This window comes from Necator americanus, chromosome X, assembly GCF_031761385.1.
Source record: "Necator americanus strain Aroian chromosome X, whole genome shotgun sequence".
Classification (NCBI taxonomy): domain Eukaryota; kingdom Metazoa; phylum Nematoda; class Chromadorea; order Rhabditida; family Ancylostomatidae; genus Necator; species Necator americanus.
The window spans coordinates 21,762,775-21,884,670 of NC_087376.1; the positions used below are offsets into that span (position 1 = coordinate 21,762,775).

A 121,896-nucleotide genomic window follows, 5' to 3' on the forward strand; every position below is an offset into this window, starting at 1 on the left:
TGAGGTGTCCCTCTCGTTTGGTGGACTATGGCTAACCAACCATGGTGAAAGGGCGGACGTGCCCAGTGATCTGAGGAAGATGTTCCTCAGAAGTACGATAAAAGCGGCAATATTCGGCGGGTTCTCCAATGTTCGAGGACTACGCGCAGAACTGGATGAGAAGGGCTGTCTGTGCCCAACTTGACATGCTGTGATGCATCAAAACCTGTTCCTTTTTATTCCCTTTTTTTCGTTCTGTATTTGCTATGTGTGTGATGAATAAAATTTGTTGACAAATAGTGTGCTGTTTGCATCGTATATATTGGGAGGTACGGTGGTGTATCAAGTAGTGAGTTATCTCTTTAAGAGAAAGTACCTACATGTAGTTACATCATTTATCGCGCGCGTCTATTTGGGTCAGCAGCGTCTATTCTGATGCGGAGACGAAACTTGAGTGGCTGTTGCTGTCTCATGTTTGATTAATTACTGGTGCTTCTAAGGTCAAAACAAGAGCAGCTGCACGTTCGTACGAATTAATTTTGGTTGTACTTCTGTTGTACATTGAAGGCTGCTGCACTATTGCTACCTACCCTTTAGATTTATATCCTTGCCTACTGTAATAAGTGTGATTTTCGCGGAGCAACCTAGTGTGTAAGGTTGGCGCGGAGAGATTAGCCGATTCTAATGCGTCTTCAATCTCTTGTTTATTGCTCTCGCAGTGCTCAAGTGCGGAGATATTTACAGGTACCGTATTTTGATTGGCCGGCCTTTTGCGAACAAGTTAAACAACCAGTTATATATAAAATATCACTAGGCTTAAGAATTTTGAAGGAACATAAATATAATTATAGTGCAAATACTAACATATATGTCTGAGATTACAGTGCAAGACATGTAATCAGTTATATGTTGTAGCACTAGGCTTATAAGCTATGTAGGAATAGGAGTAAACAATTTATGTAGCAATTTAGCGCAGCAAGGAGCAAATAATCTTGTGCAAAACTATTGAACATTAACTTTTGTAAAAAGAGCATCTCAATCTAACGTTGTTAGCGTTCACGGCAGCAATAAAAAGTACTAGTAAAAAAACGCAGGGTTCACGAACTTGTTCGCATGGACTGTTTATTTATTCTTTTTTTTCCTAGGTAATTTTTTTTCTATACATTTATATACTTCGTTTTTTTTTTGATAACATCTGATGTTTTATTATAAAATAATTAAAGGAAATACGTGTCGTTCGTTGTAGTGTCGCAGAGTGTAAAATAGATGAAGGCATGAATAGGGTAAATTTTGTTTTTGAAAATTTGTTCCCATTTAGAAAAAAAAAATTTAACTTTTTTGAATCTACCCGGGACCTTCATATCAAGATAATAGGGAGCTCTTCCTATTCTCGATTAGTATTCGGGGAGTTCAAACGTATATTATAAATATTTATTGTTACTTGTTTGAGACATCAAAAGTGGGGAGGAGGAAAGAGGGACTCGCACCAGCCGGGTGGCGTGGCCGAGGAGACGAGACTGCCGTCTCGCTGGCGGACTGCTTCTGACAACACCTGATGTCAGTAGTCAGCAGCTGCATCCCGACAAGTACCAACATCTGACACGGGTAAAGTGTTATTGGGGGGGGGGGACACTCAGTGGCGCACTTATTTCTCGAAGTAAATAATCAAATCAATCAGCCATAAGCATTAGTCCTAGAGAATCTATGACACGTAAACATAAATTACTACGAGAAAAAAGTAAGTTAGAGCTTCGAGAAATAAGGGCGCCACTAATGCCCCCTCCCCCGACCAACGACATTTTCCCTGACACTGCCATCAAAAGTGGCTACAGAAAATCATCTTCGCTTTTTCAGTCATATTACAAGGAGATCAGCAGACCGCCTTGTTCAACGAGTTCTGAGGAGTTTGCAGGGTTCAAGCTGGAAGAGGCCACCTGGCCTAAAACGGAAGATCTGGACTGAGGTGGTGAAAGAGGACCTGAGGACACTCGGCGAGGATAGGAAGTTCAGGCGAGACGTAAGGTTTGGCAAGTTATAGAATAGCGACAAATGGATTGATTCTGTGCAAACTCTCGCAGAAGATCTAGAGGGTTGCTCAGAGCTATGTTCAAGGACGACACGCCTTTGCAAAGATGCAGGTATTCGCGTCAGGCTGATAATATCAGCCCACCGGTTAAGTAAAGTAATTCAGCCAACGATGTTGTGTGCAAGACATTAGATAAACGTTAGTAGATGTTGAGTACAAATTTATATTCACAGTGAAAGAAGTACTAGAAACAAAAGGTCAGTGAAACTGTGCTGAACAGAGGATAGTAAACAGCAGGAGTGGTCATGATCTCTTCTCATTATTCAAATTCCAAACACTTGCAACACGACACGAATTTGCACAGATGGCTTTAGTTGATCGAAGGCACCTACCTTCACCAAAAAGCCCCAAGCACGGTAGAGCTAGAAGCGATCTACCGTCAAGTTACGCGACAGGCCTCGCAGCCGTCTAAGTGGATTTAGTTAGGATCAAGTTTAGATACGCAGTGTGAAAGTGTCCGTAGGTTGCACCATAAAGATGTCCAAAAAACTACTCATACACTTTCAGTTCCATTTCCTCATGCCAACCCTCTGAACCGGCGATGTCTTAGAATTCGCCACCACACCGGTCACACGATGACCAATCATTTCGACGCGAAGTGCGGAGAGGCGGGGCGCCAAACGTAGACGCTGGCGAGCACTGGACGATGAAGTATTTAATCATTGAGTGGCTTTCGAATTATTCATTCCTCGTACATTTGTATTTCAGCAATTCAGCTTTTTTTTTTCTCGCATATTTCAGCAATTCTTCAGATTTTGCTTCGTAATTGTTCTGCTTGGCGTGCCTCATTTGTATATCCAGGAATTTTGTGTTGTTTTCAGAATCCTCTTTTGAGAAAGTACTCGTATCTAAACTTACACCCGGCTGCGGCAAGCTCCGCCCCTTGGACCAATGCTAGCGCGCCACGAAATTCAAAATGGTACCCAAAGTAACTACTTCCTCTGTTGCTTCAGAGGAATAAACTCGGAGAAAGGTAGAAAATGAGTGCCTTACAGTTTTTCACGTACTCCTACCTCAAAAAAAAAAACAAAAAACGAAGAGAATATCACAGTAAGCCTTAATCCAAGAATGAAAGGATCTCCGGATTTCAAACTGAGTATGGGATGAAGGTGGAACTTAGGCTTTTCTATCTTCATCTTGCAGCTGAGAAAAATTACTTCAAGTAACTGTATAGCTTACATCTTTTCTTCTTCCTCTGTCCAGTTTTCTTCTCGTTGTTCCATATGTTCTTGCATTGATCTCCTTATTTATTACTATCACTTATTTAATTTGAGTTTTCATTTTCTTCCTCGTTTATTACATCCCTGTTTTAATTGATTAGTTTTCTTTCCATTCCATTTGTTTTTTATAGGCGGACTTCTTTCAACATAATTAAATTCACCGCCGTTTTCATTTGATTCGCACAGTTTATCAAGCATTGACACAGTACCTGGACACCCGCTCTTAGCCTCGCCAATGTTTTAGCTTTAGTAACAGGAGAAGAAACGACGTTATGTTACATTATGTAATAGCATCACAAGAGCCGAAGTGCCTCAGTAGTTTTGATTTGGTTCTAAGTTTTTTTGAGCAGGGGTTTGAGGTTGGGAAGTGGTAAAATTCGGTAACACAAATGAGTACTCATGCCTTCGCACAGACAAAAAACGGAAATTAAATCAAACTTTAAGATCCAATGTTCAGGGAAGTATTCATTGTCGGCAAATTTCATTTACTTCTTGGAAAGCGCTAGACCTAACTTTGAATTGAAGGGAGTTTGATTTCCCTTTCTGTCTCCAAAATTGGTTGGATAGTAGCAGAAAACTGCTCTTTCAAAGAAAAAATCTTGGAAGCAAGACATAGACAAAAAGACCACAGACACCAAAAACAAAGGGGATTGAAAATATCTACAAGCTGAAACTTCATGTAAAGTCTGAAAACGCAGTTTTCAGACTTTACAAGAAGGTTTGTTATACAAAAAAGGTTTGTTTACATGAAGGTTTGTTTTACAAAAAAGGTTTACATGAAGGTTTGTTTTACAAAAGAAGTTTATTTCATTTGTTTCATGGAATGAAATCATTTAAAGTATTCTTTTCTTGCATTAGTGCTTCCGCCGTATGCAAATCTTTTTTAGTTCCTGTCCCATTCAAGTTTGAAAAAAGTAGTATTGTTACTGAAATGACCAATTTTTCGACCCGATGCTGAGGATTTCCCCTTCTGCTTATCATAGGTGTTGCAGGCGCTAACAACTGTTAGAAGAGGGGTTGCAACCAAACGGTACAAATGGGGCGGAAGCTGTACCTGCTAACACCACGTGATAGAAAAGTTCTGAAAAGAAATAAAGTAAAATGAAATCGCCGAAACGAAATCTGCGCCGCTATTGTGCTTCATTGGCTTGTCTACATTTGCGCTCGAAGACGTACGTGCGAGTTGACAATCAGTGGACCGCTGACACTGTCTTTTTCTCTTTCTCTCTCTCTTTCTCCCTCTTTCTCTTGCTGGTGGGTGCGGCGTTTGCTTCGACCTTAGAGGCAAACGTTCCTCATTTCTTGCTCTCTTCTTCCTTTCGTTGTTGTTTGGCTTGTATGAGGCATAACGTAGCCATAGCGGAACTTATTGGAACTTATGTGTGGTGAAGCGGAGGAGGACCATATGTGGTGTCAGGATTCCATCAGATTCGGCGAGATGGACGCCATATGAGTGTGCAGCGAAAGAAAAAACCCCATACATTCCATGATGGAGCCATTTCTCCGTGCGTCCGCGTGACGATAAAGTGTGTTTTTTTCATTGAATTGTCGCATATCGCTGGTGTTGCTCTTGTTCTCTTGCGGAACAGTCACCTGAAGATTGATGGTGGGTGTCTGGTAATACTACGATCGACTGGAAATATTGCAATATTTATCTCCTGCTATATGAAATGTCAAATTTGGCTCATCCAATGTGAATTCTCACGAACACTCAAAGATTAAAGGGATCTAAAAATTAAGTAGTTGAATGATTGTTTGTTGATCACGGCCTTTCACCGTACATTACACGGTGGAATTTCAGTTATAGCCAGCGATTAAAGTTGCGACAAAGATGTGAGATTTGAACAGATGGATGAGACAACGCTTTCAACAGTGCTGTAGTGACTGGTGATGAGGAACGAGTCAAAACGGGGAAGACGCGCAGGGTTGCTCTAAGGCGATGGTTTTCTTCCTCCATTTGTATTTCAAGATTACGACTGGAGCTTCACTCTTAGGAGTAGGCGACGATGCTGATTACCGATATGCGTAGCTTGTACACGATATCCTCCAGCAAAGATCGTTCTTGTCAAATTTTTGCGCTTCAGCTGCGAGTCTACCGCATAGAGTTTGCAGAATGCAACGATTGCTTCACATGTATTCTCCGCCAGCATTCTTGAGTATTTGTCCTTACAAAAAGTGAGAGGAAAACAGAGTTAATGTTTTTGAACTCTCCCTTGCTATTTATTCTGATAATTTTGACATCAGCACGAGTCCCCTGCCTCTTGCTCATGTTAGCATCTTTATTTTTCACACACATACTAATATAATAGAGAGGGTAGCGTATCACGATTTTGGTTTTTTTTTTTTTGCGGAACACATAGCGAAAGCGTAGAGCTTGGGTAGTAGATTGCGGAACACAACGTGGTTCCGCCCATCCTTCCCTAATCGTTGTCAAAAACGGCTTAGAAGGTGCCGCTTTCTACGACGATTTCAGTTGTAACGTGCACTCCTTGTGTACGCACCGCATCCAAGTGAGAGCGGTTGAAGATCAATTATGTCTTTTCAACAACCTATTTGAGTAAAAGCAATTAATAAGCTGTTGAGGGGACCGGAGCGTGTACAAGATTGCGTGTTCTAACGTAACTGGTAGGAACTAAAGCGGTTCCCACGTGGTTTTTCTAACCACGACTTGGGAAAGATGAGCCGAGTTACGCTGGGTTCCGGAATCTACTATCCAATCTGTACGCCCTCGCTGTGAGTTTTCCACTACGTGAAAGTCGTGAAACCCTAACTTGGAATATCAAGCAGAAAAGGGTGTTTCTGTAGATTACCTTAGAAAGTTTTCCACTACGTGGAATAGAAAGTACGTAAGTTTCTTGGCAAATGCAGAAATTGTGATCAGTGTTGTTAAGTGTGAAAAAGAAAAGTTTAGCAAAGATAGGCCAATATCAATAATGTGGCTGGCTATATGGCTAAGCCTTAACCTTTCACGACATTCCACGATATCCACAATCAAACATCTCCGTCCTCGCAGCATCACACGATCTCTAAGTTGTAGATTTGCAGCGAAAGCGCAGGAAATTCATGAAATTGATCACTGCTAGAAGATATCTGCTCTCGGACTGAGCATATCCATGATCGGCGTTGTCGATTACCCCTAGGACCCAAGTACCGTCGAATTCCGTAGGATACAAAAAGGAAAACCCTTTCATTGGCTAGAGCAATGTTCACCGTCTTTCTCTTTGTTTCTCTTTTCGTCACTACTCACTACAGCACTGTTGCTTCGTCTCTTCCTTAATACGCGGTCAAATCCTAAGCCGACCTAGAGAAGTTTTACAGAGAGCATAATACCTTCTACAAGGTCATTCTTAGTGATTTCAAAGCATAAATTGGCCTCAGAAAATACGTGAAGAACAAGATCAAGCATGGTGATGAGACACGACCCTCTCGAATACGACCCCCTCCTCCCCCGATACCTTGTGTCTTACGCCTGCGCACTAAGGGCACATTGTCATATTCGAGTACGGTATCATGGCCAATTTAAAACCGACCATTTTCCATGCACTCAAGAGATGCAAATTTGGAACGACTAGAAAATGAAGAATTTAATTCCACGAAGTGTACAACAGTTTAAAAGTAAATTTAAGGAAATTTAATAACCAAAAAAAGCTTAGATTCTGTTCGCACTGTTAGGCCTAGGAGATCGCCAATAACTTCGTCAAAAGAGGACCAAAAGAAAAAGTTAACTCTGTCCCATCAAAATTCCAAGAAAATTGGAAAAGGTTTTCGCTTCAGTTGAGTCGAAAGCGGTCATGGACGTATTGGACAACCAGGCCGTTCCTACTGGATACACAGAGATTCCTCATGGGTTACATAACAATTTCGCGACCACAATTTCCCCATTTTACAGTAATTTCACAATCGACGTGAGGAGAGGGGTTCGTCAGGGTGACACAGTCCACTTAAAATATTCGGCGCCACTCTCGAGAACGCATTACGAGGATTAGAACGGGACAACAAGGGAGCGAAATTTGATGACGGGCATTTACACCATTCTCTTGTAGCTGGCGGCATCCTTTTAATAACTTCAAGCATTAGTCAGGCGTAACGAATGTTGGTCGTCGACGGAATTCGATGAAACGTCTGGAATATTCGGTGTCCTGCTGAACCTCTGCAGGAAAGGTTTTCTGCCCTATGCAACGCTCAACGGAACGAATATATCCGAATGCTCCAGCTATGTACGCCTGAGTAGTGAAATTAACATATTATACGACCTGATTTTCGAGCAGGAAAAGAGCGACATCGGGAGCATAGAAGAACATCGAGGAAAGAACCAAGGACATCCGGCACCGTCCTTATCTATCCAACACCATTATTCTTACTACTCTGACCCATGCTCCGGAAGAGACGGGGTTTGGGAAGCAGGAGGAAAATGAGGAGAAAACCAGGAGGTCAACGTTGTTGGAGCTAAGAGCCAAGAGGGTGATGCTAGGAGTATACCGCTTCACGCAACTGAAAGAAATGATTCCAAGCTCAGTCCTACGTCAATAATCGGAAATCGACGACGCTGCCAAATATGCAAAGGAGGTCAAACTAGGTGGCGCGGACACATGATGCGTCTTAACGACAGTCGCTGGACTAGAAAGAGCTATGAACGACTGGATACCATGCGATATCAAACACACTGGAGGAAGACCATTGACCTGGTGGTCAGGCCTCTTCACGAAGTCCTTTCAAGGAAAGTACAGTGTTCTTCAAGACCCTCGCGAGGAGGGAAGCCACTGCACAACTCTTGGGCGTGGCCGGAACAAATGGATGTACTAGTGACGCCGCTTGAACAAATTGACGAACAACGGGGGCACAGGTGACAGATGATTTCATTTTGATCTTTGAGCGTCTGTGGGAATTCGCTTCGAAAGGGCAAGTGGACAATTTTGTTCTTTGTATAGTAGTGGAACCTTTTCTGATTCTGATAGGAGCCTTCCAAACCTTCGCATATATTGCTCATTTCATTGCCTTTCCAGGTCTATTCCGGTGACAAGAAGGGGGGTCTGTTTCGGTTTCGCGACGGGTGACGTCGTCAGCAGAATTGCAGTTGGCACTTTTTAGCGTTTTTGACCACCGATTATGCTTTCCGGTTCGACTGTCGCGCTTTATAATCACCAAATTGAATTGTCCGGAATTGACACTTTCTCCTATTTCAGCTTGAAAGCTGCGCCGCAAACTCTTTTCGCAGGTTCTGTTAGCATCGGTCTGAAAGGACAGAGCTTCTCACATCCGGTTTCGACTTTAGATACGAACTTGTGGACCTTTGTAGGCTTGTCCGTAGTTCGCTTCATTCTTTTATAAGTAATTTGAATAAAGTTATTGTTGTTCTTTTTTTTTTTGAAATTAAGGAAATAATGTTTTGGAAGTTCGCACTTTCAGGGTCCGGAATTGACATTTTCTTCTATCACAGCTCAACTCCGAGAGTGGTTCAAAGGGCTTGCTAATGTCGCCAATTTTTCAACCAGGTTTGAAATTTACAGCGTTTCACGCAAATAACACCACATTTTTGAGCTTCCTTAGTTATTCTTGTAGAGTGTGGACGGTTTCTGCCCACCCTAATCAAGATGGGATAATGGAACTTCTACTATGCACTTACTTCATTTGAGATTTCATTAGGGTGTCGCCGCGTTTGTGGCGTCGTTAGGAAACAAAATCCCACTGCTGTAGCTGCTATCAAATTCGCCCCTAAATTCAACCTTAGGTGAAGGCCACCTATATTAGTATCTTCACTTTTAAGCGAAATCCAGCAAACAGCTGCACAATCGGTCAAAAAGTATTGGTTTTTTTGCTGTGTTTCAAATTTGCAAGGAGCATTTCGCATCCAAAACGCCGCAGACGCTGTATTAGGAACGCAGCTTGAAGGTCATATGTATCTGATCCCGCTATCTGATTGTTACCATGTGCATTTTTAATTATTTTATATTATTCGGGTACATTATGTTACACATGCGTTGTGTGCTGGATTACATCTGAGCACATCTTATGGTGCGAGAAAACTTGTGCACCGTGTCTCTTGTGAAGAAGAGTGAAAGTTTGCCGCAACTGAGTTTCATGTCGTTATTTTTCACCCTTATCAAACTCCCTGTACTATTTAAATGGTTGATGTGAATACAGATTTTCGAATCTATTCTGTTAAGGAGTATTTCTTGTCTAAATTCGAATAGGCATTTGCCTCTTGACGCGCATACCATTTCTGCATGTTGTATGCTGAAGTGAACACAGAGACTACTATTAAAGGCATCACCCCGCGAATTTGGGGTGGTACGGGTTTAAGGCGGGTAGTGCCTATACGGGGTCATAGATTGTGGGGAGTAGGGTGACTCCGTTCATCTCTCCCTGTATCAGTGTAAACGAACGACCCCAGAACGCTGTTTCTTACGACGGCTTCTGTTGCAATGCGCAACCGTTGCGCCCCGCCCTTTCTGCGATTCGTCCAGTTGGGTTTTCGACGAATCGCAGGCGGGAAGGCAAGGGTGACGCGCTGCAATAGAGGACGTCACAAGAAACATCGTTCGGGGTCGTCCGTTTACGCTGATACAGGTAGAGATGAACAGAATTAACCTCTTCTTTTCACGTTTACTTTCACGTTGAACTCATCAGTTTCTATGTTATATTTAACACCTAAGAATTTGATATCATCAGAAGATGATCTGTCTTTCTCATGGATTCCTTCATTTACTATCTGAGAGTTTTACACATATTCTCGTAGGTTCACACCATTTTTTTTTTTCAAAAGATCTTTGGATTCGACATACGTCTTCAAAGCTTCCTTACACCTGTCAATAAAATGTTATGAACATAAATGCTTCTTACTATTTCATTTGAAAGTGGGGTGCTATATCATTTGATGCCAGATTCAAACAAAATTGTGTCATGGAGTAATTTTACATGACGTCTTTGTACACAAATGTTCATAACAAACAGGCGTTACTAGCGTTATCTGAAATGCTAGACAGACACGGCCGTAGTATAGAGACATTTGGCCTGATCAAACAACAAATAATGATCCTGATCAACGAATGCCTCCAGTGCAACATTTTTAAATGGTCAGGAATAGGAATAATATGGAAATAGAATTCTCGCAAATAAGAAGACTTGCTATAGGCCAAAGGCTTGCTCCAGTTCTTACCATTTGCTTTATGAGCAGAATAGAACAACCAGTGATAGAACGTCTTCTACAGATGCGTTATATCGATGATTGCTTTATTGCAACATCAACACAATCTGAAATAGGCGATTGCTTTAGAATTTTGAATGAACAATCGCAGTACATAAAACTCACTCGAGAACAACCAGAAGATGGTTGGCTGCTTTATTTAAATGCGCAAATAAAACTGCATCATGTCATTGCAAGTGTAAAAGCTGAAAGCAAGGAAAGCTCGAAAAACATGCTGATAAACGCAACGTCAGCTCATCCTATCGCCATGAAAAAGGCAATTATCCGAAATATGGTCAAACAGCAACAGCAGTGTGCACAGGGGATAGAGAACGGGAGGAATCATTAGAACTAGCCACAAGCATAGCTAGTTCAAACGGTTACACGAGATCAAAATCTAACACCCAATCTCGAACTGCAAACAAGATAGTGAGAATCCCTCCTGAAAGTAGACTTCCTTTGTGCATCCCCTTCGTCCCTGACTCCTTAACTGCTGCTATACACCGAACTCTTTTGCGAGTACAGTTGCAAGATGATGCTGTATCGGTGAACATCCCGAACGACAACACCAAGCGACAGTTAGTTCGCAACAGATTCTACGATAGACAATGTGTGTCAGAGTGTTGCGTTGTTTGTCCATTCCCTAAGACTGGATATTGCACGAAAATCGGAGTCATCCACCAAATAGAATGTCTAACGTGCAACGCTATTTAAATTGGAGAGACTGGAAAGATGCTGAAACTGCGTCTCAGGAACTTTTGGTTGGTAAAAGGTGTGGGAGTTCGATAATACCGTTAGGGAGGCACAAAAATGAGAAGCATGATGGAAATGAGTTTGAAGTAAAGTTTACGATATTAGCGCACGAGAAAGAAATGTCTGCTAGGAAGGCATTGGAAGCATTTTGGATTTCCGTTGGGAATCCAGCCATGAATAACAAAAATGAGTGCTTATCAATTACCAATGACTTCTTGCCGTTCGTAACACTCTGTGAACTATAAGATTGCCCCACATGCAGTTCCTTAACGTTATCCAGACATCAGTACTTAAGGATAGTGCACAGTGCGTAGATCTCATTCGCCTTGGCGACAATCTTTAAGAGCGCGATGGTTCACCAGCCCCGCTAGTCGGTGAGACTGATCAGTTTGTTTTCCTTTTGAAAGTCTTTCGCGGTGAACTTAGAACAATATCGATGCTTAGCAAGGAGGGAGGAGTGTGATGGGGTATGCATGGCATCGAAGACCTCGAACCATCTTCAGGTCTGTGATAAAGACGAAGTTGTCGAAATGTCAGACAAATAGTAAAGTTTTACCTAAACCTCGTTGGCATAACAAGAAAACATAATTACATTCGATGATAGTTTACCTCTTTGTTTCGAGAATGCATCAAATACGATTCTGAGAGGTTTGGTTTTTGAAGGTTTCCACACTTCAGAGTGTAACATATAATAGACGCCAGCGGCGTTTTTGTTTGGTTCATGTACCTCTCCTATTCTGGAATCTTTGAGGTAATCATTCAATATTTTGCTGTTTCACGACCTTCGCTCTTTGTTGGAGGCCAGCTTTTTTTGTAAGGTCTTGAGCCTACGGTATGCCATCGCGTAGTTGGCGGATTTATCGATTACATTGTCCTTAGGAAGAAAGGCTGCAGTCACAACACTGTCCTTAAATGACATAGTTTTCGAGTATTCTTCGAAATATTCAAATGTCTTTTCGTCATTTGAAAGTTCATTGGTAGAAATTATTATTCTTCCAATTCGAAAATCTTCTGAAGTACATTCGCTTCACCTGGCTCCTGAACGAGCGTAAGACTATGAGCAATCTCTTCGCCTACTTAGATTTACTGCGCTTTTACTGCGACCATGAAGAGTTGGACCTACTAATGTTCTGGCAACATATAGTCTCGATGGTAGCCTTGTTTTAGTGCTGCTCATGGCAGATTCGTAAGATTCGTAGTAGTAATCTAATCCAATTAGAATTTGTGGATTTTGGTGTTCATCCCTCACTGTTGGATTGGAGAAACAAATTTCGTTATCTTGAAAAAAGTGCTTATCTTGTTCTAAAAGATATGCTGAACGAAAACCGTTAGTTGTCACGGGTATTGTTTGAACGGTTAAATGAGACACTTTTTCAGAAACTAGAGATTTTCTATGGAACAAAGAACGTTTTGAATTTCTCATTGTGGTCAACAATGCCAGACATGGTGCATATTTCTGTTTTTTTTTTTTGTTTTAGGAGTCTAGATTCCTCTGCCGTACGTTCGTTTATTATAGTTCTCTGTGCACCAATATCAAAAATTATTAGATCTTGCTCATATTGGCCTGTTTTGTTAATCTACATACTTGCCTCGGCAGTCATGAGCACTACTTGGCCTTTCATGGTACTGTCGTTAGAGTTAGCTTTCACGGAAGAATCACTTTGAACCGGATCTTCGGTGGAGTCTTTTGTTGTTTGTTGCTGCATTGTTGCCAAGGAAGAAATCTGACCATCGGGTCGGTGGTCTTCCTGTAGTGCGCTTAATATCGCGGGGGAACCAGTCGCTCACGGTTCTGGTCCAACGGTTGTCGTTAGAGCGCATCACGTGTCCGGCCCATCTTATTTTACTTTCCTTTTCAAACGCCGGGGCGTCTCTAATCTTCAATCGCTGACGTAAGATAAAACTTACTTTTTTTTTAAACCGTCTTTCCCTTGTGTGAAGCGGGATATTTCTAGCATCACTCTTTCGATTGCGCATTCAATGACGCTCATCGCATTTTTTCCTGCATGGGAAGTGCCAAGGTTTGTAAAGCATATGTCAAAGTAGGAAGTGCGGTGGTGTTGAGGTGAGCGCGGAGCCGGGAGTTCTTGTTCTTCTTTGCTACATCGTCGATGCTCTTATGCGCTCCCCAAGCCGCTCGTCTCCTCTTGCCCAGCTTGGGGGTCAGGTCATTCATCATGTTCAATTCCCGACCTAGATAAACGTAGTTGGTGCATTCGGATAAGTTCGTTCCGTTGAGAGTGAATGGAGCATACGAGACCCTTCCGTTACGCGTGAACATCTTCTTTTGTAGATTCAGCTGAATGTCTCGTGGAATTCGGTCAGAACTCGTTCGGCTGATTGCGGAATCAAATTTGGCTGATGATAAATATTATCAGAACGATGTCATCAGCAAAGCGCAAATGGTGTAGCTGCCGAACGTCAACCTTTACTCCCATGTAGTCCCATTCCTATCCGCGTATGGCGTTCACAAGAGTGGCACTGATTATTCGAGTTGGGATTGTGTCACTGTGTCGAACCCCTCTCTTGACGTCGATTGTGACATCATCGTGAAATGAGAGAATATAGGTCGTGAAGTTGCTGTATAGCTCACGACGTGCTTTTATGCAATGGGAGACCTTGGTTGTCCAAGGTCTCCATGACCGCTTTATTCTCAAATGAGTCAAATTTTTTCTTTAATTCGACAAAGGTGAATCGAGGACCTTCTTCAAGCCGTTAAAAGTAAGACACAGCGGCATCTTGTACTTTCGCGGTACCTCGATGAGTTTCGAAACAGTATGAATGTGGTCACTTGTGCTGAATCCTTCTCGAAACCCTGTTTACTCGCATGGATGTCCTGCGGCTAACACTTTTTCAATCCTGCTAAGGATCTTTTTTGTGAAGAACTAGTAGATGACGGATAGTAAGCAGATTGGGCGATAGTTGCCAATGTCACGTGGATCTAACTTCTTATACAACGACGCGGTCTTGCTAATCTTCCACTGTCTAGGAACCTTGTATTCTGACAGGTAACGTGTAAGAGTGAGTCGCCAGAGTGTTGATGAGTACTGACGGAAGGTTCTTCAAGTGTTCTGGTCCTACTCCGTCGGGACAGGGTGCCGTACGATTTCTTACCGACATGATAGCATGTCGTACTTTGGATGGGAGAACCTCTGGAATGACATGTCCGTCTTCCCTCAGTTGGTGAGGAGGCAAGTGGACATGGCTGTCGAAAAGATCTGAGTAGAAGTCGTGAATGACAATAAACAATGGAAAACCAGTAAAACGGCGCTACTGTATAAGAAGGGAGACCCACAAGACGTCGGCAACTATCGCCCAATCTGCTTACTTTCTGTCATCTACAAACTCTTCACAAGAGTAATCCTAAACAGGATAGAAAGAACATTAGATGAGCCAAGGGACAGCCAAGAGAGCAAGCAGAGTTTCGAAAAGGGTTCAGTACGATTGTCTACATACGCGCGCTATCGCAACTCATAGAAATATCGCGAGACCAAAATTCACTCTACAATGATGTCATAATCGACGGGAAGAGAGGGGTTTGTCAGGGTGACGCAATTTCACCCAAAATATTCAGTGGCACTCTCGAGAACGCGATGCGAAGATTGGAATAGGATGACATGGCACTGAAAGTTGACGGCCGGCATTTACACCATCTTCGTTTCGCTGATGACATCGTTCTTATAACAGGAAGCATCGTCCAGGCAGAACGAGTGTTGACCGAATTTGTTGAAACGTGCAAAAAGACCGGTCTTCGGCTGGACCTAGACAAAACTATGCTTATGAAGAACGGATGGGTTTCTGATGGCCCATTCACGCTCAACGGAAAGAACATATCCGAGTGGTCCAGCTATGTATATCTAGGGCGGGAAATCAGCGTGATGAACGACTTGACCTCCGAGCTGGGCAGAAGGAAACGAGCGGTTTGGGGACCATTCAAGAGCATTGAGGATCTAGTGAAGAGGACCAAGATCATCCGGCTTCATGCTCTCCTATTTAACACCACCGTTTTTCCTGCTTTGACCTACGCTTCACAAATGTTGGCGTTTCGCAAGCAGGAGGAAAATACGATCAGCGTCATAGAACATGGAATTGAAAGAATGGTGTTAGGAGTAAGCGGCTTTACGCAAGTGAAAGAAGGGATTTGAAGTTCACTCCTACGTCACCGATCGAAGATTAGAGACGCTGCCGCACATGCTAACGAAAGCAAAATTGGAGGGCTGGAGACGTGATGCGTTTCAACGACAATCGTTGGGCCAGAGCAGTAAGTGATTGGATGCCATGCGACATCAAATACACCCGCCGACTCGATGGTCAAACCTCCTCACGAAGTCCTTCAAAGAAAAGTACGACGCTCTTCGAGTTCCTGGCGAGAAGAGATGCCACTGGGCAAAACTTGCGCGCGATGGGGATAAATGGGAGTCTTACTGGTGCCCGCTCGAGCGAATCGATGAACAACGTAAGCACAGGTGATACAGGTGTTTTATTATTATTATTATTATTATTATTATTATTATTATTATTATTATTATTATTATTATTATTCATCGGGCACAGTATTACTCTTTTCGACGAATGCTCAAGGTTCAACTTCGTTGTCACAAAGCAGTTAATTCGCAATAAAAAGTACGAGCACTACTGTCCAAAGCCAAACTATGCCCATTCGGTAAGGAATGCGATTGTATTTTGTATTTGTATTAAAGAACATTCAAATGGGATGAGACAATCGAATTCAACAATTCCTCTCGGAGCTCGTCGTAGACAGTATCTTGAAAATGCTACTTTCTGTATTGCAACCACGATACAGTCATTGGAACCCAAAATTGTGGCTCGTAGAACTTTGGTAGTTCTTTCATAAAAGCTGAATGTCCAAAAATCAATAATCAGAAAGAGTGAGACCAACAATCTGGCTCTGTATCAAGACCTTTGCGGGCTTCGGCCTATAAGGTCATATGTTGGTCGCATTTTGATTAGTATTGGATCCGAGAGCGATCCTATCACACTGTGGTCCGATAATATCAGGGCAACACGGCTGCTTTGGTAAACCCAACGATTTTGGCTCTTTTCGTTCTTGGTTTCTGAATGTGCTATCTTATTGGATGATTACTTCATCTCGATGAGGCATTTGAGAAGATATGCCACAAATGTTGTGACTTCCCACACCCTGGCGCAGGCGACAATGTCGAAATGTTTGCCGCAATAAAGAATTGAAAATCTTGGGTTTTGCTTCGCATTAATGATCGATAAGTTTTTAAAAGTTTTTTTTTTGCAGCTTAAAAGCACTACGTTTCTAACATTTCCTAAGTACAGGAGTTCCATCACTTTTTTGAAAATCATAAAAATACATTCACATTTATGACCCGGTAAGTTGCAGTCATTATTCCAAAATTTAAGGATAATCGAACTTTCACTTTCTAAATTTTCACATACTATACATACTACGACTATACAAGTACAACTTCACAAACTTGAGGAAAAGGTTCAGAGTGCAGGAAGAAACGACATTGACTGTTGTATCATGTTTTCTCGCGAAAATCCAATTGTAGAGAAGGCCGAATAAAACCAACCTTATTGTGTAGTGGCTGATACAAAAATCAGGTTGGGAAATAGGTGCTGGCTTCAACACTTCTAAACGTTGGTGCGCACTACGGGCAAGTGCTTCGCTTCTTGATCAGATAATCCAGATGTTGGAATAAGATCATCAAGTGTCGTAAAGATGCCCATTGCACTTCAGTCATACTGTATAAATGGGTTGCACACCTCAAAAATGATGATTCCAGTAAACACCGCGTTCATGCATGTTCTCTACAACATCAAATAATTCTGTTGCTGTAGCGTTCAGGATCTACCTTCCAAGGGCGCTTAAATTGTCTTGTCGGTCTTGTTTCCGCAGGCTCTCATTTCTGTGTTGAGCAAATTGATTCTTCAGGGAGCTACTGGCCGCTATTTTTCTGGATTTATGGCGGGATTCGGGCGTTTTCACTGCGATACTTTTGCCACCGCTCTTACGTGCTTATAGAGAGATTCTAGCTTCGCAAATTTCCTCGAACGCTGCCTTCAAGACTTACGTAATTTTCAACCTCCCGTGACTTGACGAACATTGAAGCATAAGCGCTTTCGAGTGTAGCATACCATGAAATCTCTTGCTACGATACATGTGTAACTCTAGTACTTTTTAAATTTTGAGGGAAGCGGTAATTCGAGAAGTGGTGAGAAGCAAAGCGAGCAAGAAAACACTGCCTGAAACAGTGGTCGGGTTTCTGCTGTCTAAAATTATAAAATCGGACGAGGATTGGGGTCTACCTTTGTATTTTTGGATCACAAATACGCGCAGCCTATGGACGATTTCCACGGGCAACCAACTACCTTTGTCGACTTTTCGCATTTTCGCCACCGCTGCAAATCCAGCACACGTTGGTTTTTGAATGAAAACGTGCTAGTAGGGGCATTCGAGGGTGTTAAAAACATCGTTTTATGCCGGTCGTGGATGATGTCACAGAAGCTTCTGGTTCTTATTGATTTTAACCAACTTCTGCTTCAGAGACAGTAGAAACACATTACTGGAGGTTTTTACGTGGACTGACCACGGGTCTGGCAGCCATATTGCGTTCAAGTGTGGATTTTAATTTTATAGACTCTTTTCGCAGGCTCGCTGAAGCTTCGCCAGCTGTTTCGGCGTGTTTCATTTATGCTAACTGCGAATGGCAATCATGTAGGTAATATCGATTTGATCGATGTGCTTCTTTGCCCCGCGCTGGCTTCCGAGGTCCTCTGAAACTTTTCCAGCTGAGGTTTCATTGATTTTGTTGACATTAATTTCATGTCTTTCTGGGCCTAGTGAAACATCCTGTGAAAATCTAATGAGTTGACAGCTTTAGCAACTAGCTAAGAAGTGATCATGCTCAGGCGAAGTCGATGCAGCCAGTTAACATGCGCACACCTGTAGGATCTGTTAAGATCCAGCTTCTAGGTGGTAAATTAAGAGCATGTACGACAAAGTTTTGCGCTAAAACGCCACGAGGCTTCCAAACTTCTCCGCCTTCCTTCAACAATTAAAATCACTTTTGCAATTTGTTTTGTATTTTTATGCTACATATTTTGCAAGCACCCTTCTTTCCCTCACATTTTTACTTTACTTATTCGCCCGGATAGTATTATCACCTGACAAAGTTGCTCGCGCTTTCGCCGATGTCGTCATTGAACATAAGAGTGTCCAACCTCTTTTGTCCTTATCGCTCAGAATCCATCCATTCATCACTGTTCCACAGGCTGCGAGATATGGCTTCTCGCGTGAACTGTCTATCAACACCAAATGACCCGAGTACCACAGATTGACAATGTCCGGGAGTTCAGCGCAAGCAAACGGCGTGTTCTTACCCAAAATTCCATGTTCTTTCTAGGCATTTGACATGTTTGAGTTGGGCTTTTGCAGTGTGTTGACAACATGTTCTTGCAATATTTGGATGATTTCCGCAATGTAACTGTCGAAGTGATGTGTCTCCTACTCACCTAGAGTGCATACTCAAAGGGCTGATTGCATTTAGCACAAGGAGGGCCATTGTGAGCGAATGCAGTCAGAGTCGTATACGCGGCTCCACTTTCCCACCTAATGTGGGACTTATGTTGTATTTACGAATCTGATTGTTACCTGTTCCTGGTAGCCTTGCTTTAGCTAAATGCAATCGGGCGTCTGGGTATACGGGGAGGCGGCAAAGAGGTTCCCGTAGACTTTTCCGTGAATGCCTCCGGCACGCTACGTATCGGATAGATATGTTTGTCTTAGACACTCTTCTGACCAGAGAGTCGCAGAGAATGCAGAGAACTACACAGCTACAAGGAAATATGGAAAGAATTTGTGGAATCAATTAAAAAACAATGTACTCAATAATACACTTTTTTGTGGTGGTCTACTGAGATAGAGGAGCGGGTTAGGCATAGATGTTACCTAAGGAGATCTAAAGTTCTCATCAAATAGACTTTTTTTCAAGAGGTTGGCGAAACGGAAAGTTCCTCTTTTAAGCTCCTATTTTCCATCCATGCGACCAGCTTTTTACTATTCTCTTCCTTTCCAATTTATTCGCCTGTTTCACAAGTAGCTACATTATTCGTAATTTTCACATGCAAACTACTTGGGCTTAAAAAAGCTTGGAAGTTATCGATTATCGTCGCTTACCCGTTACTTTCAAAAGTTGGAATGTTCCGTTTTCAACAAAAATTTTCCTATACGTGATTCCTATGAAACATCTTCTCCTCATATTTAACGTCAGGATTTTCTTGCTTCTACGAACTTTGAGATCGCCTTACATTGCAATATTTCTACTCTCTAAAATTTCCATCGGAAAATCCAGTGGATGCTTCTGATTTTCCAAAACAATTCAGTAGTTCGTGAATTATATCTTGTCCGGTGATGCAGCGCATGGTCAGGGTTAAATAGGCAGAGTCAACTAGTTAGGTAGCAACGGCTGTGAATCTTCACGGAATACACGCCATTGCTAATTGCTCAGGCAAAGCATGATCGGAGGCATGCTGAGAAATCCACGGGGAACACCCTTCGCCCGCACCCGCAGTATACGTGTGGGAACGTACGAGCTATATAATTCGCAATCTTCTATGTCGAATGTTCCCCAAGTATTGTAAAAGGTGCTCTTCTCCAGCACATTGCCAGAGCATATCCTGATCAGTCGAATGCTTGAGGAGGTTATGGGTTTTTTTTTGGCAAAAGCATCGGCCTCGTAACATTGGATTATCGATCGTTGTTGAATGAGCTCAAACAAGTCGCTCTGTCTGGATTAATGAACCACACCTCCATTCGCCGTTTGTTGCATTGGAGGAAACACATGTGAGAGATCGCTGCATTATCTTTATCGAAAACTACACCATCTACTGCGGCAATACAAGCGAAAAGAGGATAAGAGGCTGCGCGCTAGCAATGAGGAATAACTACAACAATCTACTGGAAAAATTTGGCTCAACTTCGTCAAGATGCGCCTTTATACGACTGCGAGATCGCAGAGGATATAAACTTTGAATCGTAAGTACCACGTACAGAAGGAAACTGCTGGTAACTATAACAACAACGCTATTTATGATGAACGCAGCACGTTGATGTTTGAAACACCTAGTCAGTAGACGGTGGTTGCCGGAATTGATGCGAATGCAAAGATGGGACTCGTGGAACAATTCGATGTGCTCAGAAAATGATACTCTCTCACGAAGCAAGCGTCGGATAATGGAAATTGTCTGTTTGACCTTTTTGAGTCGATGAACCTCATCATTATTTCCTCGTTTAAAAGGAATCATCGACCCGGCCATCAGCTAACGTGGCAAGGGACAACCCCATTAACGCCAGAAGAGCAGCGCCAACTGAAGATTTCGACTCTTAAGCTTCACATCGGTCAAATTCTGAAAAAAACATCTTTTTGTGGAACATCCGAAAATCTAGATCTGTCTGAAACGTCGCATTCGATTCCGACCACCTCAGAGTTTTTCTCAGCTCCATGGTGCTACTTCAGGAAAGTAATCGCGGAGTTCAACATAAACCAAAGCTTAACTTGGAAGATCTGAAACATGATGAATGTAAAAAGAAATTCCGCCATCGGGTGTCGATTAATATTGGATTACAAATATGGAAGAAATTGGGTGATGCCAAAACTTTGCATAAATCTGTTGACGACGCTGCAGAGAAAACGCTTTCAGTTCTAACGCCAAAAAGAAGTTCACAATGATGCTGATTCTTTCACTAAATGCATTCAGGACGCTGCAAAGAAAACGCTTCCGACGTTAACACCGGGGAATGAGTTAGCCTTTGCGTCTACGGGAACAAGAACTACGTACAATTCTGTATGTGTGACTCGCTTTACTAGTGACCTCAACTAGAAGCGTCTGAGGAATAGGCGTGAGCAGCGAAGGTGTGGGAGTACAACTTGATGCAAGCCTATACTCTATTAAGATAACAAGCTGAAGAGGGATTCTCCTTACTTCAACACTGCAAACGAAGTCGGAGAGGCAACGCTGCTTATCTGGAGGGACTGCTGCCGTATCAAGGTGATAAGACTGTTATACGTGACCCACGTTGACTTTATTTGAGAAACATCACACACATAAGGATTATAACAAAAACACGCTACAGAAAAAACACTAAAATGCATATATTTAACACATGTCATGATTACACACATTGCATGCTTTATTTGTCCTATATATTCTCGGAGCGCATAGGCATCTGTTCGTCCCGATGTTTTTCAACGAGTTCATGTTCAACTTTCAACTGACAGCTATACAGGCAACAGCTTTATGTCCAGAATTTTTAGTTACATCAGGTAATCTCCATCTCAGTGGAACGGTTTTCAAAACATCTGTATTTTCAGAAATGGATGGGTGTTTCCCATCTAACAATTCTGAACGGCAAAAAGTTCATTGTAAGAGCTGCAGACGCAGCGAAATGGCTGGAATTGCGATACGGGACTTGCGTCAGGAAGAAGTAGCACGAGAGGAGCGAAGGAGATTTTTCTTCACTCGGAAGAGAGAAAAGACAGCAAAGTTCAAAAACCGAAGTCCGAGAACACTCATTAACTCAGATCTCTTCGCTACCCTAGAAGGCTCTTGGGAAGATATTGCAATGACAACATCGACGGGGAATATGACCACGTCCTTGAAAACATTCACGACTGCACGAAGAGGTTGAGAGTTGTAAGACCACAAAGAGTCGTCTGCTTCCAGAAACTGTTGAGCTAATACGCCACCGTGGAGCTTCAGGGGCCGCAGGCAACCAGAAACTCTCGTCCGAACCACCAAGACTTTGAAGAGAACCGATAAAAGAAGACCTTCAAGAGAGAAAAGCAACAATGCTGGCTGAAGCTGCAGCGCATTCGTTATCCCCGCCAATCACAAGACGAAGGTGACTGCTCTTGGAATCCGAATGGAACAACCATTGCATCGATAAGAGGAATGGAGAAAATCATCTACGACTTCTACTCTGATCTCTTCGACACCCATGTCCACTTGCCTCCTCACCATCTGAGGGAAGACGGACGTGTCATTCCAGAGGTTCCCCATCCGAAGTACGACATGCTATCTTGTCGGTAAGAAATCGTTAGGCAGCCTTTCCTAACAGAATCAAGTCTGAGCATATAAGGATCCACCGCCACTCCTTATCAACACAGTGGCAAGGCTCTTCACTCGTTACCTTCCAGAATGCAAGGTTCCTAAACAATTTAAAACCAGCAAAACCGTGTTGTTACATAAAAAGATAGGTCCAGATGATATCGTCAATTATCGCTGAATCTGCTTGCTATCCGTCATCTACAAGCTTTTCACAAAAGTAATCTTAAACAGGATTGAAGGAACATTAGATTAAGGACAGCCATGCGAGAAAGCAGCTTTTCGAAAAAGGTTCGGCACGTTTGGCCACACATTCGCACTTCTCGAAGAGATATCCCAAGGGTGCAAGATGCTTCATCTTTCTCCTCCTCAAAGCCATCGATTCAACTTAGACAACCATTCACCGGAAGCGATCGTGGAAGCTGTCGAGAACCAAGGGTTCCCAACTAAATACATAGAGGTACTATCATCTTAGCGATGTTGCTGGCTTATCGTGATCACACTGCCATTCAATCAGTATATGGGAGTGGTCATTTGGAATTCTTTGCTTCTTTTATCCTTTTATTCGTTGAACTCCGGTGGCAATCTTACTGTCTGCAGTATGACGTGCGGCAACGCAGTCACCTGTACAATTTGCCCAACCTTGTGGAGATTCAGTGATGCGTTTTGATGGAAATATCCAGAAAAATTATTCATTTGGATCCTTTTCCAAGAAAATTTGTTAATTTGGGCCTTTTTCCAGGAATTCGTGATTTGCAAGTATACTTGGATTCATGCAGCGAGGACGTTCGTAGTCTCTTTGAGAGGGAATGTTCTATAATGCTCGAGTGCAGGTCAGTAATAATGTGTGTATGGAAAACATGCTTGATAAATAAGACATGCCTATTTTAGAACTTGCAAAAGCATTTTTCGTAGTTTCATCAACTTCTTCTCCCACAAACGAGGTTTCTGCAGATCAGAGACGTGCGAAAATAAAAATGGTATTTTTAGCAGCATGCATACAGATGTTTTATTATGTTATTTTTGTATCCATGCCGTGTTACTGACCATATTTTGCATTCAGTGGTGAAGGACGTGTTTAGCAATCAAGAAAGCTGCGCTGTATTAAGGCTTTAACTCATGAGGTGCGACTTCTCGCGCAGTGTTTTAAGAAACTTTGATATTGCATTTAGTCGTCGGCTTTGTTTTTACTGATCTTTATACTTAATTTCTTTGTTGGGTCACAGCAGATATAGTGGGCCTTGCTGGGCAACAACTACCACCTTATATATAGAACCAGAACTGCATTTCAACGCAGCTGGTTTTGTCTTCCTGTCCCGTTTTTCAACCCAAAAATAAAGTGAAAGCTTAGAATAAACACAAGCAAAGTAACTCGTGCTTGGAAAATCCAGTCAAACCACATGGGAAGTATATTATCATGAAAGTAAAAACTGAAAATTACTATCAGAGTGGAAAAAAAAATTCCATACACTTAATGATTGACAATTAAAAGAGAAAAAAGGATATAATAGTAAGTTGAAATATGAATTACATGAAATGATCACATGAAATGCAAAATATGGCTGAGGAGAAAAAACCGGAAAAACTTGTTGGAGCCGCAACGCGGAATACCATAGTATACCATGGTCCTCAACCTCTCATCTGGGACCTGGTTCTTAACTCCTTCAAGATTGCGATAGAGCAACGTAGAGGGATCCAAGGGAGAAAATATTTACTTACTCGGATACTTAGATTGCCCGAGTTCGCTGAACATGCAGGCTCCAACATCTTTTCCAATCGTTTCGTTTCCTTGCCATAGTCATCCAAGATGTTCTCAAGGTTCGTGAGTGACGTTGGCGAGATCCTTGAGCCGTATAAGGATCCATCCGGTCCATCCGTGCAGCGGAAACATCACCCCATTTCCTTGACGGCCTCCCACGAGGGCATTTAGAATCTCGTCCACTCTAGCATTCTTTTAGTCGTATTAGTTCTTTTAGGCCGGCCAATGTATGCTTTCCTTTCGATATTCATTCTTCTGGGTTGCTACGACGGGACATTCCTCTTAAAGGCATCACCCCACGAATCTGGAGTGGTACGGATTTCCAGTGGAGTATTCGTATACGGGGTCGTACATTATGGGGAGGAGGGTGATTCCGTCCATTTCTTCCTAATTGCCGTAGAAAACGGCCGCGAAAATACGGCTTCGAGTATTCTGGCGCGCTATTTTCTACAAGGAGCTCGATTGGAGCGCGCCAGCCCTGTGCATCGCCGCAACTTCCGGGCTGTTTTTTACGGCAATTAGGAAGGAATGGACGGAACCACACCCCTCTCCGTAATCTACTATCCCGTATACGAATACCCCACCTGAAATCCGCACCACCTCAGATTCGTGGTATGCTGCCTTCAAGTCGGAGCTGCGGTACCGACTTCATGCTATGTGTGCTGGTTCGTCACTTTAGAAGATATCTCTCAAGAACTGTGTGGGTAGTGGGTAGCTTCCTGGACGTGGTGTCTGCACATGTCTCTGCTGCGTAACAGAGCGTTGAAAATACTGTCCAGTCGAACAGATAGGCGCGGAGATTTTGGTTAGTCAGTTAGTCCGTGCCTTCCCTGACGAGTGCGATACTGCCAAGGCTGTTCACATCATTCTATTTAGTTCTTCCTTCAAGTATTTCTCCATATTCGTAGAACTTCAAGGGTACATGTATGGACTGTCCACTGTTTCACTGTTTGGGAACAATCAAATTGTGTTTCTTATTCCACGTCCACACCTTGATCGGCCAGCTGACAGTATTGCTTTCTTTTCTGCGCTGTCGTGTCGGCTTTCTCATAGTCGACGAAGGTTAAGACAAGGGGCACGTGGTCTACCCGGCAAACCTCTATGACCCTCGACACTGTCTGGATGTAGTCCAAACAGGTGAATCTCTGACGAAATCCAGCTCGTTTTTGAGGCTGGGTTTCATCCAGCGTCTTGGTTATGCGCCTGAGGATGATCTCAGTGAATACTTTGTACAACACGCTCAGCAAGAATATCGGGAGGTAGTTTTGAAAGTCATCTCGGTAACCTTTCTTATGAATAAGAACGGTTCGTGAGCGATTCCACTGGTCTGGGATCCTTTTTTTCTGAAGGTAGGAAATCATGTGTACCGCGCCAGGTTTCATGCTCTTGATAGCGAATCCTACTTCCGAAGGGAGAATCCGTGGACATGGTCGGGATGTGTCTGCTGCTGCGGTGGTACCACATAAGACTGAGATGTCAGGCACTCACCTAATAGAGGACCTGAAGTGTCGGATGTGAAACGAAAGTTCTATTCAAACGAATCTTCCGACACTTCATACCTGTCTTCTTCATCCCTGCAATAGTTCCTGTCGCTGCTGTTGTGGTGGTGCCACATGAGCCTATGAGGCTTGGGGGTTATAGCTTTACTGGTGCGGAAGCAGAACAGTAAAAATTAAAAGTAATGTCAGTCGCAGGACATTGTATTGCTTCCACAAGCTTTTGCATGCTGACTTTGTACTGTTTCCTACATTCCTTGGGGTAGTATCTAGCGTTCACCATTTGCCATTGGAAGGTCGTTGTTGTTCTTAAAGACGTCACCCCACGAATCTGAGGTGGTACGGATTTTAGGCGGAGTATTCGTATACGGGATCTTAGACTATGGAGAGGTGGGTGATTCCGTCCATTTCTTCCTAATTTCCGTTAAAAAAACGGCCCAGAAGATGCGGCGCCGCATAAGGCTGGCGCGCTCCAGTCGAACTCCTTGTAGAAAAAAGTGCGCCAGAACACCTGAAGCCGTATCTCCGGGCCGTTTTTTACGGAAATTAGGAAGAAATGGACGGAGTTACTCTCCTCCCCATAATCTACTATGCCGCAAACGAATACTCCACCTGAACTACGTACCACCTCAGATTCGTGGGGTGATGCCTTTAGCATGACCATTGCTCTCTCTCTCTGTCAATTTTATCATCAAGACTTTCACCGTTGTCGTTCTCTACAGACTAGCTTCTCATCTGCAATTTGAGCACGAAATGCTGTGAACAATTGTAAAGTTGTGTTATATTTTCTACATTCCTGAGGATGACATATAGATAACATTCATTCATTGAGTCATGCGAAGCATAATAAACATGTTGTTTAGAGTAAGTATGCAGTACACCTATATTCTTTTAGTATTTTCTATATATTTTTTTTCAAATGGTATATACAGGCTCATTTTTTTACTCAATTATTGTCCATAATTTTTAATTATTCATCCCATATTTGATTCTGTAGTTGCCATAATCCTTATCTGTTACGTTATATTCGATTTAGTAATTTCGATATCCCTCACTTTTTACTTTTCTTTTTCTTACTTCCTTGGAACTGCGTAGTTGCCTATCTCTCTATAGCCAAGAGATCGTCTATTAAGATAATTGTCTCGGTCACTATGAACGAAAAAGCACCGCTTCGTCGAGGCATGTTGGCCCCTTCTCGGGGATATCCACTGGACACGTAAGAAGCAGAAGCATAAGAAGCACCTTGTAAAATCCGACGGGACATTCCTTACTATTCCCCGTTCGGAGGTGGTCCATGCAACTGAACCCCTGACGGAATTCAGTTTGTTCTTGAGGCTGGGCTCTATCTAGGGTCCTAGATATGCACATGAGGATGATCTTGGTGAATATCTTGTACAAGACGGTCAGCAAGCATATCAGGCGGTAGTTTCGAAAGTCCTTTAGGTCACGTTTCATTGGTAAGAACAGTTCGCAGGGTCTTCCGCTAGTCAGGGATCCTTTCCTTCTGAAGATAGGACGTCATGCTAAAATCACATGAAGCGAATGGCCATCAGCCCGAGGGAAGTCTCTTGACATAAAAACAAGTTCGTGGGCTGCGCTATATTTCACGCTCTCGATCGCGACTAGCACTTCCGAAGGGAGAATTCGTGTATCTTGTGTCCGCGAAAGTTCTTTGCTGATGAGAACGAATGCTCTAGCATTTCCGTTTGGCGTGATGCGCATGAGCCTATCATTTTGAACTGAAAGAAAAACTACGCCGGACGGTAGTTCTGTCTCCAGAAGAAACAGATGGCGTGAGATGCTCGCCTGTGTGACTTTGTGAGCGTTACGATTACCCGTGTATGAACTAGCTTTTGAAATGAAAATAACACAAACTTTATGTGCAGTGATCTTAATATCTTAATTGTCGCAGATCTGTTTCCAAAGTCGTTAAGTCCAATATTTTGTGTGTAGAGTGTATGAACTCGACATAAACGAGGTGCGAGACAAGTGCAAGGTGCTGAGCTGCCTTCAAGACTGCTGTAATTACTCATTACTCTCCACCGTTGCCCCGTCCGCGTCGGAGTCTTCTTTCCTTGATGTCCGCGCTGGGGTAACGCGGTGCAAAAAAAGTCAGGAATAAGAGAAAAGTGGTGAGATTCCTCGTATGTTTTTTTTCATTCTAATTCACAGTCCCACAGTACCAAAAAGAAAAAAAAAACAAAGAGGCGTTCAAAAAACTCTACCGTATTTTTTATGTGCATTTAGGTTAAATAAGAACCGTCTACACTATGCGAAGAACTGAAGAAAGGTAAGAAATAAGCAAGGAGAAGCGAGAAATAGGCCTATGCAGACTAATAGAGAGGATTTCCTGCAATTTATTGATGGAAGTTCATTTCTCAAATCCTTTCAAAAAAGAAATGAACAGTAGACGAGATTTCTGTTCCTCCTCCCTTTTTTTTATCGATAATGTAGGAAAATGGCTCGCTTTTTGATGGAAAGATTATGTAGTTCCAAGTCAAATGTTTGTTCATATGATCATGTATTTTTGCAATTCTCTAACAAAAATTTGACATTTACTGTTACTTCTGTGGATTCTTATCGGTTTCCTTGCGCATTAGAAATAAACATGGCTCAGCACTACCTTTCAAACTCCATTTTCTCTCCTACTAGCGTACTAATCACAGATTTTGCGTTTACGCCGCTATGTTGAGCAAAAAGAGGTCGGTAAATCTTTGTGTGAGATGTAATTGAAGAGGCAAAAGTTTAGTTTTAAAAATGTACCATTAATAATGGAAGAGCGAAAAGTGGGACAAAATTCGTTACGAGCCATTACTAGTAATTTTTAAATATAAAACTTGGCGCGGATGTTTAGCTGCAAGATATATTTGATTTCACTACAATTTCTAATACTCTTAAACCCATCCAGAAACCTTGATGATGGCATCAATTTTCTGAACGAAACATTCCACTTTTGCATCTACAAACTTTTTCACATATTTTTTTTTTCATGCTTTGCCACGATCCCTATCCGGTCGCTACGCTTTTCGTCGCAATGCAACATGCTGCGACGTGCGTGGAGCAACGCAGAGTAACGAGTAGTTACAATAACCTTGATGACACCTCTTGTAGCACTCTTACCACTTCTCGTGCTTCGTTTGTGGCGGTTGTCAGGATGAGAAACACCCATCCTCCACCCTCACCCATGGTTTGTGTTTGTAGGCGGTTTGACTTATGATGTAGTGGAAGATTGGAAGCATCATCACGAAAAACAAAAACAGAAAAAAACCAATAAGTAGTGCAGGAATAGATGCATAAATATATATTAGGCGGTGAGCAAAGTCGTGCCTCATAGATTTACAGTGGAATTGTAAATATGAAGCCACAATGATTTGACCCTATAACAGTGACTTACTGATGATTAGGGAGCAGATTGTGTTTGAATGGGTTCACTAACGAACCGTTTTTAACACCCGAGTAGTGTTTGGTTATTCTTAACCGTTATTATTATAGGTCATTTTCCTCCTTCCTCTCCCAAAAGAATTGTTGGTCTTCGACGAACCAATTTGTCTAAACATGTGTTCAAAAAATTGGGAGTCGCTGAAATATCTGGGATCAACGAAGTAAGCTTCCTGTTTCCTTCACATACATTTTGAGTTTCGGACATATTGGGCAACCGGTGCTGAGCCCAATCATACTTTCAATATATGAACTTCTTTTGTTACAGTACATCTTCAACTGTTTTCCTCATCGGTAGCATCATTTCATCTGTTACATTTGCAATTTTCAACTTGAAATTAATTTCAGAGAGGCTAGTGATAAGCTTTATACAAACTGTCTAGAGAACAGATTCATCTGTATCTTGCATTTTGTGCAAGCAGTAGTGAGAAGTTGCAAAGTTTCCAAAAATACTGCCTTTTACTAGAGCTGAAATGTAGGTGCGGAAAGGTACTGGAGAAACACTTCACAACAACAATACTCCGGTTTCATTGGAATTTACCGAAGAAAACACGTGGATAACATCTTCCTTTGTATCAACACTGGAAGGTAGAAAGTATCCTGCTTCCAAGAAGATTTCCAGTGAAATTGACGTGGATTTGAGTGAATATATTTCAAGCTCATAAAAAAAAACTATTTCAGAAAGGCATAGAGCGCAGCAGGCAAGATAAGACGTCTTAGGTATGACACAGTTTCAGACAAATTTGTGATGAAAGGAGCAGTTTCACTAAAAGAGATACCAGCTAAGCGTGATACTGTAAGATAAATAACTTCGACTTATGATCTGGCGGGCTTCGCAAGACCACCGTTTATCAAGCTAAAGTGTATAACGAGAGAATTCTGTGGTACAGCAATAGAGTGGAAGCTGTGCGTTCTGCAAGAACTCTGCATGAGGTGAAATACTGTAATACTGAAGATAAACGCGTATAAAAGAGCCTATCAGCCCTTTCTTACCTTCTTTCACGCCTCACTTCTCAAGAATTTACTTATGTGTTCTCTGACGGTAGTAAATTGACAATATCGACATGCATATATATATATATATATATATATATATATATATATATATATATATATATATGTATATGTATACATATATATGTGTATATATATATATATATATCTGAAGTGTAACACCATTAATGAAGTCACATCATTAAGCAGTAGAAAGGGCAGACTAATATTAAGAAAGCCTCGGCAGATTATTCCTTTCTTGGCATTGTTTAATATTTTCATTGCGTTGAGATTGACAAGAAATCATCCTCTATTCAATAAGCCATGATTTCAGTAGCGTAGTATCCGTCAGCGATAGGAAACAACAAACTTTAATAGTTAGATCTTCACGTTGATTTCCGATGTTTCTGAAAAATCGTCTTTTGAGATTGATGGCTGAAATTGGAATCGAAACCATTCCCGCTGATTGTTGCAGATATTACATTTTTGCTCGCATTACCGTTTTCATGCCGAAAAGTACTGTTATTTCTTGCTCTTGACACGGTATTGAAAGCACTTTGGTAGCGCAGTCGATCACCGGCATCATCTTGCTTTACTGTCTTCAGACTGTCTACTTAACTAGAATTGTCGTACATTCTATCACAACTAAGACAATTAGTCCTCTGACAGTGATAATTGTTGTGTTCTGCTAAAAACCATATTCATTTCATGATATTTCGTCTTGATTTGATGTCAGTAGTTGTTCGACAGCCTGCTGGTGTATGATCTAAGCTGTTGCAAAAACCACAGATTCTTTCCTAATTTTGGGGATTCCGTAGCGTGTAGACCGTATTGTCTTTAGTTCGGAAAGTTTTCAAATTTAATACGACTTCTTAGGCGTATGTCTGCAATTTCTTAAACATTAATTTCCTTTTCAAGGTTGTCCATAAGATTTTCGTCTTTATCTTGGATTGTAAGAAGAACATTTCTGACGGTACTGTAAGAAGATTTCTCTAAAATTTTCTCTGCCCACGTTGCATCTTGCCTTTGTGATATATTTTGGCCTACAGAGGCAAACCATTTGATTCAAAAGCATTCCATTTCTGTCAGATATGTGTATGCAGTTGTCAGCATTGTTCTTCGTTTCTGACAAATCAATCAGTTCTTCCATTGCTTTTGATGTGGTCGGTTTGTCATCGCACTTTTTCTTCGAAGCGCTAGTCGCCCACATATATACCAACTAAACAAAAATAATAACATGTTTTGAGTTTTTCAGTTTTTTTGAACCTTTTAACCTCTGCGTGGACATCATTATGGAGTATTAAAATCATGCTATATAATAACATGCTTAGTCCGTGTGTGTATGTGTGTGTGTGTTTGTCTGTGTGTCACGAAAATACTCCATAATGATGCACAACTCTGCACCACTGAGGTGCTGAAGTGCACCTGATAGTAGAGCACTCTACATTTTCACCTTTGTCCAAAGTCATGTGGTCATGTATGTTGGCTTTGATAAGGCAAGTTAGTTTCTCTCATATGTTAGTGAGGGTAAATTAACTTTCATGTGAATGTATACTTCCAAATTTGCAAACTATCATGCTGTATAATAACGGGCTTATTCTGTCACGTGTGTGCATCTGCGTATGTATGTGTCTCAGTCAGAAAATTCCAGAGGTGCGGTGTCCAGGTGCGCTGGGGCCTCAACGCGGTAAAATTGGGTGAGACGGGTACTACGGCCCCGAAGTCAGATAGCTGTAAATGGGGTGGAAAGGTTGAAATGGTGCGGGGTTGAAATGGTGCGCCGGTGCCAGAAAGCTATAGAGTAGGAAGAGACGGGTCCCTGGATTGGATTTTTTGGATTGGTGCGCGGGAGCCCCAAGGTGGTTGAATGGGTTTCTATGACTCATTCACGTATCTATTTCCAAACATATTTTCCTGATGCTGCTAACATCCTTTCTTCAAAAAGAGGAAACACACGTGCGAACGGCCGATCAAATACAATACATTGTAGCCAATGGTTTACGGAATCTGACGTAGAACGTTATTTTTATCATTACAATAGTGATATTCAATGTCATTTCATGTTAGCATGTCATTCTCTGCTAACAGTTGAGAACAGAGTTCCCAAATTTTGGTGGTTTGAGAGAAACATAGATATAAAGTCAAGTTTGATTGTTGTCAAAATGTAGAACTGACGCGCTTAGGGAGAAACCATAAAATCTTACATCTGTGCTTAAATTTTCGGGTGAAAAAAATTGAAGAGAGCGTTGATAGGAAGAAGAAATTTTAGTTTTACAAAAAATGTCGCTACTGTTATTTCTTATTGATCGGTGAAGGCGAGCGAAGCGAACACCAAAAAAGCCTGAGGTCCGGCAATGTCACTTGTGTGTGTGTGTCAGTCAGTCAGTCAGTCAGTCACTCACGAAATTCGAAAAGGCGGGTCCACCGGCGTCGAATTGGTGCGCCGGCGCCAGATGTCCATAAAATGGGTACGACGGGCCGCACAACGTCGAATTCCTGTGTCATGGTGTAGAAGATTCGCGGAGTAAATTCGTGTGCGCAAAAGGTAAATGGGCCTTTGCGAACGTTTCATAGTCGTATCCACTTTCTGCGTTCGTTCTTACCTCTACGAGTCCTCCGTTCTTCAGAAAGTGGAAACACGAATGCTAACTGCTGCTTATATAGTAGCCAGCTGTTTACATGATCTGATGTAGAACGTTATCTTTATCAGTACGATGATGTCGTCCACGTCATTTCATGTTAAAACATTATTCTGCGATAACTGTTAGAGAGAAACAAAAGAAAAACCCATGCTTCGAGTAGTACTTTCGTGTCTACATTGTGTTGGGAACGAAGGCGTGACTAAAGCTGAAGTTTGAATATTCTCCAAGTATAGAACTGACGCGTTTAGGAAAAAAAAACTATGAAACCTTCAGCCTTTATTTATAATAAAAAAGAGGAAAAGAGGAAGTAAGCGTTGTTAGAACAACGCAAATCTAATTTCAGAGAATTACAGAGAGACAGAATAAGTAAACTACTATTAATTTTCGTTGATTAGTGAAGGGGAGCGAAGCGAAAACCGCAGAAAGTCTGAAGTCCGACTTTAGCCGGACGTTCAGACTGGTACTCTACATATTCTTCACTTTGAAACACAAGTATAGGTCGTATGAAAATCTTGGTGTGACTTAAATTGCGGGAGCATTTTAATGTTACTATGGATTAGATGGCGGACTTGTTCTTTGCAGCTGTTCTTCCTTAGGGTATTAGGTTGGTGCAAAAGTAATGCGCGTTTTTGAAAATTCACTTCGAAATGCTACAGCTCGCCTCAAAATCAACTTTATCAATCGAAATAGAAAGCAACAGTCCACGCATCCTTGTCAACGAGAAACAAGTTTGCTTATTTCCGTTGCATAAAAGTTTGAGCTTTTAGATTTCATGATCTTTCGGAAATCGTTTTCGGCATCAACTTGGTCTTGGAAGATCTTATCTCTTAGATAGCTGTCCAGATGCTTGAAAAGGTGATAGTTGGTTTGCGAAAGGTCGTGGGGTGAGGCGGTAGGTGGGTGAAGCAGAGTCTCGTAGCTTAATTTGTTCAACCTCGGTAGCGTCACCTTTGAAATGAGTGGCCAGGCACTGTCGTATAAGAGAATCGAGCCTTTTCTGTTCACCAACGCCGGGCGAAGAAGTTGGGATTTTCGGCTCATTTCGTCCATTTCTTTGCAGTACTCTGCCGTGATGGTTTCGCCAGGTTTCGTGAAGCTGTAGTGGATTACACCTTTAGCACACCACCACACAGTCAGCATGGTCTTCCTCGGGTTTCGGCTTTGGGAAGTCCTTGGGAGCTTCATCTTTATCAATCCATTGAGCAGGACGCTTTCTGTTGTTAGCAAAGTCGGTTCAATTCATGCGGCTCCCACTTGTACAACTTTTTCACCTTTCCAATTTTATCCAAATGGGCGTCGACTATTGAATAATCAACGCCTAGTTCTTGGGCAACCTTTCGTGTTGTTTTAAGTGTATCATCTTCGATGATTGCTTTCAGCAGGGGGCCATCTATTCAGAAGGGCGGCCGTCTTTATCTTCGAGGTTCATGTCGCCACAACGAAATCTCTGGAACCAACGTCGTACAGTGGATTCGGTGGTGCTTCCCTCACTCCAAATAGCGTCGATATCCCGAGCTGTCACCGCTGCAAACCTGCCCGGCTTGAACTCATAGAAGATTTGGTGAAAATCTTGCTCGGACATATTATCTTCTAAGTCTTGTTACTGACAAAATACTGATTCTCTTTCAAAACCACTTCAGCACTAATAACCACGACGAAATTCGCTACAAAACGCCGATTGTGACTTCTCGCATTAAAGATGAGTGTTACCGGAAAAAAATTTGTCAAGCTAAGGCAACGAAAAACGAGCATTATTTTTGCACCAACTTAACACAATTAAAAGAGACTGAGATTGTAAAGTAAACACAATTATTTCAGAGACTGGCGAAAAATTTTGGAATTTACGCTGAAAATTAAGTCATCGGGTGGACAATGAGCTGCTGATTTTGCTATCTACTTATTTCAATGGGCGCAGTTGAAGAAAGTTGAAACAAAGTGACAAAAAAAGGACTACGAATTTGCAAGCATTTTCAACGTTAAAATGTTGATGTTGAGATTCAACAGAATGGGTTCCTCAAACAGAAATCGTCGTAAGAAACAGAATTCCGGGGGCGTCCGTTCCCACTGATACAATGAGAAATTGACGGAATCACCTTCTTCCCCACAATCTACGAGCCTGTATAGGCATAACCCACTTGAAACCCAGACTCGTGGGGTGATGTCTTTGATCGACGGACTGATGTCATCGCCTGACGCGATTACCCACATCTTCGCTGAGGTGTGCCGTTCTTGAACATGGCTCTGTTCAACCTTCTCGATCTTGTGCAAGAGCTTGCACAAAATCAATCCATTCATCGCTATTCTATAATCTGCCAAACATTACGTCTCGACTGAACTGCCTATCCACGCCGAGTATCCTCAGGTCTTTCATCTCTTCAGTCGGGGACTTCAGCTTGTGGCCCGGTGGCCTCTTTCAGCTTGAACCTGACAAACTCCTCAAAACTTGTTGAACAAGGCGATTTGGTGGTCCCTTAATATATGACCAAAGAAAGGAAGGCGATTTTCTGTAGCCAATTTCGATGGTGGTGTCAGATGTTGATACTTTCACGTGTCATACGCCGGCACGCCACGTTCCGCGTGAAGATCTTCATTGTTGAAGTTTCGTAGTGCTTCCTGCGAATATAACAACATCGTCGCTGTACTCCAGATCAGTCAAGGGGCACCATGATGGTGCTAAAACGATGTCGGCACGACACTGATCCTCGCTTCGCATGATGTCGTCGATGGCGAAGTTGAAGAGGAAAGGTCCTTCCACTGTCTTACTCCAGTCTCCAAGCAAGCGAACGAGCTTTCCTCGAGTTACATCGGTGCAGAGCGCGTCTAGAGGACGTCCTCTATGAGGAGAGTCGAAAGCGGCTTCAAAGTCCAGAAAGGCTAATTGCATTAGCTTCGAATACCGCGGCCAGATCTCGATCACTATCGTAATGATGAACACCTGGTTATTCGTAGATCGGCCAGAACGAAAGCCAGCTTGCTTGTCGCGATGCTTAATATGTCGGTCCAGTATAATCCGCTCCAAAACCTTGTACATAACACGCAACAAAGAGATTTCAGATAATTCCCAGGGTTCGTGACCGGTAAGTCTTTGTGGAGCTGAATTATGATAGTGTATTTTCACGAGTCAGGTATCCTTTGGTCTATCCATATTGAGCGGATGATCTTTGTCAGCCCACGAATTCCAGAGGGAGGAAGAGATTTCAGCACTTCTGCGCTAATTGCATCGTCTCCGCCAGATTTTCTATTCTTCATCCTTTGAATGCAGACCAGAACCTCCGACTCGGTCTGTGGTTCCTGGCTAACCACACATTTCAGTCTATCAACGTGCTCGAGTTCAGGAGCTGATGACGTCTGCCGATTCAGCAAGACCTTGAAGTGATCCCTCCAAGTTGGAAAGGTTGCTCTACAGCCTTTCCACTGGCAGTGTTGAGGACTGTAGAACATCTTTTCATGGTGTCGCTATACTGCTTTAATAAAGCATACGCTTTCTGCGGGTTGTGGTCCTCCCGTCCTTTTCAAACTGCTTTGTACTTGACGTTCACTCGTTTTCGCGGTCCTGTTGCAGTTGACGACGCAATCTCCTTCCAAGACGCATTTCCTGGTTGAAATCGCCATTGCTGCGGGCGACACATACAGAATTGTAGGTGGATCTTGTCTCCGCAGATGCAAAAGCAAACTTCTTCCGCGGCATTTGAGCTGGGAGGGAGCGTCGTGGATGCTATTTGTAAAGGAATCCGCACTAAAATCGCATCAGGATGCGGGCGACGGATAAGGAATTTGTTGTAGGATGGGAATTTCACCGTGTTATTCGCGTAAACCCGCGTTGTATGCGTTGCATTCTTGCATGACCACCCTGTTGTTTTTTTATCATCAGGTTTTGTTCTGTTCTCTTTTCTGTGTTCGACTTCAATAAAGCTACTCGTCTTCGGCTGTAACGACATCCACAACAGAATTATACTTGGACTTTGTTTCCGCAGATGCAAAGCAAATTTTTTTTGCCCATTTGAAGCGGGAGGGTTTCCTCTGCAGCGTTCTGGATGCACTTTGCGAAGGAATCCGCATCAATAAGCTTCTTGCCGGTTCGTACTCTAGCATGAAGAGAGACACGTTGGCTTGAATTCGCGCTGCATTCTTCGTCTTTCAGACCTCCCATGTCGATTTTCGGTTGAGGAAGCACTCCTCGGTTCCTCTTTTCAAACCGTATTTTAATTCTGAGAAGAACTGGACGGTGCTCAGAGTCGAAAGCAACTTTCCAAACAGTTTTGGATTTTCGGATATCCGGCTGAGGAATGTTCGTCGTCCGTCTGAACGTAGTCCACCTGATGTTTAAGAGTTCCCATCTTCCGCTCGTCCTGCTCTTCAGGAGTCAGAAAGGTTGACGCTTGCCACGTAAGCTGATGACGACGATGACTCCTCTCAAACGTGGAAGCAATGATGTGGTCCTTCTGTTCACATACGTCGACCGTACGGTAACCGTTGTTCGACATACGCTCCGCTGGATAATACCATTTTCCTAGAACATCGAATTGTTGTTCGTGTCCCATCTTCGCACTTGCGTCGATTCCGACAATGACCACCTTCTGGCTTGCTATTTTAGAAATTAACGCATTGAGTTCATCATAGAAGGCGTCCCTACTGTTGTTTTCAGCGGTTTCCGTAGGTGTGTGAGCACTTACGATCCAGAGTTTACATCCTGTGCGATCCCGCAGTCGTAGAAGGGCGCATCTAGACGACGTTGAGCCTAATTCCTCTACCAGGTTGTTGTAATCGTTCCTCACAGCTGTCGCGCAGCCACCTACTTTCTTCTCATCAGCATCGCCGCAGTATATGGTGTAATTTTCGATGTTGAGGACGGGCTGATCTCTAATGCGTGTTTCCTGCAGTGCAGCAAAAGGCACGCAGAGATATCGCAGAAGCCTAGACAGGGTGGCTTGTTGGAGTTCAATCGGCAATGTGCGGCAGTTCGGCATGACGAAACGACTGATTGTTGCCAAAGATTCCATTCCTTCAGGCAGTCGACCTCTCAGGTTTTGAGCTTTGGCGATGTGCGACGACAGCACCTTTTTGCTATATATGGGAATCTTTCGCCACATAACAATGCATGTTATATTGCTCGTACATTCCCACTGCGTACACTCGAACACCTGATTACTTTTAGTTAAAGCAGGGCCACCAGGAGTCAGATTTGTATTCGCTGCCCTGTCCATGTTTGCAATTTTAGCTCAGGTCTTTCCGACATGAAAAGCGACTTTAATTTTCTTGAATTTAGTTTTAGCTTGATTTGCACGAAATACATTTGCACCAAATGAATAGCATGCTAGTTCTTCTTATCGTACTGCAGTTCTCTTCGTAGATCAGAACGTTTAGTGTATGCAGTGTGAACCTCTTAGAGAAAGTATCAAACAACTATCCGTCGCCGTCTTTTTTGATTACTCCAGAATGCGGCGTCTACTTAGCCAGAATCCCATTTTGTCCATGGACTACTTTTTCCTGGGTTAGGAGGAACTGATTGTGTCATCTTTTTCAGGACCGCAGTGTTTGTAGGCATTCTGTATTTTCGCAGATACTTTTTTTTTGCACGTGTATCAATGATTTTGTTCCTTTGTTGTGTTTTCAGACTCCTATTTCGCTCTTCGTTCATACACTTCCAAGTCTTCGACGAGAGGTTGTTTCAGTAGTGGAGTGCGATGGCACATATAAAGTATGTTTCTTCCTAATTGTCTTTGAACCGTAATCTCTGGCTTGTAGTTTGAGTTTTTGGTTGTTTACAGATATGCTTGCCCACCCTCACGTACGATGGATCGGATATTCCTTCTGACAGAGTCCTGCTCTTGCGTCCACAGGCTAATCCGACGAGGTTTGTATTTTTCACTGTAGCGTAATCTTGTCATTTCTTCTAAATATTTTTGTTTCGAGAGGTTTTGGTGAGACTGCACGAGCGATATTGGGAATTTGTCCTGGCGAAACCAGACTTATCATCTCCCTGGAGTTTGACAAATGGGTACCTTCTTTGAGAGGACAATTATACTGAATTGGTACATCAGCTGGCCTCCATAAATAATTGTGTAGGCCAAATACGCTCTCAAAAAACTTCAGCTTGGAAGCTCTTGTACTCATTGTTTGTCTTAAATTTGTAATACTGATTCAGTAAAATGTATGGCGTTAAAAAAAACTCAAGGTGGTGTGCGGTTGAAAATTTATACTAATTCCTGACCTTGCAAGTAGGACGAGTAATGCACTATTTTGGACTAGGGTCAGTCAGCGTAATTTGATCAATGGGAACAAACAATGTGGTAGTGATAAATACAAATACTTGAGAATACATCTTTGATATCGTATGCCCTTGTGATCAGTTAATATCGCAGAACCATATTTTTACGCATCATCCATATAATATCCTCTTCTGCGTTACATTCTTCAATATGGTAGAGCTTGCGTTAAAAGTGGCCAAGCAGCGGTAGCAACTAAACCCCCTTCTTTTTATACCGTCGACAGTCTCAAGCAAATTTCTAATCCGTAAATTATGGTACGTCGACTAGCGCATAAATAAATTAACGTAGAATACGACGACGCCAAAACGTTAGCCGTAATAAAGTTTTTTTTTTTTTTTAACAATCTTGGCTGTTGCTAAATTGACTATTGACAAGTTGACGTGGAATATTTAGCCTTGTGTCCGTACCTGGTCAATCAAGTGATGCCAGACTTGTCTAGAAGGATAGAAACACTGACTTGACACATCGGCTCTGAAGTATTGTGGAAGCTAGATACGCATTCGTAAATTTCAATGGATTCTGAAGTACAAGACAGGGTCAAGTTTATGAACGTGTAACTGGCCTATACAATGACTTGCGGTGGCTAGCCGATGTGTCAAGTCAGTGTCTCTATCCTCCTCGGCAAGTCAGGTACCAATTTTTCGACCCCGGAGGGATGAAGTGCTTGGTGCGCATTAGGGCTGATTCGAACCTACGATCGATCATGCAGACAGGGCAACCTCTAACCGACTGGGTTATACCAGCCCCCATTAGGTAATTACATACTTCATAAAACATTACAATAAATGATATTAAGTGATTACATAAATCACATTATTACATTACCAGTCTGAATGTCCGGCTAAAGCCGGACTTCGGACTTTCGGTGGTTTTAGCTTCGCACCCCTTCACTGATCAATGAAAGTTAATAGTAGTAGTGTTTTCTGTAAAATTAGATTTTTTAAACAACGCTTTAATTCTCTTATTTATATTATAAATTAAGGCGAAAGATTACGGAGCTTTCCTTCTAAACGCGTCAATTCTACATTTGGAGAATATTCTACCATAAGCTTCAAACACTCCTTCGATGTCTGATTAATATAGATACAATTTGAAAGCATTACTCGAAGTATGGGTATTCCTCTTGATTTCCCCCAATAGTTATCATAGAATGATGTTTTAAGATAAAATGACGTGAAACACATCATCCTACTGATAAAGATAACGTTCCACGTCAGATCACGTAAACATCTTGCTACTATTTAAGCAGCCGTTTGCAAGCGTGTTTCCACTTTCTGAAAACGGTATGCTACAAACTCGAGGCGAACGAAGAAGGAAATAAGCACACGGAGGAGTCATAAAGGTGAAGAGCAAAGCGCCCAGTGGTCACGGCTATGAAATGGCTGCAACCATTTATCTTTTACGTCATGCACATGGATCCGTCGCACCCCATATTATGGATATCTGGCGCCGGCGCACCAATCTGACGCCGTTGGACCCGTCGCACCCCTTCTATTGGTATCTGGCGCCGGTGGACCCGTAGCACACCCTTTTATAGGTATCTGGCGCCGGTGGACCCGTCGTACCCTCTTCTATATTTATCTGGTGCCTGTGGACCCGTCGCACCCCTTCTATTGGTATCTGGTGCCTGTGAACCCGTCGCACCCCCTTTTACAGGTATCCGGCGCCGGTGGACCCGTCGTACACTCTTCTATATTTATCTGGCGCCGGTGGACCCGTAGAACCCCCTTTTATAGGTATCTGGCGCCGGTGGACCCGTCGTACCCTCTTCTATATTTATCTGGTGCCTGTGAACCCGTCGCACCCCCTTTTACAGGTATCCGGCGCCGGTGGACCCGTCGTACACTCTTCTATATTTATCTGGCGCCGGTGGACCCGTAGAACCCCCTTTTATAGGTATCTGGCGCCGGTGGACCCGTCGTACACTCTTTTATATTTATCTGGCGCCGGTGGACCCGTCGCACCCTCTTCTATATTTATGTGGTGCCTGTGGACCCGTAGCACCCTCTTATATATTTATCTGGTGCCTGTGAACCCGTAGCACCCCCTTTTACAGGTATCTGGCGCCGGTGGACCCGTCGCACCCTCTTCTATATTTATGTGGTGCCTGTGGACCCGTAGCACCCTCTTATATATTTATCTGGTGCCTGTGGACCCGTCGCACCCTCTTCTATATTTATCTGGTGCCTGTGGACCCGTCGTACACTCTTTTATATTTATCTGGCGCCGGTGGACCCGTCGCACCCTCTTCTATATTTATGTGGTGCCTGTGGACCCGTAGCACCCTCTTATATATTTATCTGGTGCCTGTGAACCCGTAGCACCCCCTTTTACAGGTATCTGGCGCCGGTGGACCCGTCGCACTCTTCTATAGGTATCTGGTGCCTGTGGACCTGTAGCACCCTCTTATATATTTATCTGGCGCCGGTGGACCCGTAGAACCCCCTTTTATAGGTATCTGGTGCCTGTGAACCCGTCGCACCCCCTTTTACAGGTATCTGGCGCCGGTGGACCCGTCGCACCCTCTTCTATATTTATCTGGTGCCTGTGGACCCGTAACACACACACACACACACACACACACACACACACACACACACACACACACACACACACACATACACATACACATACACATACACATACACATACACATACACATACACATACACATACACATACACATACACATACACATACACATACACATACACATACACATACACATACACATACACATACACATACACATACACATACACATACACATACACATACACATACACATACACATACACATACACATACACATACACATACACATACACATACACATACACATACACATACACATACACATACACATACACATACACATACACATACACATACACATACACATACACATACACATACACATACACATACACATACACATACACATACACATACACATACACATACACATACACATACACATACACATACACATACACATACACATACACACACACATACACATACATACACATACATACACATACATACACATACATACACCCACATACACATACACACACACATACATACACATACATACACACACATACACATACACATTCACATACACATACACATACACATACACATACACACACACACACAGAGAATGAGCCCGTTATTATATTATATCAGTATTTCGTTGTACAATGCACAATGTGTCGACTACATGACAACGGTACCGTGCAGATTCGACACCACACTGAGTCAAATTTTTGCAGAAGAGTTAAGAAGTTGAAGCCACTCCTAAAAGATGAAGAATCCAATCATAAGCAGTTTTCATGAATTTGAAGAGGATTTAATGGAATTTAATGGCCAAAAAAGCTCAGATTCTGTGCACATGGTCAGGACTGAGAGATGGTGAATAGCTTTGTGATAAGAGGACCAAAAGAAATATTTTAGGTAGTTTTTCAGAGAAGAAGTTTGCCCTACAAAACAGTCATATCGCTGTTTTCCCACCTTTTAAGGGCATCATCCCAGGAATCTGAGGTGGTACGGATTTCATGTGGAGTATTCGTATACGGGATCGTGGATTATGGAGGGGTGGGTGATTCCGTTCATTTCTAGCTAATTGGCGTAAAAAACGGTCTGTAAGATGCGGCGCGTGCACAAAGCTGGCGCGCTCCAATCGAACTCCTTGTAGAAAATAGCGCGCCGGAACGCCCGAAACCGTATCTTCCCGGCAGTTTTTTACGGCTATTAGGAAGAAATGGAGGGAACTACCCCACTCTCCATAATCTACTATCCCGTATACGAATACTCCACCTGAAATCCGTACCACCTCAGATTCGTGGGATGATGCCTTTAATCTTTCCCACCTCTTAGTAAAACGAGAAAGCGCTGGAAATCGGTGGCATAGCATGTCATAGAGAAAATACTCGGCTACAAAACACGCTTATATGCACGCACTAAGTTACTCCGAGTTATCGAAATTTATTTGAGATCACACACTTTTTGGAGAGCGAGCAAAAATCGGGATTTTGGCAAGTTTTCAAATTATTTCTTCCATTCCTTTTCAGATTCCGGAAGACCAGGGCGGCATTTCAAAAAATCATCCATAAGCTCAGATAGAGGGACTAAGGAGACCCCTTTGTGTCTGGTTCTCTCAAAATTACATTGGAAAAATCTTTTTTTTTTAAAAAGTCGAGAAATTCTTTGTCCCATCTAAATCCCAAAAACACTAGGAGACGGGAAAAAATTGCGATATGACTGTTTTGTAGCGAAAGCCTTCTATAAAAAAAGCTACCTGGAATATTACTCTTGGTCTCCTTATCACAAGGTTATTCACGATCTTACATACCTAACACTGTGTACAGAATCTGAGCTTTTTTGGTCATTAAGTTTAGGTTTTAATCCACTTTCAAACTGCTGAACGTGCACGTATAATTAAATTCTTCATCTTTTAGAAGTGGTTTCAGGTTTCTTATCCTTTTACTAAGATTTGACTCAGTGGGGTATGGAACCTGCGTTGTCCCATTTTCATATTTCATATTGTAGGAAGAAAATGTTGATTTTTTGAATTTTTTCGCTGCTCTTCTATAGTTCGACCTATGCACCCGACACTTCTCTTTTTTTTTCTGACCATGTGGTTTAATCAGTATTTGAAGATGTTTAGTAGATTCATAGTTCTTAGGGTGCACTGCTAAGTGGAATTCTCGTTCCTTTGAAGGTCCCACACAGGATCATTCCCGATGCTCGCCTGGTAGATCAATGAAGTGCTCTGCTTCGCTATGTTTCTTGTTCTCTTTGCTGTTTCTTTGTTTCTTCCGATGCAGGTGCGAGTTTTTTCTTCTTCCTTGAAAAAACGTGCAGATGCATAACCGTGAGAATCTCGTCGTGTAGGGCTCACTTCTTCCAGGAAAAGCGAAAAGACGACTTCGTCCCCGTGCTCGATAGCCAACTACTTACTTCCCTTAATGCATAAGTTAGAGACTCAGGGCAATTTTATCTCATTTATCTTGGAGCTGTTAATGAATGACCTTTTTGACAGAGTAGTCTTTCATTGTCTACGAGTACTGAAGATAGCTACCGAGTGATGAGACTGTAGCTGGTGTCAAGTCAGTGCTTTTATCCTCCCAGGCAGGTCTGGTACCAACCCGGAGGGATGAAAGGCTTGGTGAGCATTTGGGCGGACTCGAACCTCCGATCGATCGTGCAGGAAGCGGAACCTCTAACCGCTACACCACACCCGTCCAAGAATTAAGGACCTCTAACCGACTGTGCCACACCCGCCCTTGGTGTGCAGAAGTACAAAACTGTAGTGTGCATGCAGAAATACAAACGCACGCTCGTGCAGTGTTCCCCAGGATGTTGTTCATGGGCACTTGAGAGTTTGAAGGAGAACTGCACTTCTTATGTGAATGCGGGGCGGGTGTGGTGGAGTCGGTTAGAAATCCGTTGTAGCCACGCCCGATAAATTAGTACCAGACTTGTCTGGGAGGATAAAAACACTGACTTGATCATCGGCTGGCCCCCGCAAGTCATTGTATAGGCAAACACGCGTTCCAAAAACCTCAATGATTACGGATTGCAGTGAAACGCGTTGGCGCATCCCAAGTGGATGTGCCAGTGACTTTATCCTTAAGAATTGAAATTTCGATTTCGAGATTTTTTCGAAAAAAACTTAAGAATTGAAATCGAAAGAATTTCGATACAATTATTTCGAAAATATCCCAGCAAATTTGCTTCTCCTTCTACCTGGTGTTTCTTCGCTTCGGTCAGTTACCGATTTTTTTCCTTTTTCCATTTGTTCCTCGACTAATTTTCGGTTTTTCTACTCCAAACCCACGAAATTTCCAATATATTGAGTTGGCAGCAACGTCTCATCACCACGCTTGACCCTGAAAATAAATAAGATTTGAATGTTACGTATCGCCTCTACTCTAAGAGGGAGAATTGGCTAAGTATAAGAATGGAAAAAGAAATAGAACTATGAAGCTTCTTCCAACAGTCTTCATTAAGAGATGCCTGTGTAGGGTGATAATGTGGCGATGTAGAAGAGCTTGCTTTAGTGTTTGAGTAGGCGGAAGGGGAGGGAGCTGCAAGTTCAAGGTAGATTTTTCAGGAACTAGCAGTGTAGTGAATCTTTTACAGCTTTAATAAGTTATGTAATCCTGAGTATTTGTGTGTATGTTTATCACTGACTAAATATCTGAAAATAGCATTGATAACAATGCTGTCATAATATTGTAATTTAAAAATAAATATAAGCGCCCTAGCTAGACTGTCGATAAGGTGGGAATAAAAATGACGATTTCTTGATATTCCAAGTATCTCAGTACGCATAATGACAATTTTGAGCGCATTAAAAATGGAGGATTTTCTACCGCTAAATTTAGAGACTCAAAAAAACAGGTCTGTTCTGTTATACTGTACGGTTCGTAAAGTGTTGTTGTGATTGAAATATGTAAATGTAGAAAGTGGCAGTATTAATAGGAATTTTCTTCCCTTGTCTAAACGTTATTGTTATCTAACATATATCTGTAGTTTCCCCTGTGGTACTGCGTTCAAAGTCATGAGTCATCCGCGTGTCTAAAATGTGTATAAATGTCTTATGTTTAAGTTTATTATAAAAGGGAGCAAAGTCTTTTGGGAATCCCCCACGATAGTCTGGCATCTACGCTCCGCCTCTTTCTTACCTCGACATAAGTGCGCGCGTAAGGTTCGATTCGTAGCAAAGTGAGGCTATGAATTGGAAAGGTCACAAAGAGAGAGGGGTGAAGAACGAATTGACGCGGTGACTTACTTGACTCACTTGACTTAATCGACGAACTGGTGTTACCGCCAAACGCGGCTATCCGCATCTTCGCCGGGGTGTGTCTTCCTTGAACATATCCGAGCCCATCCTGTTCGATCTTCAGCTAGAGTTCGCATAGAATCCACCCATCCATCGCTACTCGACTAGCTTCGGAATTTCATGTCTCGACTGAACTGCCTATCAACGCCAAGTGTCCTCAGATCTTCCTTCACCACCTCCGTCCAGAACTTTCTTGTACGACCAGGAGGGCTTTTGCAATTAGGATCTGGAAGCATTCGACTATTTCGACAAGACGATCAGACAGTCTCCTCATAACATGACCAAAGAAAAGAAGGCAGTTTTCCAGGACTACTTCAGAAGGCCGGGCGATATGCTGACGTTTCCCACGTGTCATCCGCCGGTACATCACGTCCACTTCCGAGTAATGTTCTTCGTTATGGCACATCATCGGCCAAAAGTAGCCTAGCAGTCGTCTAATCAGTTTTCTCTCCATGCAGTCAAGTTTTTCCGTCACCGCCGACAGCGCTGCAAAAGTATTCGTTCCGTACATCACGATAGGGTTAATTGCGGATAAGTAGACTCGCAGCTGGACTTCGTTCGGGGGCGATAGGGGCCGACCAGAGGCACTTGGTCAATGAATTGAATGCCGAGTTAGCTTTAGCGCCTCTTTGTTGAATACCTCTCTCGTAGCTGCCATCGTTTTCCAGCATACAGCCCAAATAACAGAACTCATCCATGAGTTCGATAGGTTGTCCATCCACCCTGATTCCCGTTGAGGGTCTCGAGGAGACCCACATCTGCTGGCATTTATCAGGGCGGAGTCGCAGTCCGTAGGCTGCAGCTAATTTCAATACAAGGTTAACAAGATGTTGTAACTTCGTGCTGCTCGAAGCAAATATTACTACGTCGACGTACTCGAGATCCACCAAGGGACGTGCAGAAGGTGCTAAAACGACATCGACGGGACAGTACCCATCTGTTCTTCGCATTATGGCATCTACGGCAAAGTTGATCAAAAAGCGTCCCGCCACGGCCCCTTGTCTCACTCCAGTTTCCACTTCGAACTATGTAATACATCCAGCTGGTGTTCGGACCGCAGCAGCTGTTCTTCCACTCATGGTTATTCTTCGTTCATTATGCGTACGAATTTTCCTTGAATTCGGCGGCGCGAAGCGCATTGTGAAGACGGTCTCGGTGAGGAGAGTCGAACGCGGCTTCAAAGCCCAGAAACGCTAATTGCATTGGCTTTGAATACCGTTGCCAGACTCAAGTCACTCTTCTTACAATAAACACCCGATCAATCTTCAATCGAGGGCGAAAGCCGGCTTGCTTGTCACGGATAGTTCGATGTCGCATTAGTCGTTCCAGGATGATCCTTGTACATTGTACGCAGCAATGGTATTCCTCGGTAATTACTGTAATATTGGTAATATCAATCAGGAGACTTAATCATTCTTCCACGGCCCACTCGTGAACGCGCCGCGTGCAAAAGGATGGTACGTTGCAACTGACATTGTCATGAAAGATGTCCTCTTCCATGCCGTTTTCACGACGATTAGGGAGAGCTGAACGGACCCACTTCGGATCCCGCAATCTGCAACCCAAGCTTCTAGCTTTTCCCGCGGATTCCCTCAGCACGTCAGATTCGTGGTACGCTGCCTTTAGGTAAGACATACCTGAGAGACATTCTTCGCGTCGCTTTGGACGTCTTCTGTAAACTCCATTGGAGGCAGCTTATCACGAAATTGGGAGTATTAAGATCTCTTCGATTGGATAAGCTTAAGGATGCTCTCCTCAGGAGCTATAAAATGAGCAAGATCTGCGAGCGCAAATATTTGCGAGAGCGAGCAGACAATCAATATGCGGCTGACGTTCTCCGGTTCCCTTGCAGTGGTGGTGGCAGGTTTGCTGGAACTTTGGAGGCGCCAAAATTTCTTGCTATTTTCTCCCTTTTGTTTTAGTACCAAGTATAAGCACCATGTCCACCAACGAATGAGAGGGACACTGTCACCATCCTACTGATTGTCCCGCTCACTCACATGCGCGTGTCCTCGCACACGTGACAGGTTAATGGGTGCTTCTTTTGGAAACTCGCGGCGACAAAGCAGTTTCCCATGTTGTTTTTTTCGGATAATTAGAGGGAATTGAATGCTCATATTCATAACTTGCAGCTCTCTGCTCGCAAAGATCAAAAATTCGCAATTCGCTATCAATTCCAACGCTTATCCTTTTGTTGTGTGTGCTGGCTTTAAGCTAGTTGTGCAAACAAAATTCCGAAAACGAGTATAATGAAGAAACTTAGCAAAGAATCAATCAAAGGAAGATTTTTCAAACCACTATTTGTAGTTCCATATATAAGTAGGTGGCCTCCTAATGTGTTAAATGGCGGAATTCGACATTTAACAATTGAGAGCAGGGGTTATCACCATCCATACTACTTCCAAGCACTGTCAAGAGCAGCGCGGTGCAATTATCAACACCCATCAACCTTTTGGAAGGATATCTGAGCATATCTTAATTCTGTGTAGTTGCAAAGTTAATATCAATTCCAGCGAGCTCTTAATAATATCCACTTTAAACGACGGAATAGTTTGTATATTGAACTACATACTTTAGCATTGTTCCACGAATTATTTAACGAATTACAATCAGAGTCAAGCGTGATGATGGGAAACAACCTCTTCAGAGAGACCACTATCCTCTTCCCTTGCTTTACCGTGAAATGTCGAAATTATGGGCGAGGACCGCACAGAGATCAAGCAGAGGTAGAAGTGAAAGTTCGCAGGTTCGATTCCCCGCTAATTCAAATTTCTATGAAGGAGAAGAAAACTTAGAAGTGCACCTAAGAGACGAATAGCTCAGTATTGTATTTTCGAACAGAACAACGAACAGCGAATTTAACACTTAAGGGTAAGTAGTGCTCAGATTTTGTAATTGTTACCACGTTTAGGAGATCAAGAAGATCAATGATAACTTTGTGAGATGAACACTTTGAGGAATACTTTGGGCTTGTTTCGTGGAAGAACGCTTGATCTCAAAGTTCTTATTTTACTATTTTAGGACCTTTTTTGAAATTCAGACGGGACCCATGAGAATGTTGACACTTTTTTCCTCCCTCCCTTTCTTATAAATATTGGAGAAACGAAAAAGGCTCGGAAGGTTTGAAATCTGTACCCTGATAAGGGAATTGTTTGCTTGGAGAAAACTAAGCCTTATTGCTTTACACGAAAACATTGACGACATTGTCCGACGATGCTGTCGAATTTTTTTTTTTGCCGCGTAGGACGATGTTCGATGATGATGGGGGACAGTGTCATAAAAATATTTTGTGACTAGTTATTATGTATTTAAGTATTAAATATTTAATAACTAGTCAGAAATACTTAAGTATTAAATATTTAGGTGTATAATATTAATAAGTATGCGTGCTAGTATCTACAACTGGCATGATCCACAGGGATCTTATTTGGGTACCGTTTTATTGATACCTAACAAACAATATAGAGCAAAAACAAAGCTGTTGAAGTAGAACACGATTTTTGACCCGTTTGGAAAGGATCCAAGCAGATGAAGCTTCGACAAACATTGCAATGAGTTCTGGAATTCATGGCATAAGGTTTAGCACACTCAAGTCGATGTTGATCAGTCAGCTTACGGTAGCAGCTTCAGCATTGTTTTCGTTGGTTGCTGTTAAGATCTTCTCATTCAATCAATTTACGTCTCTTTGCCTGAGTATTTGGCTTGTTTTCACCTAAATTCATCAATTTTCTAGCGATTTCAATCTGAAATCATTCAACTGCATTCTGCTAGCGTGACAGTAAAGAATCCAAGACTTGACCAGCCCAGTCTTCGTCAACAGATAGAAGAACAATCTCTTATGCCACTTGGCAGTCTTTCTGACAAACGGAGTATACGCCGCCATCTGATCACTGAGATCTGCGAATGTTCTCGTTTTGTTGTAGTCTTCTATAATCTGAGGCTCTATTGGGGCACCGGAACCGTCGTGCTTCGTAGAGATCATGGAGATATCCCTCCGCTTTCTGACCATAATTTTCTTAACCGCAGGAGTAACAAGAGTATTATCAACGGACCAGTAGTCGCGAAACATTGACAACCGGGCAATTTCCATATACACACAGATGCCTATAAAGTGTCTGAGTTCATCGACGGTGGTCTCTGCTCTGTCTTTGTTCTTCTTCATCATCCCCTAACGGTGATACTGTTCGCCTCTACTATGTTGGTGTTTAGCAACCTGTCATTCAGAAAGAGGCGAAAGCAGTCGGAAGTTGTTTCACAGCCTTGAACATCAGTATGAGGGCCGCGTTCCATGGCGAATGCAAATCTGTCCTGAATGATGGCATCTTCAGGCCACGCTTCTTTTTCATCGTCGTCACTCTCATTATAATCATCATCCATCATCTTGTCCTGAGTCTGATTCCAGAATCACAATCAAGTTTTGAACTGCAGCTTCATTATTGGCGGAAGGTGCTCGTTTATCACTTTCTCCAACATTCCATAGAAACCACTTTCAAAAAGTTGCTATATCTTTCTAAACTGCGAAAAACGTTTTAAAGTCTTCAATTAGGTCGCCATCACATTATTGTTGGTTTTTTATTCGAAACTTTACCATTTTATGAAATGTTATAAAATCCGTTTTTTTTTTTTTAGAGATTATCCGACGATGCAGTCGGACATTCGCTGCGCAAAAAGTATGCGTGGTTTCATGTGTAATAAGCGCAAGAAAAATTATTTGATCGTCAATGTGTTAAGCATGACCCGAGTTATTTGACATCTCTTACGATCATATACTTTTTCATGCCAAACCTTTGACGTACGATGGTGGTCAATCTCTTTACGATATATTCCACCGGAGGTTCCCACGTCCAGCGTAGAGCAGAGCGCTTCTGGAATTACGAATTCTAGTGGGTTAACTTAGTTGCCATCGTAGACGCGGAAAACCTCTCTCCCTGCTTGTCCCACTGTAGGCCGTTGATTCCGATGTGGAGTTTTTCAGACATTTGTTCGAGGTCAATTTTGGCGTTAAAATTACCTTGTAGAAGGTACGATCTTCTCCAGATCCACATAGAGAGGTTCGACAACGAAGGTAGTCAGAAGTGGTGTTGATCCAAATCTTCTCATCCGTAAACCTCCGGTTGTGATCGTCAGTTGTTTGAAAGAATCGATACTATCTATCCACTGTCGCACGTTCCTAGGAACTGTTTCGGTATCACATGCGGCATTAAAAATAGATGCACGGCACCACACTTACAACTGTTATATACAGGGTATGTTCGAAAGTAGGAAGAAGAACTAGTGCAAAGTTTTCACATCCAAAAGATAAGTTTTTGTGATCGTTTTCAGATATCGTGGAATGAATCTACGCCTGCGCTTAAAAAACGACATTACCAGGCCGATATCACATGAAGAGGTTTTCTTTTTCTTGAATGTATCCACATAACCACCAATCTTTATCGTGGTAGGAGTTCTGGTGTTCTGTACAGCTCACTGTATATTCTCATTAGTGGTCAAATTTGTTAGCAGTTAGTGTCCCTACAAGCTACTTAGCGTCCAGTGTATGAATTACGTATTTTTTGAGATTATCTCAACAAAGGGGTGGCGGAGAGAGGAAAGAGAAAAGGAGTGAGGAAGGACAAAAGATAACAACGGGAAGGGAGAGGTAAGAAGAAGAAGAAAGGCCGATAGTGGTATCTTTAAAAAGGAAAAACCTAAGAACAGAACAGATGTTCCACAAAGACGACAATAAGACCTCAAAGAAAAAGCTGGACCGAATTTTTCCAAAGGAGGAGAAAATCTAGAACTGCATCTTAAAGGGTAATGATTCAGTACTACACTTGTGAATGTAGTAGCATTTAGTAGTCGGAAATGCTCAGATTGTATGAGCATAGTTACTTTTATAGAACGGTTATTGCCTTCGAGAGAAGGACACTTTGAGGAACTGGAGATGCTGCTTTTGAACATGTTCTGCAGAAGGTTTGCTCCACAACGTGGTTAAATCACTGTTTTTGGGTCCTTCTGGTTTTTTAGATCCTTTATCCGGATATACTGATGATTTTGCAAAATTCTAACTTCTGTTTCGGCGAAAAGTCTGTCTTTGTAATGTCTCAGTTATAGCTCAGTTTTTACTTGATGTGAAGCATTTTCTTCTTGTTGTTGTAGGCAAGGATTCTCTCTCAGCTTCTTGTGTTTTGCAAAATTCAGATGAGACACAGATGAGAAAATACTAGTTTTCCCATTTTAATTCCAAAATGGAAACTAAGAGGTGCCAAAAAGTTGTGATTCAAACATTTTGTAAGACGAGTGTGGGGACTTAGTTGCCGTCTTGATGAGATGAAAATGAGGTATTACTAGCAGCAGTTGCCTCCATAGCTGCGATAGGTCAGAACCGTATCCTTCCTAGGTGCCAAAGTGAAAAGAGTCGTCGACAGAGGAGGAGGATGTATCAGTACTTTCATCAGAATCATTTAACATCATAGAAAAAGGTCATGTTTGGATGTCTCTCGAGGAAAAAAATAAATTGTCTGTATGGGTCAAGGTCAGGAATTTTATTTCCTAGTGCTTGTCAGCAAAAAAGAACACTTGAGAAGCATTGAACTAATTAAATTAATTGAATATTTGGTCTAAAACATCGTCATTCAGAGAAAGGTTCATAATCTACCGTAGGATTAAAGGCATCACCCCACGAATCTTTGGTGGTGCGGATTCCAGGAGGATTATGCCTATACGGGGTCATGGATTGTAGGGAGGAGGGTGATCCCGTCCATTTCACCCTAATTACCGTAAAAAATGGCCCGGAAGGCATGGTGCATGCACAATCGAACTCGTTGTAGAAAATAGCGCCCCGGAACGGTCGAAGCCGCATCTTTCAGGCCGTTTTTTTTACTGCAATTAGGAAGAAATGGACGGAATCACCTTCCTCCCAATAAGATACGACCCCGTATTGGCATAACCCACATAAAACCCGCACCATCCCAGATTCGTGGGGTGATGCCTTTAAGGAGTTAGCCTTGTTAATTAAAAGTTGCCAGAATACAAAATTCATTTTTTTTTTTTTTTGGCAGAAGTACAATCACTTATTCGAGAACAAAAGCAGTAGCAACATGACATGCATTTTTTTCCTGAGTCATATCAAATGGGAAGTATGAAGACGAATGAACAAGTATGGGAACGAAGGAGCAGCTAGGAGGACGAGCGACTATAAGAAAAAATGAACACTTACATACATCATGTATGTATGATACATTATATATACACATATACAGACATAAGTTATAAATTAAACTTATATGTTTTATAAGTTCCTAGTGAGAGTTGTATATATTTCCTGTGAAGTGCGGTGTGATAAGTCATCACAAGGAACACTTGCACATACATTACTATTTCTAACATTACAAAATACATTTCGAAGTACGGGGATTAATTACAATGTAGTGAGTGTAAAAGAGGATAGAATTTGCTAGTATCCCCCGAAAAGCCAGACTAAAAGGTATTCTAAGGTGCAGAAATTCACTGTTTCTATCGCCATATTCAAGAGCAAGTTTCGTGTTAAATAACTCAGTTCTTTGAAAACCTAACAATACACTGAAGATTGTATAACTGCCCTAACTCTATGCAGAAGATACTTGATTGAGTTGTGAAAATGCAATCCTATTTCAAAAAAAAATCGCTGTTTTGCACCAAAGAAAACTTTTTTTAAATAACTGGCTTAAATGAAAAGCTGCTAATACAGTGAACGGCACATATTTGCTCTAGAATTCTGCATTCTATACTAAAGTAATTCACTTGGCTTAAAAATATGTAGCTTTTTCAGGAACGAAGGAGCACTTTATCGTTGGCGTGCTCCATTCTGGTACTCACCCACCATTGTCTCTGTCTAGCACAGAATTTATTACTGAGAAGTCTCCCCCCTTCATCTCTGTTAAGAAAAGGATTTCCCCAACATGTTATAGATCTTATGATAGAGCATGAATGGAGGATTTTCCTGGTACAGAGCACTTACCTGTTCGTTTCAAATAGATAGGAAAGGAAGCACAAAATTTGTAAATCTCGATGTTTCGGCCTTCACATTCAGGTCCGTTTTTTTCACCTTAGTCGTCAGTGTATTTCATAGGATTTTGTAGCAGATTTCCTCCTCATTCTCTATATTTTGTCCATTATTTGTCAGTTTCTCTCACAACAAAGTCATCCGCTCAAAACTGATACGTCTTAATTTTTCATGCCCAAATTTGGGCTCCAATTTTCCAGCGGAAGCGAATCAATATTGGATGTGTTGTCTACTATTTAAGTCGTTACCTTCTGGTGTATTTGCAGATACACTTCACTGTCTGTGGATTTTCTTTTGAACGAAAATATTAGCTGTTTAATTCCTCGAATTTTCGCAAGCAATGTCAGGCACGCTCTATCATAAGATATATAACATGTTGGGGAAATCCGTTTCTTAATGAAGAGGAAGGGGTGGAGCATTCTCATTTATAAATTCTCCTGCTAGACAGAGACAATAGTGAGAGTACCTGTGTGGAGCACGCCAACGATAAAGTGCTCCCACGTTCCTGAAAAAGCTACGGATTTTTAAGCCAAGTGAATTACTTTAGTATAGAATGCAGAATTCGAGAGCAAATATGTGCCTTTCAGTGTATTGATAGCTTTTCATTTAAGCCAGTTATTTAGAAAAAAAAGTTTTCTTAGGTGCAAAACAGCGATTTTTTGAAATAGGAACGCATTTTTCAAGAAGATACTTTATTGGGTTGTGAAAATGCGTTCTTATTTCAAAAAGAAAAAAAAACTGCGACATCGGGCGTTCTGTTGATGACCCTTTCAAAATATTGCTTTCTTATTTCGCACTACTACGTTGTATCTTACAACACCACATTATTCTATCTCTTTTGTTCTTTCTTGTTCTTCTCGTGGCTTAGGTGAGGAGTGCCACTTCGCCAACCACACTAAAGTGGGAGGGAGGAGTACGGGATTGGACTAACGCATGCATGGTTATCCAAACGCTGCATGCACTAGCGCGAGAATGCATGTTTACGGGGATTATCTTTAAATAGTAGACTTCAGCTCAGAGTCTCAAAGATTAGGTCATTGAGCATCGTGTTGTCACCTGTGAATAATGCCCGCTGGTGTGGTTACTCTCGTTCCCCCGAAGTACGTTCCATGTGAAAATACTGTTTAAACAACATCATTGCTTCAGTAACTTCCTTGAAAAAGAAGTCAGTAGCCGCAGAACAGGAGCGATTTTTCATATTACTACTAGTTTTACTGGTTTGGATAGTATGTTTATTCACGAAAAGGTCATGATCACATTTCAAATATATCAATTTATTACATAAGTTCGTGAACAATTTCTCTGTTGACAGTTTCTGTACACAGTTCTAAAGAGCTTTAAGATTAACATGAGCTATCCTGTAGTGGAACTTCTTTCATTTTTGAATTTGCGTTCCAGAGTAATGTTTTCTGGATATCTTCTTCAGTTATCGAGATCGCATCTCTTTCTGTGGTAAGGAAATTTAGCAGCTGGATCCATTCAGCAAAGTGTCCTTCCCTGATAAGTTGTAACCCTATAGAATTTTAATTTGTAGCAGACAGTTTGAATATAGTTAAAACTGTGCCATTATCTTGACTAGTCCTTTCTTCAGATTGCTCATTGTTTTTCAGAGAAATGATGCTGCTGTTTTGCTCCGCTCCAAATGTATTTACTTCAGGTCGAATGCATAGAACGCCTTTTGAAGTATTTTCCTGAGGTTGTGGAACCTAGCATTTGTCGCTGCCTTTACTTGTCTTGTTCCGACATCTCACCGTTCGGTAGTACACAGGCTTTGGCGTACCACATGTCAGTAAAACACACCTTAAGAGAGGAAAAGTCTGTGGCGATACCGTGTCTTCTTTGTTCAAAGAAGTTCATAACGTAAGCGAAGATGAGGCAAACTTCCGTAGCCACTGTTGTGTACAGCCATTGCACGCTTAAAATTATAGTACATCTCTTCTTTACACACATATAAGACAGAAACACGCCAGAGTGAAAAATGAGCACATCGCCTACCGTATGAGAGAAACGGACGATTCTTTGTACAGAAGAAAGGGGAGAAGAGTGAAATCGGTGCGTTTGTTGCGAACTTATTTCAAGAGTCGCATGAGCACTTTTATTGTCGTTATCTGCAATAATCTAGAAAAATATGCAACGAGAGTGCCAGATTCGTGTTCGTTCCCGCAGCCTAAGCCCAGACTGCAAGGAAGAACTTTTTGACTCGAGCGAAGTAAGACCTACACACTTGGATATTGATATATTTGGTCTTTGAACTTTTGCTGCTTATCATCTGAATTTTATTCCAGATCATCACTGCTAACAAAGAGGGAAATTCAGTTTCAAAACAAAAGGAAAAGCGTATCAATGAACATGGTGAATCATGTCTGGATCAAACATGCTTCACCACTGGAGTTGGCTGCGAAGACAGGTCACCGGGCAAACTTCTCCCACCGAAACGAGATGGAGATAAAGGAGGCCGGAGCAATTCGAATTGTTCGAATATATACAGCGATGAGGAGAAAGTGGTAGACACCAACGTATTAAGAGTGGGCTCTTAGATATTTTTGTTTAATTTCTTCTTGTGATCAAATAAGTCGGATGTAGGTAGGTAGAGGCTCCGCTGTGACTGCAGGATTATTCTATACAACCCTAGCACCTTTTTTGCAAAGTGTGGAAATCTTTCGCCATATAACAGTGCTGGTTGTATAGCTCGAACGTTCCCAATGCGTACCCTTGAACACCTGATTGCGTTTAGTTAAAGCAGCGGTACCACGTGCAGATAGCAGTCAAGCTCCTATACACGGAACCAAAAAGGGTGTGGTGTCTAGCATATCGCCAGAGCCCATAACCTGAAAGATCAACTGCTTGAATGAGCGTGGAATGTTTGGCAAACATTCGTTTTGTCACAGCGAATGAACTGCAACGAACCGCCCTGACCAGGCTTTCGCGATATTTCTATGTGCCTTTTGCTGCGCTGCAGGAAACACGCATCAGAGATCGGTCCGTCATCAGCGTCCAATACTGCGGCGATGCTGATGAAAGGAAAATAGATGGCTGCGCGATAGCTGTAAGGGATGACTATAACTAACTGGTAGAGGAGCTTTGCTCAACGTTGTCTAGATGCGTTTTTGTGCGATTGCAGGATCGCAGAGGATTCAAACTCTGCATCGTAAGTGCTGAGACACCAACAGACCGCTGAGGACCACTACAAAGACGCGTTTTGTGATGTACTCAATACGTTGATATCCAAGATATCAAGCCAGCAGGCGGTCATCATCATTACTTCCATGTTTGAGAGACGTCGCGTTCGATTTCTCCAGTTCTTCTCATTTGTGTGGTGCGGTTCCGGAAAAGGTGTCGAGGAGCTCAATATCAACCGAAGCTCGACTTGGTAGGTCTGAAAAACTAGGAATGCAGAAAGATATTTTGCTAACGAGTGTTGGTCATTATCGATTATGCACCAAGAAGAGAGTGGATGATTTTCCTTAAATATATTCAGGATAGATACGGTTAGATAGAAGAACTGAGGAGTTCCTCTTCAACAGAAAATCGAATGGTAAGTTTGAAAGATGAAGAATGCAGAACGAAATTTCGGCAACGTGTGTCTATACATGTTTGAGTGCGGGCCGGGAAGAAGCTCACGAAGCGGATTTCTTTAGAAAGTGCATCCAGGACACTGCAAAAGAAATACTCCCGGTTTTACTGCCGTGCAATAAGTTTGCCTTTGCATCTGCGGAAACAAAATCCATGTATAATTCTCTATGCGCCTCCCTCAGCACTGGCGATTTCAGCCAGGAAAAGCGTCTGAAAAGGAAGTTGCGTCGTCAACTGCAGCAAGACCGCGATAACGAGTGGACGTCAAGAACGAAGGAGTTTGAAAAGACGTGGGAGGACAAGAACCCGTGGAAAGCCTATGCTTTACTAAGACAGTGTAGCGGCGAGATGAAGAGATGTTCTTCTATCCTCAACACTGCCAATGGAATGGCTCCCTGTGAAACAACCCTACCAATTTGGAGGGATCACTTGAAGACCCTGCTCAACGGGCAAGCGCCATCAGCTACTGAACTCGAGCACATTCATGAACCACCGACCGGGTCAAATGTTCTGGTCTTTGTCTCAAAAAATGAAGGATGGAAAATCTGGCGGAAACGATGGAATTAGTGCAGAAATAATGAAATCTCTTCTTTCTTCTGGGATTCTTGATATGACAGAGATCATCCGCTCATCATGAATAGACGAAAGGATACCTGACTCATGAAGATACGCTTTGATAATTCTCTCCACAAGGAGTTATCGGTCACGAACCCTGGGAACTATCGAGAAATCTCTTTGCTGTGTGTTATGTGCAAGGTTTTGGAGCGGATTGTCCTGGACCGACTTATTAAATATTGCGAAGAAAAGTGCGTGTCGAGCAAGCTGGCTTCCGTCTTGGCACATCTACGATTGACCAAGTGTTCATTGTTAGAAGAGTGATCGAAATCTGGCAGCGGTATTCGAAGCCAACGCAATTAGCCATTCTTTACTTTGAAGCCGTTTTCGAATCTACCATCGAGGCTCTCTTATCGGCCTTCCTTCTCATCGCGCTGACGCAGTACCAGGAAAGTTCGTTCTCCTGCTTGATGACATAGATCAACGAACAACTGTTGCAGTTCAAACACCAGCCGGACGTACAATCCTTTACTGATCTCGAGTTCTCCGACGATGTTGTTATATTCGCGGAAAGCACTACAAAGCGCTACAAAAGTTCAACATGTTGTCAAACTTGTATCGAAACTGACTGTAGCCTAAGGACTACGTCTACGTCCTGATAAATGCAAGCAGATGTGGATCTCTTCGAGACCTCGAGCGGGAATCAGGGTGGACGGACAGGCCATCAAGCTCGTCGATGAGTTCTGTTACCTGAGCTACACGCTGAAGAACAACGGCTACTACGAGAAAGATATTCAGCAAAGATGCGCCAAGGCCATTTCCGCATTCAATTCCTTAACGAAATGCCTGTTGTAGACCACCATCACCAACGAAGTCAAGCTGTGAGTCTACCTATCCGCAAATCCCATCGTAAGTGGCTACAAAAAATCGTCATCGCTTCTTTTGTCACATATTAAAGAGACCAGCGGATCGCCTCGTTCAACGAGTTAGGAGTTCATCGGGTTCAAGCTCGAGGAGACCACGTGGCTAAAAGTGGAAGTTCTGGACTGAGGTGGTGACAGAGGGCCAAGAGGACACTCGGCGAGGATGGGCAGTTGAAGTGAGACTTAAGGTTTCGCAGGATATGGAATAGCGACGAATGGATTGATTCAGTGCAGGTTGTTGCGCAAGATCGAGAAGGTTGAGCAGAGCTATGTTCAACAACGCCACACCTCGGCAAAGATGTGGGTAATCGCGTCAGGCAATGACATTAGCCCACCGATTAAGGCATCATCTCACGAATCTACGGTGGTAAGGGTTTAAGGCGGGTAGTGCCTGTAGGGGGTCGTAGATTGTGGGGAAGAGGATGATTCCCTTCATCTCTCCCTGTATCAGTGTAAACGGACGACCACGGAATTCTTACGATGACATCTATTGCAATGGGCAACCATTGCGCACTGTCCCGCATGGGATTCGCCCGATTGAGTTTTCGACGAATCGCAGGCGGGGTGATGCTTTTAATGGCAGCATACCACTAATCTGGGGTGGTACGGATTTCAGGTGGAGCATTCGTATACGGGGTCGTAGATTAATGAGACCGGAGTGGTTCCGCTCATCTCTCCCTGAATCTCTGCATGCATCTGGCACCTGAATGTTGCTTTGTACGATGCCTTCTATTGCAGCGCGCCACCCTTGCAAGCGTAGCGTCCCTTACTGCCTTTCGGGGCAGTCCGAATTGATTTTCGACGAATCGCAGGACTGAGGGTGCGCAAGAGATGGAACGTTGCAATAGATGGCGTCGTACAATACAGCATTCTGGAGGCAGCTGTTTGCAGTGATGCAGGGAGAGATTGGCGGAACTACCCCCGTCTCCATAATCTACGACCCCGTATACGGATACTCCACCTGAAATCCGCACCACCTCAGATTCGTGGTATGCTGCCTTTAAGTAAGTAAACCTAATGGCAACGAAGCATTTCATCCCTCCAGGGTCGATAAATTAGTCCAGACTTGTCTGGGATGATAAAAAAGACCGATTTGGCACATCGGCTCGTTCCCGCAATATATTGTAAGGCTGCAGACGCCTATAAACCTCAAACGATCTCAAATTCAAGACGATTTAGTAGGTGCGTTACCAGAGAGGTTGATCAGTTCAGTGCACTCTACGCCTTTTGTCAAATAAGATTCTATAACATTTCGTGTCCGCTACGGGGATTTTGAGGGCTTATTTTCACACTGCTAAAATATTTATTTGTCGAAGAAAACTGGAATTTCTTTGCATCATGGCATCGTTTTGCGTCATTCATTTCATCCGAGCTCATTCTACGTGGTTCCACTTAGCATTTTCCTTGAGCTTTTTGCTTAGGTCCAATAATGGACAGATGATAAGGATAATCTCTACCATTAATTGGATGCGTGTAGCATTCCGCCAATCAAGTTTTGAGGCATCACCTCGCAGCGATTATCGATTTCGGCTCCACAGCTGATTGCGACTGGCCATTCTCTTCAGAGCGTCAAATAAAAATGAGTCCATTCAAACTTCTCTCTTCACGCGACTTTTCATCACGGTTAAGGCTGTCAGCAGTGTTACAACGGCGGGGTCGGCGCGGCGACCGACGCACGCGAAAAATGAGCAGTGCCAACTTTGGATTGACGCCATCAAAGAAAGTGCAGATCAACGAGTCACCAGATGCCATTTTTGCTACTAGTGAGTCAGACGATGGAGACAGGAAGCAAGAAAGAGAAACAAAGGAGATATAATCAAGGAGAAAAGAGAACTCAGTCCATACTGAAGACATTGTACACGTACTAGAAATGGAATAATGCTCAGTTTATTGGAAGAAGCGTTATTATTGTAAATAACTTGGAGTTGAAGAGGCTAATCTGTTTCTTCCACTTTTCTCCTTCCTTCATATCGTAATTGTACTTCTTTCATCTCACTTAAGTGAAGGTGCGGTTGAATACCGGTGGCGAGATCGTGGAGGCTCTGAAGAGTGGTGTTGATGGTATTCCTCCAGTTGATGGTATTCCTCCAGTAAGATGGTAAAGATATTCATCCCGTTTGCACGCAGGTGTTCTGCACTGAGACATGGAAACGCCGGCCGCCACTGCACAACCGCTGACAACTTTGCGTGAAGAGCGGATTGGCCGCCCATGCAATTTTTATACCATTTCTTTTTGGATACATAACTGTTTCTTTTTTCGGCAACTAGGGGCTAGTACGTTTCAATTCAGTTCGGTTCTTGGTATATCCCTTCATTAAGCTTCCATTTCAGCAGGTCAAGGGATCTTGAAATCCGCTAGAGTTTTCAAATCTGAATCTCGTTCAAATCCTAAGAACCTGAATCGTACACGTAAAAGAGCAAAAAAATGGCAGATGTGATGACGTGAGTCCATAGCAATGCAACCATCTCCGTTGCATTTTCCAACTGATATCAGCTGATGAACGTAGATCCGCCAATCTGCACTCCTCCGCGGCGCAATCCTGTCACGACATTGCTTTCTTCATTCTATTGTAAGATATGATTTACACATCACTACAAGGTACTTGTGCCATATGAAACATCTAATACCTCTGCAATAATCTACCTGAGGCAACTCTTTTTCGAGAAATTAACGCCTATGAGTGAGTAAAAATCCTCTGTTCGAGTTCGCATTATACTTATTTCTCTCTTGTCTTTCCTCAAAAATCTGTGGCCTCCAACCATCTACTAATTACAATGCGCCCAAAAAATACGATCAAGTTTCTTTTTTTTTAAACGGCTTTCTTGCTTTGTCTCCCTTTTCTGAGTAAAGTAGGAAGATACAGAACGAAAATATCTGGAAGGATTGGTATTACTTTTTTCTTTTTCGAAGTCTTCTGACTTTTCTGCGTCCTCATCGCGTTTCCGCAATGCGAACGCCGTAGGCGACGTGGATGAGGTAACGCCGGGCGGCAGCGCTGCGCCCACATCTCATTTATTGCGGCAGCCGATGAAAAGCGCCAGGAGAATGATAAGGTGCAGATGCTCTAACTAATGATAAGGTTCAGATGCTCTAACTATTTTGAAACCGGAACTACTAAATCTTGTCTACGTTGACAATTTTGCCACCTAATTACCTCAAAGAGAAAGCGAGGAAGAGATGTACTGAAATGGATAGTGGGTGTTGCTCTCAGCATTGCCACAGATCCAGTTTCACTACAATTGGGGCCCTGCAAGTCTGAATGTAATATACCTTTCAGAAGCGACGTAAACGAAAAATCCCAGCACGCTACAGAGATGATGATTTCCAAATCCACGTTAAGGAAAGTGTATGTTGTTTTCACAGCATGTGAATTGCAAAGTGTTACTGTAGTAAAATTTTCCTTGTGTCGAATTCTCCTTGCAGGAACAATCAAAGGTTTACTCAAAGTTGCAGCGTTTCAACTCGTGGACGGCTTCGGACTTGTGTACAAAAAATACCATTTGCACCGCAAGGTATTCAGATTCAATGACAAGTGATGTAAGTGAGGTGCGTCAGATTGCGTACCATTTCGCAAAGAAAGTGCTAATTGATGCTCAACATGAAGCGTGTACATTGTAACTTGTAGGGGCTATAACTTGTAGTGGAGTTATCAGTGTTGGAATACATCAGTATCGGTGATATTAGTCATGTGTATTTCTTCTTTTTATTTTAACCTTTTAGAGATAGGCTTGCTGTGTCAATGCGTTGAAACATAATTTCAATTCAGGTTGTAAGTCGTCTTGTAAAAACCGTAAGCGGTCTCCTGTCTTTAGAGGTGAGGCAATAGTAGCAGTGGTAATTTTGCGGTTTTTTTTTAGCATTGTTGTTATTAGCGTTTTACTCTATATCATGCAGTAACACTATCAGTCTTCTCACTCTGTATTAATTTTCGTTAACACTTGGTTATGACACCGCTAAAAATAAGTTATTGTAAACAACAAAAAACCGACTAGAAGTACACTCGTTTAAGAGTTCAAGTGTGGCAAACTTAACATCGTTTCGTTCGAAATCATCGAGACAGCGTAGAAGGCCAGACTGGATGGATAATGAGGATTTCGTTATTGTAGAAGATAGAAAGGTTTGTTTTAAGGTCCACTCGTATGCATTTTACGAGACCTAAACTCCGCAGCTTCATGAATACATGGAGAGGTAATTGTGCTTCTTCTGTAGTAAAGCTAGGGAGAGGGAAGATCGATTAGTTGTAGGAAAAAGACTTGTTAACAAGTGTCGTGTCGTGTATGGGTTACAGCCTATTATTGATTCCTCACTAGAATAAAATAATTAAGACATCCACTCTGTGAGTGTGGACACCTAGTCATTGTAGTTAGTCAAAATCAAAGTAAATGTATGTACATCGTGTGTATTTCGGATCTGGAAGTCTATTATAATAAGAAATTCAATGTGAAGGTAGTAAAAAGATGGGCCATTACGTATCCATTAGAAATTCACTGCGAATTCGTTGTGCTAATATGATATTTATTCGGAGATTCGATGTCGGTGTATGTAGAATGCAGTAGTATGTGTGCAGAAGTACAAACCTGTAGTGTGCATGCAGAAGTACAAACGCACACTCGTACATTCTTCTTTAGGATGTTGTTCAAGGGCGCTTGAGAGTTGGAAGAAGAATTGCACTTCTTATGTGAATGCGAGGCGGGTGTGGTGCACTCGGTTAGAAATCCGTTGTAGGCGCACGGTCGACGGTGCGAATCCGCAGTAGTGCTCACCAAGCCTTTTATCCCTGCTGGGTTGATAACTTGGTATCAGGACATGTCTAGGAGGTTAAAACACTGACTTGACGCATCAGCTAGCCAGAACAAGTCATTGTATAGGCCAGTTACACGTTCTTTAACCTCAAACGGTTCTGAATTGAAGTGAACGTGGTGGTGCATCAAAAGCGGATTGATTAACGCCAGACACTTTATCCTTTATCCACTTTATGTGAATGCAGTAAAGATGGTTATTTGGAATTGTTTGCTGAGCGTACAAGATTCTGAGGGTAGAGCGGAAGCGAGACGCGGTTGAACAAGTCTCTATTGAGTAATTTGTATCATATAGCAGTCCACGACCGCCTATTGGCCCTTCGTAGGCAAACCTCGCGAAGAGGATCATCTACTGGATTCAAGAGGTACTATGGACACAACAATCTTTTTCGTTTACTCATACAAATCGAAGTTCTTTCAATGTGCTTCTCAGCTTGGCGACACATTGCTATATTGCTTGTCAACGTGTTTGTTGATGTGTATCGGTTGTTGGAGGTTACTGTTGGTGTAGAACGGCTTGCCATCAACTACTTGTTGATGTATGTAGACTGCTTGGTGATGTGCATAAACTGTATAAACTGCTTGCAGCTGGCAGCAAGTGTGAAGCGGCTTGGTGGTGTGCTGGTTGGTGATGGAGATTGCGGAAATTGCGAGTCGGCGGTGGCGGAGAAAGGTTTCAATGCATATGTGCCCTTCTGGTAGAAATTGAGATGTTCTAATGTGGTGGAGGAGGCAATTGTGGCCTTGACCACAATTCTCACATCTTACCACAGAGTCGTCCGCGCCTACGTGCAATAATGGAGTGCTAAACGTCAACCGTGGTCCTTTGCTACCATGTGTGTTCATACGGTCGCCTCTACCGCCGTATCATGTCAATAGGGAGATCTCCAAGGGCCAACTCGGCCGCTCCGAATGACGCAGCAAATAGACGCCAATCTTGAGTTTGACGGACCACGTCGTACACCTCTTCTCTGCGGTCAACAGAGCCAAGTCACTCCGAATTTCATACCCAGCAAGCGAGTTCACGACATAAGCTGTGTATCAAGGGAAAGCCGGCAGATGCAACAAATCGAACATGGGTCTTGCGTTTGCTATTGAAGACAAGACAGGATCATATTTTCATGCTGCTAAAAAAGTGTATCCATAAAGAAGAATGTTGTGAATGTGCCGGAACGCGTTTGGAAGAGAATAGTGGGTGAGTCAAAATCCATTTGTGATTGCATTCGCTCCAATGCTAAATCTAGACTGCAGCAAAAGTTCAAACGATTGGCAGATCATTGGAAACACTAGAAGGTTAGCGAACTTGTTAGCGCGACCTCTGTGTGTTCAGAACACTCCGGCTCCACTGCTTTCAACAGAAATATTGAAGGTTCATTTCCTGCTTCTGTGATTGGCAATGTGCTTAACTCAGCTGAAGCGCTTTCCGTTTTGGATTTCGGCCTCAGTTTCGCGTCTGGTCAATCAAGTCCGGGCTCATCCGCAAGATCGGGGCGGCCTACAATTGTTTCATGATAGGTTGCGACTGAGAGCAAAAGAAGAAGAGGGAATACAGCAATGCAGAATAGCTGCGCGACCTATGCTTACCCTCTATACCATTCCCACCTACGACGTATAAACCACTAGACCCTGACCCCACTGTAGACAAGAAGTTTCGAGTGTTTGCAACATCAGTGTGTTCCGTTTTTTTTCGCTTTTCGAAAAAAAAAACACGTAGATTTCAACCTATCTGTTGCGCAACGCCGAGGTCTACGCGAGATCCTCAATCAAAAAAAAAACACGTAGATTTCAACCTATCTGTCGCGCAACGCAGAGGTCTACGCGAGATCCTCAATCAAAAAAAAAACACGTAGATTTCAACCTATCTGTCGCGCAACGCAGAGGTCTACGCGAGATCCTCAATCAAAAAAAAACACGTAGATTTCAACCTATCTGTTGCGCAACGCCGAGGTCTACGCGAGATCCTCAATCTCACGTGGACCTCCACGTACAGCTACAGTCGTGGCGGTACAGGTGGAAAGATCATATCTCCGCTAGTGATATGCGAAGAGATTCATTATCTTGTCACGTGAACTAGACATAGTGACAGCAAGGCATCAACTTGAGGATGACACTTTATATGTCCCATCCTCCGCCAATGAATTTAAAAAGAAATATCGCCGTCTGAGTAAGGTATGGTTTGAAACGTATACGAGTCTGATTGCTACCTGCACGTGGTGGCCCTGCTTCAACCAAATGCAATCAGGCGTTCGAGTGTACGCATTGGGAACGTACGAGCTATATAACCCGCACTGTTATATGGCGAAATTCCCATATATTGCTAAATGGTCCTGTTGTCCAGCACACAACACAACTCAATCGCCAAAGCCCATAACCTGAAAGGTCAACTGCCTGAAGAGAGCATGGAATCTTCGGCAACAACCATTCGTTTCGTCACGATGAACTGCCGGACACTAGTGAGTGAACTCCAACAAGCCGCCTGTCTAGGCTTCTGCCTGTGTGACTATCTCTGTGTGACTTTCGCTGCACTGCAGGAAACACGCATCAGAGATCGGCCCATCATCAGCATCGAAAATTACACCTTGTACTGCGGCGATGCTGATGAGAACAAAGTAGGTGGCTGCGCGATAGCTGTTAGGAACGATTACAACAACCTGGTAGAGGAATTTGGCTCAACGTCGTCTAGATGCGCCTTTCCACCACTGCGGGATCGCAGAGGACGTAAACTCTGTATCGTAAGTGCTCACGCACCTGCGGAAACCGCTGAGGACAACAGTAAGGACGCCTTCTATGATGAACTCAATGCGTTGATGTTCAAAATGCAAAGCCAGCAGATGGTCACTGTCGGAATCGACGCAAATGCGAAGATGGGACTCGAACAGCAATCCGATGTGCTAGGAAAATGGTATTATCCGGCGGGGCGCAGGTCGGCGCAGGACGGTGACTGTCTCATCGACTTATGCGAACAGACGGACCTCATCATCGCTTTAAGAGGAATCACCGACGCCATCAGCTCACGTAGCAGGGGTCAACACTTTTAACGCCTGAAGAGCAGTGCAAGCGGAAGATTACGACTCTTAAGCTTCAACTCGACTACGTTTTGGCGAGGAACATTCCTCAGTCAAATATCCGTAAATCTAGATCGGTTTGGGACGTTGCCTTCGACTCTGACTCCAACGTCCAGTTCTTCTCAGTTTCAAGATACGGTTCCACAAGAGAAACCGAGGAGTTCCTCCTCAACCGAAAATTGACATCGCAGGTCTGAAAGGCGAAGAATGCAGAACGAAAAAAATGTTCTCCTGTCCTTAACACTGCCAATGGAGTGGCTGTCGGTGAAGCAACCCTTCCAATTTGGAACGATCACTTCAAAACCTTGCTGAACCAGCAAGCACCGTCAGCTCCCGAACTTGAGCACGTTCATAGGTCGACATATGCGGTTAACGAGGAACCACCGTCGGAGGTTCTGGTCTGTATCCAAGAGATGAAAAATGGAAAATCTGGTGGAAAGGACAGGATTAGCGCAGAAATGCTGAAATATGTTCCTCCGTCTGGGATTCGTGAGGTGACAAAGATAATCCGTTGACAAAGATTTCTGGACTTTGAAGCCGCGTTCGACTCTCCTCACCGAGGCCGTCTTCTTAACGCGCTCCGCGCCTATGGAGTACCAGGAAAGTTCGTTCGCTTGCTTGATGACATGAATCAACAAATAACTGCTGCAGTACCAACAGTAGGCGGATGTACAATCCGCAGACGTCGCCTTAGCACCATCAGGGTGCCCCTTTACTGATCTCGAGTACGCCGACGATGTTGTTATATTCGCGGAAAGCATTACAAAGCACTACAAAAGTTCAACATGTTGTCAACCTTGTATCGAAGCTGACTGTAGCCTATGGACTACATCCGCAAGCAGATGTGGATCTCTTCGAGACCTCGAGCAGGAATCAGGGTGGACGGACAACCGATCAAACTCGTCGATGAGTTCTGTTACCTGGGCTACAACCTGAAGAACAACGGCTACTACGAAAAAGATATTCAGCAAAGAAGCGCTAAGGCCGCTTCCGCATTCAACTCCTTAACGAAATGCCTGTGGTCGACCACCATCACCAATGAAGTCAAGTGCGAGTCTATCTATCAGCAATTCGCCCCATGATGATGTACGGATCGGAGACTGGCGTGACGGAGAGGCTTGTTCGCACGGAAAGGAGACTGTTTAGACTGCTCCTTTGCTACTTTTGGCCTTGTGTATGCCACAATGGAGACCTTTACACAGAGATTGATGTGGTATACCGGCGGATGACATGTGAAAGATATCAACATCTCGCGCCGCCATCGAAAGTGGCTAAACTAAATCGTCTTCGCTCCTTTGGTCATATATTAAGTAGACCGGCAGATCGCCTTGTTCAACGAGTTCTGACGAGTTTGTCGGGTTCGAGCTGGAAGAAGCCACCTGGCCGAAAACGGAAGTTTTGGACTGAGGTGATGAAAGAGGACCTGAGGACACCGGGTGTGGATAGACAGTCCAGGCGAGATGCAAGTTTTCGTCGAATATGGGTATGCGACGAATGAATTGATCCTGTGCAAACTCTCGCAGAAGATCAAAAAGGTTGGGCAGAGCTATGTTCAAGGACGGCACACCTTGGCGAAGATGCGTGTAATCGCGTCAGGCGATGACATGAGCCCGCCGGTTAAGTCAAGTCAAGTCATGGCTTGAAACAGCGGGAAAGCTAAGCTGGTACGTAACTCTGCGCATGACCTATTATGCACAACTCCCACTTGCGTAGTTTGCCCACTGGTTTGGTTTAGCAGAGAACTGGTGAAACTACTGAGCAAAAAAAAGGCGGGAAAGGCAAAAAAATCTACAGGCGCAATTAGGGATAAAACTAGCACAGACTCCCAGCTATGCGGTTTTACCGTATGGCAGGGAGGATTGCATGATACCAGAAGTGATGTGTTGTATGACATGCAGGTCGTGTGGTGACGATTACATAGGGGAACCGGGACACCCACTATGTGTTCGAAAAATCTAAACTTTTCGCCCCACTTTGAGTACGCCCAAGACTTACTTAGATACTTACTTAGATGGCCCGTCTTCACCGGACGTGCGGGCCCCAGCATCTCTTCCACTCGTTTCGTTCCCTCGCCATTGTCATCCAAGATGTTCTCAAGCTTCGTGAGTGATGTTGACGTTGACGAGCCGTATCCAGCTGAGCTCTCAGCTGGTCCATCCGTGTAGCGAACACATCACCCCATCTCGTTGACGGTCTCCCTCGGGGGCGTTTATGGTCCTTTGGGATCCACTCTAGCGTTCTTTTAGTCCATCTATCGTCGATTCTTCTCATGATATGACCTGCCCATCTATGTTTTGCTTTCGATACATATTCCGCTGGGTCGCGAAGACGGGACATTCCTCTTACGTCGGAACTACGAAGACCGGCTAGGTGTTGTGTGCGCCGGTTAAACTTCAAGGGACATCTCTCAAGGGCTCTGTGGGTAGTAAGTAGCTTCCTAGACGTGGCCGCGGTGTCTGCCCACGTCCCCGCTGCGTAACAGAGCGCTGGAAGGACTGTCGAGTCGAACAGATGGGCACGAAGATCTTGGTCCGGCAGTTGGTCAGTAGCTTCCCTGACGGCTGCGAATGCTGCCTATGCTGCTCTCATTCTTCTATTTAGTTTTTTTCAAGTCGTTTTATGTTCATTGACGTCCAAGGTATACGTATGACGGAGTTTCCACGATTTGGGAGTTTGTACTCCTCGGTCCTCGCAGTGGCGTTCTTCTGAACGTGTCTTCTTATGTCTGTTGTTGTCTGTTTTTCGTAGTCCAGTTCCTTCCTGCTTCGTTCAATTCGTTGAGCATCGTTTCCTTATTGGTACTGCTCGAAAAGAGAACGATGTCGTCCGCGAAACGAAGGTTCGAAAGAAATCTTCCATCAAAACGTATGCCCCTTTCTTCCCAGGAAAGTGATTCCATTATCCATTGCAATGCAGCCGTGAACAGCTTCGGTGACATAGTATCGCCTTGTCGTACCCCCTTTCCAATGGGTATGGTGAGAGGGCGGTGGAAAAGCTGTATCCTAGTCGTGCATCGATCGTAGCAATTGGCTAATGTCCTCACATACGACGCGTCCACACCTTGATCGACCAGCGCTGACATTATTGGATTCGTTTCTACGCTGTCGAAGGCTTTCTCATAGTCGACGAAGGTTAGAACAAAGAGCAGGCGGTATTCCCGGCAAACCTCTATGACCCTCGACACGGTCTGGATGTGGTCCAAGCAGCTGAACCCCTGGCTCAATCCAGCTTGTTCTTGAGGCTGGGCTTCATCCAGCGTCCTAGATATGCGAGTGAGGATGATTTTGGTGAATACTTTGTATAACACGCTCAGCAAGCATATCGGACGGTAGTTCCGAAGGTCCTCTCGGTCACCTTTCTTATTGATAAGAACGGTTCGCGAGGTCTTCCACTGGTCTGGGATCCTTTCTTTTTGAAGGTAGGATGTCATGTGCGCTGCTAAGATTACATGAAGCGGATGGCCACCAGCCCGAAGAAAGCCTGCTGGTATAAAATCAGGTCCGGGGGCTGTGCCAGGTTTCATGCTCTTGATAGCGACTAGTACTTCCGAAGGGAGAATCCGTGGTGGAGCTTTGCCAGTGGGGATGATCGGGCTTGACACAGGAGTTGATGAACGGAAAAGGTTCGAGTAGAACCTCTCCGTAATGATTTCCATCTCACGACGAGAAGACGTGCGAGTCCCGTCTTCGCTCAGCAAGGCTGCTAGCGGAATATTATATTCGCGGAGATCCCTGCGGCACTTCTTTAGACTCGTTCTTCTTTGTGCTGCTTCTAGATTCTTCTTCTGCCTGTACTTCAAAAGATCCTCCTGCAACGCTTTTCTGCAGCTAATGTTTGCTACTAACCGCTCAATGTGCGATGCATTCGGATCAAGCCTCAAAGCCCTTCTTCTTTCCAACAATTCCTTGGTGGTCCTCGAAATTCGATCCAAGTTTGTCGTGCGCGGCTAGAAGGCACGTTCAGCGCAGACTCGTAATCCTCTGAGCAGCATCTCGTAGTCCACGTTTGGGTCCTCCTCGATGTGCCAGTCACCTTGGAACAAGGAGTCCTCGAGTACGCAATCGTCGTAGACGACTTCTTTTCTCCTTCGTTGCCGATAGTAGATGTTCTTTTCCATCTTGTGGCTAAGACGTATTTTCGCACGAAGGAGACGGTGATCAGAACCACTACAAAAGGATGGTACTACTGAGACGTCAAGTAGACACCACCTCCGGTTGGTGAGTATGTGGTCGATCTCCGCACGAGTCGCGCCATTGGGCGATTCCCATGTCCACCGACGATGATCTTTTTTCATGAAAAGAGAGTTCCCATGAAAGAGGCGAGCGGCGGACAACAGCCCGGCGAGACGATTGCCATTTTCATTCCGGTCCCCTAGTCCAAATCTTCCAATCCTGTATTCCTCTTCTGTGGCCTTTCCTAGTTTTGCGTTGAAGTCTCCGACAACGAATTTGTAGAAGGACTTCTCGTTGCGGACTACTTCCTCCAGCTCCTTGTTGAAAGCGTCCAATTCGGATTCGTCAGCTGCTGATGTTGGTGAATAGCAGTTGATGATACTGATGGGTTTTTGGCGCAGAGGGCGGAGGCGAAGAATGGCCAGACGAGGTGACAGAGTCTCGTGAGAATCGACAAGATGGACGACAGATGGGTGCACAACAAAACCAACACCGCCTACATTTCGCGACGGAACCTTCTCTCCATGAATGACGAGTGTACCGTCATTCATCTGTCGTACGTCGCTCCTTCTGCACTTGGTCTCCTGCAGAGCAATCACGTGATATTTGATACGCTCTGCAGCTCCGAGAAGGGCATGCAGGTCAGCGTCTGTGGACACTGTTCTCGCGTTGTAAGTACACAGTCTGAGGCAGTCTCCATGGCGAGTCATGCGTGTGTCGCCTTGGTCCAGAATCAACGACGTTCTGAGCAACCTGAGATTTGACCGCCTCTCACCGGTCGCCATATTGTCCGATGTTTGAGATGGCAGGGCCCAGTGTGCAGGGTACTGAGGCAGTGTATATGCTGAAGTGGCAAAAAGACTTTTCCCCAAACTAAGCAGCAATGCCATGGTGAGCTTAGCTTTCACCATAGGTCGTCGCCCAACCTATATGGATCAGGGAGCCACCTTGCGACATTTTGCCAAGACGGTGGTGCATCTTAGCAGTGGTTTACTCTTAGCTAGGCTTCCGATTCCGAGAAGTCGGAATGTCGGATGTGTCGAACTCCTTCTCAGCTTGGGAGACCCTGCCGGAGGACGAACCTCCGCTGTGCATCGCAGTTCGACGCCCAGTGTTACCTCCACGCCACTATGAGGCGGTAAACCGTTGTGGAGGACGCCGAAGACTACTACGAAAATTACGAGGTAGAAGTTAAGATACTATCTTTCGAGTCCATGATCATCGCGCGCAGAACACTGGAGGAATTTGGGATGAGTGCCAATAGTCCAAAAGTGGATAGAAAGGATGAGTGAATTGCGTTCACAAACGAACGGGCCCCACGTCAGAATCTTTGCGAGTTTGGATCTACGGGGCGGACAGTCATTTCCCTATAAAAACCTTTGTGACTCGTAGTTGTAGTATGTGGTTGTCTGATATTCAGCGAATGAGGTAAGCACTAGCCGATGTGTTGTCCTTTGAGTTTGTCTATCGTTTTGATGCTTTCTGTAGGGTAATGAGGCGCTTGAGAGGAGAAGTCACCGATGGCTTTAATTTTTCCAGGTTCTGACAAAGGCGATAACTCCGAAATGTTAGCTGTAAGTTAATAAAGAAAGATCAGCGCCATTCTTGGCTAAAGCTCAAATTACCCGAAAACCTATGTACTTAACATGCCGAAATTCAAGGACAGTTAAACACGGGTATCTCGGAATATATTTAGGTTGGCGTGGGTTTGGATTCCCCTCAAAACTGAATTGTGCTGGAAGAGGGCGTCTTCAAGGTGGGACTGGGCAAGGTGATATTTGTGCGCTTACTAGCATCTAAGAAACAAATTCATGTATGGAAGGTGTGGTGAAAGTGTGAAGGGTGCATTCCTCCTGCTTTCTAAATTTTAACAAGTATGATCATATGCGGGAAATACGGAGTCATGAAGTATAAAAGTGCAGTGCGGAGTGCAAAAGAGAAATCGACTAAGAGGATAGGAGTATTTATTGTTGTACGAACGCGTTGAAATTTTTTCTTTGAAGTTAACAGATCACGAAACTGACGATGTCAAGATCTCTGTGGGTAAATATAGAGCTCGAAGTGTAGATAGTGAGTATGAGCGGGCACCGTTTAGCTCCCCTAATCGTCCGGAAAGAAATTGGGAAAAAAAAACATATGTGACAACTAATGAATGTGAAACCTTTTCTGGTCTGTCATAATAATCACTGCAGAAAGCTTTCGCCAGAAGTTCGTTTGTATACGTATCCTAAGGATATTGATGCATTGTATTTTGCCTCAATAAGGCGACCTCTTTTAATTTCAGTGCCGTCGTGAGAATGCTGGTGATCCTTCGTTTCTACGGAACTATAGTGGTCCAGAATCGTTATCTCCACATTCATTGTGAGTTGAAACCTTCTTCAGCTACCGGGCAAACTTTTTTTCTTGAGAGAAAGACTTACAGGAAGTGCTTCTATAGAATGCGTGTTTCACAAGATTCAGAATATTGATCATTATCGTATTGGACAAGAGTTCGATATAGTTTCATCTACTTGAGGATGAACACACATCGCATCTTAAACGTGGATGCAATGATGAAATTCGTCTGCTTGAAAAGGTATATCAGACGATTTCTGTTGTCCGATGTTTGCTCCACGGACTATTTTCCATGCACATCGGATTGTTGTTCAAGTCCCATCTTTGCATTCGTATCAATTCCGACAATTACCGCCTGTTGGCTTTATGTCTTAGATATCAACGTATTGAGTACATCATAAAACGTGTCCTTGTTGTGGTCCTCCGCGGTCTCCATAGATGCGTGAGCACTTACGATCTAGAGTTTGAGTCCTCTGTGATTCCTCAATCGTACAAAGACGCATCTTGACGAGGTTGATCCAAACTCCCCCACCAGGTTGTAATAATCGTTCCTATAATCGTTCGTCACCTGATACGTGTTTCCTGCAAAGAAGCAAAGGATGCAGATATCGCAGAAGTCTGGATAGAGAGGCTTGTTAGAGTTCACCTGACAGCGACCGGCAGTTCAGTGTAGCGAGAGAGATCTTTGTCGTCAAAGATTCCATGTTTTCCTTAGGCATCCGAACTTTCAGGGTATGGGCTCTGGCATGGTGCTGGACCACGGCACCATGCCAGAGCCCATACCCTAAAAGACCGCAGCACCTTTTTGCAACGTATGGGAAGTTTTTGCCATAGGTAACAATAAGACTTGTATACACCGCCCCGTTGTATCTTATTGCTGTCAATGCTCAAAAAATTCCTTGTTTAACTTTCGCCGTTTTTCTTTGGCCCAAGAGCTGCAAAAATCCTCGAGAAGCTTGAATGTAGTGGAAGGGTTCAATATTGTCAGATTGATACGCAGTACTTTGGAGCAGGGGCTCACCTCACTGCGAGAAGGAGCAGAAAGAAAACGCCTTTATCATATTCAGTCTTACATTCACTATTCGCTGCAGTAATCAACATGGTGAGCGGCCAACTGATGATGGTTGCGCGCGTTTATCTTCTTGACCAGGGTGGATGTAGAGAAGAGGGTCTTAGCGCATTTTCGAGCATGCACGGTCGTGCTTTGGCAGAGCAGTTAGCGATGGTGCGTATCCTGAAGAGATTTACTTTCGTTGCTACCTAACTTACTGACTCTGCTTACCCATCGCAAATCATACGCTGCATCACCCGCTTGAATATAATTCACGAGCTACTAAATTATTTTGGAGAATCTGACGCATCCACTGGAATTTTGTGATGGGAGGTGATCTCCAATTTGTAATCTACCAAAAGCAGGAGAAGTCCTTACGTGAAATATGAGGCAAAGCACCATCTAGCAGCTTTAAACTACGTATATGAAGGTTTCCGTTGAAAACAAGGAAAAACTCCAACTTTCAAGAGTAACGGAAATCAAGATTATTGATATCTTATGAGTTCTAAGCTTTTGTAGTTTATTTGATAGGACTTCCTGAAGGTAATATCTAGACAAAACTCGCTCTCGTTGTATTACTAGAACACCACACAAAATGACGTGCACTTTTAACTACATGATTCTTTAATTTATTCGGTAATTCGGACAGCCCACACCATTTTTTCTTGCATATTACCTTATAACTGTGTAGTTCTTTGCGTCTCTATGAACGACAACAGCGTGGTTTCGTCCAGGTATGTTCGCATTTCCCCCTACATATCTAGTGGATACGTAATGTTTTGGAGGCAGAGAATCCGCCGGAACATTCTTCACCGTTCCCCGCTTGACTATGTTTTCAGTCGTGGTCAGTTACCTCTCCACCTTAACAGTTAACACCCTACTTCTGTCTAGACCTAGACGATTACAAAAATTCAACACCATGACTTTAAGTTACTCCTATACCGGGTCGATGTTGATTTAGAGGACCTTATACTGGGCGTGGTTTGATTGGAGTTGTGCGAATACCCATGCTTTGATGCTTACTCCTTTTTCCTTTAAAGGTTGCGCACGGGAGAATTCTTGGTATTGAGTTCTCTCCAGCAGTGCAGAAGATGCGGGACGTAATTTGTAAATACCACAGCGAAGGTGCAAAGTATCCTGTACAAATCCAGGAATAGGCGGCACTTAAAGTGAGTTCTATTTTGGGCACAGGAGTAAGAGGGCTGCTTTGTAAGATAATTTCACCATTGCTCCATTTTACATGACTTCGTTCGTCAGTGATATAAAAGTAATGAGGTCTTTTGTTGGTAAAAAGACGTCTCTGCTGTCTTTGACTCTTCTGTTCCTTGAATTTGTGGACGATGATTTACCTTACCGGTGTAGTATTTGCAAACTATGTCTCGAATCCTATCTGCTGGTGGAAAGTACTGTGCAGCGAAAATTTTCTCCAAACCTGTCTTTGAAGATATTACGCTCTGTCCACTGAAAATCCCTGCTTATACGAGGAATGCAACTAATTCCGAAGAGAAGTTCCACCGATAATTACATGGTTGTAAAATCGTGTTTATTGAATGCTTAGTTATCACTGAAGTTCAAATAAGGATACCCAAAAGTCATTTATTTCTTTTAGATCTGGATTCATCATTTGATCACCAAGCGACTCACGTACTATCATTCATTTTCCTTGAGTTTTAACCAGGACTAGTATTCATCTTTATTAACAACTAAAGTTTCGGCGTTGTCATCTTCTTCAAAACCTTGGAAGTCAGATCATAAGTGATTTATCTCGGCAAGTGCCTCATCATCTTATAGGAAGTATTCAGACCATTTTTATATTCATTGACCAATCCATCATCTATTGCTTAGCTCATGTGATCAAATGGAAATGTACCAGGCATCACAACCTATACTCACAAGAGCATTACAATCAATACTTACATGGGCGTTCATAGGAGTCTTGTGAATCCACCCTTACATCAGAACCGGCACAGGTACTGATACGAGACCTGACGGCCAGCCCCGTAGATCCAAACCCGCAGAGATCTTGATATGGAGCACGTTTGTTTGTGATCCTTATTGCATTCATTTTCTCTGTTTATTTTTGGTGTTTTGGTATTTATCCAAGAAGCTTTTGGTGTTCTTCGTGCTTACTGCTACTTGAAACATTAAATTCAACCTCTATTTTGAAGTTTCGATTATGTATTTTGGGGTGAACACCGGCATAGGTGGAAAGCTATAGTTTTCCATCTATGCCGGTGTTCATCTCAAAGTGCCCATTTAGCTGGTCCTCTATCTGAACACACCGAGACCTCCCAGTTTCTCTTCGATAATCGTTATCACCCGATCTGCGCGCGATACAATAATCCACTCCCGATACCTTGCAATCACTCACTCTACCATATGAGCAAGTCGCACAGCTTGGAGCTGTTAGGAGGCGCTCACACGTAGAACTGTTGTAGCTAAAGGTTTGCTGGTGGTGTTTTCGCAAATCCGAAGCCATTCTATGGTCCTGCACGGCGTGGATAGTTCCGTATTCCGTGAGTCCGCTCTACTCATATGGTCGCAGATGTAAAGGAGACAGAACGGAAATCTTTTCTGGGCCGTCTGCGGAGTTTGATCTTAGGGAGAAGAGTGTGCTAGTTGAGGAGCAAAGTTTATGTTCGGATTCTCATTGGATATCGCTACTTTATGGTCGTGGGTTGTGGACCATATTTTTTCCTGGCCACTCGATGCAAGCCTTGCCACCATTGTATACATATTATCCACAATGGGGATTTTCATTGCTTCTAAGATGTTTTTGCTATTTGGTTTGCGGTACCACTTAGTTTCCCATATCCCATTCCACAAACAGATATGCACATTCAACAACCAGTTTTCTTCAGGAGGTATCAAGCTCTTCTTTTCTGCGACTCGACCTCACATCATTATGAAAGGATGAGGCTGCTCGTATGGCGGCTCGTTTATCTCTTTTAGTTAGAAACTATAGAAGCTCGGAAGGCTTCTTCATTCCGTGTACACTCATGATGTACACAAAATTGTTGGCTTCACATGGATTTTGACTATATTTTCTTCCGCAAACTCTCAGTTCTTCTATCCAAGTTCTTTGAAGACGTTGAAAAGGCCTCCTTTTTACTTGTTGTGGTCACAGTTTCATTTCATTTCTCTAAAATGGAACACAAACAACGAAGTAAAAAAGATCTTCCATCGACGGGAAGATGAAATTTGAGGTAAAAATATTTTCTTCGTACGCTTAGAAAATGGTCGCTTCCCAAAGAAACTATGCTGTTGGTCAGACAAAAGGTTGCAATTCTAGGTTTCTGAGACGCTGAATTGGCAGCTTCACGGTATAAGGGTTGATTACTTTTCAAACTTTTTTAATCCAGAAAATCCACATTACTGTCAATAGCTGTGATCATAGCTCTCGAGAGCTTGTGTTGGCGCACGAACTAACTCTTTCTAAATAACAAATTATTTTGCTTTTGAGTTTTAGGGAGTTTTTTTATACAGACGTATGCATATATATATATATATATATATATATATATATATATATATATATATATATATATATATATGTATATATATATATATATATATATATGTATATATATATGTCTGCACGTGTGCCCTTGCTTTCACTAAACCCAATCAGCGATCCGAGTGTACGCATTGCGAACTTACGAGCTACATAGGCTGCGCAGCTATATGGAGCAAGATTTCCATACAGGGTCAAGCGTGTGATAGGATTTTCCCATCGGGGTTGAAGGAAAACATCGTAACCAGTACAAAATATTACGTAGCATTAGATAATTAGATACACTATAAAATACTGCGGTAAATAATGTTAAGTGATTAAATAAATTACAAATGATTAAATTTGGTTTCAGTATAAAAGAAGAACTTAGAACAGTATAAAAGCCCCAATATTTTGTTTTGAAAATGTACGAGTTGACAGAGAGTGATAATGGGACCACGCAGGGTCCACACTACACTGAGGCGAATTTTTGCAAAAGAGCTAGAAACTTGAAGGATCGCAAAAGATGAAGAATTCAATTATACGCAGTTTTCAGCAATTTAAAATGTGATTTATTGGAATTTAATAACAAAAAAAGCTCGGTTTCTGTGCACATTGCTAGGTCTGCGAGATCATGAATAATTTCGTGACAAGAGCACCTAGTGAAATACTTCTAATAGCTATTCATACAGGAAGGTTTGTCCTGCAAAATAGTCACATCGATGTTTTTTCCCACATCCAAGTTTTTTTTTGGAATTTAGGTAGGGCAAAGATGGAAAAAACAGCATTTTCCCATCTTGGTTCAATCAATAATTTTTAAGAACGGCGGAGCTCTGGAAATCGTTTGATATAGCATCCTATGGAAAAAATTCTCGGCTTTAACACACCCGAAGATGATATGCTTCAGACTACGTTATCCTGAATTATTGATTTTTATTAAAGATCGCGTACTTTTCGGCGAGCGAGCAAAAGTCGCAATTTTTAAAATTCTAGAAAGAAGGGAAGGAGTTTTAAAAAATCGCGTATATATTTGGATAGAGGGACTAGGAAAACCCCTACGTGCGAAGTTTCTCCTTTCCACACAGTCTGGTTCTCTCAAAACTATATAGAAAGGATCGAAGAAAAGTCGGAAAATTTTGACTTGTGTTCTATCTAAATTCCAAATTCAAATTTCGGACTAGAACGTGGAAAAAACACCGGTGTGACTGTTTTGTAGGGAGAACCTTCTTATATAAAAAAAAAGCTACCCGAAATATTTCTCTTGGTCATTTTATCACTAGGTTATTCGCGATCTCTCAGACCTAACAGTGTGTACAGATTCTGAGCTTTCTTGTTCATTAAGTTCGGTTAAATTCACGGTTAAACTGCTGAGGACTACGTATAATTAAATTCTTCATCCTTTAGGATGTTTCAAGTTTCTATCTCTTTTGCAAAAATTTGCCTCAGCAGGGTGTCGAACCTGCGTTGTTCCTTGTTATTTGTTGTTGGTACAAAATGTTGATTTTTAATTTTTTTTTCGTCGTTCTTCTATACTTCGGCCTGCACCCGACACCTCTTTTTTGTCCGATTATGTGGGGCGGCGTATACGAGTATACTACCTGCACGTGGTGGCCCTGCTTCAACCAAATGCAATCAGGCGTTCGAGTGTACGCATTGGGAACGTACGAGCTATATAACCCGCACTGTTATATGGCGAAATTCCCATATATTGCTAAATGGTCCTGTTGTCCAGCACACAACACAACTCAATCGCCAAAGCCCATAACCTGAAAGGTCAACTGCCTGAAGAGAGCATGGAATCTTCGGCAACAACCATTCGTTTCGTCACGATGAACTGCCGGACACTAGCGAGTGAACTCCAACAAGCCGCCTGTCTAGGCTTCTGCCTGTGTGACTATCTCTGTGTGACTTTCGCTGCACTGCAGGAAACACGCATCAGAGATCGGCCCATCATCAGCATCGAAAATTACACCTTGTACTGCGGCGATGCTGATGAGAACAAAGTAGGTGGCTGCGCGATAGCTGTTAGGAACGATTACAACAACCTGGTAGAGGAATTTGGCTCAACGTCGTCTAGATGCGCCTTTCCACCACTGCGGGATCGCAGAGGACGTAAACTCTGTATCGTAAGTGCTCACGCACCTGCGGAAACCGCTGAGGACAACAGTAAGGACGCCTTCTATGATGAACTCAATGCGTTGATGTTCAAAATGCAAAGCCAGCAGATGGTCACTGTCGGAATCGACGCAAATGCGAAGATGGGACTCGAACAGCAATCCGATGTGCTAGGAAAATGGTATTATCCGGCGGGGCGCAGGTCGGCGCAGGACGGTGACTGTCTCATCGACTTATGCGAACAGACGGACCTCATCATCGCTTTAAGAGGAATCACCGACGCCATCAGCTCACGTAGCAGGGGTCAACACTTTTAACGCCTGAAGAGCAGTGCAAGCGGAAGATTACGACTCTTAAGCTTCAACTCGACTACGTTTTGGCGAGGAACATTCCTCAGTCAAATATCCGTAAATCTAGATCGGTTTGGGACGTTGCCTTCGACTCTGACTCCAACGTCCAGTTCTTCTCAGTTTCAAGATACGGTTCCACAAGAGAAACCGAGGAGTTCCTCCTCAACCGAAAATTGACATCGCAGGTCTGAAAGGCGAAGAATGCAGAACGAAAAAAATGTTCTCCTGTCCTTAACACTGCCAATGGAGTGGCTGTCGGTGAAGCAACCCTTCCAATTTGGAACGATCACTTCAAAACCTTGCTGAACCAGCAAGCACCGTCAGCTCCCGAACTTGAGCACGTTCATAGGTCGACATATGCGGTTAACGAGGAACCACCGTCGGAGGTTCTGGTCTGTATCCAAGAGATGAAAAATGGAAAATCTGGTGGAAAGGACAGGATTAGCGCAGAAATGCTGAAATATGTTCCTCCGTCTGGGATTCGTGAGGTGACAAAGATAATCCGTTGACAAAGATTTCTGGACTTTGAAGCCGCGTTCGACTCCCCTCACCGAGGCCGTCTTCTTAACGCGCTCCGCGCCTATGGAGTACCAGGAAAGTTCGTTCGCTTGCTTGATGACATGAATCAACAAATAACTGCTGCAGTACCAACAGTAGGCGGATGTACAATCCGCAGACGTCGCCTTAGCACCATCAGGGTGCCCCTTTACTGATCTCGAGTACGCCGACGATGTTGTTATATTCGCGGAAAGCATTACAAAGCACTACAAAAGTTCAACATGTTGTCAACCTTGTATCGAAGCTGACTGTAGCCTATGGACTACATCCGCAAACAGATGTGGATCTCTTCGAGACCTCGAGCAGGAATCAGGGTGGACGGACAACCGATCAAACTCGTCGATGAGTTCTGTTACCTGGGCTACAACCTGAAGAACAACGGCTACTACGAAAAAGATATTCAGCAAAGAAGCGCTAAGGCCGCTTCCGCATTCAACTCCTTAACGAAATGCCTGTGGTCGACCACCATCACCAATGAAGTCAAGTGCGAGTCTATCTATCAGCAATTCGCCCCATGATGATGTACGGATCGGAGACTGGCGTGACGGAGAGGCTTGTTCGCACGGAAAGGAGACTGTTTAGACTGCTCCTTTGCTACTTTTGGCCTTGTGTATGCCACAATGGAGACCTTTACACAGAGATTGATGTGGTATACCGGCGGATGACATGTGAAAGATATCAACATCTCGCGCCGCCATCGAAAGTGGCTAAACTAAATCGTCTTCGCTCCTTTGGTCATATATTAAGTAGACCGGCAGATCGCCTTGTTCAACGAGTTCTGACGAGTTTGTCGGGTTCGAGCTGGAAGAAGCCACCTGGCCGAAAACGGAAGTTTTGGACTGAGGTGATGAAAGAGGACCTGAGGACACCGGGTGTGGATAGACAGTCCAGGCGAGATGCAAGTTTTCGTCGAATATGGGTATGCGACGAATGAATTGATCCTGTGCAAACTCTCGCAGAAGATCAAAAAGGTTGGGCAGAGCTATGTTCAAGGACGGCACACCTTGGCGAAGATGCGTGTAATCGCGTCAGGCGATGACATGAGCCCGCCGGTTAAAGGCATCATCTCACGAATCTAGGATGGTAAGGGTTTAAGACTGGTAGTGCCTATATGCGGTTCTGCTGCAAATCCTATCGCACGCTTCAAAGTGGCGCAGTGGCCCTGGCCGTCGGGCAGCTATGGTGGCGAGACTTCGTCTCGGCAGGTTCAATCATGCCACAAAGGTGCCCGGCTAGTAGCCCGGTCCTTGGCCCAAGGCTACAGGCTAGCTAAGTGAGGAGGTAGTGCGACGATTCCGGTGCCAGGCTGCCAGCTTGCTAGTGCGACAAGCCGACCGAGGATAACTCCCCCGTCGCGTCATAATGCTAATGTCTACTATGTGTTCTTCAGAAGCTAGGGCGTCCCCCAGAAGCGACGCGCATTGTCCTCGCCTGGGCAATGTGGCAAATATGCGAGGGCTATCGGCTAGAGGACGGAGCCGGCCAAAGAAGTTAGTCGGCCAACGCCAGCAACATCCAGTGCGCTTGGCAACACTTAACGTTGGGACGCTTACTGGAAGAAGTCGTGAACTGGCAGACAGTCTCAGAAAACGCCGTGTTGACATATGTTGTGTACAGGAGACTCGCTGGAAAGGCTCCAAGGCAAGGGAATTAGGCGATAGCTACAAGCTGATCTACCACGGCACATCAAATCGCAATGGCGTTGGTATCATATTGAACGAGTCGTTTAGAAACTGTGTCACAGCGGTGGATCAACTATCGGATCACCTGGTGGCTGTAAATGTGGACACTGGAGAAGTGGAATTGCGAGTCGTCTCTGCTTATGCGTCACAGATGGGCTGTAGTGAAAAAGAGAAGGCGTGCTTTTGGGAAGATCTGGAGCAGTACGTCCAATCTCTGGAAAGCGAAGAAGTACTTTTAATTGGAGGAGACTTCAACGGACATGTCGGTTCCCGGAAAGACGGATTCGAGAGTTGTCATGGTGGATACGGCTATGGAGCTCGTAACGACGACGGGTTGCGAATCCTGGAGTATGCTGTTGCAAGTGACTTGATCATTGCTAACACGCAGTATCGGAAAAGAAAATCGCATTTGATCACGTACACCAGCGGCGGTCGTGAAACACAAATAGATTTCTGGATGTTACGCCAACGAGGTCGCCGACTTCTGCAGGATTGAAAAGTCATCCCTGCAGACCATGTCGCTGCCCAACACCGTTTGCTCGTCATGGACTTGCAAAACTCCCGTCCAAAGAAGAGACATCCAAGGACTGAAACACAGCGCATCAAATGGTGGAATCTGAAGGATTGAAAGGAGGTATTTTTTCGCGTCTGTGGCTCCATCTACACTTCCCCACCCTACTCGTAGTGTGGAGGAAATGTGGTCGTCTACTTCCAGCGTTATACGCTTGACAGCGGAGAACACTCTGGGAAAGACGACTCTAGGTAAGCCCAATATACAAAAGGCTACGTGGTTTTGGAACGAGGAAGTTCAGGCGGCAATTCGTGAGAAGAAGTCTAAGTATAAGCTCTGGTGCAGGACACGTCAGCCTGAAGATCGGGGTGCTTACCTAGCGGCGAAAAGGGAGGCTAAGAAGGCAGTTTCCAAGGCGAAGTCGGACCGCTACAAGGCTGTGTACGACATGCTTGATACCAGAGAAGGCGAGCGGGCAGTGTATCGTTTAGTCAGAGCACGTCATCGGTCAACGTTGGATATGGAGCACACCAAGATCGTTAAGGGAGCTGATGGAGCCGTTCTGCGCTGCTCTGGTCAGATCCTGGAGAGGTGGCGAGAGTACTACAATCACTTGTGTAACGAAGAGTTCTGTCATCCTCCCATCCCAACCGTTCCCAGCGTCGAGGGTCCTGTTCTACCAATTACTGCCGTCGAAGTCAGTGCTGCCCTCGCAAAAATGAAGACGAACAAGGCAACCGGTCCTGATGACATACCTGTTGATGTCTGAAAGCTGCTAGGAGATCGAGGGTCCGTGTGGCTCGCAACTCTATTCAACAAGATCGTTGCAGAAGGACGGACTCCGGACGCTTGGCAAACTTCCGTGAGCGTGCCTGTCTGGAAAGGGAAAGGAGACATTGCTGACTGCACTTCGTACAGCCCTATACGACTGCTGTGCCATACGATGAAGGTTTTTGAGCGTATCCTGGGAGCTCGTCTGAGGAAAATTGTTAGCGTTTCACTCAACCAGTGCGGTTTTGTGAAGGACTGCAGCACTATAGATGCTATCCATGCTGTCCGAATCCTCCTGGAGAAACATCGAGAGAAGAACCGCAGTGTGCATCTTGCTTTTCTCGATCTCGAGAAAGCTTTCGACCGTGTCCCACATGAGCTGTTATGGATGTCCATGAGGTCGCATAGAGTACCAGATGAATATGTGCGGTGGACGAAGCTGCTTTATGCGAAGCGTACCAGTGTTGTACAATGTGCAGCTGGAACAAACAGGCCATTCCCTGTACAAGTAGGGGTTCATCAGGGTTCATCCCTCTCACCCCTGCTGTTCATACTGTACATAGACACGATAACAAAGGAAATCCAGAAGCAGCATCCGTGGACTCTACCCTTTGCCGATGATGTCATGCTCGCGTCGGAGTTTCGAGATGATCTTCAGAAACAAGTGCAGTCTTGGAAGGATCAGCTGCAGCAATATGGATTGCGCCTCAATACATCAAAAACTGAGTACATGGAGTGCGGACCAAGGATAGAGGATGGTTTAATTCGTGTTGATGGCACCGAATTAAACAAGGTGAACTGCTTCAAGTACCTTGGATCCAAAGTGACTTCCACAGGCAACATTGATCAAGAAGGTCGAGCACGTGTTAATGCTGCATGGATGAAATGGAAAATGGCAACAGGGGTACTGTGCGACAAGAAAGTCCCTGTTCGACTGAAGTCGAAGATGTGCATGACGATTGTGCGTCCTGTCGCCCTTTACGGATGCGAGTGCTGGCCGCCGATCAAAGCTTTGGAAAGAGTGTTGCACGCTATGGAGATGCGGATATTGAGGTGGACGATAGGTGTAACGCTAAAAGACAAAGTATCCAACGACACTGCACGCTTCATCTTCGGCGTCGTCCCGATAACCTAGAAGGTGAAGGAGGCGCGACTGAGATGGTTTGGTCACGTCCTGCGGCGAGAGGAAGATTCTGTTGCCAAAACCGCTCTGAAGCTCGACGTTTCAGGAGTGAGGCCGCGTGGGAAGCCAAAGATTCGCTGGTTGAGCTGTGTGGAAGATCGCTTTCGACTCTGAACACCACCCAGTTCTTCTCAGCTTCACTACACGTTTCCACAGAGGAAACTGAAGATTTCCTCGTCGACCGAAGATTGACATGGCAAGCTTGCAGGGCAAACTGTGCAGGAAGAAATTCCGCCAACGAGTGTCTCTTCATATTGGAGTGCGGACCACGAAGAAGCTTTGCGATGCAGATTCCCTGAAAGGTTAATGTAGGCCCTCGAGTGTTTAATAACCTGCTGTGCTGAAATTCCTTACAGAATAAAAAATCTGAGAATTATTTCAGTTAAAAGGTTGATGACTCGGTATTGCATTGTTTGCAGCAAATCTTCTTCTTCTTCTTCCTAGCGTTTGTCCCGCGTTGTTGCAGGGTCCGCTTTTCTGCTTCTTGTCTTCCATTTGGTTCTATCCATTGCATCAGCCGTACACAAACGAGCATCTATCATATCCAGCTTCACACGGTCTAATCAGCGAATCTTTGGCCTCCCGCGCAGCCTCACTCCTGAAACGTCGAGCTTCAGAGCGGTTTTGGCAACAGAATCTTCCTCTCGCCGCAGGACGTGACCAAACCATCTCAGTCGCGCCTCCTTCACCTTCTAGGTTATCGGGACGACGCCGAAGATGAAGCGTGCAGTGTCGTTGGATACTTTGTCTTTTAGCGTTACACCTATCGTCCACCTCAATATCCGCATCTCCATAGCGTGCAACACTCTTTCCAAAGCTTTGATCGGCGGCCAGCACTCGCATCCGTAAAGGGCGACAGGACGCACAATCGTCATGCACATCTTCGACTTCAGTCGAACAGGGACTTTCTTGTCGCACAGTACCCCTGTTGCCATTTTCCATTTCATCCATGCAGCATTAACACGTGCTCGACCTTCTTGATCAATGTTGCCTGTGGAAGTCACTTTGGATCCAAGGTACTTGAAGCAGTTCACCTTGTTTAATTCGGTGCCATCAACACGAATTAAACCATCCTCTATCCTTGGTCCGCACTCCATGTACTCAGTTTTTGATGTATTGAGGCGCAATCCATATTGCTGCAGCTGATCCTTCCAAGACTGCACTTGTTTCTGAAGATCATCTCGAAACTCCGACGCGAGCATGACATCATCGGCAAAGGGTAGAGTCCACGGATGCTGCTTCTGGATTTCCTTTGTTATCGTGTCTATGTACAGTATGAACAGCAGGGGTGAGAGGGATGAACCCTGATGAACCCCTACTTGTACAGGGAATGGCCTGTTTGTTCCAGCTGCACATTGTACAACACTGGTACGCTTCGCATAAAGCAGCTTCGTCCACCGCACATATTCATCTGGTACTCTATGCGACCTCATGGACATCCATAACAGCTCATGTGGGACACGGTCGAAAGCTTTCTCGAGATCGAGAAAAGCAAGATGCACACTGCGGTTCTTCTCTCGATGTTTCTCCAGGAGGATTCGGACAGCATGGATAGCATCTATAGTGCTGCAGTCCTTCACAAAACCGCACTGGTTGAGTGAAACGCTAACAATTTTCCTCAGACGAGCTCCCAGGATACGCTCAAAAACCTTCATCGTATGGCACAGCAGTCGTATAGGGCTGTACGAAGTGCAGTCAGCAATGTCTCCTTTCCCTTTCCAGACAGGCACGCTCACGGAAGTTTGCCAAGCGTCCGGAGTCCGTCCTTCTGCAACGATCTTGTTGAATAGAGTTGCGAGCCACACGGACCCTCGATCTCCTAGCAGCTTTCAGACATCAACAGGTATGTCATCAGGACCGGTTGCCTTGTTCGTCTTCATTTTTGCGAGGGCAGCACTGACTTCGACGGCAGTAATTGGTAGAACAGGACCCTCGACGCTGGGAACGGTTGGGATGGGAGGATGACAGAACTCTTCGTTACACAAGTGATTGTAGTACTCTCGCCACCTCTCCAGGATCTGACCAGAGCAGCGCAGAACGGCTCCATCAGCTCCCTTAACGATCTTGGTGTGCTCCATATCCAACGTTGACCGATGACGTGCTCTGACTAAACGATACACTGCCCGCTCGCCTTCTCTGGTATCAAGCATGTCGTACACAGCCTTGTAGCGGTCCGACTTCGCCTTGGAAACTGCCTTCTTAGCCTCCCTTTTCGCCGCTAGGTAAGCACCCCGATCTTCAGGCTGACGTGTCCTGCACCAGAGCTTATACTTAGACTTCTTCTCACGAATTGCCGCCTGAACTTCCTCGTTCCAAAACCACGTAGCCTTTTGTATATTGGGCTTACCTAGAGTCGTCTTTCCCAGAGTGTTCTCCGCTGTCAAGCGTATAACGCTGGAAGTAGACGACCACATTTCCTCCACACTACGAGTAGGGTGGGGAAGTGTAGATGGAGCCACAGACGCGAAAAATACCTCCTTTCAATCCTTCAGATTCCACCATTTGATGCGCTGTGTTTCAGTCCTTGGATGTCTCTTCTTTGGACGGGAGTTTTGCAAGTCCATGACGAGCAAACGGTGTTGGGCAGCGACATGGTCTGCAGGGATGACTTTTCAATCCTGCAGAAGTCGGCGACCTCGTTGGCGTAACATCCAGAAATCTATTTGTGTTTCACGACCGCCGCTGGTGTACGTGATCAAATGCGATTTTCTTTTCCGATACTGCGTGTTAGCAATGATCAAGTCACTTGCAACAGCATACTCCAGGATTCGCAACCCGTCGTCGTTACGAGCTCCATAGCCGTATCCACCATGACAACTCTCGAATCCGTCTTTCCGGGAACCGACATGTCCGTTGAAGTCTCCTCCAATTAAAAGTACTTCTTCGCTTTCCAGAGATTGGACGTACTGCTCCAGATCTTCCCAAAAGCACGCCTTCTCTTTTTCACTACAGCCCATCTGTGACGCATAAGCAGAGACGACTCGCAATTCCACTTCTCCAGTGTCCACATTTACAGCCACCAGGTGATCCGATAGTTGATCCACCGCTGTGACACAGTTTCTAAACGACTCGTTCAATATGATACCAACGCCATTGCGATTTGATGTGCCGTGGTAGATCAGCTTGTAGCTATCGCCTAATTCCCTTGCCTTGGAGCCTTTCCAGCGAGTCTCCTGTACACAACATATGTCAACACGGCGTTTTCTGAGACTGTCTGCCAGTTCACGACTTCTTCCAGTAAGCGTCCCAACGTTAAGTGTTGCCAAGCGCAGTGGGTGTTGCTGGCGATGGCGGACTACCTTCTTTGGCCGGCTTCGTCCTCTAGCCGGTAGCCCTCGCATATTTGCCACATTGCCCGGGCGAGGACAATGGGGTACGCCCTAGCTTCTGAAAAACACATAGTAGACATTAGCAGTATGACGCGACGGGGGTGTTGTCCTCGGTCGGCTTGTCGCACTAGCAAGCTAGCAGCCTGGCACCGGAATCGTCCTACTACCTCCTCACTTAGCTAGCCTGTAGCCTTGGCCCAAGGACCGGGCTACTAGCCGGACACCTTTGTGGCATGGTTGAACCTGCCGAGACGAAGTCTCGCCACCATAGCTGCCCGACGGCCAGGGCCACCGCTGCGCCGCTTTGAGGCGAGAGGTAGGATTTGTAGCAGTGTTTTCAGCAAATAACACGTGAATTTAATAATTTTTAATGGCCAACAGTATTCAGAATGTGTGAGCATTATTACTGTTAAAAGATCGTTAATACACTGATTTCGTGACAACAGCATTTTGAGAAAGGCTTTCGTACGTGTTTTGTAGAATGTGTTCTCTACAGTGTTGTAAATGACTGTTTTTGGAACCTCCCTGTTTTTTTTTCTTGAATTTGAAATGGAAAGTTCTGCGTTTTATATTTTTTTCCCACCTAGATTTTAGGAAACTCTCAGAAAAGGAGAAATTTAGCGTGTGGGTTTCTTAGATCCTTTATCCAGATATACCGCTGGATTCTTTTAGACGCATTACCGTTTCTCTGGAGTTAAAAAAAAAACTTGCAAGAAATCGGGTTTCTCGGGGGAGGTGAAAAACTATCTTATTTTAAGCACCTCTGAATTCATTCTAAGCGATTTTCTTTATTGGAATCCAAATTTCCTACTTTCCACACTTGCTCCCTTTTTTTTTAAATTTGGTTAGATCATAAATTGCTAACTATTACATGAAGTTAATAGCTATCTTCTAATCGTAACAGTATTCAAAAAATGGGAACTTTCTTAGCATTTAAATGTTATTAAATGTACGTGAACTGCTGAAAGCCATTTTATTAGGTGCGATATCGAAGTCTCTTTGTTCAAGTGGGGGGGGGGGGGGGTTCTACGTTACAAATGAAATTTCCCTTCATGATGAGGAATTTGACGGCACTTGATGTAATTTGATGGATCTCATGTTCCCACTTTGTTTGGCTTTGTGGTTAATCAATTTTTATCAAGCTACTAAGGAGCTGTATAATGTGAATCTCTATTTCCTGATTTTCTACCATTATATTTTTGTTCCGAGGTAGAACATGGTACGAGGAAGAAGAAAAGCTGTAAAATATGTCCTACAATATTCTCTGTGTTCCAATTTTACATCCGTCTTTTTTCTCAGTACGAAGGCTGGAGGTGGAGAGAACGGAACCAGGACGTCCACTCCTATTTTACGCACGGACATTCAGATTTCTTCGTTAGTTGTGCATCATTTTTTGCAGATTGTAGCAGTAAAAGAATAATTGGTTACTCAGCATGGCGGTCACGCGTTCGTGTCGTTCACCAATCAGCCCTCGAGATTCTGCAGGAGGCTTGTCGAATCGACGCAAACAGAATCTTAATGCAATTACGGATATGGAAGACAACGTAACGGTTGGTTGTCAGTGGATTTACGTTATGTTAAAGGTTTTGTATTTGTTTTAAAATTGAACGATTGTTAAGTCGGCTTCTCCGCGTTAATGTTATGATATCTATTTTTGAAATGGCTGGAGATCTGAAGCTAAGCGTAGCATAACCAACAAGGTTTGGAAGTCGTTACAAATATGTGTTGTTTCGAAAGCTTTGATCTAGAGGTGATGCATTGGTGACGCTTAAGTTGACAATAAAGTGGAAACCAGTGATTGATTTTTTATTGAACGCTACTGTGGGTCGAAAGCAACTGGTCACTATGGCTGCTCTTCAGCCAACACAGTCCTAATGGTAAACGATTTGGATCAGGCGCTTTTTACGTACTTCCTTCCAGAAATGTAGGTACAGTGTACCACAAAATATAATATTAGGTCTGCCGGAAAAATATGTCCGCTTTTGTTACAACAAGTTTCGACACGTAAGCACATGTTTATTTGACTCATGTTCGGCTGTCTATCTTTATCGCCTAATGTATACATAACCCGTAAGTTCATGCCTTTTGGGCAAACTTTCGAGCACTAAGTCATTTTTAACGAAATGATGCAGCATTAATAGTACGCAGCCTTAAGATCTCAAGGAGTCATTAATGCAATGCTGACTTGGTCTATATTAGTCATGTGCTTTGATTCTCGTGCTTGATCTTTTTCCTTAAAATCCTCAAGGAATATATTTAGAACAATAACAATGAAGAAAAAAACTATCTAAACTTTTGAGTGACCTGCTGGAAACTTTTTCTATAGAAAAAGGATTAATGAAACTAAGATCTCTTCATGTGCTCATATTATAATTTCAATTACATCCAATGTTGCAGCAGGAAAGCAGTGAACATGTAGAGGGATTACATGAACCGGCTATGATCGTAACCGTAACGCTCAATACCGCGTCGCAATCCAAAAAAAGGCGTGAGAAACGTACATACTGACGTAGCAAATTAAATAAAACAGCTGATTCACGTTAGTCTGAAGCGTGAAGCGATAGTGTGCCCATGGGTACTGATAAAGTTCATTCACATCACTGTATTTTATACAATATCCAGCAAGGAAGAAATGCTACAGAAACATGAAGAAACTTATTGAAAGTGTTTGGTGAAGGTAAAGCTTCTGATAAAATACTTTTCTCATAGCCCTTCCACCTCCAAACCAAATTTGACTCTGAATAAGAAAATGTTGTTTATATGTTGGGGCATTCGAAGACCAATACATTATGAGCTTTTAAAACCGGAGGAAAAGCCCAATCCGGAGAAGTATTGTCAGCAGCTGGATAATTTAAAGACAGCAGTCCAGGAAAGGGGCCGGCGACGTTTAATAGAAAGGACTGCATTATGATAATGCCAGGCCACATGCTGCTTCGGGAACTTGTCAAGAAATTGCGGAACTAGACTGGGAAATTCTGTCGCATCCACCATATTCCCCGGACTTAGCACCTTCCGATAATCACTTGCTTTTGTCTTTACAGAATTTTTTAAATGGCAAAAAATCAAAAAAAAAAAATGAAGTAAATATCAAACACGCACTGCTTCAATTTTTCGCATCAAAAGATGGAACATTTTTTAAAAATGGGATATACAATTTGCCCTCACGCTGGCAACATTAATAATAATCGCAATTATATTATTCAATAAAGTTTATTGACAGTAAGAAAAATTTGCATTTTTTTCCATTCCAAAAACAGACAGTACTTCCGGTAGACCTTATATATGCGGCTGTAGTTGTGGTTTTTTAGCGCGCTCGGTTGCCTTCTTATAATCACAAGCTGTGTTATTTGTGTTCGGTGCAATTGAGGATCTCCATCCATATTTTATCCCTCTTAAGATTGTTTATGAGAATGCGAAATATTGGTATTTTTCACCCACCAGTTATCGCCTCTCCGACAACAACATCTGCATCATCTCCTTTGCGGAGAAAACTCTATGAAGGTGAAAAGTCCAGAGATAGCTTTTCAGAGTGTGTCGATACCAAAAGTTAAAGAAGTGTTGATTGTAAAGGTTTCTGTTTCGCTTGATACTATAGACGAGCTTGGGGCATGAACAGTGAAGTCCTGAGAAACATGCACTGTTTTTGCATCATCGCCCACATCTCCTACTATGCATAACTTCTGTCTGAGCAAAACATGGTTGTGATAAATAGCAGATTCGAAGTTGCTAAAGAAAGGCTCGTGGAATTTAAACGCTATATTTACAACAAGCGTAAGGATTTGATAATGGAAATCACAAGAGCGAGTAGAGCTGAAAGCTTCATGACACGACTCTCCTAAGTAGGTTTTTTTTCCAATTCTCAATCCGAGATCATTACTCTTTGCTCCTTTCTGCTTTTCAAAGTTAATGCCCACTGTAACGTGTGCTGACGGATGGCGATTGTTTTTGCAGAAGTCGTTCTTTGCATCGAAGTTCTCAAGGAGCACGTTATCGCTAACTTTGATTAGGGCGTGATTCACTGACATACGGATCCTCTCCGCATCTTTCATCCTCTCCAAAACGTTCTTACTGAGCTCCGTTAAGGGAAATATTTTCGGGCTACGATTGTTTTCTCCGAGAACATGGAAATGATGGTTGTTGGAATGTGATGATATCTGACATGAATTGGTTTAGAAAAGTGTTCACCTATAGCAATTGTATTCGTAGTGAATTAGTTACCGTCTTGTGCAGGTGTTTTGCTTCGTAATGTAGCACAACTTGACACTTTGGGAACATTGGAAAGGCCTCCCGACTTTCTTCGAAATCGGCACGCATCTTAAGAAGATCGATTTTTGGGAGAGATTACTGAAACTAACGGAACTATTAGCCATTACCTGATCAACTAAACACGCCGTAAAAATCACCCAAGCTTGTCCAGCTCCTGGAAGATCCCGTACAGCTTCCTGTCCTAAGACCACATCAATAATTGTCTCTCCAAGCTCCTCCCAGTATTCTTCAGTGAGACCATATGGACGGAGAGGGCCATGGGTATGACCTTTGGAATATGAGCAACATTTTATCCTTATTATCCATGTCTTACATAAAATGGACGAAACTTTTGGATGTTCCAGCTGTTATACCTATTATTTTGGGGTCCATAGGAAATCCAGTATCAGTGCGTTTAGATAGTTCAAGTTCCATGTTTTTGAGTACTACGTCGAACATTTTGACGGTTACCTGGAAAGTTTCTTCAATGACTTCGCACGAGGGAGTCAGCAACTACATCATGTTTGTGACTTCAGAAAAACGTTTTCTCTTTGTGTTATATTTTAACGGCGAAAAAATGCAATTTGACTCGTTGTAAACGTTTCAAACTGGATAATGGAAGGAAACAAACCTTATTTATTGTTATCTGCTATTTGTTCTAGCCATGCTAGAGATCTCTCAAAGGCATTACCCCACGAATCGAGGTAGTGCTGGTTTCAGGTGGATTATGCCTATACGGGGTTATGGGGAAGAGGGTGATTCCGTCCATTTCTTCCTAACTGCCGTAAAAAACGGCCCGGAAGATACGGCTTCAGGCGTTTTGGCGCACTGTTTTCTACAAGGAGTTCGACTGGAGCGCGCCAGCCTTGTGCACGCGCCGCATCTTCCTGGCCGTTTTTTACGACAATTAGGAAAAAATGGACGGAATCACCCCCATCTCCATAATCTGCTATCCCGTATACGAATACTTTACTTGAAATCCGTACCACCTCAGATTCCTGGGGTGATGCCTTTAACTCGTGAATTTTTGCGCAAATACGTTTTGAAATTGCACCTTCCAAAAAGCGTGACCTTCCGTTTCAGTCCATTGTCAACATCAAGTAGAATTTGCGTGGAATCAGCATGCCTGTTCGTGTCCAGTATCATGCTATATAATAACGCGCTTAGTCCATGTGTGTGTGTATGTGTGTGTTTGTGTTTGTGTTTGTGTTTGTCTGTGTGTCACGAAAATACTCCATAATGATGCAAAACCCTGCGCCGGTGAGGTGCCGAGCCATCGCCATGCACCTGATAGGCGACCACTTTACCTTTCCACCATTGTCTAAACTGTTTTTGTTATGTATGTTGGCTTTGATAAGGCAAGTCAGTTTCTCTCCTATGTTAGTGAGGGTAAATAAACTTTTATGTGAATGTGTACTTCTTTTTCCAGATTTTCAAACCATCATGCTATATAATAACGGCTTATTCAGTCACGTACGTGGGCCTGTGTATGTGTGTGTCTCAGTCAAGAAATTCTAAAAAGAGAGGGAATATTATGGCGGTTTGGTGCGCTAGACCCTCAAGGCGGTAAAATTGGATGAGACGAGTACTACGGCATCGAATTCGTGCCCCGGAGCTAGATAGCTGTAAAATGGGATGGGACGGATCCAACGCGGTTGAAGTAGTGCGCGGGAGCCCCAACGCAGTAGAATGGGTTTCTGTGGTTCCTTCGCATTTCTCAGCATGTCTCCTGATGCTGCTAACATCCTTTCTTCAAAAAGAGGAAAAGCACGTGCGAACGGCTGCTTAAATACAATACATAGTAGCCAACGTTTACGCGATCTGACGTAGAACGTTATTTTTATCACTACGATACTGATATTAATAATGAATAAATAATGAATGATAATGAATGATAATGAATAATCACTACGATAGTGATTATTCATTTCATGTTAGCACTTCGCTCTTTGCTAATAGCTGAGAACGGAGGAAACTCATACTTCGAATAATGGTTCCAAAATGTGGCGATTTGAGAGAAATATAGATGTTAAATCAAGTTTGATTGTTCTCCAAATATAGAACCGATGCGTTTAGGGAAAACCCATAAAATCTTCCATCTATGCTTAAATTTTCGGGTAAAAAAATTGAAAAAAGCGTTGATAGAAAAAAGCAATTCTAATTTCCCAAAAAATATCGCTACTGTTACTTCTTACTGATCGGTGAAGGCGAGCGAAGCGAACAATAAAATAAGCCTGAAGTCCGGCTTTAGCCGCACGTCCAGCCTGGTTTTTTTTTATAAACACTAGTGTCATGAATTTATTCCACAGTTAGGTATACAGAACTCACACACTTGTCTTTGTTAAAGCACTGAATTGCTAATAATCGAGACTCGATGATGCTTTTGCGAATATTTGTTTACTCATTCATTCACATATACTAATGGTGTGAACATGGGAATCGTCCATGAATCGTGGTGAGATCGACTTTATACTCATCAACCAGAGGTGGTGCTTACTTGACGTCTCGGTAGTACCATCTTTTTGAAGTGGTTCTGATCACTGTCTCTTTCGAACAAATGTGTTTCCCACAAGATGGAATAGAACATCTGTTGTCGGCAACGGGGACGATTGCAAAAGCCACTGGGGACCACACGTTTAGTGAAGATGGACCATCTAAAGTAGGCAAATAAACGACTAATCACCACAATCTAGACTGACAGCAGTCGAGAATTACTATTAGAAGATGAGGGAGTCAATGAAGGAGATTCAGACAGAGAAATTAGGTTGAGGAGTAAGTCGTGAGCGTTTTTTTTTTCCTTTTGAAAGCGAAGAATGCGCATAGAAATAGAAAAATATTTATAACGTTATATATCATTCGGAAGACAACTTTTTACTCTATGAGATTGTCTTAATCTGAAATTTTGATTTTATTAATTCTTCTCTTCTCAGACCAATAAAGTGAAGTGCCAAGTGGACAAAATTTAGCTGCGTTACTACCCGTTCTGCGCATTTACTTGAGAAGATGAGACCGCTAAAGCTGGGATTAGTGTTTTGTATGGAGAAGGAGCAATGCTGGAAAATAGTGCTCATTGTTTATTTTCTCGCTTCAGAATTGAGGATCTTGACCTCGAAATCAGACCCAATCGTTACGAATTGAGAAAAAAAAAATCATTTTTTTTTTTCTTATTCTTTCGAAAACAAAAAAACTGCAGATGAATTAGCAATGCACTCGCCAATATTGTTCCTTCCATCGTATTCAATAACTACGTCCCGACGAACTTCAGCGTGCAAATCAGGCTTTATTAGTCAGAACGAGGGAAGAGTAGATGCGCTGTTAGCTGGAAAACGTAAATGTTAGAAAGAAGAGTGAGAAACAAATAAACATTAAGCGACTAAAAGGTTTCATTGGTGAGAATCTGCCGGTTCTGCCACCAAACGCCACGTAAACGAGATCAGAGCGGTGAATGTTACTAGTATCAGTAACGTTCAATATTTGAAACAATATTTACAGACATCAGTATTTAAAAAACGAGATATGTCAGTCCTCCTCATACTTCTACTAAATGCTTTACTATGTTCAGCTTGGACAGCATCAGGGTGAGAAGCTCCAGTCATCTTGGTGTTCTTAGAAAAGGTTATTGAACATGAGGGCAAAGTTTGTATTTTTGTATTTTTTAATGTAAATTAGGTTGAGCCTCCAGATCTTTTCTCAGGAGGCCTGAAGTACCAATGTTTGCTTGATTTTAGTTTTTTTTTTCTAGTTTTCTCTTCTAAGGTTTCCGAAGCAAGATTTTAGGTCGAAGTGTATACGCTTGTTCCTCAAGCTGTTCGTACCTAATTTTTTTTGGACGGTCTTTATAGCTAGTCACACTTAGGTCTGGTTACATTCTTCTGAACAACATGCAGGTAAAAGCACCCTGCACTTTTTTTGAACCAGGGTTGTGTACTTCTTCTTTGAACTGCTCCAAATCGCTTTCAACATGAGGTAGGAGTAGTGATTTTGTATAGACGAGTGAGAATAGTTACTTTAGTGGTATGTGCAATTGGGAATAGTCGAAAGAAGGAGTCTGCTTTTCTTACAATTCGTTCAATGAAACCTGAAAAGATGAGAGTACCATTAACAAGGATCTATTTAAATCTGTTACAATTTTATAGGTTTTAATAGTAATAGTTAACATTTAGTCACATTCTCTTTGCTTAACAGGTGGGCATTAGTATTCACTCGACGTGAGTAAATTATGATGGAAGACAACTTCTACTGGACATAGACGCCCACGACTTATTTTGCCATGCGCTAGAAATCGATAGGACGATAACACACATTGGATGTATGTAGAATATTATTGACCTTCCTTTGAAGGTCAATCAAACTTTTTAAGGCAGGCAAAGAGCCATCTAATTCTTGGAGACTAGTGACTGCTATGCTGCGCCAACTTTCATCAGCTTCGAGCTGTTCTGCGAAGCCTGTTTTGACCTTTTCGTAAGTACAGCGAGAATCTTACTTATTAAAAGATCTCTGTTCTGCTCATGAATGCATTTGATTAAGCCTGTTGGGGAAATGTCTTCAAAGTTTGCTTCAATTGTTTGAGTGACTTCTGTCATAGTTGATTCACCACTGCGTATTGTGATGCGTGTACTGCATGCCTTATGCGAGAATGCGAGTGGGTGATCTTTATCTGTTCTACGAAGCCGATATCGATTTCCTTAAAGGACAAAGCACTAACGAAAAGAAAAAAGCTGGTTGGCGCGCTAAACTTCAAAAGAAAGAACGAAAAAAGCAACTTCTTGGTAGCATAGAAAGCGTTGGAGGAAGATGAAAGATGTGGACTTCAAGAAGACGCGCAGAATGGAAAAGGGCGCAGATTCAGTGGTAGCGCGATAAAGTGAACACGAACTAATCTTTTGAGCAGCCATTGACAATCTGCCAGCCTCTCCTAATGATCAAGAGGATCTATTCTTGATCTCTGGTTTACTGTCATCATCAACGTCAGCACAGTCTGTTGCTCAATTCGAAACTGTCGAATCGAATGGAATTCGAGGAGTGCTCACTATATCTTGCTGAAGAGTTCTCACCGTTTCAAGCGTTCCTTTCGTGACTGATGCCTCGAACGATGTCGCTGCTAATGCGCGCTCTTCCATTTCATTCCATTTTCCATCCATTGCATTTGTCATGGATATTAAAGATGAAGGCAGATTTGGTTGTGCAAACGTTTTAAAAATTCAAAAAATTGCTGGCGGCTTCCATCCACTGAGATTCGCAAACGGCAACTACATTATAAATTGCTTGATATTTTATCTAACTTGTATTTTGTCGAAGTGAACGTTGATTATGTTGGCGATTTCCTTTGGAGCCTCTAGCCTGATATCCGAGATGTGGATTTTCCAGAGAGTATTTCTCCATTGGCAGTACGGAGTAAACCGACTAGGTGGTACTTCATTGTTCTAAAATATCCGTCAAATGAAAGATTTGAAAACGTTTTTCAGAAGTGATGGCTTCGGAAGCAAGCAACATTTGCTGCAGGAACTACGGAGATAGCATTTTGCACACGGATTTAGTACCAAAAAGCCTAGACTTCACTTCTTAGCTACTTATATTAAGTTATTGGCTTTCTTTCACATCAGTTTCGCTATCAACCTCTTTGACTCGTTCAGTTCTGCTGTGAAGAAACTGGTATGTAAACCCGGGTCTGGAAATTCAATCAGGGGAACGACCTCCTATTTCTGCCATTTTTTCAGAAAGCTTCGAAAAAGCTAGACTGAGAGGTGCTCTACAATGCATTAAGAACTCTTACTATACAACAAAACAAAAGAATGCCATGGTAAGCACAAAGAAAAAAGGGATCCAAAAGTAAGCGGCCGAATGACACTGTTACAAAGACTTTTTTCATGTAGAGACACTTCTCTTGCACGTAGTTACTATTGCTTCTGGTAACTACAGGTTTTCTAAATTCTTTTCTTCTTCCTCTCTTCAGCTCGCTTCTCTTCCCATTTCTTTTTTTTTGTCATTTCGTTTGTTGAACTGCATCGTAAATTTAGTTATTTCGTCCCTTCCACTTCCTTTTAACCTTTCACCTCTCCTGTGCTCCCTTTGCCTGTCGATTTGCTCGAGCAGGCACCATTAATACTTCCGTTTGTCCCAATCGCGGAAGGATTGCCAAATAACTTCTCTTCTCACAAGGGATTTAAGGAGCATTATATCTTCCTTCGAAGGACTTCATGAAGAGGGTTGACCATGGTGTCGACGGTAATCTTGCGGTCCATTTGATATTGCGAGGTACCCAGTTGCTCACAACCCTGGTCCAGGGATTGTCGTTGAAACGCGTCACGTATCCGGCCCAATTAATTTTACTTGCTTCGGCATATGCTGCAGAGTCTCTTGATTTCCGACCATGAGCAGAGCTGAACCTCGTATCCCGTCTTTCACTTGCGTAAAGACCTAAGTACCTATGTGAAAAACCTAAGTCAAAGGACAGTAAGCGAAGTCAAAGCAGGAAGTACGGTGGTGTTGAATAGGTGATCATGGAGCCGGATGTTCCTAGTGTTTCCCTATACGATCTTGTACGTTCTCCAAGCCGTTCGTTTTCTCTTGCTGTTCTCAGAGGTCACGTCGTTCTTTTTTTTCCGACTTAGATATACACAGCTGGAGCATTCGGATGTACCCATTTCGTTGAGTCTGAGCTGAGCATCAGAAACGCATCCGTTCTTAACAAACAGCTCTAGTCCAGGTTCACCTGAAGCGCAATATCCTAACACGCTTCTTCAAGTTTCACCGGACTTCGTTCCACATGATTGATGCTTGATATTGTCGTTATCAGAACAATGTCATCAAAACGAAACGGCGGTGTTTTGATGAGGGCTGATGATAGGTTTTTCAGATGTTCAGACTCGATTTTGTCGTATCTGGGTGGAGTGCGCCTCTTTACCGACGTAATGGCATGTTGGAGTTTGGAAGGGAGGATCTTTCGGATAGCATGTCTATCTTTCTTCAGATGGTGAGGAGGCAAGTGGACGTGGCTGTCGAAGAAATCTGATTAAAAGTCGTGAGTGACCTTCTCCATTTTCCTTCGCGCTGCCGTAGTTCTTCCATCTGGGTTCCGAAGAGCGATCATTTTTGTTTTACGATTTGCGAAGTTCCGATGGGCATGTCGAGTTCTCTTGCCCTCTGTTGCTTCTGCCAATACTGCTGCTCTTCCCTCTTCGAGGTTTTCTTTTATCGCTTCTCCGCAACGCCTCGCGATCTCGAACGTGAGTTTCTGGTTTTCTGCAGTTCGTGCACCTCCAGGATGACGTATTACCTCTAAAGATTATAGAGGGAGGCGTCTCTGGGTGATTTCAAAACTCTGCGCTTTATTCCTATAGTTGTAAAGATGTTCTGCAAGCCGATCGTATTCGTTGTGTCGATCATATGTTATCCACGACGGCATCCTCCCAAAAGCCGATTGGCGAAGCGAAGAGATACCAGTTGATGATGGTTCTGGGACTTCGCTTTGTGAATTTTGCAGTTTCTGTATTTCCGTTTGAAGGCAAATCTTCCTCGAAGGAGGCGAAGTTCCGATCACGCGTAGAACTTTGGTGCGATAACGGATCAGGTAGGCCTTTCACTGACGATGATGTGGTAAATTTTATTACGGTCCCCTTTACCAGGAGACTCTTACGTGCACCCTAGAGAGGAGGGCTTCTGGAATTGCGCATTTCCATCGAGTGGTTTTGTTGCCATGATAAATTCGAAAAGCCTCCCTCTGCTTTTTTCCTTGCTGATTCACGATGTGAGCGTGCGTCGAGAATTTGTCAACAGTAGAGTCGTCAGAGGGGTGTAGGTGCAGGAGGGGGTCGTAAGAAAGATCGGATGAAGAAAAATGAGGGCGTAGTCGATGTCAAATAAGCCAATATTAAGTGATGTAAAGTGCTTAAAAGAATAGATAGTGCGAAGTATTTTTGAAAAGATTTTGCTGGTATGATTTCGAACCTTTTGTCCGAGACAAGTTTAGGAAAATACTAAACAAATGAAAGACTCCGAGATTAGGAAAATGAGTGCAAAGGGAAGAAAAAGAAAATGAATTATACAATACGTTCTAAACTTTGCCTGACAGCCTTGCATTTTTGTAGCAGACGGTATGTCGCAAAGTACCTTCGCAAAATTATCGACGTTATGGATATTTATCTATCTTTGCTACATAAACGGTAGGAACGAACAACTAATGTTTTTTAGATATGCCAGGAAATTCGAATTTTGTAAGGTAAGTATTAACTTCTATGATAACCTCTAATCTAGGAATTCTTCTTTAACTTGATATCCAAACATTTCGAGCACATTTGCGTGCTCACATTAGTGTCCGTGTTTGAAAAACAGTGTTGCTAATGATTACGATTAGGGGATTAGAGGATTACGGATGTCCTTGGTACAGAAGTGTAACCTGCTCAGAACCGGAAGCGATTTTTTCTTCAACCTCTAGTTAACTAGTTCAGGTCCAACTAGGTTTAGTTTTCCTTCATACTGATACTGCATTAAGATCCCTTTATCACTAAGAACTATCACTTTCTAACACTAAAAATAAGACCGCTTATGTTGTTGAGTCGTAACACAGAGTTAACCATGGGTTGAAATCTTTTCAACAGGGGGTAGTAAGAGGGGTGTTGGAGCTGTAGGAGGGTCGTAAGGCGGGTCGCAAGACTATGAAAAATATGTTCTTAACTATGCATGACAGGTTTGCTTCAGAGTGAGTTATTCAAAAACATTTCACCAAGAAAATCGGAAATATTGTGGGCAAGAGAAGAAATCAAAACGAGCGAGTATCAGGTATTTGCGGTCAGCTCTCAATTTGAGCGCAAACAATCGAATAGTGAAGTAAATATAGTGCATTATAAATAATGTGATGGAAGTTGTGAAGGTAATGAAACGAAAAACAAAGTGTTTTAAATATATTTCGCTAAATACAATTTTGATCCTTCTAAAAAATCAACTTGCTGTCACAACCATCAAATCTAAGGACTTCATTATTATTTCATATAAAAGAAATGAAACCAACGGAAAATGACTTCGTATTGAGTACTTAGAAGCCGTAGGAAACAAACTTCATTTCTTTCTTAGCTTGCACATTGCTTCGGCACTCCTCCGTTACAACCATTCCGTGTATTGAAGATGCGACAACGCTGCGGAAACATAGAGTCAAAAATTCGCAGAAGAATTGATGAGAAACGAGATATTTGGAAAGCTAACAGGAGGATCAGAGCAGTAAGTGAGAGTAGCGTCGTAGCTAGCTGCATAGGAACGCAAATTTGCTTACTTAATTTGATAAAGGTAATTTAGATAAACTGTGTTATGCGTAACATTTCCATTTCAATCGATGTTACTATGACAAATACATTTGCGGCCCGAAATAGGTATAAAATTAATGCAAAGTAGAGACATATTTTCTCCATATTCATCCAAACTTTGGAGTTTATAACTTCCCTAGTTTCTTTGAAACATAGTTGAGAAAAATACAAGCCGTGCGGAATTTCAGATTTTCAGCTGCGCGTAAAAATCTGTATGACCTCGGGCAAAGTGCAATACATCAGCTAGCCGTCTATAAAAACTAACAATGATTTAAAACATAGATGAGCATAGATTGTTATAGATGAGCATCTTCCTGTTAGAATTCTTCTTTACTTTTCTTCAGTTGCTTTTTGTTGTTTCGTTAAAAGTTTTACAGAGCAAAACTCCCTCTACAAAACGCTCCTTTGCTTGCCTTTTTTCGTCTTTTCTGCAATCCGTTGTTGATGTCCACTTCAACCTATCAATATCCGAGCAGTTCAGCAGTCATTTGCATTCGGGGCCTATGTTATTTGTTAAAATTACCTCTACATTACACCTAAATGTGGTATATGATGCTTTCAATGCAAATTCGATAAAGGTGCTGGTAAAATGTTCTTCTCAGTGATTTCTTTCCAGTTTTCCAAAATCAAGGTTCCTCCGGGGATCGATCCATCCACTGTCTGTAATCATCGTCGTGTCGATCACTGTAATCATGAGTAAAACTGTGTGTAGGAAGGAAATAGTGTGAATATTCTTTTAGAATACGTTCTGCATCGGTGTTAGTTGTTTTTCCATTTTGCAGAGATTGAAAAAACCTGAAGGGGATCAAACTCGGCCGTTCCTTATCATTGCCACAAATTGTTTCGTCGGAATCACGCTGAGAAGTTCCTCAGCTGTCAACTTATATGTGTATATGTATGCTGACATTTCTAATTCTTGCAGTGAGCTATCTGTGGCGTCTATATTATATTATATATTTTCTTTTACTTTTGCAGTTTTATATTAATATTCATTATAGTACTATTTATCAGTGTTTATTATATTATATTATTTTGCTCCAACTTTTTTTAATTGAGCGTGAATTTGTTTCTTTATTTCTATTTATTATAGCTGACTTTTGATTGCTATGTAAGCTGCATTACTAGAAAGAATAAGATGAGGGGGTCGTCATTAGGAGGGTCTTCTATGGGATATCGTTTTTAGGAGGTTTTTTTTAAACCAACTGTTCGCTTGACAAGCCAGTTTTGGCGTTGAAATCGTTCACAATGTCTTTGTGAACGATTTCAACGGAAGGTGCGGTCTTTTCTGCGAAACTTCCACATAAAAGCCTTTGACTTCGTCTTCAACGGGATTTGATATTGTAGTGAGTGTAAGCGACGAAAACAGCCAATCTGAACGGATACTGCAATCCCGTCCTTCCTGCCGCAACCGTGGCGAGTTGCTTTTATTGTCGCATTTCTTCATTTTACTTGATCTTCTATTTCCTTCCTTTATCTTTCATATTATTGCTGTTTCAAACGGCTCCTCTTTTTTCAGATGTATTTTCGTTTTTTATAAATGTTCTATGCTTATTTTATTCTGTTCGTTTCTTTGCAAGTTGTCGTAGTCCCAATTTTTTTTTGTTTGCCTATGTAGAATATCTTCTCAGCATTTCACTTTCACTTGTTTAATATTTGCTTCATTTTCATGTATTTCACCGTCATTACATCCGATCTTGTTTTCCTTTCCTGACTTCCCTCTCCTTCCTTCACTCAACTTGCTTGCCAGTTTTACTTCTAGTTAGTGAATGCGTGAAGCATGACAATCGGCTCTCAAATCTCAGCATTGATACACGACGAGAACGCTTAAGGTACACAATTGGATTAGAAAAACAGTGGAACTGTTTTAGATGCAGCTGAACGTTCTTCTTCTCTGTTCTTCGCGGCACACTGGAGAAGCACTTTTCTACATGAACTCCTTAATTATTCTGCTCTAGTAATGGAGCCAGATTGTGAATGTACTTTGAGGAGAACCAAGAGCAGTCTATGCCAACCATGTTCAGTCCATCTGTCTTCAGTGTCACTTTCAATCGTTTGAGGTTTAGGAACGTGTAACTGGCCTATACTGAATGACTTGTGGTGGCTAGCCGATGTGTCAAGTCAGTGTTTTTATCCTCCCAGACAAGTCTGTGCCAATTTATCGACCCCGGAGAGATGAAAGGCTTGGTGAGCACTAGGGCGGATTCTACGACTCTAACGCACCGTGCCGTGTGGCTCCCTCAAGGAGAAGACCCTCGGACGCAAGCCAAATCGGATCTCCATTCCGAGAAGTGTCTCCTTTGTTGCTTCTGGGACTCGAGGGGAATGCAGTTTTATGAGCTGCTTTCACAAGGCCACACCGTCATCGGTCCCATATGCGCTAGTCAGCTCCAGACGCTCGCATCGGCTGTTCGAGAAAAACGGCCGAAACGAGCTTCGGTGCACTTCCTCCACGATGACACTAGGTCCCATATAGTTAAGGAGACCCATGAAAAACTGAAGGACTTAGGATGGGACACGGTGCCCCCTCCTCTATTCTCCCGCCCTTGCCCCTTCAGATTACCACTTACTCCGGCCCCTCAAGGCTTTCCTAACCAAGAAAATCTTCAGCAAAATTGAAGAAGTCGAACGGGCGGTCAGCGACTTCTTCGACTCCCAGTCTCCCGGGTTCTGTGAGAACGGGAACGCTGATCTGCCCGTTAGATGGGATGTTGTTGTTATTAATAATGATGACTTTACTATTGATTAATTTCTATTGTAAGCTGAGTAAATAAAATAAGTAAAGGATAAAGTTTCTGGCGTTAATCAATCCGTTTGGGATGCGCCCTCACGTTCACTTCAACTCAGAATCGTTTGAGGTTTACGAACGTGTAACTGGCCTATACAATGACTTGCGGTGGCTAGCTGATGTGTCAAGTCAGTGTTTTTATCCTCCCAGACAAGTCTGGTGCCAATTTATCGACCCAGAAGGTTGAAAGGCTTAGTGAACACTAGGGCGGATTCAAACCTCCGATCGATCGTGCTAGGAAGCGGAACCTCTAGCCACTATACTACACCCAACCCGTATGTGTGTATCCGTTGAACTATTCAATAAAGATTAGGAACATTACATCGCCCAGGAATTAAATCCAGGACGATCTTCTTCTGACCTTTTTCACAGGCTTTAATAAAGTACAGCTTAAATCAAACATATAACAGTTGTTCGTAATTGAACAAATCTGTTGTATGTTTATTTTACCACCACCCTACTGCATCTTTAAAATAAATTTTAGCATCAATGAGGAGGTAAATGGCAGGCTTAACATTGGGCCAATCCTTTCCTCTCTTAAAAATTGTCATCTTTTCAGCATTTGTACACATTGTTTATTTGTTTACTTGACAATTTTTTTCCGTACGGGTTATGTTTACTACTTGGTTCCGTATATGTGCTTTTTTTCTAAAAGTTACTAAATGTTCAGTATTGTCTTACTAGTATTAGTAGTAGTATTAAGATCGGCAAGAAAATATTGCGGCAGCTCCTGTCTGTTTTATGTTGGCTGCTCCTTTCGGTCTTTTTATTTCTGAGAAACTTCACGTGGATTTTGTCACATTTCTTTCCCAAGTCGCTGACGTAACTAGTAGGAATAGGGTGAAGAGAGATGTCGGTGAGTTTCAGACTCTTAGATTTAGCCCTTCTAAATTGAAAGCATTGATTTCTGAAACAGTGTACAGTGATGCTGTGTGCGATATATCTATGTACTTGCGACAACAGTCGTAACCTACGCTACACTAGTACACTTACACTAGTGCTTATCCGTGTCAGGTTTTCTCGAAGAAAGAACCACCAATTACATTCTGCCTTAAGTACCTAAGCACTGGTTCTTTACCAGAGAACCAAAATGACCAGGTACAGATAAAGTATAGTCTAGATAGAGAAATCGTCGTAAATGGCAGCAGACCGAAAATGACTATGTTCTCATAGGAGTGGTCATTATATTCGTAGTCGCTATAGTATACTCGTACACTATAGTCGGATCAAAACGAAATGAAGCACGATACAGTTAAGTAAGCGGCTGCGCTCGAAGTCGCGTGCTGGAAAAAGCGACTAGGATCGAGGTGGAACCATCGCGAATTGCAGCGATAGGTGGTGGTAGTAGGGGTCCCCTTGGATCCTAACCGCTACGTTCCACCGCGCCGCTTCCGCTTGCTGAACTGCACCGTGCACCATATCATTTAGACCTTACTATATGTACCCATTTGGCACCATCCTACTACACTTAGAATTCAATGAAGTGTACATAATCGACACGTGGACCAATACTTCCTTGCGGAGGAGACCCAGTAGTCCACGCTGTGCTCGAGGTATATGTGTGCAAAGTTTGATCCAAATCGGTTTAAAAAGATGGTAAGAACAAATAGTATAGTAAGGTCAAAACGACATGCAGCATGTACGCAATTGCGTATGCTGCTTTTCTCGAGGCGCTTCGGTGGAGCGTAGTGGCTAGGAGCGTAGTGAAATCCTTGCTGGCACCAGCCATAGTTGCAGTTTGGGACGGTTCTCACTCGGTTCCAAGTGCTGCCGGAAGGCGGTCGTTAGGTACCCGCTGCCGATTATCTGCAGCCGAATCACTCAATGATCACTAAGCCACGCCCATCCATCACCATGTCACTGAGGTCATGTGCCGTGTTTATATTGCAATTAAGTGATAGAGTTGACTTCTAGGAAGGTTCAAAGAACAAAAAGGTACCAACGTAGCAAGTGGAAAAAGACATAGAAAATGAAAATGCTAAAAGTGAATAAATAACGTAGAAGATTTGTACAAGAAAAAAAACAACATCAGAAAGGATAAATGAAGCTGAAAACTGAAAACGCTCCAAAATAAAAGTTAAAGGTGTAGAAACAAGAACCTGGTTTTTGAAACTTCTAGATTTGTGATTGAGAAAAAAAACTATACAGAAGATATAGATGTATATTTGTATTTATACAGACTATTTAATCCATGTGCGATGCTGCAACAGTTTGTAAAAGTTTCGATTTGTTTGTTTTACATAAATAAAACACTATTATTTTCGATTTCTGGGACTTCGTGTGCAATTGTTCGATGTATCTTTATACGTTAGCGATCGATACTCTCTACAGAAACAATATCAAAGATAACGTGCTCCTGCGAGGCATGTTTCGCACCTCATTGGACGATGAGGGCCGAAGATGGATGGGCGGGGCGTAAGGCGAACGCAGCGCAATGCTCTGCTGACGCTATTGACTGCTGCGCAGAGCAATTAACGATAGCCGTTGCCAGTCGTTCCCTTTAAGGTAGGTTGTCGCGGAGGCTGCGGGTACCTAACGATACGCACCCACTGCTGCCTCCTACCCACCGATTTGAGCGCGTACGCAAATGCACGGCGACTACACTTGTGGTTCATGTCGTTTTGACCGACCGTAGATGCTTCTTCAAGCAAAACTAAAACTGCTTTTTTTCGTGTATGTCTGCTCTTTCGTTTAGGAGTATAATTGATCACTCGAAAGATTCAATCATTGTTATCGAAGAACTTTGTGCGAATCTTCTATAATTTGAAGTCTTTTTATTTGATGAAACCGATGTAGCTGGAAAAGTAATGCAAACACGAACAATTATCGACTATGTTAGAGCGAAGATGTTGAGTCAGCGTGGTAATTGAACTGAAATGAAGACAGCAAATTATGCCATCCAGCAACATGCAGTTACTGGCTCCCGACCTATTTTAGGACTTTTTATTGTTTCCTAGCTTTTTCAGATTCTTTTCAAGAATGGGAAGCCAAATAAAGTGGACGATTTGGCAATGGTTCCTGTTTATCTTTCAAGCGCGCAAAAGCAGTTATTCTTTTCATCGCTGAAACAGATCCATCCTGATGAACCCGATGGAAAGCATGTTTGCTCACAGTGCAACGAAGTCGTGCCCAACCTCAAAGTAGGTGTTTGCATTTCTCCTACCTATTGTATTGTTCACTATTGAATAATTGTGCAGGTATAAAAAGGTTATATATTTCGTTCCTTACTATTCTGGATGCAGGAGTGTTCTTAAGTGACAGTTCAAAAAGAGAAAATAATTTCCTCCTTGTTCTTGATTGGCATATGCGAGGGTACTGAGGGGATCGAATGAATAGAATATGCACTGGCGATTCATGCTCATGTGTTACTTAACTAACATAATGACTTTTCCTAGGAGTAGCGATGAGGCTTCTCCCCAGAGCCGAGCTATGACGTGCCTCTTTTCCGGAACTACAGTAAAGGTGACAATTCCTTTCACGGACTAATTGTTTCACTGTTAAACAGTTGAGTAACTTTTGCTTACTTATATATCCAGACGAACACTCTCTCAGCAGAATATCAGTAAAGCCGCATATTCCCAGCATCGCATCCACCTTGCTTAGTTCTGAGTCACCAGCCACTTCAAAATCTTCTTTCTGGCATAGTGCACCATCTGATGAGCGGAACATCTTGCATTGTCGATGAATTAGATTAAACAAGAAGGCTAGATTATTAACGACGTTTCACTACTCCTTACTTTCCGGCGTTGTCAGCTTCTTGAGAGTCAATGGTATGTGCAGCTTACCATCCCAAAGACTTCATTACAGCACAGGTGATCGTTCAACAGGAAAGTAATTTTGAACTTGGAAGCACGACCTCCATTAACATAACAACGATACGTGTCATGTTAACGGACTTCAATGCTCTATTGGTTGCGGAAAGGGGTTATCCACTCTACAATATATATCACTTGCGTAGTTCTTGATAAACTATCAGCTAGTTGATCGGTGCGGCACAACTTGGTCTTCATATCTCTTTTCTTGTTCCTCACTTTTAGAGTTTTTGCTGTTGCCCAAAACGCCCACAACGTCTTGTTTGTTACGGTATTGGAGTCATTCATGTCTGAGATGGTACCTAAACTTTGCTATACCTTTAAATCGAATACAAACTTCTTTCTTACCCTTGTTGAATGGAAATACTGCATAATTACAAGTTTTCTGCTACGAGCTCACTGTTTCTGAGGATTTGTGGAATTTTCGCAATTCTTCCTGATCCTCAATACCTTGTGACTTGGAACCACAGTTCCGCGGAGATTCCTCGTTTAAGCTACTGGTGTCACCTGAACAATCTTTCCTTTTTGATTTATCACCAATAAGTAATCCATGGGCCAAACTTCAAACAGGATCGAACTTTCACACTTCTGAAAGCATCGACCGTCGGAGGTGATGGATTTCGCACAGGTAGCACATGTTCTCTTGGATTTTAGTATACTTTTGGTGAACTTCATCTTATTTTGTACATCCTTATTTATGCCTAACTCAGCGAATTTTCGCTCTGCGGAATCATTACTGCGACGTTCTCCGTCAGAACTTGTTGCGATTCTGATTTTTTCCTCCATATCTTAGAGCTGAGAGCAGTGTGAAAGAGAGATGAACAGGCAAAGGTTTGATGTGGTCAGCACCTAATGTCTAGTTGAGCGAAGATATAACTACCGACGTTTGATTTCCGGTGGTTTCTAATCACTGCTTGTTGTGGAGATTGAGGAAGCGATCAAAGTGAGCGTGTTCTAGATTTTTTTTTCTAACTGAACGTGATCAAATATGAGGGATTTTATCTCAGTATGTGGTTTCTTTTCTCTTTTTTTTTGCTGAGGTCCGTCTGGAACTCTTTTCCATTTTCCCTTCTTGACCTTAGCTGATGAGGACCCCTTCGCCAACCGTCCAAATGTGAAGAGGGTCGGAGAACCGGCTGTGACTATCGCTTGTATGGAATGTGTATGTTGTACATCCAATGCGATTTTTTTTCTAATGCTCGGAAGGATATTGGTAGGTTATATGGCGTAATTAGATTATGTTGATGTAGTTACTCTTATCGAAAGTTCTCATCAAAATTCGCTGTGAATGAGTCGATTTCGGCTGGGTGGAGGGGGTTTGGATAGTCCGAACGGTTTGTGCACGGAGTCGAAAATGGTAAGGACAGAATCGATGGACTGTCTCTTCGAAATGGGAAAAGGATATGATTTTTGCTTCATGTCTACCCCATCATCCGTTGTGCTAGATGGTGATGATGCTTCACTTCCTTATTCCTTCAAGTAAGCGTTGTTTCCGGAATTTCACGGCATTGTCTTTCTCACTTGTGATATTCTCAATCCTGCACGACTAGTAGAAGGCCTTTGGGCAGTTTGCTCATTGCTTGCGACGCTCTTCGCCAGTACTCAGTTTTTTTTTCAATCTATAGTAGATATTTTGATAAAGAAATGATGTTGCGCGAGTGAGGCTCCCGTGCAGAGGATGGTAGTTGCGTGCGACTCCTGTTGGAGTGCCACTGCGTTAAAGAAAGAGGACATTAGCAAAAGAGAGGGTATTAGTTTTTCTATGAGTTTTGGGTCTCGCGATATGAATGTTTTAACTTGGCAGTAAGGGAAAGATACGTCAGCGATCCACTGAGGGTTTGCGTATAAAGGTTCGGTTCTATATGCTCGTTAGAATAGACTTCCGTGTTAACGTTGCCAGAGCACAACCGCAGCCGTAGCGCCGCTCCGGGCAGCGACCGCGCATCTCCAAAGATGGATAATTAGATATTAATCATAAAAATGAACGACGTCATGGGAGAGGAATATTGAGTATCAAACACAAATGAGACAAATCAGAATAGCCAATAAAAATCTAATGGTGTGAACCAAACAAATATAAGAAAGTGACCACAGTGTAGTGTTCGAAGTGATAATACGAATACACATCGACTATTTATGCATTCCTTGAAGGTGGAGTTACACTTGAAGCAGTAGTGGCAGTGGGACTGTTTAATTTTTTTTCCATGCTAGAGAAAGATGTCCAGTCGTGGTTTTTGCGCTTGGAATGATTGAAGGAATTTACTCGATGGCGGATAGAGACAGAATTGGATATATTGAAAAACGAAGGAGATTCGCAACAGTTCGAAGGTGTAAGTGACGAACGAATTCTTCCACGCTCCAAGATGACTATGGATGGAACGGCGGCGAGCGAACGTGCTCCATTCCTTGCTTGTCGCAGAATTTCTGGAACTCTTGCTGTAAATTACGTCCCGTTGTCTGACACGATCACCTTGGGATTTCCGAATCATGCGAACATTTTTAGTTCTCTCAACTTTGCAGTGGTTGACGACGACGAAATCTCTAAGACTTCTGGCCACCTCGAATGCGCATCGACTACACAAAGTACTTTCTACCATTCAGTGGTCCCGGATAGTCTATATGAATTCTGTCTCACAATTTCTTCTCAGTGGTCCAAGAATTCAGAACTGTCTTCTTTGGCATCTTCGCAGCTTCTTGACAGTTGCGGCGGTGGAGTCCAGCTTCTTCGATGTCCTTGTTGATGTTCGTCCAGTGCACACATCCTCGAGCGAGGATCTTCATTTTGGTCATTCCTGGATGTTTTTCATACAGTTGTTTCAAAACTGCTTCTTGAAGTGAGGTCAGCATGAAGATTCTGTGGCCAGAATACAGGCATTCGTTCTGCACTGACAGTGCGTAGCTCAGAGCATTCCAGTTGCTGATTTGTTCTTTAGGCTTGCTTAGCCATGTTCCTGTCTGCAGCATCTATATGACCTGCGATACCTTTTCATCTTTTCTGGACTCTTTTTCAATAGCTTTCCTGGTCACGGGCAGTACTTTCACAGCAGCACTGTGAACTGCAAGAATTTCCTGTTCAATTTTGATTATCACAACATCTTCTGTCTGAGCCGTCTTGTCACGCCTGATCGTGGAGGGATCATGCGTGACAAGACGTCAGCTTGGTCAAACTCTGTCGCCTTCTGATATTCGAGATCAAAGTCATATCCGAGAAGTAGCAACTTCCATCATTGCAGTCGGTTTGCCGTGTATACAGGTACCATTTTCTTTAGTCCGAAAATATGTAGCAACGGCTTGTGATCCGTGAGAAGCTTGAATCTACGTCCATATATGAAACGGTGGAACTTTCGAATAGCGAATATCAAGGCGAGTCCCTCTTTCTCGATCTGACCGTAGTTCTCTTCTGCAGTGGGGAGCTGCCATATTGCTTTCTCGATCCGGCATCCTGTACAGAATCACTGCTTCAATTCTATAATCTGATGCATCGACCGCTACAATTATATACAGACTAATATCAAAATGCGTCAAGAGCAAGTCTGAAGCGAGCACTTCCTTGGCGTGATTGGAGGCTGCTTCGCATTCCTCATTCCATTTGAACGGAACGTTCTTCTTCAACGAAGCATCTAGCGGTGCGCGTAACCGGCGCATCTCCGCGACAAACGATCCATAGTAGTTGATCATATCAAGCAACGAGCGAACCTCTGCCACGTTCTTCGGCACTCGCATCTCGCGGATGACCTCAATCTTCTCTGGGTCAGAATGGCGTCCGTCCTTGTCTATGATGCATTCGAGATAACGGATCTGCGGCATCAAAATTTGCACTTCTCCAATCGGACGCGGATGTCGTATCCATGGATCCTTCCGAATAGCGCTTCCAAGTTACGGCGATGCTCCTCTTGTGTGCGGCCTGTGACTATCACGTCATCCAGATAGGCAGCAACGCCTTCCAGTCCACAGATCAGTGAATCCATAATCTGTTGGAATATTCCAGGTGCTGACATCAAAGCCAACAAGGTCTCTGCAGGATCAATATTTGCGGGTAAAATCAAACAATGTTTTTTTTGTACAAATTAGGATTTTAAAGTAACTTACAGAGGGGTCAAAACGACATCTAGCTCGGTGCAGTTGCGTAAGCGGCTGGGCTCGAAGAGGTGCGGTGGAGCGTAACGGTTGGGATCGAGTGGGGACCCATGCCAGCACCTCTCATCGCTGCAGTTCGCAATAGCCCCACCTCGATTTCAACCGCTATCTCCACCACGTCGCTTGGAGCGCAACCGCGTACGCAACTGCATCGTGCTTCATGTCGTTTTGACCCTACTATACAGTGCGAAATTTGAGCGGATTTTTGACCGCACATTATCTACAGTAGTGGTACTGTAAAAGCAAAAAATTCGGTACGATGTGAAACGTTTATGATTATGTCTTTCCATAGGCGAAATACATCGAGAGGAAAAAAATAACAAGCAGAGTGACGGAATCAGTGGTCTAGTCGAAACTGACGATAGCTCAGAAGATGACGACGAGGAACTTGATAATTACAACTTGGATTCATGGTCTGACACTGTTGTCGTACATGATTCCTGGGACTTTGAAGACAATTTGAGAATTATTTCAATGCTTTTGGCAGATTGTTAGGGACCCATCGACTAATAACAAGAAAAGGAAGGACGACCAACATTGGAAAAACTTGCTGGTACAAGACTGTCCCGAGGAAAAGATGCACAGCATGCTACAGAGAAATATCCAAAAAAAGAAGGATCACGATTTGGAGATAAGCATGCTCGAAAGGTCAATACTAGATATAGCCAGTGTTATAAACATCCGTGCGTTGACTGTTCCGATAAGCATAAAGACTGTTCGAATTGACAATGTTTTCAACATGAATAAATCGATTTTGAGAACAGATTTCCCTTGTTCACTTTGTTTACGGCATCATAGATTACTATTAATGCTTTTTTAACCTCGTAGAAAAAAAAACGCCGCCTTTACACGCCGTTTTTACGAGAATTAGTGGAGGATGAGCGGAGCCATCTGAGTTGTTCCTTAATGAACAGCTCAAACTCTACGGGTTCTCTGAGGTTTCCGTGCTGCGTCAATTTCGTGGTACGCTTTCTTTAAGTGATTAGCCAGGGCATCCCATCCTACAAATTTTAGCAATTCTTCTTCAGAATAACGAGATAAGACATTGTGTTTTTTTCTATCTTATCTTTATTTATTTCTTTTCTATCTTATCTTTATCTAATCGCACATAGCTTTTTCGTTTTTGCAGGAAGGGCGACGTCACATGGTGACGCACATACGTGTAATGCGCCTTCGCTGTTCATTATGCGGAGCAGGATCATTTTTCTGCACAGACCTTCGAGTTCACTTAATGGACGGATATTGCGAGAAACTACATCGCGCACCAGAAGGAGTTGTTGATCCGATGAAACTTCCATGCATGACAAAAGAGCAGGTATTTCTTGCCCACTAGTCTTTAATTCGTGCATAGCTCAGACATTAGATGATGATTGCTGTATTTTTTCTGATTTATTTTTGCTTAAGTTTGCTTCTGTTTCGTATGTGGTGATAGTTAACATTTTTGGTTCAGGCAGATTCTCTCTCGGAGTTGGTTGATCCTATCAATCCTGGTCGTGTGATGTATACTAGTGGTCAAGTTAGTTGCTGATTTTATCTCAGCACTTAGTTACCTGTAGAGTATTCGTGGAAGTAGGAACTTCTGCCTGAATATTCTTGTTTCAATTTATCCAGTTTTTTTTTTTTTTTGAAACTACGATGTTCCACCGCGTATCCAGGAGCTAATGAGCTCGATAACCGCTCCGCGTGGCTTTTGACAGCGTCATAATCGTCACAGTAACGTTGTCGCTGTTCTTGCGCTACGTCTTACTGACGCCTCGTCACATCGCCCTCCCAGTCTATTCCATCGCTGTTGTTGTTCTTACGATGCGCAGTTTGAAGTGAACAAGAAACAGAGGCACATAGTGCCAGAAGTTGATTGGGACTTTGTATAAAGCAAAGTTTAAGAACTATGGATAAACTAACGCAGTTTAGAAGTATAAATGAAGGCGTTTAGTTCTCTGTTCTCAGTTGTTAAATGAAAAACCACGCAATCATCTGTAGGATTACATGAGGTGGTTTTGGAAAACTTCCGCTGACCGTTATTTCACTTCATTTCATTACTTCTTTCGCTTTCTAAACACTTCTTTTGGCACAACTAGTTAAAGGCATCACCCCACGGATCTGAGGTGGTACGGATTGCAGGTGGCATTCATATACGGCATAGTAGATTATGGAGAGGAGGTGATTCCGTCCATTTCTTCCTAATTGTCGTAAAAAACGGCCCAGAAGATGCGGCGCGTGCACAAGGCTGGCGCGCTCCTATCGAACTCGTTGTAGAAAGTAGCGCGTCGGAACACTCGAAGTCGTATCTTCCGGGCCGACTGTTGGGAAGAAATGGACGGAATCACTCCCTCTCCATAATCTACTATTCCGTATACGAATACTCCACCTGAAATCCGTACCACATCAGATTCGTGGGGTGATGCCTTTAAGTAAGGATCGCATCCGAAACTTGACACGGTGCGAAGAATCCCTCGCAGCCACGCTTCGTACCTAAAGGCGTATCCCGAGGACGCGAAGGGATCTGTTTGCCAACTATGCAAACATATTGATTTCGTGCATAGAATATAGAGGGGATAAAACGATTCAATGCAGTAGAAAGGAACTTATGGAATTATGTGCGTAGTCAAGCCTAACGCCGGACATCATACATGTCCTGGTGTACGCCTTGTCCCCCTTCACTGATCAATAGAAATTAAATGTAGTGACTTTTTCCGAAAAATTAAATTTATACCTTTACTGACGGCGCTTTTTTCGCTCTTTCGTTATGGAAATTTAAGAATTCACGAAATGATCACGGATTAAAGTGATGATTTCATGGTCCTAATCCTTTGTCAGTACTACATTTTGAGGGTATTCAAACTTGATTTCGCACTTACATATACTTCTTCGATTCTGTAGAAATTTGGAAACATATGTCGAAGCTCTTCTTCTCTTTCTTCTCAACAATTAGCACAGAATAATGTTCTAGCGTGGAATGACATAAACGTCATCATCGTACTGATAGAAACAAGGCTCCCCGCCAGATCATGTCAACTGTTAGCTACTATTTATATGTGTGTTATGTGAAGTTTTATTTTATAAAAATGCAAGCATAAGAAGCTACTAAAATATTTAAAATGTGTTCTGTGTGTGCATATAAGAACTTCTTCCTAACAATTCTATAGGGCTTCCCTATTTCGTTATTATTCTTTTCTTAGTATATATCGCCTTCGCACATAGCTTATGTCTAGATTAGATTTGCTGAAGGTAGAATTGAGAGGTTTGGATGGGCTGCCTCGATATGTGACGGTAACAAGTACGAATATGTTTTAAACAATGACATTAACATTATGTCGCCGTTTATGACATGGAGGGGACAATACATTAAAATGCATTATTCTCTGCATTATTCATCAAACAATACGAACACCTGGTTACAAGCTATGAATTCAAATGTTGGTGCATTTATTGCCGTATTACTACGTTTTTTTTTACAGATTGTATCAGCAAAAAGTCGGATCCCGTACTATCCTGATCCTGTGATAGAAGAGCGAATTCTGGGTTCTGGCCGAATATTTTGTCGATCAACCCAATCACGCGCAAAGAAAACTTGACAGCGAGACAAAAAAACCTTCCAAAAATTCGAGCGATAGAACTGGTGTTTCACATGTTGTTATTCTTAGTTTATGGTAAAATGTTATACTGCAATGAAGTATTGCACCAAGGTGTACTAGTAAGTTTTGCTCTTATATTATGAAGGACCTTTTACCAGAGAACCTATTAGACAAATACAGAAAAATGAGAGGATACATTTTTTTGAAAGAAGGAAGTCATTGTTGAAATTTAAAGCGAGGTAGAAAACTGAATATGCAATATTGCGTGAGAATGTGAAAACTTCAGTAGTTGTAAAGAATGGAGGTGATTTTCCTTCCTTGGATTGTGAGTGAAAAATCCACACGTTTATCATGAGGTATATTTAACAGGATTACATCATTTTGTTCTGGGTCTTTGCATATCTTTTTCCCACTTTTCGAATAAATTTTGTTTTAAAATTTTATCAGTACAAGCCAAGGATCAACAATGGTTGTTGTTAAAGATTCCATACTTTATTCAAGCAGTCGACCCTCCAGGTTGTGGGCTTTGGCGATGTGCTGGGCGACAGCACCTTTTTGCATTGTAGGGGAATCTTTCGCCATATAACAGTGCAGGTTATATAGCTCGTACGTTCCCAATGCGTGCACTAGAACGCCTGATTGCGTTTGGTTACAGCAGGGCCACCACGAGCAGGTAGCAATCAGACTTGTATATGCGGCCCTAAGGATCAGCAATATATTTAGTTACCATCAATGGTGGCAATATCTATTCACTCAAAGGCATCACCCCAGGAATCTGAGGTGGTGCAGATTTCAGGTGGAGTATTCGTATACGGGATGGGAGAGTATGGAGGGGGAGTGATTCCGTCCATTTCTTCCTAATTGCCGTAAAAAACGGCCCGGAAGATGCGGCGCCGCACAAGGCTGGCGCGCTCCAGTCGAACTCCCTGTAGAAAATAAGGCGCCAGAACGCCTGAAGCCGTATCTTCCGGGCCGTTTTTTACGGCAATTAGGAAGAAATGGACGGAATCACCCCTTCTCCATAGTCTCCCACCCCGTATACGAACACACCACATGAAATCCGTACCGCCTCAGATTCGTGAAGCGATGCCTTTAATGGGGAACGGCTCATGCTTCAGGCCGCGGAACAGGTGTTAGTTAGATGGGGCAAGTTCCAAGCTATAGGGAAAGTGGTGCACGGTCGTCCAGTCCAGGCCCTCCGAAAAAAATTAAAAATCAAAAGTGGGATGAGGTATGCAAAAATTCAACAGCTGGGTCCGCACCAAACAACATCGTATTTCAGTCATGAAATCTCGCCAGAGATGAAGGTAAGGCAAAGCGTGAACTTGTTCATTCGTGAATCCGTTACTTTTGTGTGCTGTTCTTCGTTTTCGAATCATTGCATATCCGTTATTTCCTGAAATATCATTCGCTAAGCGTATCGATTTTTTTCGTTCAAGGTCAACTGAGCGCATTTCGAAATCATTTCTAAACATGCTGTCTGCGACGGCATGTCTCATTGATAATGAGGCGATACTTATGTAACAAACAGCCATTACGGGAGCCACCCGGTGAAGCAGGATAAGCCGGCGTACTTGTGAAACATATCTTCCAGACTACTTAAAAATATTGCATCTCAAACATTCCTTTGTCAGTGTTATTGTGCCTCTTACACTCAGCTCGTATATCCTTATGATTATACTATGGCTTTGAATGTAATTAAAATTGAATTGAAATAAGTGTGAAGTTTTTCAAATTAGATGTATTTTGATCAATATGTCGAACTGGTGCTTTATCGTGGTGTTGCCGTTGCCTTAGTATAATGACAATGAAGGGGAATCAAGAGTCTGTGGTATTTCGCGCAGAGAGTAGAGAACATAAGGTCACATTCAACATAGACGTTAGATTCGACCGCAAATCATCCTTGACTCACTCTCAATCGTCTGCCAAAAACTAAATATTTTGAATCACTCTGTGACCTCAAATGTTTACTATTCCATTCTTAGCGTTGTGACTAAGCAAAAAGCAGCATCTGTTGTATTCATTCCTGTTGGAATGTTGTGCAGAAAAGAAGTGCCGGCTTTTATCTGAACAGTATGTGTCTGTACGATCTAATATCAATTCTATTTTCTGTGCGAAATATTAGGTTGGCGCGAAAGTCTTGTACCAAATTTCACCCTTTTTTCTAACAATTGTAGCTTTATTGTTCATACATATCAATCAACAAAATAATGACCATCATAATCCCTTACGTATGTACAACGATCACTAGACTGTCAATCCCAGAAGTCTAGAACTCTGGCAGGTGCGAGTCGTAGAAGAGCGAAGTCTCAATTTCCAGCTCTTTCTGATCATCGAATGTTTCCTCTCGTAGATGCAGCTTTAGTGCCCGAAAAATGATAGTCAGATGGGGCAAAGTGGAGTAAGCAGGGTGCGGTAGAACTTCCTAACCAAGCTGGGTAATTTTCTGGGGAGTAAGTTTTGCCACGTGAGGTCGGGTATTATTATGAAGAAGAGCAGTCACTTCAGGCGAATTGCGTCTGCCAATTTCTGTAGCTGAAAAGAGTAGACTTGAGCGGTCACGGTGAACCCAGATGGGAGCAGTTCAAAGTTCATCATTCCCTTGAAATTCCACCAACAACAACAGAATCTTCTTTTCGTACAATCCTCCTTTTGATTTCACTTCGTACTAATTTTTCTGATAGCATCTGCAACATTCTTTTTGTTTTCATTCTTTTTGCTTTTCTTTCTAGTTCTTTTCCGTAGTTTTTGTTCATTTTTCTCGTGTTTTTGTTATGTTTGCTGTAACTTGCTTTTGTTATAAAAGTCTACATTGTATCTGTATTGTTTCTAAGTTATTGTATGGTTTTTGTTAATGTTTTTCTTGTGAAATTTGGTTCAAAATTGCATATATTTTCATGTTAATGTTCTTTTTTTGCTTCTTCACCTTCTCTTTCTTACAAATAAACAAAAAGTATTAACATGAAAATACATACAAATTTCAAAAGAAAAACGTGAACAAAACCAACACAATAACTTGGGACCAATATAGATCTCTATAAAGGAAGAAAATACAGCAAAGATAACTAAAATGCGAAAAAAGGAACATAAGAGACGAAGAAACTAGAAAGAAAATCATGATGAATACCAACAAGTAAAAAAATTTCTACTAATATCGATCAGCTGGTGGCACGCGGCAAATTTTAGCAGCAAGTAAACTGTTCGTAGGCCGTTTGCGAGCGGTCAAAAGCCGCGTTGCACCGTCGCGACTACTCGCGCAAATACAGTGTGCTTCATGTCGTTATGACCCGAATATATGTACTGTACGGGGAGGGTGTCGTTGACTCTTCGACTTGTCATATTTGGTTCAGAAAATTTCGTGAAAACAGTTGTAATTACAGCGATGCAACACGTTCAGGACGAACGACTGAGGCTGACGGCAAGGCAATGTTGGCAGATTGAAAAGTGATCGGCATAGAACAATTCAAAAGATCGAAGAAATTTTTGGAATCAACAAGTCTGCAGTTTCAATGTGATTGCGTCAACCTGGAATGGTTAACAAAGCCAATGTATGGGTCCCACATGAGCATGAGCATGAGCGGCGAAAAATTTGGTAGCAGGAATTTCTGCTGCGATTCTCTATTGAAACGCAATGAAAACGATCTCTTTAAAAAGCGGCGGGTTGCAGGTGATGAAAAATGGGTTGTGGGTAACATGCATGCAATTAACACAAAAGCCAGTGTACAACTGAAAAGGTTGTGTTATCCTTTTGGTGGGACCGAAAGGGATTGTTTACTATAAGCTGTTTTCTGCAAACTACACCATTACTACGGAAAAGTACTGCTCACAAACAAATCAATCAAATCAGTAGAAGCTAGCTAGCTAAAAGCAGCATAATTAGGCAATAGAAAGGGAGTTGAATTTCACCGAAACGCGGTACGACGCCCGACAAAGACTTCTAGAAGTTAACTGCGATGTTTAGATCAGGAAGGAATGTCCACCTCACTCTTCCGATTTTTCCTCTAATTATCATTAACTTATATCGCTTCAAAACACCCTATATGGTTAAAACTTTTCTTCTTGGAAGACATGAAAAGTCAGCTGGATCGCTCTTCAGCTAGAAACGTCAGAAATTCTGCAAACATGGGATTATGCGGCTGAAGATCAGATGGACAAAGGACATTGGAGAGAACGCCAAATACTATACTGAGTTATTGTAATTTATAATGAATAAAATTTCCTTTCATTTTTGCCTCAAAAACGTTTGCCTCAAACCAATATACCTAGTAGATACTATTGCTTACAAAAACGCTGCTGGGAAATATATTTATCTATTTTTGTTATCCCAACGAGGTTTTGGTAGAACTTCATTATTGGTCTGACGTTTCGACAACTTCGTCTTGTTCAAAAGTCTGGGAAAGGTTCGAGGTCGTTGATGCTACGCATATTCCATCAAACTCCTCCTCTCTCCTTGCGAAGCCTCGATATCATTCTAAGTACACTACGCAAGAACTCTAAAAAGAAAAACAAAGTGACCAGTTTTTTATAGGGTGACGGACCAACGGACCTCTGCTGCATCAATCGAATCTTCAGTTATTCCTTTTTGTGCCATTTTCCATTTTGCACCCTTCATCCCTCTAGGAACGTGGACGCTACATTGGTTCGAGGAGGGGGACAGAGCATGGGTGTTCCCTTCAGGTCGTAGAGGCCCACCGACTGGCGTAGCGATAGATGTACATGTATGCAGGGAAGCACGCTGCTGGCAAGTCTGCGGTTCCCAGCCGATTTTCGCAGGTAGCTCTTCTTTTACACCCATGCGGAGCAAGCCTTCTGGTTATCGATCACTATAGTTTAACTATCTTAGCTACTCTGATCTTCAAATATTAGATATTCTCACTAACCGCACCAGCCACCTTGATATTCTCTGCCGAAGTAGACGTATCTGGCACTGTTTTCATGGAGTGTGCTTTATTCGGTCACTTTGGTTTCAAGTACAAACTTTGTGAATGTACTTTGGAAGTGGCGTCGGACAAGCGGAACAACGGACAGATTACTGGTTTTAAGACCATTGTATTGAAAACGCAAAGAGGGGTTGCACGTCTCTGCTACTGTGTTATGAATAGGAAGCTAGAAGCAGAAGAATGCCAACTTTCATAAGTTCAGTAGTGGTTTAGAGACTTATTCTCTGCCCTCAGTTCTCTTCTTGGAGTGTTTTTTTTTTCCAAATCTATGTACTATACTAATGCCAACACTTCTTCTTCGTAAACTTTCGAACTTGTCCGCTTCTCGTGTATTTATCAACAATGAAAGGAAATAATAAGAAGGAAATGAACACACAACGTTGCAATAAATAGCTCATCTCCCATTCCTTGGGACAGGTGCTGTGCAGGAACTGAAGAAGCTTAATCACATGGACTTTCTCGAGAAGTCAAGTCCCTTCATTCCACGCTTCTCTCCGTGTACTTGTCTGCCTTTCTCACTTCCGTCGTTGTCTATTCAACCTTTCCACCTACACTGCCATGTGTGAGCAATGACTAACAAATCTTCGCTGAAATGTACAAGATTGAACCGAAAGTTCCAGCTCTATATACCAAGTATGCTTTTAAAGACGTTATGTAGCATTGCAATATTTCGATTTGCTCTGCTTTATTAGGTACGTACAAGTTGCATCGCAAGAATAAGAGCCCATTTTTGAATTCAAAATGGTTTTTGAAGTGCAGAAGCTCCAGACATGTTTTGGTACCATTCAGTAGTTAGAATGAACGAAGGAAGTTCGTCGTCAAACCTGTTCATTATACGAAGAAGATG

General features: G+C 43.0%; 23 protein-coding genes across 28 annotated transcripts in view; 15 read left to right on the top strand and 8 right to left on the bottom strand.

The window, feature by feature from the left end:
* Positions 1-1,941, top strand: part of RB195_024683 (uncharacterized protein) — a gene marked incomplete at both ends in the record, with an annotated part of 5,292 nt that extends 3,351 nt beyond the window's left edge. Inside the window, 2 exons of one of the 2 annotated variants that reach the window (XM_064212551.1) lie at positions 1-20; positions 1,834-1,941. The exon at positions 1-20 is cut by the window's left edge and continues 66 nt beyond it. In XM_064212551.1, the coding sequence (XP_064068432.1) occupies positions 1-20; positions 1,834-1,941 (128 nt within the window). Of the gene's footprint in view, positions 36-1,833 lie in introns of those variants that run through there. The other variant, XM_064212549.1, reaches the window with a different exon arrangement.
* Positions 1,942-8,755: 6,814 nt separating this feature from the next.
* On the top strand, positions 8,756-67,792 carry RB195_024684 (uncharacterized protein; the record flags this gene model as incomplete). Of its 4 annotated transcripts, XM_064212554.1 has the most annotated exons (21): positions 22,166-22,299; positions 23,098-23,151; positions 23,210-23,298; positions 29,066-29,175; positions 38,261-38,344; positions 38,415-38,500; positions 51,094-51,160; positions 55,452-55,490; positions 55,563-55,654; positions 55,723-55,846; positions 55,917-56,003; positions 56,080-56,319; positions 62,124-62,192; positions 62,270-62,392; positions 62,613-62,660; positions 62,856-62,963; positions 64,234-64,343; positions 65,984-66,669; positions 66,924-67,199; positions 67,248-67,414; positions 67,529-67,792. In XM_064212554.1, the coding sequence occupies 21 exons, from the start codon at positions 22,166-22,168 to the stop codon at positions 67,790-67,792; spliced, it is 3,057 nt and encodes a 1,018-aa protein (XP_064068436.1). The 4 variants fall into 4 exon arrangements, with proteins under 4 accessions (XP_064068433.1, XP_064068436.1, XP_013305506.2 ...); XM_013450052.2 differs by lacking the exons at positions 22,166-22,299; positions 23,098-23,151; positions 23,210-23,298; ... (3 more) ...; positions 67,248-67,414; positions 67,529-67,792 and adding exons at positions 37,849-37,869; positions 63,941-64,010 and having other exon boundaries at positions 55,452-55,654; positions 64,079-64,347; XM_064212552.1 differs by lacking the exons at positions 22,166-22,299; positions 38,261-38,344; positions 38,415-38,500; ... (13 more) ...; positions 67,248-67,414; positions 67,529-67,792 and adding exons at positions 8,756-8,777; positions 29,491-29,676 and having other exon boundaries at positions 23,061-23,151.
* On the top strand, positions 14,839-15,366 carry RB195_024685 (uncharacterized protein; the record flags this gene model as incomplete). Its single annotated transcript, XM_064212555.1, has 1 exon — positions 14,839-15,366. The coding sequence occupies one exon, from the start codon at positions 14,839-14,841 to the stop codon at positions 15,364-15,366; it is 528 nt and encodes a 175-aa protein (XP_064068434.1).
* RB195_024686 (uncharacterized protein) lies at positions 15,450-16,076 on the top strand (the record flags this gene model as incomplete). The annotated part of the gene is made up of 1 exon (XM_064212556.1): positions 15,450-16,076. The coding sequence occupies one exon, from the start codon at positions 15,450-15,452 to the stop codon at positions 16,074-16,076; it is 627 nt and encodes a 208-aa protein (XP_064068435.1).
* Positions 35,234-35,677, bottom strand: RB195_024687 (uncharacterized protein; the record flags this gene model as incomplete). Its single annotated transcript, XM_064212557.1, has 1 exon — positions 35,234-35,677. One exon carries the CDS (start codon positions 35,675-35,677, stop codon positions 35,234-35,236), a length of 444 nt encoding a protein of 147 aa, XP_064068437.1.
* Positions 36,876-37,736, bottom strand: RB195_024688 (uncharacterized protein; the record flags this gene model as incomplete). Its single annotated transcript, XM_064212558.1, has 1 exon — positions 36,876-37,736. The coding sequence occupies one exon, from the start codon at positions 37,734-37,736 to the stop codon at positions 36,876-36,878; it is 861 nt and encodes a 286-aa protein (XP_064068438.1).
* On the top strand, positions 65,967-66,683 carry RB195_024689 (uncharacterized protein; the record flags this gene model as incomplete). Its single annotated transcript, XM_064212559.1, has 1 exon — positions 65,967-66,683. One exon carries the CDS (start codon positions 65,967-65,969, stop codon positions 66,681-66,683), a length of 717 nt encoding a protein of 238 aa, XP_064068439.1.
* A 143-nt stretch (positions 67,793-67,935) lies between the features above and the next one.
* Positions 67,936-68,208, top strand: RB195_024690 (uncharacterized protein; the record flags this gene model as incomplete). The annotated part of the gene is made up of 1 exon (XM_064212560.1): positions 67,936-68,208. The coding sequence occupies one exon, from the start codon at positions 67,936-67,938 to the stop codon at positions 68,206-68,208; it is 273 nt and encodes a 90-aa protein (XP_064068441.1).
* A 524-nt stretch (positions 68,209-68,732) lies between these two features.
* Positions 68,733-69,047, bottom strand: RB195_024691 (uncharacterized protein; the record flags this gene model as incomplete). The annotated part of the gene is made up of 1 exon (XM_064212561.1): positions 68,733-69,047. One exon carries the CDS (start codon positions 69,045-69,047, stop codon positions 68,733-68,735), a length of 315 nt encoding a protein of 104 aa, XP_064068442.1.
* Positions 69,048-69,429: 382 nt separating this feature from the next.
* Positions 69,430-70,365, bottom strand: RB195_024692 (uncharacterized protein; the record flags this gene model as incomplete). The annotated part of the gene is made up of 1 exon (XM_064212562.1): positions 69,430-70,365. The coding sequence occupies one exon, from the start codon at positions 70,363-70,365 to the stop codon at positions 69,430-69,432; it is 936 nt and encodes a 311-aa protein (XP_064068443.1).
* Positions 70,366-70,656: 291 nt separating this feature from the next.
* RB195_024693 (uncharacterized protein) lies at positions 70,657-71,793 on the bottom strand (the record flags this gene model as incomplete). The annotated part of the gene is made up of 1 exon (XM_064212563.1): positions 70,657-71,793. The coding sequence occupies one exon, from the start codon at positions 71,791-71,793 to the stop codon at positions 70,657-70,659; it is 1,137 nt and encodes a 378-aa protein (XP_064068444.1).
* Positions 71,794-71,909: 116 nt separating this feature from the next.
* Positions 71,910-80,192, top strand: RB195_024694 (uncharacterized protein; the record flags this gene model as incomplete). Its single annotated transcript, XM_064212564.1, has 3 exons — positions 71,910-72,020; positions 73,167-73,243; positions 79,493-80,192. The coding sequence occupies 3 exons, from the start codon at positions 71,910-71,912 to the stop codon at positions 80,190-80,192; spliced, it is 888 nt and encodes a 295-aa protein (XP_064068445.1).
* RB195_024695 (uncharacterized protein) lies at positions 79,476-80,192 on the top strand (the record flags this gene model as incomplete). Its single annotated transcript, XM_064212565.1, has 1 exon — positions 79,476-80,192. One exon carries the CDS (start codon positions 79,476-79,478, stop codon positions 80,190-80,192), a length of 717 nt encoding a protein of 238 aa, XP_064068446.1.
* Positions 80,193-81,040: 848 nt separating this feature from the next.
* Positions 81,041-81,301, top strand: RB195_024696 (uncharacterized protein; the record flags this gene model as incomplete). Its single annotated transcript, XM_064212566.1, has 1 exon — positions 81,041-81,301. The coding sequence occupies one exon, from the start codon at positions 81,041-81,043 to the stop codon at positions 81,299-81,301; it is 261 nt and encodes an 86-aa protein (XP_064068447.1).
* A 143-nt stretch (positions 81,302-81,444) lies between these two features.
* Positions 81,445-81,717, top strand: RB195_024697 (uncharacterized protein; the record flags this gene model as incomplete). The annotated part of the gene is made up of 1 exon (XM_064212567.1): positions 81,445-81,717. One exon carries the CDS (start codon positions 81,445-81,447, stop codon positions 81,715-81,717), a length of 273 nt encoding a protein of 90 aa, XP_064068448.1.
* Positions 81,718-82,232: 515 nt separating this feature from the next.
* RB195_024698 (uncharacterized protein) lies at positions 82,233-82,961 on the top strand (the record flags this gene model as incomplete). Its single annotated transcript, XM_064212568.1, has 1 exon — positions 82,233-82,961. The coding sequence occupies one exon, from the start codon at positions 82,233-82,235 to the stop codon at positions 82,959-82,961; it is 729 nt and encodes a 242-aa protein (XP_064068449.1).
* A 199-nt stretch (positions 82,962-83,160) lies between these two features.
* RB195_024699 (uncharacterized protein) lies at positions 83,161-83,745 on the top strand (the record flags this gene model as incomplete). Its single annotated transcript, XM_064212569.1, has 1 exon — positions 83,161-83,745. The coding sequence occupies one exon, from the start codon at positions 83,161-83,163 to the stop codon at positions 83,743-83,745; it is 585 nt and encodes a 194-aa protein (XP_064068450.1).
* A 174-nt stretch (positions 83,746-83,919) lies between these two features.
* On the top strand, positions 83,920-84,882 carry RB195_024700 (uncharacterized protein; the record flags this gene model as incomplete). The annotated part of the gene is made up of 1 exon (XM_064212570.1): positions 83,920-84,882. One exon carries the CDS (start codon positions 83,920-83,922, stop codon positions 84,880-84,882), a length of 963 nt encoding a protein of 320 aa, XP_064068451.1.
* Positions 84,883-84,905: 23 nt separating this feature from the next.
* RB195_024701 (uncharacterized protein) lies at positions 84,906-85,229 on the top strand (the record flags this gene model as incomplete). Its single annotated transcript, XM_064212571.1, has 1 exon — positions 84,906-85,229. The coding sequence occupies one exon, from the start codon at positions 84,906-84,908 to the stop codon at positions 85,227-85,229; it is 324 nt and encodes a 107-aa protein (XP_064068452.1).
* A 393-nt stretch (positions 85,230-85,622) lies between these two features.
* RB195_024702 (uncharacterized protein) lies at positions 85,623-86,585 on the bottom strand (the record flags this gene model as incomplete). Its single annotated transcript, XM_064212572.1, has 1 exon — positions 85,623-86,585. The coding sequence occupies one exon, from the start codon at positions 86,583-86,585 to the stop codon at positions 85,623-85,625; it is 963 nt and encodes a 320-aa protein (XP_064068453.1).
* A 174-nt stretch (positions 86,586-86,759) lies between these two features.
* On the bottom strand, positions 86,760-87,344 carry RB195_024703 (uncharacterized protein; the record flags this gene model as incomplete). Its single annotated transcript, XM_064212573.1, has 1 exon — positions 86,760-87,344. The coding sequence occupies one exon, from the start codon at positions 87,342-87,344 to the stop codon at positions 86,760-86,762; it is 585 nt and encodes a 194-aa protein (XP_064068454.1).
* Positions 87,345-87,542: 198 nt separating this feature from the next.
* RB195_024704 (uncharacterized protein) lies at positions 87,543-88,271 on the bottom strand (the record flags this gene model as incomplete). Its single annotated transcript, XM_064212574.1, has 1 exon — positions 87,543-88,271. The coding sequence occupies one exon, from the start codon at positions 88,269-88,271 to the stop codon at positions 87,543-87,545; it is 729 nt and encodes a 242-aa protein (XP_064068455.1).
* A 1,075-nt stretch (positions 88,272-89,346) lies between these two features.
* On the top strand, positions 89,347-116,109 carry RB195_024705 (uncharacterized protein; the record flags this gene model as incomplete). 2 transcript variants are annotated; one of them, XM_064212575.1, is made up of 7 exons in its annotated part: positions 89,347-89,468; positions 89,559-89,633; positions 89,692-89,809; positions 107,552-107,725; positions 113,664-113,849; positions 113,985-114,050; positions 115,993-116,109. In XM_064212575.1, 7 exons carry the CDS (start codon positions 89,347-89,349, stop codon positions 116,107-116,109), a joined length of 858 nt encoding a protein of 285 aa, XP_064068456.1. The 2 variants fall into 2 exon arrangements, with proteins under 2 accessions (XP_064068456.1, XP_064068457.1); XM_064212576.1 differs by lacking the exon at positions 89,347-89,468 and having other exon boundaries at positions 89,476-89,633.
* Between the last annotated feature and the right edge of the window lie 5,787 nt (positions 116,110-121,896).